Source organism: Neovison vison, chromosome X (assembly GCF_020171115.1).
Source record: "Neovison vison isolate M4711 chromosome X, ASM_NN_V1, whole genome shotgun sequence".
Taxonomy (NCBI): Eukaryota; Metazoa; Chordata; class Mammalia; order Carnivora; family Mustelidae; genus Neogale; species Neogale vison.
The window spans coordinates 18,555,104-18,697,246 of NC_058105.1; the positions used below are offsets into that span (position 1 = coordinate 18,555,104).

Sequence of the window (142,143 nt, forward strand, 5' to 3'; positions counted from 1 at the left end):
ACCCAGCCAGCCTATCCCTCCTCCCACCCCCCAGCAACCCTCAGTTTGTTTCCTAAAATTAAGAATCTCTTATGGTTTGTCTACTTCTCTTGTTGTGTCTTGTTTCATTTTTCCCTCCCTTCTCCTATGATCCTCTGTCTCGTTTCTCAAATTCCTCATATCAGTGAGATCATATGATAATTGTCTTTCTCTTATTGACTTATTTTACGTACCATAATAGCCTCTAGTTCCATCCAGATTGTTGCAAATGGCAAGATTTCACTTTTTGATGGCTGCATAATATTCCATGGTATGTATATACCACTTCTTCTTTATCCATTCATCTGTCGATGGACATCTAGGCCAGGATACCCCCTTTGTGATTATTCTTAATGCATGCATTTCCCCCTTCCCTGTTACTTTGTAAGTATTCACATGCCAGGAAAATGTTTTATTCCTCTTTCTCTTTCCTTTTCTTTTTTTAATTCCCCAAATTTATATTTGACATATTTGACATATAACATTATGTAAGTTTAAGGTATAAAACTTGATATACCTATATGTTGTGAAATGATCACCAAAATAAGGTTAGTTAACACAAATTTCTCTGTGTCTATGAGTTCAATTTCTTTTACATTTCACGTGTAGGTTAGATTATACAGTATCTGTCTAGACAAAATTTTAAAAAGCACCATATAGAATGGGAGAAAATATTTTCAAATCATATATCTGATGAGGGATTAATATCCAAATATATAACAAACCCATACAACTCAATAGCCAAAAACAAAAATGTGATTACTTTTCTTCAATCTTTACATCGACAGTAACTCAATAGATCCATTGAGTCAACCTACTAAGAGCCTTGTAAAGGCCTGACCATGCAAATAAAGTATTGGACTACATCAAAATAAAAAGTGTCTGCATAGTGAAGGAAACAATCAACAAAACTGAAAGACAACCTACCGAATGGGAGAAGTTCTTTGCAAATGACATCTCTGATAAAGGTTTAGTATCCAAAATACATAAAGAATTTACATAACTCAACACCAAAAAAACCTCCAAATAATCCAATTTAAAAATGGGCAGAAGATATGAGCATACATTTCTCCAAAGAAGACATCCACGTGGCCAACAGACACATGAGAAGATGGTCCACATCACTCATCATCTAAACCACAATTAGAAGGGGCACCTGGGTGGCTCAGTCAGTTAAGTGTCTGCCTTTGGCTCAGGTCATGATCCCAGGGTCCTGGGATGGAGCCCTGCATTGGGCTCCCTGTTCTGCAAGGAGGCTGCTTCTCCCTCCTCGGCCCCTCTTCCATCTCTCCCCTTCTTGTGTTTTTTCTCCCTCTCTCTCTTTATTTATGTCAAATAAATGAGTAAAATATTTTCTAAAAAAAACTAAACCAAGGGGCACCTGGGTGGCTCAGTGGGTTAGAGCCTCTGCCTTCGTCTCGGGTCGTGATCCCGGAGTCCTGGGATCGAGCCCCGCATCCGGCTCTCTGCTCAGCAGGGAGCCTGCTTCCTCCTTCTCTCTGCCTGCTTCTCCGCCTACTTGGGATCTCTGTCTGTCTGATAGATAAATAAAATCTTTAAAAAAAAAAAACTAAACCAAAATGTGTAAGCCTGATGATTCAGAGACCTGTACCCCTGGGGCATATAATACATTATATGTTAATAAATGAGCTATTTGATAGCCCAAAATGAGCTATCACTTCACACCTGTCAACATAGCTAAAATGAAGAACACAAGAAAGAAGTGTTGGCGAGGATGTGGAGAAAAAGGAACCCTTGTGCACTGTTGGTAGGAATGCAAACTAATGCAGCCACTCTAGAAAACAGTATGGAGGTTCTTCAAAAAATTAAAAATAGAACTACATATAATCCAGTAATTCCACTACTGGGTCTTTATGCAAAGAATACACAAACACTAATTTGAAAAAATATATGCATGCCTACGTTTATAGCAGCATTATTTACAATAGCCGAATTATGGAAGCAACCCAAATGTCCATCAATAGATGAATGGATAAAGAAGATATGGTAGATATATACAATGGAATGTTACTCAACCATGGAAAAGAATGAAATCTTGCCATTTGCAACAATGTAGATAGAACTAGAGGGTATAATGCTAAGTGAAATAAGTCAGAGAAAGACATATACAATACGATTACACTCACATGTAGAATCTAAGAAACAAAACAAACAAAGAGAAAAAGAGACAAAGCAAAACAACAGACTCTTAACTATAGAGAACAAGCTGATGGTTCCCAGAGGGGAGATGAGTAGAGGGCGGGGGGAAGACACGATGGAGAGTAAAGACTGCACTTGTCGTGATGAGCGCTGGGTGAGGTACGGAAGTATTGAATCACTATATTATACACCAGAAACTCATATAAAACTGCATATTAATTATACTGGAATTAAAACAAATTTTAAGCAACTAAAAAAATAAACAAGGAAAAAGATAAATAAAGAGCCAAAAACAACAAAACAACCTAGAATTCTAGACACAAAAGAAAGCTGAAAAATTATTTTAAGCATAGTAAAAAAATATATTAAAAAAAGTTCTTGAAAGCCAAAAGGAAATTATCCCAGATATAAACATAGAAGTGAAAGAAAGAATGAACAGGACTGGAAAGGGTCAATATCTTGGTAATTATAAAAGATGATTGACTATCTGAAACAACAACAATAGTGGTGTTTTGTGGGGTTAAATGTAAAATACGCTATGTAATAACCAGAAGGGTGGGAGGGAGAAATAGAGCTCAGCTGTTTGGAGGTGCTGGCAATTGTTCTGGATGAGGTAAAAGTACACATTTAAGGTAGACTGTCGAAAGCTACAGATGCATTTTGAAATTTTTAGGGTGACTTCTGAAAGAATAATACAGAAAAGGATAACAAAAAGGCTAATGGAAGAGATAAAATAGAACAACAGAAGAAAACACTTCCTTAAAACAAGAGGGGGGAAAAAATGGAAGAAAAGAGAAGAATAAAGAAACAAAGACTGAATGACACCTAAAGAGTGTAGGTAGCAAATGGCAAGCTTAGGGTCAACTGTATCAGTAATTATATTACATATAAATACACAAAACACTCTAACCCAAATAAACTAAATTATCAGACTGGATTTTTCAAAGTAGACCTCCCCGACTATGGATATTTACAAGAAACAAGCAACACACACAGCATTTATAAATGTATGCATGTATGCCTTTAGACTGCTGCTAGAAAACATGTAATTTGAATCAACTGGCTAGGAACCAAAACAAGAGATAATAGGGAATCATGGTCCTCAACTCTGGACCAACTCCCATTTAAGGATTTCCATCTTTTTGAAACAAGACTCTCCATCTCTGACAAATGGGCTGGGTTAGAGACAGGGATAATTTATTCCTTATTCTTAGGCTGTATTCCAATGAATGTGTCTTCACAATAGACACCATTATTAAATTGTTTCAGAAAGGGAATATAGGCCAGAGTCTGCGATGGAGCTAAGGAATCAAGTATGTCTCAATTCGCAGGCCCACCTCTTCCCAGTCTGATTTACCAGTATTTCCAGACTCCCTATTTTTTCTCCTCTCTCCAACTTTAACATAGAACATGGACTTACACACTTACAAGGATTCTCAACCATCTAAAATTTTTGGCAGGGGGAAGACATGGCCTTATAGAAGAAAATTTTGTTTTCTATCAAAGCTTCTATCCTTGTAGATACTTACTGAAAGCTACAAAAAGTAGCAACCACCTCAGCATCTTGATCTCGTCCAAGATTCAGACCAATAGTTACATGGACTGATCTACAACATGCAATAAAACCAGCTTTACCAGATGGTTTGCAAATTTATAATAAAATTGACCATCTTCCCAGTTGGAGATGAAGGATCTTCCTGCCCACCTTCCCATTTCTTTTTTTTTTTTTAAAGATTTTATTTATTTATTTATTTGTCAGAGACAGAGGGAGAGAGAGCGAGCAAGCACAGGCAGACAGAGAGGCAGGCAGAGGCAGAGGGAGAAGCAGGCTCCCCGCCGAGCAAGGAGCCTGATGTGGGACTCGATCCCAGGATCCTGGGATCATGACCCGAGCCGAAGGCAGTTGCTTAACCAACTGAGCCACCCAGGCGTCCCCCACCTTCCCATTTCAAAGCAGCAAATTTCATACTGTAGGTCTATCACTTTCCATAGGCCAGTTCTGTTTCCAATTTTGGTTTAGACAGAGCTCTTTCAGATAAAGACAACAGAAACCAATTTCAAAATAGTTTAAGCGACAAAGAGATGTATTGACTCCTATAACTGGGAAGTCCAAGGGCAGATCTGGCAGAGCTAGATCCAGGGGCTCAACAATGCCATCTGGGTTCTTTTGTCCTCTGTGCCTCTCTTCATGTTGCTCAATTCTTTCCTGGGAAATTCTTTTCAATTTGGCAGGAGAGATGGTGGCTGGCGGTTCTCAGGATGGTTTTTTACGACCCCAAATTACAAAGGTAAATAGACCTTTTTTCCTCTGCCTCAGAATACTCCCAGAAAATCTCACGAAAGGACTCTCATTGGCTTGTCTTGCTTCATGAAATATTCTCTGTACAAATCGCTGTGTCTAGGGGAGATCTGGTATAAAGATTGGCCAGGTCTGGGTACCATAACCCATTTCTGTGTCCCTGGGAGAAATGTGTCATTTTTGAAAACAACCCATCTAAGGCATATAAGGCATCAAGGGAGGAACAGTTCCTAATGCAAACTGTTGCTGGGCCATCAGAGAAGTGTCCCGTTCACTACAGAGCTTGATCCTTTTTCTATTTACAAAAACAATACAAGTTCGCTGTAAAAAAAAAAAATCACAGTTTACAGAAACAGCATAAGATTTTGGTGAAAAGCTCATCTCTGATCAGATAGATCTGGGCTTGAAATATGACTCAAACACATATTATTTGGTGACCTTATGTAAAATACTTCCCTTTTCCAAACCTTAATTTCTTCACTTGTAAATTGGGGCAAACAATAATACTGACTTCATAGGTTATTTTTGAGACTTTACCATAATAATGCATGAAAGTGTTAAGAACATTTTGTTTTTATTTAGGAAAAAAGACATAAATAGTCTGAGGGTGCCTGGGTAGTGCAGTGGGTTCAGCATCTGACTCTTGGTTTTGGCTTATAATCTCAGGAATGTGGGACTGAGCCCTGTTTGAGTTTTTCTCTCTCCATCTCCCTCTGCCCCTCCTCCACATCTCTCTCTCCTTCCCACCTAAAATAAATAAGTCATTTCTTTTAAAAAGACATATAGTAAATATAGACATGTAAAAATAAAAGCACATAATAAGCCCTTAATTGATGTTGGTTAAAGTTTTTCTTAACATAGAATATCCAGGTCATCGATAGTTCCATCCTCTGCTCCCAACTTCAGCCTGCCAAATTCTTTGCAATCTGGAGCATATTTTCTGCATTTTTATTTAATATTTAAGTTGACACACACTTCTTTCATTTCAGAAGTAATCATAGGATAGTATCATATATGCTGTCTTGAACACTGATTTTTTTTTTAAATCTGCAACTCCCCATTCCTTTGTATAACAGTAGAGAATATGTCCCAGCTCCCGTGTGAGGCAATCCCTATTCTTGTCTTTATATTCGCACCAGGCTAACAAAACAGCCCTTCCGAAAGTCATCAGGGACCTCTATGTCACCAGCTCCAATGGACACTCTACCATTCTCCTCCTATTTCATGTCTGGGCAGCAGACATGAAATAATTCATCATTTCTCCTTCTTAAAAAACGCTCCTTTGGCTTCCATAATACCACATTCTAGTGTTTTCCCTTCTATCACTCACTTTGCTCCATTCTTCCCAGACTGCTCTTCGGGTCCATGCTCCTATTTCTAGGCATTCAATGTTGGAGTTCCTTAAGGTTCTGTCCCAGTATTTCTGCCCTTATACTCTCCATACTCACTCCCTAAGTGACCTAATCCACATCCATAGCTTGAATTATACCTAAGTACCAATGACTCCTAAATTCAATCTCTAGCCTAGATCTTGCTTTTAAGATCCACTTGATAAATCCCCAATTTGATATCCTGAAGACCCATTAACTGAACACCCCCAGATCTAATCCTCCTTCAGGGTTAACTCTCCTCCGTCCAGTCCCTATAACCAAAAAGCTAAGCATCATCCTTGACTCCTCCTTGTCCTTCATCCTCTCACATTGATTACATGATGAATTCCAGGTAAGCTTACCCCCTAAATATTACTAAAATCCATAGAATTCTCCCCATGCTGTCTGCCATAAGCCTACTTTAGCTGAAGTACTGTAGAAAACCTCCTATCTTGTCTTCCTGAAAATTCTCTGGCTCCCTTGTCATACATCTGAACTGTAGCCAGAGCCCTCTTTCAAAAAGCAAATCTGATCAAATCACTCATTTCTAAAATAACACTTGAGTGGCTTTACATTGCTTCTAAGATAGAAATCAGAGTCTGTGATGTGGTTGCATAGCTTCTCCTAGGCCACCCTCCCCAGGCTCGTTGCTTGTCATTTCCCATCTTATCAGAGCCTATTCCTACCCAGGAGTTCCTCCTACAGTAGGGCTTGGGATGATTCCCGTGTTCTTCCCTGCTACTCTTTTATCTACTTAACCCTTTCTCAGCATTCAGACCACAGAGCAAGCGCCCACTACCTGGTCCACTCAACTTTCCTCGAGGCTACATAAAGGGTTTTTTGGTATATTATCTTAAGGAACCTTCATGAAATTTTTAGTTGAGTTGTTTATTCTATTGAGTATCTCATTGGATCAACTCTTATAACTTACTGGTTTTGGCGGGGTCTTTGGGGGGGGTTGTCCATCTACATCCTTTGGTTTTATATATCAGATTCAAGGTATATTTTCATGTATCTCAAAGCTTTCTCAAGGATATATTTCGGAGTATTGCTTTTAATTTTATTTAACTTCGTGGCCTTTTTTTTTTTTTGGAGGTAATTTTCACCACTTGTTTTCTGATTGGTTTTACAGTCATTTTGTATGTGTGTGGTCTGCTTTTTGGATGTTCTATTAATTTCATGGACAGGATTCCTAGTTAGAAAATGCTTTTCTGATACCAGGTGGTGGGTATTATAGAGGGCACAGCTTGCATGGAGCACTGGGTGTGGTGAAAAAATAATGAATACTGTTTTTCTGAAAATAAATAAATTGGAAAAAAAAAAGAAAATGCTTTTCTCTCTGCCCTCCCCTCTTCTGTGAAGATTCTTCTCTGTATGGCGTTATTGGTGCAAAGGAGAGACAGGGGTGGAAGGGGGGTGGTTGATGTGTCTTGTCCTCCTTTCTTGATTGCAGCAGCCTTAATTTTCCCTCTGCTTTTCCTCTCTCCCTGCACAGCTTTATCTCTAGAGAGTAACAACACCTCTCTCTCTATCTCTCTCTCTCATTCTCCCACAGAAGGGTACGAGGTTGCCCTTGCTGGCTTCCCACTCTCGCAAGCAAGTTGCTTCTTGCAGTCAGGGCTGTGAACTGCCCAGTCCCAACCTGTGTTCAACATTTTGTCATTTTCATGTCAAATGTTTGCATTCAAGGATGATTTTATCTGTGCCTTGTCTAACTCCTCTGGTCACGTCAACTCTTTTTCGAGGAACTTCTTAAACTTTCCCTCTCCTGTTTTCTGCACCCACAGGCTTTTGCAGCCAGTGGGCAGAGATAGCTATGCTGGAATTGATGATTTTGTCTCTGCTTAAGGGTAATTTTACAGTGACAGTGTTCTCTGTCTCCTAGACATGCTGCAGGCAATGGGTTATGTATACTTTCATATGTTTTCCTTGTGGCTTTTATGCATTTTTGAGAGGACGGTATGGAGGGGAGTCAAACAAGGGAGTCATCATTGTTGTCTAAATCTGTTTTCTTTGCTTTTAAAAAATGGTTTAATCAGAAAAATTGTTCAATTGCAGATGTTTGCTTCCCTATAAATTACTTTCCTATCTTTTGCTTATATTGAGTTTTATAAAGATATAGTCATACTATATATTCTTTTAGGAATTGTGCCTTCACTCATCACTGCTAATATCCATCCACGTGGTTGTAGGACTATAGGTCATTCATTTTTTACCACCATCTAGTATTCCATTATATGACTATTATTCATACTGTCTTTGATGGCCGTACAGATTATTTCTTTCTTTTGTTACTACAGTCAGAGTTCCTATAAACATTCCTGTATATATCTCTAGGGTAGGCAGTAACTACATTTCACTACTGCGCATCTGAAATGGGTGCGTAAGAATTGTGATACATGGGGCACCCAGGTGGCTCAGCCAGTTAAGTATCTGACTCTCGATTTTGGCTCAGGTCATGATCTCAGGCTCGTGAGATCGAGCCCTGCTTCAGACTCCACACTCAGCACAGAGTCTGCCTAAGATTCTCCCCCTCTGTCCCTCCCTCCTCTCTCTCTCTCAAAAATAAAAAAAAAAATACAAATAGTACAAATAAAATAAAAATGCTTTTAAAAAAGAATTGTAATATGGTCTAAGTATAAAATATGCCCTGGATTTCAATTATTGAAAAACAAAGGATGTAAAATATCTCATTGGTAATTTTTATGTTGATTACATATTGAAATGCATGGGCTACATTGTGTAAGTTAAATATATTATTAAATTACTATATATGTGTGTGTGTGTGTATACATATATATATACATACTTTTTAATGCAGCTCCAAGAATATTAAAAATCACATTCTTGCCTGAACCTGAGTATCATGTTAGATTTCTATTGCAATGTGCTGCTTTAGGGTAAAAACTAAGGAATAGAATTTCTGGGTAGATGATTGTGTGAATCTTCACTGTCAATGATAAAGCCAAATTATTTTTCAGTGCGATTATACCAATTTATAACATGAGCAGTACCGCACAAGGGTTCCCAATGCTCCTCATACTCTCCAGTACTTGTGATTGTCAGCCAGTTTAATCACTGCCAATCAGATAATTATAAAATGACACCTTATTGAGGTCTTGATTTTCATTTTTCAGACTACTAATGAGAGAGGACAAATTCTCATATTTTTAAATTGCCACTTGTGTTTCTGCTAATACAAAGTGCCTATTTTGTCTTTTTCTTTTCTCCCTCCCTGATTCTGTCCACTACCTTTTTTGTGCATTTTTCTTTCTGATTTGTGGAAATACTCTCCCTATTAAAGACACCAAAACTTTGTCTGTTATACATGTTGTACATATATAACCCTATTTATGGTTTGTATTTTCATTTGCTTTATGGTATATTTCTATAAACAAAAAGTCTCCATTTTAGTGTCATTGAATTTATCACACTTTGTTTTTAGGATTGGTAGTTTATTTGGGTCCTGAGTCTAGCCTAGCCTGAGATCATAAAGATATTCACCCATAGTTTTCTTCTACAAGTGATGGAACATAAACATGAAATTCATAGACATGTAATGTATCTCCATTTATTTAAGCCTTCCTTAGTATCTTTAAATGTAGGTTCAGAAATTTCACCATGTATATCTTGCACATCTTTTGTTATATGTATTCCTAAGGACCTTGGTAGTATTTTTAGCTATTATAAAAGGTGTCTTTAAAAAAATATGCTTTCTGTTTGTTGCTAGACTATATACAGTTACATTTGTATGTTGATCATATTGTGAGCCATGTTGCCAAACTCTTATTATTATTATTTGTAATAATTTACACATTGATTCATTCTGGTTTTCTGTATTTAAAAAAAAAGTCCCATAGATTGCAAATAAAAATGGTTTTGTTTCATCCGTTTCACTTTGTTTCACATCTCAATCCTTAATCCATATGGAAATTATTTAACTGTAGGGTGCAAAGTAACAGCTTTATTTCATTTTCCATATGGATAACCAATTTATTAATTAAACAGTGAAATCTTCCTTATCCAATGATTTCAATACCTCTGTCAGATACCGAGATCCCATTTATACATGATTCTGTTTGTGGACTCTTTTTTTTTAAGATTTTATTTATTTATTTGACAGAAAGAGATCACCAGTAGGCAGAGAGGCAGGCGGGGGCGGGGGGAAGCCGGCTCCCTGCTGAGCAGAGAGCCCGATGTGGGGCTCCATCCCAGGACCCCAGGATCATGACCTGAGCCAAAGGCAGAGGCTTTAACCCACTGAGCCACCCAGGCGCCCCAGGACTCTTTTATTATTTTATATCGATTATATTATTTCCTTTCCCTAAAACACTTATGGGATTTCTTGCAAGGTAGGTCTGCTGGCAATAGATTCCCTCAATTTTTGTTTATCCAAGAGAGTATTTATTTCTCCTTCACTTTAAAAGTACAGTGTCACAGGGCACAGAATTCTAGGTTGGTGGGGTTTTTTCACCCAACACTTTATTATTTTTTTAATTTTTAAAATATTTTATTTATATACTTATTTGTCAGAGAGAGAGAGAGGACAAGCAGAGGGAGCAGCAGAGGGAGAGAGAGAAGCAGGCTCCCCCTGAGCAGGGGGCCCAATGTGGGGCTCAATCCCAGGACTCTGGGATCACAATCTGAGCTGAAGGCAGATGTTTACCTGACTGAGCCACCCAGGCATCCCATCCCAACACTGTAAATGCTGCAGTCCCCTCTTCTTGCTTGCATGATTTCTGAGAAGTCAGGGATAATTTGTATCCTTGCTCTCCTATACATGAGACATTTTGCTCCCCTCTGGATTCTTTCTGGATTTTTTTTTCTTTATCTTTGGTTTTCTAGAGTTTGAAAATAAGATCCCTAAGTGTCTTTTTTCAGGCATCTATCCTGCTTAGTGTTCTCTAAGCTTCTGGAATCTGTAGTTTGGTGTCTGACATTAATTTGATGAAATCTGTAGTCATTACATTTCAAATATTTCTTCTATCCCTTCTCTTTCTTTTCCTTCCAGTATTGCCATTCTGCATGTTACACCTTTTAAAAAAAAATTTATTTGCTTATTTGAGAGAGAGCAAGAGAAAGAGCAAGTGCAAAGGGGGAGAGGCAGAAGGAAAAGGAGAGAGAGAATAGCAAGCAGCCTCCACATTCAGTGTGCATCCTGTCAAGGGGCTTGATCTCATGACTCAGATCATGACCTGAGCGGAAATCAAGAGTAAGACGCCTACCAACTGAGCTACCCAGGCGCCCCTACCTGTTTCACCTTTCGTAGCTGTCCTTGAGTCCTGGGATATGCTGTTCTTTTTTTTTTTTTTTTTAAGTCTTCGTTCTCTTTTATTTTTAATTTTGAAAGTTTCTTCTGAGATACCCTCAAGCTCAAAGATTCTTTCCTCAGTCATGTCCAGTCTACTCATAAGCCCATCAAAGGCTTTCTTGATTTCTGTACTCCTTTTTTTATCTTTACTATTTCCTTTTGGTTCTTGCTTAGAATTTCCATCTCTTTTATCTTTACTATTTCCTTTTGGTTCTTGCTTAGAATTTCCATCTCTTTGTTTACATTGCCATCTGTTTTTGTATGCTGCCTACCTTATCTATTAGCATATTATTCACTGTTTTCTTAAATTCCTCATCCGATAATTCCAGTATTGCAGCCAAGTCTGGTTCTGTCACTTGAAATTGTGTGTTTTGCCTTTTGGTAAGCCTTATAATTTCTTTCTATTCAGACATGATGTACCAGGTAAAGAGAACTGTAGCAAATAGGTCTTTAGTAACACTGTGGGGAGGCATGAGGGGCAGATAAACATTCTATAGCCTTATGATTAATTCTGTCTTCCAGGGAGCCCATACCCCATGACCGTGAACTCCACAAGTTCTCCTCAGTACCTTGCCCCATTTAGGTGGAACAGGTTCCCTAGATGGGGCTGTGACTTCCATTCACCCAGATCAGTTAGGCTCTGATCATATGCAAGCAGGTTAGGCTCTTGTTAACTAGTTCCCCCGAGAGCAGGCCTTGTTAAGAAAAACAGAATGTTTGACATATTTCAGTATGGCTTCTTTTCTTCTGTCCCTGCCAGAAGCTCATAGAAATTTTTCTCCAGTATTGTCTGTGAGAACCTGGCTGAGTTCCTGGATGCAAAACTCACAAAAGCATGGGGCCTCTTCTAGGACTGGGTTCCCTTGGACTTTTTAACTCTCAGACTCATCTACACTGAGCCTCCGGCAAATTGTCCAGGACAATTCCGATTTTCTTACTCAGGCACTGCTTCCCGCAGCAGTATCACTGAGGAATTTGCTCTAGTTAGCTATTATTCCTTAGTTTTGCCTTTTTGTCTCTTCAGTTGTGGGGAGAGTGGTTTGCCTTGTGTCCTTACATCTCTTCTGTATCTAAGAAGAGCTGACTTTCTCGGGGGCCTGGGTGGCTCAGTTGGTTGAGCATCTTTTGGTTTTGGCTCAGACCCTGGTCATGTGATCGAGTCCTTTATCTGGCTCTGTGCTCAGCAGGGAGTCTGCTTGGGATTCTCTCTTCCTCTCCCTCTGCCCCTCCCTCTACCTCTGTGCTGGCTCTCTCTCTAAAATAAATAAATATTTCCTGGCTTGTTAATTTTTGCCATTCTAACTGGTGTGAAGTGGTATCTCAATGTGGATTTTTTTTTAAGATTTTATTTATTTATTTGACAGAGAGAGATCACAAGTAGGCAGAGCAGCAGGCAGAGAGAGAGGGGGAAGCAGGCTCCCTGCTGAGCAGAGAACCCAATGCGGGACTCGATCCCAGGACCCTGAGATCATGACCTGAGCGGAAGGCAGTGGCTTAACCCACTGAGCCACTCAGGCGCCCTCAATGTGGTTTTGACTTGAATTTCCCTGATGGCTAATGATATTGAATATTTTTTCTTGTGTCTGTTAGCCATTCATATGTCTTCTTTGGAGAAGTGTCTCTTCATGGCTTTTGCCCATTTTTTGACTGGATTATTTGGTTTTGGGGTGTTGAGTTTGAGAAGTTCTTTGTAGATCTTGGATACAAGCCCTTTATCTATAGTGTCATTTGCAAATATCTTCTCCCATTCCTTGGGTTGCCTCTTTGTTTTGTTGACTATTTCCTTCACTGGGCAAAAGATTTTTACCTTGATGCAGTCTCAAAAGTTCAGGAAACAACAAATGTTGGTGAGGATATAGACAAAGGGGATTCCCCCTTACACTGTTGGTGGGAATGCAGGTTGGTCCAGCCACTTTGGAAAACAGTGCAGAGGTTCCTTAAAAAATTAAAAAAATAGAGCTACCTTATGACCCAACAATTGCAATACTGGGTATTTACCCCAAAGGTACAGATGTAGTGAAAAGAAGGGGCACATGCATGCCAATGTTCATAGCAGCAATGTCCACAACAGCCAAACTATAGGAAGAGCCGAGATGCCCTTCAACAGACAAACAGAAAAAGAAGATATGGTCCATATATACAATGAAATATTACTCAGCCATCAGAAAGGACAAATACCTACCACCATTTGGGTATCGACATGGATGAAACTGGAGGGGATGATGCTAAGTGAAATAAGTCAAGAAGAGAGAGACAATTATCGTATGGTTTTGCTTATATGTGGAACATAAGGAATAGCATGGAGGACATTCCAAGGAAGGGAAAAATGAAAGGGTGGGGGAATCAGAGGGGAAGAAGAACCATCAGAGTCCTATGAACTCCAGGACATAAACTGAGAGTTTCAGAGGGAGGGGGTTGGGGGGTTAGGTGAGTCTGGTCATGAGAATTAAGGAGGGCATGTATTGCAATGAGTACTGGGTGTTATACGCAAACAGTGAATCATGGAACACTATGTCAAAAACTAATGAAGTACTGTATGGTGACTAACCTAACATAATTAAAAAATGAAAATAAAATAAATAAATGAATTAAAAAAATTTTTTTAAAGAGTTGGCATTTTCACCTGTTTAATTATTTATCTGTTGTTTGGGTGGAGGTTACTACTGGAGGTTCCAGATTCCCTACACAGGAAACCAGAATCCAAAAGTTTAGTACCAATTTATTTGTTTTTAATATTGAGTTGTGAGAGTTGTTTATATATTTAGGATACAAGTCTTACCAGATATATAATTTGCAAATATTTTCTCTCATTCTGTGGGTTTACTTTCAATTTATTGCTAGTGTCATTTGAAGCTGAAATGTTTTTAATTTTGATGAAGTCCAATTTAGCTACTTATTTCTCTTGACATTGTGCTTGTGGTGTCATCTCCAAGAAATGACTGCTTATGACAAGGTTACAAAGATTTATTCCTATATCGTCATTGAAGGGTTTTATAATTTTAGCTCTTCCATTTAGGTCATTGATCTATCCTTCTATTTTTGACCTATTTGCATCTTTGAGTTTAATGTGTGTTTTTTGTAGATAACATATCACTGAATTGTTTTTAATCCATTCTGCTAAATTCTACCTTTTGTTTGGTATACTTGGCTAATTACATTTAATATAATTACTAATAAGGTAAACATTAAGTCTGTCATTTTTCTATTTGTTTTCCTTTTAAAAGATTTATTTATTTGTTTGTTTGTTTATCTATTAGAGAGAGCACAGGCAGGGTGAGTGGCAGACAGAGAGATAAGCAGGCTCCCTGCTGAGCAAGAAGCCTGATGCAGGACTTGATCCCAGGACCTTGGGATCATGACCTAACCCGAAGGCAGATGCTTAACCAACCGAGTCACCCAGGAATCTTGCTATTTGTTTTCTATTGTTTTTTCTTTCTCTAGCCTTCCATTACAGCTTTTTCAGGGCCATATACATATGAAAACAAGTGAAGAATTACTATAAAAGAATTATTATAAAAGTTAGCCTTTTATTCTGCAGTTACCCTTTCTATCTATAATAATGCTTTCTGTCTTAGTCTTTTTTTATTTTTTAGTAATATTGCTATTCTAGCTTTCTTTTTGTTCGCTGTTTTGCCTGGTGCATCTTTATTTTTCCTGGTGCACTTTTTGGTAACCTATTATTTCAACCTTCCTGGAGGTGTTTACTTATTGAGATTATTGATATATTTGGACTTGTCTCTGTCATGTTACTGCTTTATCTCTGTTCAAACTTCTTTTTCTATACCTCCTTCTAATTCTCTCTCAGTTCCTCTCCCCTCCAATTAAGTTACAACCCAATTCTTGTATTTTGTCTTTTTCATATTCCATTCTCTTTTCCAGTAACAGTTTGCAATTTATACAACAGATAATATTCTCTAAGTGGTCATCATTAAAATTTTATTTCATAACACAGCCTAAAGTTAAAAATAATACTTCATGGGGCGCCTGAATAGCTCTTCATCTCAAGGTTGTAAGTTCAAGTCCCAAGTTGGGTGGAGACTATTTTGAAAAAATCTTAAAAACCATAGTTATACTTTACTCTTTCTTCCTAACAAAACACAGATGTTAGTACATTCTAACACCAAGCAACGCTCTTCCCATCCCTGCCAACCACAATAACCACTTACAAGCCATTTGATCCAACATTTTATTTTTGTCCTTTTTATAGGCCAATAAATTACACATGATTGATATTTCGTACATAAAATGTTTCCTTAGATTGACAGACATGCTTACCATCTACTCTGCTCAACATTCTGTCCTTTTCCAAAACAATTCTTTCAAGTATAAGCTAGAAACAATAATGTATACACATTGAAAATACATAGTTTAATAAGTTTTAACAAATCTGTCCACACAATGTTGAAGATGCAGCCATGTGCACATCCCCCACAGTCCACTCCCTGCCACCAGCTGTGGGCAAGTTCGTTAGTAGCCAGTGGGCCATGCTGAAGAGGGCTGGGGACTGGGCTAATCTGGAGAGCACATGTTCCCTTCTAAATGGAGAGGCTGCTACTTATTCAGCTGTTGCCATGAAGGCCCAGTGCCATCAGTTCTTTGGATTTTTCATGAGATGCTGGAAATCCATATATTATGAAAAATAACTGATTTATAATTGATGGCAGTGGATTCAAATGTCTTAAAACAATGAGCAGGACAACACAAACTTCTTCTACAGGCAGTACCTTCTCCTTTGGATCACTCTGTTTCTACTTTTTGCCAGAGATAATGGAAGTCCATATATTAAGATGGTGTTAGCTTCCCCTCAACTTCAAGGTGAGCTCCATCTGTTGAGTGAAAATACGTGCCTCTCAACCTCTTTCAATTAAAACCAAAGCTCGATATGGAAGAAGAGGAACGAAAAGAGGGGCAATCACAGTAACTGAGACAGTCATGGAAATACTCATCGGGGCCTTCTCTACAGGGGAGAGAAGATGAGAACTTTGAGTGGCAGAAATGTGCCCCTTGGCTCTCAGAGTTAAAGAGACAGATACCACTTAAGGGTGTTCGGCTGTAGTAATGGTTTTCTCCTTCTCCCCTTACAAGGAGTTTGGTGGTTGTCAGCCCGGGGTTGGTTTAGTTGCTCAAGATGCCATTCCTGCTATTTGTCTGATTTTCCCTCTGGGTTTAAGATAGCTCTTGTAGCTCCAGGCACTGCATTCATTTTCCCTGACAAGGAAAAGGGGGAAAGAGCAAAGGCAAAAATGTGTATGATAGTGGAGAAGGAAAATAGCTTTCTCGGTAGCCTTATCTATTAACCTTCTGGTTCCATTTAACAGACTGGAACTCTAAGACATGCCCCCCTAAGCTGCAGGGGGAGGGACTGGGGCTGTCCTAAATAAAGAGTTCTGTTAAGAAAAAAGGAAGAGGGGCACCTGGGTGGCTCAGTGGTTTAAAGCCTCTCAGGTCATGGTCTCAGGGTCCTGGGATCAAGCCCCGAGTTGGGCTCTCTGCTCAGCAGGGAGCCTGCTTCCCCCTCTCTCTGCCTGCCTCTCTGCCTACTTGTGATCTCTGTCTGTTAAATAAATTTTAAAAATCTTAAGAAAAAAAAAGAAAGAAAAAAGGAAGAAATGAATACTGAGCAGACATGACCCAAACATACAGGCCAAGTAATTCCCGGGCAGACATGCTATTATGCTCTTATGATAATGCTGGTTATCTACTGCCTGACTGCATCAGCAATCTGAATTTACCCCTGGTGTTTCAGAAGCTATGATGTGTCTGGATGAAGTCAAAAGAGAGGAAAAGCATGAGGTCCACATCTCCCTGGCCCTCAGGAACTTGGCTGAGATGATAAATATCCCTTTGCTTCTCTTTAGCCTGAACTCAGTGGCTTCTATAAAGAGCTGGTAAAATAATCAAGGTACAGGATCAGTACATAGAATGACATTGACCTTGCCATAATTGTCCTTTGCCATATTTCTAAACTAGGATTTTAGTCTTTCAGGCCTGGCACTGTAAACCAGGGGTGGAACGTGTGAGTCACATTATGTGGCTTTCTTGAATTCAGGGAGTGATTATGGCCTCAAATTCAAGACTGACAGAATGGCTAATAATTTGGATCAAGAAAACTTTTTTAAAAGATTTTATTTTGTTTTTTATTTGAGAGAGAGCGAGAGAGAGAGAGAGCGTGCACAAACAGGGTGGAGGGGCAGAGGAAAAGGGATAAGAAGACTTCCCACTGAGCAGGAAGCCCAATGCAGGGCTCAATTCCCAGACCCCAGAATCAGGACCTGAGTCGAAGGCAGATGCTTAAATGACTGAGCCACCTAGGCACCTCTCAAGAAAACTTTTTAATTTACCAGAAACGCTGTTAACTTTGAAATAGCAACTGCCTCTTAGGCAGGATAGAGCATACCTGTTAACTAGGAGTTAAACAGTAGGTTATCTGTACCATCCTTTAAAAAAGAAAACACATAAACACAGAAAGATAAGGAAGGATGAACCCCAAAGTGAGCCATTGTCCTGGTTCACTTCTTCTGCCTGTTCAGTACTGTTTGGCACTTAGAAATCTGTTTCAGTTGTTATTTCCTTCCATCATTTTTTCATTGATTGATTCATACAACAAATATTTAAGTAGATACTTGTGCCAAAGAGCTGGGTTCACAGTGGATGTTGAGATTAAAAGAGTGCTCTCAAGGTCATCGTTTAAATGTAAGATCTTGGGGCACCTGTGTGGCTCAGTGGGTTAAAGCCTCTGCCTTCAGCTCAGGTCATGATTCCAGGGTCCTTGGATCGAGCCCCGCGTCGAGCTCTCTACTTAGTGGGGAGCCTGCTTCCTCCTCCTCTCCCTTTCTCTCTCTGCCTGCCTCTCCACCTACTTGTGATCTCTCTCTCTCTCTGTCAAATAAATAAATAAAATCTTTAAAAAAATAAAAATAAATAAATGTAGGATCTTGGGTAAATGTGAAAACTTCATGGGGACTGTAGAAGTGGCACAGTGGGGAGTCTACAGCAAGGCTTTTGTGTGTGCCTGATTTGAAAAACTACATTAGTAACTTAAGGATACTAGGGACAGCCAAATGGACTCTGATTTACAATCTATTCCCAGGAACAGAGAGAGAACAGGATTTAAACATTGAGGAACAATTCACAAAAAGACTTTTCACCAAGACCTCTGGAAGGAAGATGGAACGGTGTCCTTAGAGCCCTCGCCATGAGGTCAGAAAGTAAAAAACAGCCTGTATTATGGTTCCAGATCAGAGAGGATGGAATATTCCCAAGGCAGCATGACCAGGTGCCACCAAAATGTCCCGAAGCAGTGCAGTTCATGATGAACTGCTCCAGTGTTCCACAAAGAAGACCCCAGAGTTGAGAGGTGCTCAGGGTTGAAAGGGGGACAGAAGGGGCTTGAAAGTTGTAGTCTCTCAGATGTTAGACAATCCCTGTTGGCCAGGAAATCCAAAATCACCGAGGGACAATAATGGTCCTCGGACACAGAGTGTTTAGTTAGTGGTTCTGACCTTAGAAGTAGACCCTCAAAGTGGTGGCCAGTGGAGCAAGAGAAAAATTATGGAAAGTAAGTGTTCATGCCGAGAAAGAGCCCCCTGGGTTGTAAAGGAAAATGAGAGGACTGTGAGGGTAGTAGTTTATGTGGGGCTCAAAGCCAAATATCACTGAGCTTGTTTTTTTGGGTTTTTTTTTTAGATTTTTTTATGTATTTATTTGACAGTGAGAAATCACAAGTAGATGGAGAGGCAGGCAGAGAGAGAGAGGGAAGCAGGCTCCCTGCTGAGCAGAGAGCCTGATGCGGGACTCGATCCCAGGACGCTGAGATCATGACCTGAGCCGAAGGCAGCGGCTTAACCCACTGAGCCACCCAGGCACCCCTCACTGAGCTTGTTTTAAAGACTTTAGCCAAAGTCCTAAATCTCAACCACCATGGAGCAGCCTGTCTTACTTACACTGATTGACTTAACCTGAGTGTGTATTTAAAGCTTCTATATTCACCTCTCTACACGAAGTCACATCATTCACACAACTACAGATTATTTTCTTGGCATACAACATTTGAAAATTGTTTAATGCTCTAATCCATTCCCCCCTTTGGGTTTCAGTATTTGTGAGCCAGGTTTAATAAAAACTTTATCTAGAGTCTACTCCGCGAAAGCTCTGTGGCAAGGTTTCTAAGTCCATTTTTCAGGGGCCTCCAACAGGATAGAAGGGAAATGGGTTTTCATTCTTCCTGGCTTTATGACTGCTTAGCTCTTTTTGATCCATTTTTTTTCTCTGAGGAGAATATGAAGTAGAGATAAATATTTTATAAGCCTCCAAGAGTTTAAAGGTAAAAGAGCCTTTCAAAATAAAGGGCCATTCCACAAAAAAAAAAAAAAAAAGTTATTATTTTAGTTACTGAAACTGAAACAAGTTTGGGGATGGAGAGGAAAATGGGCAGGTTGAGAGCTAAGGTATTGATTCCTAGGCTTGACTCTTGAAAGAAAACAGTGAAAAGGACTTCATTTAAAATGAGCCTCTTTTTTGCCTTCCCGAAGTCTTTGTGTTGTGTCTGGTGAGTGGACACATGCCAGGCAGTAGACATACAGAATTGAAATAAGAAGGCTTTTAGACGCTCAGGGACTGTGGCCAACCCAGGGAACCCACACACCATGCATCTACTACCCGCAGGGCTATGACCAAAGACCCCAGTAGGAGCCACTGACTTGTTTTCCACTGACTGTCTCCCACTGATACTAAACCTCAACTCTCACGTTGTCACTGGCCTTCTGGACTTTTGTATTGCATTGACCAACTTCCTTGTCAAATGTCCCCTGTGCAGAATAACCCAATTCTTGTTTGGATTACCCAAAAATCAACTCCCCAAACTAGCCATCTCCATACAGATTGATCCCTGCTCCACTGCAGGTGTATAGGAAGGAGAACCAGGGGATGTTGAGACCCTCAGCTGCTCAGGAACCTCGGGAACTAAGACTAGCAAGGATATAAAACAAGCATATAGACTTTTGGGCCAATTGACTCTCCCATTAAACTTCCAGCCCAAAGGATCATTTTGTAAAAGGAAAGATTAGTTAGGAGTGGGCAAGATTCCATCACACACTTGCTGCCATAGTAAACTGTAGTCTGTGTCACTTGATCTTGGGAAGCTAAGAGAAGTCTGATCATGGTCACGTGTCCAGATCACTGGTCATGTGTCCAGAGGGTGCTGGTGCAGAATGCACAAAGGTAGGCCTTCTCACCCTTCCCTACCATCTTTGTCATCAATTATCCTATCAAGGGACGTAGGTTTCACCATGATAGAAACAAAAGCCCACATTTTGCAAGAAGAGCTTTTATGTGTTCAGAGGCAATCTGTTGTCATAGGTATCACTGGGAGTGGGTTTTAAGGATAGAAAAAAAATTGCAGTGGTGTTGATGGTAATAATTTTATTTACTTTTGCTTTCTTGGCTTCACAACATGAACCAAATATACCTTCTAATAAGGGAAAATTGTAATAATGCTGTTGAGTGCAAATTTTACTATTATAGTAACTGTAAAAGCACACTGATAATAGATTCTTTTTTAAAAACAGTGGTATATTGGGATTCGATTTTAGTGCAATGACTAAAGCCCCAGAAACCAAATTTAATAAAAATGTTGTCAGGAGTATTATATGTCATGACATAGGATCTCATGAACAGGACAGATCAAAGGATTCTGACTTGATGGTGGAACACCAAGATTAAGCAATAACATTTCCAGATGACTGGGGGCCCAGGGAAGGGGCAAAGACATAGAGAATAATCTCTTAGAGGTATGGCATGGAGGTCCCCCCACTGCTGAGCAATGCTGCTTTACTGTCTGATTCCTGTGGCTGCTTGGTTTTGTTTGTTTGTTTTTATATTGTTGCTATTGGTACCAACTGCCACCAAACCTTCCAATGTTTATTGTCACCATCAAAATTCCCAGCAGTCATTCTTTCTGAGAAGTGGTATTTCTGGGAATGTTGTCACAGGGACTGACTCTAGCTGGCCCTCTCGATGCTCCTCAGAACAGCGACACTAGATTATTCAGATCTGTGTGGGGAAACCTCCAGCCAAACTTTGCCCATTATTTTGGTGATGGCCCTAATGTAGGGCAAGTGTGGATGTAAGTATTCCTATTCTCCATCTTGGATATTGTGTCCTACTTTTCTAGAGAAATAAAATCGAGCTTCCAAGCCTAATGTTCAGAGTGACCCCTTTCTCCTCCCTAGACAGGTCTGTCTTGTCATTCTTAGCTGGATCTTTAGTTTTAGTCCTAGGTGCCCTGACCTCCCACTTTCCATTCTTCTTTCTGGAGCCTTAGGTTATCATGTAAAGGCTAAAACTTTGGACCTCAACATCTGAATGTTCCATCTGGACATCCAAAAATGGTGGATTTCAACTAGGCCACTTTCGTGTCCCAACAGCAAGCAGTATGTATGCCACAGACAAGAGCATCTCAGTTACGATACACAGAAATGACCCAACGTAGAGGTGGAGAAACTAAGGCTCAAAGGAAAATAATTACTGGCTCAAGGGTACAAAGCTAATTTCTACAAAGCCAGAACCAGAAGGCTACTAATTTTTCCACCGCACTATGGTGTCTCTACTAATACCTTAAAAATTAAAATGTATTATATAAAATATATAAAAATACATATCTTTATTATTAAAATAATAATTTATCATCATATATCATAATATTAGACATTAACATGTTATACATAATTACATATATATTATATGTATATATTATATGTTGTATTATTATATATATTATTTTATATAATTAATCAATGTGTAATCAATATATTATTAATTAATATGTGATAAGTATATAAGTAATAGAATAAATTATATATATTTATAATAATTTAATACACATATCATATATCATATATAACATTTAATGATGTATATAACATGATATATAATAATATATAATAATCTATTATATGTAATAATATAATGTATTATATTATTACATACTATATATTTCATACTATATATTATATAACATATGTATATATAATAGATATATAATAGACATATATTATTACATACATGTAATAACATAATTATAATGTAATAATACATGTAATAATATAATTATTACATGTATATAATAATATATGTCTATTATATACTGTATGCTATATAATATATACTATGAAATATATTTTATATTATGTCTTATATTATATATTATATATTATATATATTATTATATACTATATATTATATATTATATACTATATATAAATATTGTATGTATATTGTATGTATATATGTGTATATATGTATATTGCATGTATTTTATATGTATATATACTATATAAAATATAATATAGGGTACACTATATGTACTGTATATAATATATATTTTACACACTACATGTAAATCAATATATATGCTATATGTAATTTATACTATATATAATAATATCTAATAATAATATATGATATATAAAATATATAAGTATTATAAAACTATTATATACTATATGTACTATACAATAGTATAATTATTATGTACTATACACAGTCATAATAATACACTGTATCAGTATATGTAATATACTATGTATAATTCTATATATAATATATAATACATAATATATAAAATACATATTATATATAACTATATATACTACTAATACAAATATATACTATATATAATACACAAAATATATATTATGTATGTTTATAATATATATTATTACATACTATATATACAATAATTTATATATAATTATATAACTATATATACTATATTTTATACCATATACAAAATAACATATAATTATACATAATAAAATATATTCTAAATAATAGTATGATCATCATATATCTATTATGCTATATATTATGTTATATATATTATATAGCATATTATATATGACATAAAACTATATTCTAATAATATATAAATATATACTATATAATATATAACTGTATATAATATATACTATATATAATATAATATATACTAAGTAATATGTAATTATATAGAATATATACTATATATAATATCATATATAATAATATATTAATATATATTATTGTATATTATATTGTATATTAATTGTATAATTGTATAATTATATAATTATATAATATATAATATATAATTATATTATATATAATTTATATTTATTATATATAAAATAATTTATATTTATTTTATGTATATTATATTATATTATGTATTTTAATGTATATTATATTATATAATATATAATATATATAGTATAAGTATATATAGTATCAAGTATATAATAATTACTATATATATTTTAAAATTAAGTTTATAGTTTATAAATATATAACACATATAATATATTTATTATATGTATATTATGTATGTATATACAAGTATATAAATATGTATATATGATATATAAAAACACATATCAAAATAACATCATATATAGTATATACTATAACATTATATCTACATACTAGAATTATATACTATATTATGGTATATCTTATACAATATAGTGATATAATAATCATATATTGGCTCCTTGCTCAGCAGAGAGCCTGCTTCTCCCTCTGCCTCTGCCTGTCTCTCTGTCTGCCTGTGCTCGCTCTCTCTCCCTCTCTCTCTGACAAATAGATAAATAAAATCTTTAAAAAAAAACATATATTAAAATATAATATATATGTGTAAAATATATAATATATAATAACATATTGTATTTATAATATATAATAGTATATATTATATATTAATATACATCATCAATTATGTATATATGTGTATAAGTATATATATATATACATAATCAATCTTCAAGCATCTTGAAGCTCTTTATATGATTTAGAGATACTTTCACATAAAATATGAGACATGAACTTAACTAATGAGCTTTGAAGTATTATCTTCACTCGAAAGAGACTAAGAGGTGTTGTGATTTGCAGAGCTGAAAACAGAACCCAGATACACAGCCCACTTTCTACTGCAACACACTAATCAGAATGTTGGTTGCCACCCGGGAGCCAACAAGCACAAATATTACACATGCACTGAAGCCATGTCAGGAGCCAAGCAAAGGATTCAGGCAATCGCATGGATAATTAGGACAGAAACACAGGAACCAATCAGTCCTCCACCAGATTCACTTTGACCTAGGCCAATATGCCTGCTTGAGAGCTTCCTGCAAACCTGGTTTTCAGATGTCTACAGAGAATTTCTGGAGCCATTGCAAATTCTGCAGTAGCCAAATCGTGGATACCGTTTTTCTGCTGAGTATAGGAGATGCTTCTTCCTGTCCACACAGGACATCCCTTCATGTCCTAGGGATCTGTGAGCCTCAGTGGAGCAGTATATCTCTCCCTGGAACCCAGTGGTATACCCTATGTGAGAGCATTTGACTTTTCCAAATCATTTTCCTTTTTTTTTTTTAAAGATTTTATTTATTTGACAGAGGGAGAGACAGGTCACAAGTAGGCAGAGAAGCAGGCAGAGAGAGAGAGAGGGAAGCAGGCCCCCTGCCGAGCAGAGAGCCAGATGCGAGCAGAGAGCCTGATCCTGAGATTATGACCTGAGCCGAAGGCAGAGGCTTAACCCACTGAGAGCCACCCAGGTGCCCCTCCAAGTCATTTTCTGACTATAGTTTTGACATAGTGAAATAAGTTATTCCAGTTTCGTACCTCAGATATTTACTAAATAGTTACTATGTGCTGCACGCTATGAACTGTGTGTGTACTGGGGAGGGGAAGGTGATAAACAAAACACAATCCCTGGGCTCCAGTAGCTTATAGGGCAATGGAGACTGGAAGTAATGGTGTGAGTCAGATTTGCACAGACATTGAGAATACAAAGCAAGGATTGCTAGGAGAACATGCTATTCCTCCTATCTGGAACAGTCTTCCCTTCTGCCTCTCCCAGCTATTATCCGTTCTACCAAGAAACCCTGTGTATCTTGATTCCCCAGTGGACTTGGCGTCCGTCCACAATATTATTACAATATGCCCTTCCACTCTTGATGAAATGTGAGTTTTTAAAGAAGAGAGACTTTGTATTTCTGATCCTCAGAGGTTATCACAGTGCCTAGAACCCAGAAAGTGCTCATTATATGACTGTTTAGTTTTGTGCTGAGGAAATGAAGGAATAAGCGAACGCACACTGGTGAACCAGAGAGAGATTGCTTCTGAGAGGTATATGAAAGGCCGCATCAAGGAGATAGCATTCCCGGAGTCTTGAAGAATAGATACGATTTGAACAAAAGAAAATAACAGAGACCAGAAAAAAAAAACAGGTTAGGAATGCACTCTAAAAATAATACTTTGAGGGGCACCTGCGTGGCTCAGTCAAACAGCTAGCTCTGGTTTTGGCTCAAGTCATGATCTCAGAGTCCTGGGATGGAGTCCCATGTCTGGCTCTGTGCTCAGCGGGGAGTGTGCGTCAGGATTTTCTCTTCTCATTCTCTGTCTGCCCCTCCCCCTGTTCTCTCTCTCTCTGCTCTTTCCCTCTTTCAAATCAATAAATAAATCTTTAAAAAAAAAGAAAAAAGAAAAAAGAGGGACGCCTGGGTGGCTCAGTTGTTGAGCTTCTGATCCCAGGGTCCTGGGATCGAGTCCCACATCGGGCTCCTTGCTCAGCAGGGAGCCTGCTTCTCTCTCTTCCTCTGCCTGCCACTCTTCCTGCTTCTGCTCTCTCTATCAAATAAGTAAATAAAATCTTTAAAAAAAAATGAAAAGAAAAAAGAAAAATAATAACACTTGGAGGGGGTTTCTGCTTCTACCACGGTGAAGTAATTGGTATCGAACTTTCTGTCCCACCATAAACAACTAGAAAACTGGATAAAATATCTGAAAAAAAATGTTTCTAGGCACAGGAGTGTGAGCCATAAGAGAATCAAACCATCAAACCGAGCCCTACTTTCTGGTCTACAGTGCAAGCAGAGGGGACTCAAGTTTTATTGAGATATAATTCATAAAGCATAGAGTTCACCCACTTAAAGTGTACAAGTCAATGGTTTTTAGTATACCCACAGAATCGGGCAACCATCACCACGGTCGATTTTAGAACATTTCCATCACCGAGAAGAAGCCCTGAACCCTTTTGCTGTCACACCCGCATTCCCCCCCCATCCCTGCCCTGGCCGGAAGCAACCACTGAATCTACTTGCGGTCTCTATAGATTTCTCTACTCTGGATGTTTCATATAAACGGAGTCACACAATATGTGAACTTTCGTGTCTGGCTTCTTTCACTTAGCATCAGGTTTTCAAGGCGGCAGCTATCCGCACTTTATTCCTCCATATGTTGTTTATCCATTCATCAGTGGTTGGACATTTCAGTTCTTTCTACCTTTTGGCTACTATTAATAATGCCTATACAGAAGCTACTTAGAATAAATCCCGGGGCGCCTGAGTGGCTCAGTGGGTTAAGCCGCTGCCTTCGGCTCAGGTCATGATCTCAGGGTCCTGGGATCGAGCCCCGCATCGGGCTCTCTGCTCAGCAGGGAGCCTGCTTCCTCCTCTCTCTCTCTCTGCCTGTCTCTCTGCCTACTTGTGATCTCTCTGTGTCAAATAAATAAATAAAATCTTAAAAAAAAAAGAATAAATCCCAAACTTCTTACACTCTTCCCCTACAACCACTACTGCTCACTGCCCTTCGGTCTCATGGGCTTGCTTCATGTTCCACAAACATGCCAAGACATGTTCCCACCTCAAGATCTTTACATTTGTTGTTTCCTCCGTGAGGACTGGTCTTCCTCAGGTCACCCCACAGCTGTTGGCTTTTGATGCTTCTGATACTGCTCAAATATCTTCTCACCAGAAAAGTCTTTGCTAACCCTCATTACTACACCATCCCTCTCCTCTTGCCGCTCTCCATTCTAGAAGTGGGGCTCATTCTCTGCATAGCAATTATTATAATTAGTTTTAGGGGTTGATTCACACTCCTATTTATTATCTGCTTTTACCCATTTGAAGGGCAAATTCCATGAAAGTACCGACTTTATGTGTCTTATCTCCTGTTGCATCCCCAGGAACGTTATCTGGCTCATGATAAGTCCTCAGTAAACAGCTGGTAAACGAAGACTTCCAGTGCATGGTTAAGATACATACTTCAAGAGAAGGGTCAGAGGTGCAGATAAAACTTCAAGAGCATCAGTCAGAGAAAGACAAATGCCATATGATTTCACTCATATGTGGAATTTAAGAAATGAAACAAATGAGCAAAAAGAAAGAGAGAGAGACAAACCAAGAAATAGACTCTTCACTCTAGAGAACAAACGGATGGTTACCAGAGGGGAAGTGGGTGGGGGGGGGATAGGAGAAAGGGGGGATGGGGATGAAGGAGGGCACTTGTGATGAGTGCCAGGCAATGCATGGAAATGCTGGCTCACTCTGTTGTGTACCTGAAATGTACACAACACTGTGTTAACTAAATGGAATTCAAATAAAAATTTTTTGAGACCATTGGGTGGCTGTCGGTTAGGCATCTGCCTTCAGCTCAGGTCATGATCCCAGGGTCCTGGATCAAGTCCCACATCAAGCTACCTGCTCAGTGGGGAGCTCGCTTCTCCCTCTGCCTGCCCCTCCCCCTGCTTGTGCTCACTCGCACATGCTCTCTCTCTGACAAGTGGATAAACAACATCTTTAAAATAAAAACTATAAAAAGTTCAGGAGTATCAGCGGAAGGGTGATACCATATCTTCTTGACATTAAGGGAATGTTTTTCTCTTTTTAGTATTTCTGAAATGAGAATGCACCTTACAATGAAGTTTTGTAAATCTCTTATCGACGTGATGCCTTACCATGCATGATGTCTTAGGGAATGATAGTACATGAGACACAAAGCGTGACAAGAAAAGGGGGCCAGAGATGGAACCTTGATGAATACATATACAGGGATTAGGTGGAAAGTTACCTGGAGACTTGAGCCGTGCTCTTGAAGACCCCAAACTTTTCTTTTGCATTGAAACCAGTCTAATGAGAATCTATTAAAAGTATTGTGCAGTTTCTACCTTCTTGAAACATCGCACGGAATGTTTTCCTGATGAGTGAAGGGACTGGAGAGGGAAATTTGGAGAGAGCGCAGCAGGGCTAGAAGGTAGAGGTGAGTGCCAATCACCAAGGACAAACTTTCTAGACTTCCAGGTGTTTCTCTAGGCCTGCTGTGCTGGGGGGATAGTCATGCTTTCTTCTGCCCTATCCAGGAAAAAGACAAGAAAGTGCCAATGGAATAGAGTAGTCAGGGGCTGCCCACATGGTCATGAGGTTTGAGGTTCTGATGCCATTACCAACTTCCCTGCGAGCAGCCCCAGGCTCACTTTCCCCACCCCGATGGATGTGCCTCTCCAGAGCAGGAGGCAAGTTACAGCTCTGCTTGGGAAGCAGGACAAGCTGAATAATATACTGTTGATCTCCTGTCAAGTCTCTCCAGGCTGATTTGGAGGGAACTTGTAGGTGGAGAGCTAGAAAAACAGGTTCAGCATTTCAGCGAGTGGGGAACTGAAAGGAAACTTTTTGCACATGACCTAAAAGGGTTCGCTTCACTCCAAGGAAAATTTGACCTTTAGTTCCCCAAGGCATTTCCAGAGACTTCTTTCTAATCTCGGAGAAATTAAGTAGAAGTTCAAGTGATACCAAACATGGAACAATCTTTCAATGTTCTTCATCCTCCTCTCTCCGGGGCCAAAAGCCAGACCTGGGAAACGCTTCTGCAGCCAGGGTCATGGCTGGTTGTTCTCTTTCCCAGCTGGGACTGGCTTTGGGAGAAGCTACCCGAGCCTCTGGGCCACAGTTACCCACAATGGGGAGCTCCACGTCCAGGCCCGGAAGGGTACAGATTCAAACCCTCTGGATGGACTGAGGCAGGGTAAGCAGGTTAATTCTAGATAGAAAATCCTTCGGGGAACTTGGGAAGGCATTGGAACCAATTAGGTGTCTTTTAACCTTTCAGGTCCTACCTTGTACCCTATTTCTAGGCTCAACCGTCCAAGTAACAAACTCCCAGCCAAGGAAGAGCTACAAAGTGAGGAGCAGAAACCTGGATCTGCATAAATCACTGACATTAAAGTACCCTGGGACACAGTTAACAGTGTGCTGTAATACAAAAGGGAATGGTGAAGATTATGGCTCACGGGTGAAACATTTCTCTGCTTAAAGGTATTCAGATTCAAATCTTCTTTAAAGCTGTGCAACCAACTATACTGTTGGCAGGCTGCAGCCAGCCTCCAGGCAACAACAATTTTGGCAACCTGAGAGAAATCTGCAAACACTGAATGAATGTATTTTAAATGGGAGCGCTAGAGGCATGGTGACAAGCACTGGAGGAGGCACATTGCAAGTCCCCCTCCATGACTCCTCAGGGCATACCTGAGGAGGTACTCACCTGGTCACAGGGCTGATTTTCCTGCCAGGGAGTCACCAGCTCCTGGGAAACATCCCTCGGAACCTAGCTCCCAATGCAAATGTATTTCCTTCTTGGGGGAGAACTAGAATCCCTAGAATCTCTAGCTGCTTATATAATTACACTCACAGAATGGATTGCATACTTGTCCCAACAAGAAATCAAACAAGCAAAAATGCAACTGTTAGAAAATTGGACCCACCCAGTGAGTTATGCCAAACATGTGAACACATGTGCTTGGAAGTCAGAGACAACCTTCTGCTCTCAAAATGCCTGATGAGGATTTTCCTTGTTACAGTCAGCACCTGCTCTGGCCTTGGGAAATGTTGCATTGAAGGTCAGGATTGGCAGAGCTCTTAGTGACAACGGAGTGGAGCCTCTGCTGTTATATAGATGGAGAAACTAAGTTCAGAAAGGATAAGTGATTTGAAACACAAATGGTAGAGCAAATGTGTGAGCTTTAGTTTGACTCTTGGGATGTCAGAGTTTTTAAGGTCCTTAGAAATATAGCCTACTCTTCCTCTTATTTTGCAAAAAGAGAAACCAAGGCCCAGGAATTGAAAGGGAATTGTTCAAAGTCACACTAGTATGTAATGGCTCAACCAGACATTAGAACCCCAGTGTTCTGAACCCCAGACATATGCTCTTTCCTCTGTACAGTGCCACTTCTTGGGTTCTGTTTGCAAACAAACAAGATTCAAAGCAAGGAAATGAAGTTTTGGGATCATGGATGCTTAATCTCTGAAACTATCCCTAGCCAGGCTCCGAGTCCCTAACGCAGAAGAAAGCTTTGAGTTAGGTGAACTGGAGTCAGCAAGGCTAAACAATGGGTCTCTGAAGGCATTTCTCTATCTTTCATTTGTCTCTCTGGTTCCACCATTTTGCAATTGGTCAGCTTCTACCTGGTTGCAATCACTTAGTAATTTTGACCAATGAGAGTCTTATCTAATAATGTAACTCTGTCCCAGAACCCTTAGACTGAGATTGATGTGATTGAGAGTGGAAAGAAGAAGAAACTTGGGTAGGGTATCTCAGGTTCACTTGCTGGTTCCTTGTGAGTTGCTCCCTACACTCTGCTGAGCTTCCTTTGCCCATGGGTAGTGCAGAAGGGCATTTAGGCAGAGAACACCCCAGAGAAGCCACCGGAGATACGACCCTGAAGATAAAGAGAAAAGAGAGATTTGTGTGTGGGACAGAGACGAGCATTAATGTTCTAGGAAAGTCTGATGGGAAAATATGAATAAAGCTCATTCTAGAAGCACCAAAAGCAGCCCCCCACTGCCAGCATCCAGCCCACTATTCCTGGCAGACATGGAGTGCTACTCTGGCTGTGTAAGCATCTTCTGCATGTCACAGCCACACTTTTTGTGAGTAACTGACTTTATCCAGAGACCTGTTCCTTTAAACACACAAAATGAAGACCTTGTGCCAGTTAAAATAGCAGGATCTATCACCCAAGGAATGAGAATTACTTTCAACTAAGCCAAAGCCTGAACATCAATCTCCTTTGTACAGAATCTAGCATAGAGCAATTCAGTTGCATTCTATTTTCACATGAATTCTGCCTCGTATTCAGGGAATTCTGAAGAGCAAAGACCACAGTGGAAGCAGTAAATAGTGAGATCTCTATAAATGATGAAAAGCAGAGCCTTTTGCCTTTTCAAATGAGAACAAAGAAGCACATCTTCCATCTTACTGCTAGTTCCATCTGTTATTCCATCAGCATTTTAAGACTAAGGAGACTTGCTCTCACAAATAGATAATATGGAAAGAAAGAGATGTACAAGACAATATTTTAGGTATTGGAGGTAAAATTTCAGGTTCTGAGCTTTTGGTGGAGAGATATTTGAGGGATTGGAAATCATGTTTGTTACCTCTCTGATCACACTCATGTGGAACCTCCATGTCACTTGGCCACTCTCATAACACTTGATGTATTTTGCTTTGGGTAATGTCTTGGCATGATTTGCAAGGAAAGCCCATTTCCAAGTAGTAGCTCATCATAAATACACTCAGATTCCAGAGGATGGTACCCACGGGGTTTCATTTCAGTCCAGTCAAAGCCAATTATTGATGATAGCCCCTGATCTGCCTCTTCTTCCCCCAACTGGTCCCAGCTTTATCAAATGATCTGGAACTTTCAGTGTGGCCAAGGCTGGGGATTCTTCCTTATGAGGGGAGGAGTGATGGTGGATCCTCCTATCCAATGGCTCCTTACAGTCTCTTTTGGGAGTGGGCTTGTGTCTTTCAAAGCCTTTAGCACAAGGCAATCATAAGACCATTTTTTTTTCTTGCTAATATTGAAGTATACTTAATGGAAAGACTTTGATGCATCATTATGCTAAAAGCTCTCTCCCCACTAAAAATAAGGAGAAGAAACGAAGAGATCTAAAAAGACAAAGAACCCTGTCCCACTATACTTATATTAAAGCTATCTGTCTCTCCTCCTAGACATGGTCTCCTAGAGGGTAGGGACCACGTCTACAGTAGTGAAAACATTAGTAGCTCAACAATATTGTTCAGGGAGTGAATAAGTACACGAATGAATATTCCATGAGCCCACTTCTTTGTGAAGACTGGCTATAAGGAAATTCATCTTTGTAATGGATTGAGAAAACTCCCCCAAAGTGAAATATCTGGACATAGAAACACTGGCCTGTGTGCCTGCATCTTAAGTCTGTCAGAGCCAGTGTTTGCCTTGGCATGACTTTTGAGGAACAGTTCTATGTTTTTGTTTCCAGTTGTCTGGAAGTCTTCCATTTGAGTTGTCAGCCATGGCTGTGATATCCCCATAGAACTTCATCAAATATCTCCAATTCTTGCATCAGCCCAGATTCCTTTATAGGCCTATACAAATTCAACCCAGCCCTCTGTCCAACTCCATTAGTTTCCTATTGCTGTTGTAACAAATTATGACAAACTTGGTGACTTCGGACAACACCAATTTATTATCTTACAGTTCTGAATGTCCGAAGTACCAAATGGGTCTCACTGGGCCAAAGTCAATATCTTTTTTTTTTTTTCCAATTTATTTATTTTCAGAAAAACAGTATTCATTATTTTTTCACCACATCCAGTGCTCCATGCAAGCTGTGCCCTCTATAATACCCACCACCTGGTACCCCAACCTCCCACCCCCCCGCCACTTCAAACCCCTCAGATTGTTTTTCAGAGTCCATAGTCTCTCAAAGTCAATATCTTAACAAGATTGCATTCTTTCTAGGAAGGCTCTAGGAAGAGAGGCCATTTTCCTGCGTTTTACCGCTTCAGGAGGCGTCCCCTTCTCAAAATCTTTGGCTAATGTCAACTTTCCTCTATCTTCAATGACAGCAATGGTGGATCAAATCTTTCTCACACTGCATGGCCTTGAATTTATTTTTCTTTCCATAATATCTCCTTCTATGATTCTTATGAACCCTTGTGATTGCCTTGGGCCTACCTCAGTAATCCAGAATAATGTCATCACTTCAAGGCCCTTAACCTAATCATATCTGCAAAGTCCTTTTTGCCATGTAAGGAATATATTCATAGTCTAAAGATTAGGACGTGGACATCTTTTGTGGGGGCATCATTCTATGTACTACACCAATTCATTTCATTTCCAAAGCTTTGCTTGGCTTTCTTAATGCTCCATGATCTCTTTTTAAAATTCAAATTTTCTTGCATTAGAATATCACTGTTTAGCACTTGATTGGGCTTTAATTAGCTCATATACAAATACTTACTCATTAATTCACTTATTTAAATGGTATTTCTTGCCTTGCATGTCTGCTCCATGCTGGTTACTCCTCTGGGAACTGGGGAAAAGACATGACTCTTGTCTTAGAGGTTCTCACTGTTTAAATGAGAGAAACAAATATATAAACAAATACAAGATGGTGTTTAAAGAATAAAGATAGAATAGGTATAGGCTATGGGTAATTTCAAAGGAGAGCCTCATTGGTTCTACCCAAGAATAGCCTCATGTAGGAAGTAGTATTTGCGCTAGATTAACAGGTGTTGGCTAGGGATGAAGGAAGATCAAAGAGAACATTTTGAGTAAAGGGAACAGTGACTTCATACCTGTTCTCCTTTGAGCTGATTTGTAAGTTCCTTGAAACCAGGAATGCTGTTCTATTTCTTCTCTGTATATCATTTGGGATTTAGCACAGGATGAATCTATAGGAGCTACTGAATAAAAATTTATGGATCAGTGAATTCTGAAGGTGACTGAAGTCCTTCTGACCATGACAATACAAATGGCAGCAGATTTGAACTTCCACATAAATAATTATAAAACAGGACAAAGTATATGAAACAACAGTTGTCAAACATTGGGCAACAAAAAATACAGGATTGTAATTCCTTAGATATGGGAAATAAATAAGGTGGGCCTGTGATTGCCTCAGGCATCTAACTGCATCTACTTGCCAGACCACTGGCTCAGGGAGAGGAATCTCAAGTGTGGAAGTCTTACTGAGTCAAGAAGACAGATTAAAGCTCAAAGAAACTGAAACATGCGGAATCGTGGGACAAAGTACCACAGAAGAGGGAGCTCTGCAGAGAAAAAGCCCCAGAAAACTGCTTGGGATCCTCTTGCATCTTTTGCTGAATACAAAGCTGCCCGTCCATATGGTGCAAATTCACAAGGCCAAGGCAAGGTAAAACTACTAAGGAGCTCTAATCTGGTAAGAGACATGCTAGTTCTAACCAGTCAAAGTGGACAGACCACACTGAACACCTGGAATGTTCAGTAAAGAACAGAAAGAGACTTGCGTTTCTAGTAAGTTAAATTATCACTAGTCTAGAGGTTATACTAGAGCTACCCAAACAAAACTTGAAGGGATCAAGATGATCCACAAGTAACTTAACTTCCTGCCAGAGTAAACTTCAACACTCTGAAGGAATATAACAAAATCCAGACCCTCAACAAGGTAATATTCTTGATGTCCAGCATTTAATAAAAAATTACTAACACAAAAAGGCAGGAAAATGTGACCTGTAGCCAGGAGAAAAACCAGTCCATATACACAGACTTAGAAATTATAGGGGTGATAGAATTAGCAGACATGTCTTTTTAAAAAAAATTATAAATATAAATATAATTATATGTGTGTGTATGTGTGTGTGTATATATATATATATATATTTAAATGCTGAAAGGAAAAGATGAACATAAAAACGAAAGAAATGGAAGATACGGGAAAAAACAAATGGAGCTATCTCTAAATGGAAAATTACAATATCTAAATGAAAAACTCACTGAAGGAGCTTAATATCCTACTAGATGTACAAAAGAAAGATCAGTGAACTTGAAGAAGGTGACAACAGCTGATGTGTAAAATGGGTTCCACTCCCTTTTGAGTCCCTGAGCTCTGGTGGGGAAATTCTGGTTCAGGTCATACCATTCTCCCTCCTATTATTTAAATCAACCTTAGCTTTCTCCTTCTCAAGAGGCAGGAGAAACATCTTTAGGTTAGATTCTTGGCAGAGTGTTAAACTCTGCCACCAGTGTTGCTTGATGTGATTCACAAAACATTGCACTGCACTTCCAAGGTTTTCCATTTACCCAGAAACCATTTATTAAGAAACCATCTATCAAGAATACATGAAGTTCCAGGCATAGTGCTAGACACTGGGAATAGAAAAATAAATAAGAATGGTCCCTGTGTAGTGGGAAAGATAAGAGAGTGCATAGATCAGTATAATACAGAGTAATAAATTTTATTCAGCATGTATTCTCTAAACCTTAACTCTGTACTAGTCATTGCTAGCTGCTGATGAAATAAGTTTCTGTCTTTAACTTGCTTAAAGTTCATGTTTTTGTAAATGTGGTTAAAAGCTAGAACCAAAGAATACTAATTTTCAACTGTCATGGAAAGGGGGAGATTTGGAATATTGGAGAATTTGAGGGGAAGAGTGTCAGTTTATCAAATTCTTGATATTAATGGGTTTATTTAGTTCATGGGGCTACCACACATCTATCAGTCCATAAAAATGAACTTTGAACAACCACCGGAGTCACAGAAAGTTTGCTTGTTTTTTTTTTTCTTAAGGTTTTATTTATTTATTTGACAGAGCAAGAGAGGGAACACAAGTAGGGGGAATGGGAGAGGGAGAAGCAGGCTTCCCACTGAGAAGGGAGCCCGATGCAGGGCTTAAACCCAGGACCCTGGGATCATGACTTGGGCCGAAGGCAGACTGAGCAACCCAGGGGCCCAAAGTCTGCTTGTTCTTAACATGCTTCTACTGAGATTCAGTTTCTTCCTGGTACCTGACTCTGGACTCTATCCTGTGTTTATCACTCTTTTTTTTTTTAAAGATTTTATTTATTTATTTGACAGAGAGAGATCACAAGTAGGCAGAGAGGCAGGCAGAGAGAGAAAGGGGGAAGCAGGCTCTCCGCGGAGCAGAGAGCCCGATGCGGGGCTCGATCCCAGGACTCTGGGATCACGACCTGAGCCGAAGGCAGAGGCTTTAACCCACTGAGCCACCCAGGCGCCCTGTGTTTATCACTCTTACTATGCAATTCACATTGGTCTATCCTGCTTTTTACTCTTGTATCCATTCCCAAGACTTTTCTTTTAAATTTATGCTGCTGTACCCTGAAGAGCCAAGCTCCGTGCTTGTCTACCATATTTATTTTAAGGATAGGTGGTTAAGGAAAAAACTTCCATAAACATATATCATTGTCTCCTTGAAAATTATCTTAGGTCATCTTGAACTTGTACATGTTGTATTTCATATACACACAAAGTTGAGTACAGATATAAAAATATTTAAAAGAGCCAAATTGAACCTCTGGAGATGAAAACTACAATGTTTAAAATTAAAAAATACACTGGATTGGGATTAATGGCAGAGTACACATTCAGAAGAGAAGATTAGTGAATGTGAGTTTATCAATAGAAACTAAAATAAAATGCAAGGAAAAAATGTTTTTTTTTTTGAACACAGAATTTGTGAACTTGAGGCTACAAGTGGCCTAACACATGTAATCAGAGCCTCAGAGGGGCAGGGGCAGAAAAAAATATTTGAAAAACTAATAGCTGGAAAATCTCCAAATTCAAAGAAAACTAGAAATTCACAGATCTAGGAAGATCAATAAACTCCTCACACATGAAATATGAAGAAAACAAGAGCAAGGCACATCATAGTTGAATTGCTCAAAACCAGTGATAGAAAAATCTTAAAAACAGCCAGAGGAAAAAAAGACATGCTATGTTTAGAGGAACAATGTTACAGATAATAACAGATTGTAAATTATGTAACTGGGTAGGCAATGGAGCAATATCTTGTTAGAGGGTGGGAAATAAATCCAACAAAAATCTGGGGATCTTCTATCTCAGTGAAATTTCTAGGCTTCCAGTGGTTTGGGGTATGTCAAGATATCCCTTCTACAGTGAAGGATAAGTTCTTGCAACTGGTCCCTTTCACAACCAAAAAAATGACACGCAACACCTGGTGGCCCTCCTTCTTTGGATATTGGAGGCAATATATCCCTCATTTGTACTCTGACCCATCTACTGGGTGACCTGAAAAACTGCTAGTTTTGAGTGGAAACCAGAACAAGGAAAGGATCTGCAACAGGTCCAGGCTGATATACATGGTCCACCACTTGGGCCATATGACGTAGCAGATCCAGTGGTTCTTGAAGTGTCCGTGCCTATAGGGATGCTACTTGGAGCCACTGACAGGTCTCTTTGGTGAATTACAACACAGACCCTTAGTATTCTGGAGCAAAGCCCTGCTATCCTCTGTAGATAACCACTCTCCCTTTGAGAAACAGCTCTTGACCTGCTACTGGGCCTTAATAGACATTGAACACTTAAGTAAGGGTCACCAAATTACCATACGACCTGAGCTGCTGGTCATGAACTGAGTGTTTTCTGACACACCAAACCATAAAGTCAGGCATGCACAGAAGCCCTCGATCATCAAATGGAAGTGATATATACATGATTGGGCCCAAGCAAACCCTGAAAGGACAAGTAAGCTACATAAAGATGTGGCCCGAATTCCCTTGATCCCCACTCCTGCTATACTACCTTCCCTCTCCTAGTCTGCACCTATGACCTTATGGGTAAAATTCCCTATGATCACTTGACAAAGAAGAAAAAGATTTGTGCCTGCTTTACAGATGCTTCTGCATGACATGCAGGCACTATCCAGAAGTGGGCAGCTGAAGCCACTTTGGGCTCCTCGGACCTCTGATTCAAAAAGCAAAGAGAGTTACTGTACTGGTTAGGGCACTTGATCCTGAGTACCAAAGAAAAATTGGACTATGACCGCAACCATACTTGCTGAATACAAAGGTCATATGGAATAAATAGAAGATTGTTATAAATACCAGCTACGGCTGCATGACCAATTTCTGTCCCCCTTATTTTGCGATCATGTTTTGTATATATATTTGTACACACACACACACACACACACACACACAGTGAGGACTTTTTGATAGAGAGAGAAAATGGAAATTGTTGATTCTATTCCTGATGCCAGCTCTCGAGCATTCCCCAGGCAGGGCACCTCTCTAGGCAGCATCCTCTTCTCCCGCTGCTGAGCCAGCACCCAGTGCCCAGCTCTATGATAAACTCATTCATGAGACAATGTTGATAGCTGGTGGATGGCATAATTAGGAATTTCACTCTAGGGGATATGATGGGTCAGAAGCCGGGAACCCTTCTCAGCCAATCAAGTCACATCAACATATCAACTTTAAAACAAAGCAGAGGGGCAACACACAGACCATAGCAGTAACTACTACTTGCGGAGCCTTTAAAAGTTCCCTTAGCTTTTTTTGTGTGTGTGGGTTTCCTTTTTATTTAAATTCAATTAATTAACATATAGTGTATTATTAGTTTCAGAGGTAGAGTTCGGTGATTCATCAGTTGCATAGAACACCCAGTGCTCATTCCATCGAGTGCCCCCCTTAATGCCCATCCCCCAAGTACCCCACCCTCCCACGCACCTCCCCTTCAGCAACCCACAGTTTGTTTCCTATGATTAAGAGTCTCTGTTTGTCTCCCTCTCTGATTTCGTCCTGTTTGATTTCTCCTGGGTTTGTTTCTTTTAGTAATTAACCTCATGTTGTATGTATTGTTCTTTAATGTGCTTATTGGAGATGTTCTCAGCCAACCACCCTCCTTTCATCCATGATATATTCCACAGAATTAGTGTCACTGTTTGGGACGCTTCATTCTGCTGTTATAATTATGCCCACGTTTGAGCACAAACTTGAGCACAGGGGCTGGAATTCGAGGGGAAGACTGTTAGTTTGAGTCCTCGTCAGTCTGTGGTGAAGGCGTGTTGACTTGGCACTGAGCAGGTGGCAGGCTATGGCACGCCCACTCGGGCAAAAGCTGGACTGTGAATTTGGGACCCACAGGCCGATGGCATCCTGGGTGACAGGGACATGGCTGGTTTTGCTTTCAGCTTTTGTTTTTCTGGGAAACTCTACCTCTCCCTCTATTCTAAATAGAAGGCTTGCAGGATAGAGTATTTTTGGCTCCAGATTTTTTTCCTTTTAGTGGTTGGAATTTATCATACTGCTTTCTTCTGGCCTGCAGAGTTTCCGCTGAAAAAGCCACTGATAGCCGTATGGGGTTTCTCTTCCATGCCACAGCTTTCCTTTCTCTTGCTGCTTTTAAAATTCTTTCTTATCTTTACTTTTGGCCATCTTATTTACTTTGTGTCTTGGTGCAGACCTCTTTGGGTTGGTTATGTTGGGGGATCTCTGTACCTCCTGGATCTGGATTTCTCTTTCCTTCCCCAGATTCAGGAAGTTTTTAGCTATTCTTTCTTCAGAAAAATCTGCCCCCTTTTCTTGCTCTTCTCCTTCTGGGATCCGTATCATGCGACTGTTACGCTTGACAGTGTTGTTGAGTTCCCTAGGTCTATTCTCATTTTGTGTATTTTTTAACCCTCTCATCTGCTCGGCTTGATTACTTTCCAATACCCTGTCCTCCAGGTGACTGATCCATTCTACTTCCTCTTATTTGCTATTTATTTCAGGTGGTCTATTTTTATTCCCATTCCGTAAGTCCAGTAGCTCTAATTCATTCTTTAAGGCTGCCATCTCTTGGTGGAGGGTCTCATAGAGTTTCCGCACTCCTTTCTCAATTCCAGTGAGGATCTTTATGAACGTTACTTTAAATTCAGTATCAGACATGTTTCTTATCTCCATTTCACTTAGGTCTCTTGCTGTGATTTGTTTCTGTTCTTTCATCTGGGACATATTCCTCTATCTCCTCATTATGTCTATTGCTGTGTCTGTTTCTCTGTGTTAGGAAAGTCAGTGATGTCTCCTGTACTTGGAAGTAGTGGCTTTATGACAAAGAGTTCCCACAGTGCAATGTCCCTGTTCCCTAGAACCTGGCACTTCAGGGGTGTCTCTTATGTGTGTTGCCCCAGGGGTGTCCTACCATTGTGGTGGAGCTGTGTTTGCCTTCAGTCAGCTCTCTGCCTGTTGTGGGCAGAGTCTGGCCCCCGTGGCATTAGTGGGTCAGTCGGGGGCCGCCTTGGGCTTGAGTTGAGTCAGACCAGGCATCTACCAGAGATGAAGTAACCCCAAACTGCAGGCACGTTCCCTGTGTTTTCCCCTGAGAAGCTTTTGGAGGTGGGCAGGGCCTGCAGGCAGACTGGTGTGTGGTTGTCCTCCACTCTCCGGGAGCAGGACTCTCTCTGGAGTGGTGCTGGCCCTCCTCTGGGTGCTCACAAACTGTCAGGCTTGTGGCAATGCTTTGATGGATCTTGCCCAGAGCGATCGGAGAGGGTGGATCTGTTTTGCTGCAGCCTCTTGTCTTTGTCAGACTGTGGAAAGTCCTCTCTCCCAGATATCTGGTTGCTTTCCAAGTTATTTGTGCCGATGGGGGTGCTCTCTAGGCGACCGCGCAGCAAGAGCTGAGCCCAGGGTCCTCCTACTCCGCCATCTTCCAAGCAGCCTTTGCCTCCCTTAGCTTTTACATTTAGTGTCTCACTGAGCCTCGCTCAATATCTGTAAGCCAAACAGAATAGGAATTTTTTATTATCAGTTGAAAATGAGCAAGATGATGACGGGAAGGGTTGAGCAGTACCAAGGAATTCCTGCAAAGCAGGAATTTTAATGGCAGTTTCCTGCTACTCGTGCCCCTACCCATGACAGCCTTGGCTTGATTATTTTCAGACACAAGGAACCCAGATTCTCACATGTCCCAAGAATATAATTCTCAACTGATTTAACATCACTGCACCTGTATCTTTGGCTTCCCCATTTTGATTGTACCCTTTTTGCCTCACAGGTAAAGCCATAGCACCAACACAATGTCTTCATTTGTAGGTACTTTACCTTTTCCCTACTAACCCAAATGTATCTGGCTGGCTTATCAGTCTCAGAAATCATCTCTGAGGTGGTTCCCTGAAGCCTGATCCCTGTTTTGGAAATTCCCTTTCCATTTTGATGTATAGATATTTGTCCTTCTGCTAGTTAGGGCCAAGCTGATCCATGGTAGGAGGCAATCAATGCTTAGAGGTGGAACCCTTTGTTTAAATGGACTGGATGCAGAATTGCCATGTAATTTTTACAAAGTAAAAGGAGAGTTGCCATTTGCAACAACATGGCTGGAACTGAAGGGTCTTATGCTCAGTGAAATAAGCCTATCAGAGAAAGACTGTTATCATATGATCCTACTCACATGGAATTTAAGAAACAAAACAAAGGATCATAGGGGAAGAGAGGACAAAATAAAGCAAGATGAAATCAGAGAGGGAGACAAATTTTAAGAGACTCAGTCATAGGAAACAAACTGAGGGCTGCTGGAGGGGAGAGGGGTAGAGGGATGAGGGGTAAAGGGGATGGACATTGGAAAGGTGCATGATGTAATGGGTACCGGGTGTTATATAAAACTGATGAGGGTGCGTGGGTCACTCAGTCAGTTAAGTGTCTTCCTTCAGCTCAGGTTATTATCTTGGGGTCCTGCGATCAAGCCCCACATCGGGCTTCCTGCTCAGCAGAGACTCTGCTTCTCCCTCTCCCCCTCCCCCACTCATGCTTGCTCTCTCTCTCCCTCTCTGAAATAAATACATAAAATCTTTAAAAAAAATAAGACTGATGAATCACAGACTTCTGCCTCTGAAGCTAATTATACATTATATGTGAATTAATTGAATCTAAATAAAAATAAATAAATAAAATTTAAAATAAAGAAACTTTTTCTCTTTGTTATCTTCCAGGAGTTTTACATTTTCAGGTCCTACAGATAAATCTTTAATCCATTTTGAGCTTATTGTTATGTATGATATAAGTTAAGGGTCTAATTTCATTTTTTTGCATATGGATATCCAGTTTCCCAAACACCATTTATTAAAGAACCTCTCCTCTCCCCACCGTGTATTCTTGGCACGTTTGTTGGAGAGCAGTTGACCATAAATATGTGCATGGATTTCTGGGTTCTCTGTTCTGTTCCCTTGATCTATGTGTCAGTTTTTATGCCAGCTCTGTACTGTCTTGATCACTGTAGTATTGTAATGTGTTTTGAAATGAAGACATGTGATGCCCCAGCTTTGTCCTCTTTGCTCAGGATGCTTTGGTTATTCGGAGTCTTTCTGTTCCCATATGAATTTTAGGACCTTTCCCTTATTTGTTTAAAAAATGCCATTGAAATTTTGATAAAGGTTGCATTAAATCTGTGGATCACTTAGGGTAGTATGGACATTTTAAGAATATAAAGCCATCTAATCCATGAACACGTGGGATGTCTTTCCACTTATCTGTGTCTTCTTTAATTTCTTTTCTCAGTGTTTTATAGTTCTTGGTGTACATGTCTTTCACTTTCTCAGTTAAATTTATTCCTATGTATTTTATTATTTGTATTGTTATTGTAAGTAGGATTATTTTCTTGATTCTACTTAAAGTGGCTCTGAGCCTCACTGAGTTCATCTAGAAAATGTAGATATTGGATCAGTGAGAACATTCTTTTCTTGCTCCAAAATAAAATCTGATCCTGAAGTCCAAACTATAAATTAACATACACAAATAGAGTTCTATTTGTTAAATCAGGCATGAGGGCCTGCAGCTTGCCTGTTCCCAGTGACTTGTACCCCCAGTGGCCCCTGAAGTGACTCCGTGGGACCTAACACCTAAATAATCTCTGAGGCTCTTCTGAAGGAAAAGAATGTCATTTGTGGAGCGCCTACTATGTGCTAGGCCCTGGGCCAAGCCAGAAGCCAAGATCTAAGGCAAAATATTCTCAGGGGGAAAAGGGAGGCAGCAAATGGCAGGAGTAGACCTGGTTGGAAGATTCCTGGTAGAAAAACAGACCTCAAGCCATTTGGGGATATGAAGCAGGAGTTCAGAAGAGGAAAGAGCAGACCAGCTTTGCAATGTTGCTATTCAGACTGCATGGGCACAGATGTGTTCTTGACAATTAGAAAGGGCTCTCGGATTACCCCCATGTTCCAGCTGCTTTTAAAGTGTTCTTCTTTTGGAGTTTGCATGAAGTCATGCTTACCTCCTGTAGGTGCTGCTCAGCTGTCAAGAGCTCTCCAACCCTCCCGGAAGTCCTCTTGAGACAAAGGGACCTGTGGGAGGCCGAGGTGCCCAGAATCCTGTGAGTGGGTGGGAGATGGAAACAAAGCAAATGGGATTTAGAGCAGGAGTATGTTCAAGTCATTCTTGGTGACGTCACTAGGAAACAGAAGCAGTGGAAATAAGCACCAGCCTAATTTTGTAGTTCAACTTCATTTCTGAGAGCCTGAGACTAATGGGCAAAATGGGGCAAAGTGAAGAGACAATGTCTTGGGGAATCAAAGTTAGTGGAAAGTTTCCACTGAAAATAGAAGATCTAAAGAGCAAAAGTACTTGAATGTTCCTCTTCAGTATTAGTAGAAAATGAGCTTGACTTTTAAGAGTCAAACAGTCCGGTGTCAAACAGTCTAGCCTTATCTCTATCTCTCTTTGACCATCACCCTCTACTCAGCTAGTAGGCTTTGATTCCTGAATAATTGTAATTGTTGGATTTCCCATCTCCAAGCTTCACCTGATTCTCTCACCCTCAATCTCCACCCATGACCCCCTTTCTCCTTAGAGTTCTCTCTTCTCTGAATCCCCAAGCCACTCACACACATCGGCATTGTTCTTCCACTACCCAATTTCGGAAAGCATTATATCTTCTTTATAGTATGTAAGTCTGTCTTCCCAACTAGATTCGAAGTGCCTGGAGAACAGGTATCTTGTTATGTCCCTTGCCTCCCTCCCCAGAAATCCAGCCAGGATGGCATGATTAGTGGAGCAAAATGATCTTCTGGTTGTTTTGTTGATTAATACAAATATATCAAAAGCCTCTGACCCATATACTCTGCCCTAAATTCTTTATATAACCATGAAAAAAATTCTGCTCCTTTATGTGTTTCAGTTGCCCCATCTGCAAATGATGGGGTTAGACTCAATGAAGCCCAAGAACCTTTAGGCTTGGGCAGCACGTGATCCTACAAGCCCATGCTCAGAGCAACGAAAGAGGATCAACCCAGCTTGCTAACCAGGCTGGGAAGGAAGGGAGAAACTAATTTACATTAAAAGCAGAACCAAACAGCAGCTGAAGAGGGACCTAGAGGACAACTAGGGGACGGTTTTGTGGCTAGGAACTTGTATGAGAATTGAGGTGGGGGGGACAAGACCTGCTTAGAGAACAGGCTTTTCCAGCTGTCAGTGTTTTACAAACACAAATTGCCTTGTCCTTGGTGGGAGACAAAGGGACCCCGCGAGGTCTAGTGCCCTTGGTTAACAACTGGTTGCAACACAGTAAAGGCAGAATAACCGAGTTGAAATCCCCACCTCTCAGCCCTGGGGCACTCCTGAAAGGCTAGGGCAGATTAACAATGTTCCCAGACACTGCCATCTAGTGGCAGCCCAGAGCTACTTGGGGGTAAGTGGCCCTTGCATTCTCAGATGGAGTGGCCAACCTTTTGGAGGAATGTGGGTCAGCCCATAGATGAAATATTGAGTTGATGAAGAATGAAAAAGTCCCCTGAGGGAAAGAATGATGAAGAAACTAAGAGAGACTAAGACAGAAAAAGACAAAGACAATGCTAAATAAGTGAGACACAGACAGATAAAGGTATTTATGAAGCTAAGTGAACCATTCACAGAAAACTGGGGAGCAGTGGATGGGAAGAATTAACACAGTCACTTACTCGGGGCCAACACCCCCATCACAGCTTTAGGAGGCTGGTGATGGAAGAAACTTCATGTAGGCCTTATGTGCTTTCTTTCCTGTGTGATCTCAATTTCTTCCCTGTCTCTTACTTTCACCTAATCTTTGTATGTCCCTTCCCTTATGACCATTCTCTACCCAACTCCCTCCGAGCAAAAACAAAAAAATACCAAACAGCAACAAAAACTCTTGTTGGGGTTGCAGATAAGTATTAGAGCCTACAAAGGACCATTATTTTTGAAAATGGTAACACCAAAGATGTCTCCAGAGTTCTGAACACATCTAAATCCAAGTATTAATGTGAAAAGTCTTTTGTCTTGTTACATTTGTAGCCCTTCCTTGCTCCTGGGTTGCAGATCTAAATCTCCTCCTGCCTAGTGGGCATTTTTGTTTGGATGTCTTCATGGTTTTTCAAAACTTAATTTTTCCAGAGTGTTCTTCCTTCTCCTTTACCCCCACTATCTGTTCCCATTTGTTGGTCCTTCTGTGTCAGCTGCTTTCATCCAACCAGTAATCCAGACCCTAACTGTCCTCTCCCTCACTCTCCACACACTCCAGTTCTCTTATTAGGCACCAAGTCTTTGCAGCTCTCTCCAAAGCAATATCTCTTTAAAATACTATTTTCCCTTTCTATTCAGACTATCCTAGATCTGATCTTATAACCACCCAACTGGACCATGGAAATGACCTTGATATAGATGTCCAATTCATCCACCTTTATTCATTTTCATTCATATCTTTTTCATTTTCATTCCATCGTCTTTCACTTGTGTTACTTCAATAGCCTTTTAACTAATCTATCTACTTTCAGATTTGTCCTACAAAGGCCTTCCTCCACACAATAGCTAGATTGATGTTTTTACCCTGAAAAACCTCGCATTTCACTTCCCTGTTTTACATTCTTCCATAGGGCTATGGCTGAATGACCTCGGGTTGGGTAGGGTTCCCATATGTAATACCCAAAGCACTCTCTGTAAAATATAAAAGTGATTAACTGGTCTTCACCCAAATAAGAACTTTTGTGCTTCAAAGGATTCCATCAAGAAAGTGAAAAGACAACCCAAGAGTGGGAGATAATTTTTGGAAATCATATATCTGTAAGGGTTTGTATCAGAACAAAGAAATGTTACAATTCAATAATAAAAAGACAGTCCAGTGAAAATCTGGGCAAGGATCTGAATAGACAAAAAAGTACAAAATAGTACAAAAAAAATAGTACAAAAAAAAATAGTACAAAAAAGATGTACAAATGGCTGCTAAGGACATGAAAAAATGTTCAATATCATTAGTCATCAGGGAGATGTAAAGGAAAATGACAAGATATCATGTCACATTCACTAGGATGGCTATAATCAAAAAGAAAGATAGTATGTGTTGGCAAAGATGTAAAGAAATTGGACCCCTCCTACACTGCTGGTGGGAATGTAGAAGGGTGTAGCCTCTTTGGAAAACTGTCTAGCAGTGCCTCAAAGGTTAAACATGGAGTTATCTTATCACCCAGATATCCCACCCAGAGGTACAGACCCAAAGGAACTGAAAACATATATCTATACAAAAACTAGCACTCAGATGTTCACAGAAGTATTACTCATAAGAGCCAAAAACTATAAACAACTCAAATGTTCATCAACTGATGAATGGATAAATAAAATAGGGTACACCCATACAATGGAATGTTCTTTGGCCATGAAAAGGGAGCTGTCACAACATAGATGAACCTCAAAAACATGATGCTAAGTGGAAGGAGCCAGTCACAAAAGACCACGTATTGTATGAGGCCATTTATAGGAACTATCTCAAATAGGCAAAGATAGATGCAAAAAATGGACTAGCGATCACCAGTGGGTGGAAAATGGGGAGTGACTCCTGATGAGTACAGGGCTTCTTGTTAGGGTGATGAAAATGTTCTGGAATTAGGTAGTGGTAATAGTTGCACAACCTCATGAATTTGCTACAAACCACAGATTGTACACTCAAAATGTGTGAATTGCATGGTATATGCGTTATATTTTAATAATGCTATTATCAGGAAACAAAAAAAAATGTCCATAGCTCCCTGTTTCTCTTAGCATTACGCCCAAGGTTTGTCTTCTGAAACATCGGAGGCTTCACTTCTACATACACTTCTAGTCCCTGGCCTGCAACTGCATCACATCTGGTCACCCTAAAGCCACTTATCTCCAGGCTCCCAGCAGGCTGCGTATGATGACTCAACTGTGTCTTTGCTCCTGCTCTTCCCTCTCCTCGGAAAGTCTCCTCTCCCTTGTTTACTTGGTGAGCTGCTCTTTATTTTTGTGGAAACAACTCAACCCTCTTCTCTCCCTGATCTCCATTTCCCTAGGCCAAGATGGGTTACTCTTTCCCTCTCTCGGTCACAACTGTTCACAGCACATATCCCATCACTGTGTGTCTTAACACAGTGTGGCAATTATGCATATTAATCTGTTGTCCTTAACTAGATGTTGAATTCCTTGCAGGCAGGGAACATGTCAGATCTGCCTCTCTGTACCCAGCACCTAGCACAGGGCCTGGTACACGGTAGGTTCTAGATACATATTTGTCGGTTGAATGAATGAATTTAAGTAGACTACCAGTTATTCACTCCACTTTATGTGACAATATGTTGTCATTGAACTTTATCGGAGTGATAGCCGATGACCGGAGAGCTGGCAACAAAGTCTGAATGCATGGAAGAGTGGGGTGGACGTATTTTAGGAGCAAGGAGAAGGCGGTACGCCTTGCAGGAACACTGCGGGGCAGGACCCTGGGAGACCAGAAGGCCCACAGAGGTTTGTAGCTGGAAGGGAGGAAGGGAGGTTCACTGGGTTTGGAAGAAGAGGATAGCAAGGGGAGGGAACATCAGTGCACAGGGAGGAAGGTGGGTCTCCTCTTAATCCCCTTGCCTGAAATCATTGGCCCATTGGGTGGTGAGCTCCTCAAGGGCATGGATCATGTCTGATTCTTCTCTGGAGCCCTGGGCCTAGCTCAGTGCAGCACAAGATAGCTGGGAAATAAGTGGAAAAGTTTTGGTTGTCAGGGTCATGGCAAGGGAGAAACCAAGCACAATCAGATCTTGTCTTGGGCTTTCTAGAGCTGTGAGCTCTAAGTCCCTGACCAGTTAACTTAACCCTAACCAGTGAGTACTCTTCTCCTTCAGAGGAGCTGGCCAGCCTCGCTGGGCAGAGCGATACAAAACGGGGACAGCCAAACTACTGTGGCTTCGAAGGCAAAGGAAGACATTAGAATAGCTCTTGAGTCACTGCTACCACAGGCCTCTCCTGAGAGAGGCGACAACCTAGGAATCTGGCTCTCTCCACACTGCCCCAGGGATTCCCACTATGCATGCTGGTGGCATCACACAAATACCCCACTTCCTGACTTCCTAATCCTACAGGGAACCCCACCAGATTTCCAGACCAACAACCTTGAATAACCAGATAAGGCCAGCTGGCCCTTGCCCAGTGTAGCAATTTGCTCTTTTTGTTGGGGTGGGGGGGAGGGGATGGGGATGAACCATGGACCGAAAGGTGGCCTATGCTAGATGAAGCTGAAATGTATACTATAGAAGAAGGAAATCTGCCTCAAATCTGTAACATAGAAATCCTGCCTGAGTTTCCAGCCAGCTGGCCTGTCCTACGTATTTCGAACTCGCCAGCCCCCACAAACACATGAGCCAATTCCCTAAAATATCTCCCGAGATGTTTTATATATATATAATACAAAATACCTCGAAAGAGAGAGAGATTGAATATCTTCATATATTCTGTTGATCTGGAGAACCTTGAATGATACTCCCAGCCAAAGAAGAAACTCTCAACGAGAAAAACGTGAAATGCATCTATTTCACAATTTTGTCCCAGGGCAACTTTCTCAAAGGATAGCCTCCACTGATGACCTGTTTTTCATCTGCCAGTTTCTGATTCAAAAAAAGCTGTTTCTTTGCTGAGCATAGCTCTATACGACAACAGCCACTTTTGATTACGTGCACAGTCAGAGGCCTGTGAGCACAGGTGCCGGCAAACCCTGCTCTTTCTGTCATCTCAATGGCAGAAGCGACAATTTTCCCTTTCTTTCCCGGTGTCAGCCAGAAGCCGGTCTGGAGACTCTCCCAGACCCGTCTGGGTGTGGCTCTGATTGCAAGCCAAGCAGCTCAAAGGAGAGTGAGGAGCTTTTAGGGACAGTCACTGAGCCGCAAATACAAGCCCGAGGCAGACAGCGGGTTTTGCCACTTCCCCACTTGAGCTGCTTTGCCCGAACTTGAGGGCCTTGCCAATTACCAGGTTTCTGGGCAGCACATGGCAGAGAAGTGAGACAATACACTCCACAGGACTGATCAGCATCAGCGGACAAGGTGGGCGCTGAATGTAACACTTGAGCTGTGGTGATAATTAAGTAAGGCCTAGGGAAGAAGAGAAGGCTATTCTCGTTCAATCTGGGGAAAGAAAGTTCAGGAAACAAAGTTCCTTTTTTTTTTTTTTTTGAAAGATTTTATTTATTTGAGAGAAAGAGAGTGCAAGAGCCAGCACAGAGGGAGAGGGAGAAGCAGGTTTCCTGCTGAGCAGGGGACCCCCCCTCCCCGCCCCAGCAATGCGGGCTCAATCCCAGGACCCTGAGATCGTGACCTGAGCGGAAGGCAGCCGCTTCACCGACTGAGCCGTCCAGGCACCCTGGAAACAAAGTTCTTTTAACGGAGTCGTGACCTCTTTTCTAAAACCTAAGACGCTGAAGCATCACCAAGTTGTTTGCCTCTTTAGATCAAATACAAATACATTTTGTACGAGGCGCTTAAAACCATGATTAATTCAAATTGTTCAATTGTTCCCCTCATCCGTATTCACAGTCACGATCCTCTGCCGGCTCCAGATGTTTCTAGGAGTGGTTTGCTCTAAAGCTCACTTGACAGCGCTCCGTGGCATTCCTTTCACTGATGATTAACAGAGGACACAGGCCTGACTCACAGCTTGGCCAGAGACCGGCCTGATGAAGGCAAGCTGCACATAATCACAGCTTCCCTCCCCGACTGGGGCCAGTTTTGTGCATTCACAGCCCTCTAAAGTGAGAAAGGGTTTCCCTTATTTCGGAGCGGGTTCCTAATCAGCTTCTCGGAGAAGGGGAGGGTCCCAAACTCAGAGCCAGACGAAATTGCACTGGTAATGCCCAAGCAGAGACTGTACATGGGTAGTAGGTCAGAGAGCACGGAATTACAAGACGTGCTGTTTGTCTTTCTTTGCAGATGCCTGCTCCCTTGAGGAATAAAAAGGCGCTCTACTACTTAAATTTTAATGTGCATGTCGATCAACTAGGGATCTTGTGAAAATGCAGATTCTCATTTGGTAAGTGGTGGACCTGAAATTGTGAATTACTAACAAGCCCCTGACGACACTTCCGCAGCTCGTCCTTGGCCCACACTTCAAGTTCAAGGTTATGAAACAAGCGTAGATCAGCAAATGGGCCCCACACCTCTAGCGTCAACTGAGACCTGTCAACGACACACAGAAATGCCTGGTCCTTCCCTCCTGCGGTTCTCAGTCTAGTAGAGAATGAGCCCGTGTGCATGTAATGGGCTGCAAGGGAGGCAAAGAGGGCCGGGCTGTTCACAGGAACAAATGGTCATTTCCGGCTGGGAGGCGGGGAATACAGCAAAAGCTTCAGAGAGGACACATGGCTTTTAAGCAGGGGCATGAAGGAGAGCTATGACTCAGGCAGAAATGTAGTAAGCGCCTGCCCGATGGATGGATCTCCAAAATCAAAGACACGGAGGCCAGAGAGCAAAAGGTGCGGGCAAGAAAGAGCACGCGACTTCATTGCACTGTAAGATAGACTTCGCGAAGCAGAAAATAAAGCAGACAAATAAGGTTGGCCACGGAGTTTAGGACCAAGTTGCAGAAGATCTGGATGTCATATCATACAAAAGCATCGGGGCTTCATTCTGTAAGCAAGGGGGAAACTGATTTTTTTTTTTTTTAAGCTCAAATGTGACTTGAACAAAGCTGTGCCTTAGGTCCCAGTCTTGAGAAATCACTCTGGTAGTGGCAGAAAGGACAGTTTGGGAGGGCAGACCCTGGAAGAAGGGAGAGCAGTGGGGACTGTTATTTCGTTTACCATCCAGAAAGTGTTTCTTGAGCTGCTATTCTGTTCCAACCGCTGTTGGAGCACAGGGGTTAGGAGAGGAGAGCATGGACCCTGACAAAGGCCCCGAGACTAGAGAACCTGGTATGTCATGAGATTGAGGAAAAGAGAGCACCTTGGTGCAGGGGCTTTGTAGAGGAGGCAAGGAGTTTAAACTTGGCCCTAAAGGCGATGGGAAACCATTAAGCACAGGAGTGATTTAATGAGATATGTCTATTAGAACAACTCTTCTGTGTCTTCGCTCTGTGGAGGATGGATGGGGGTGGGGAGCAAGATTCCATGCAAGGAAGCCAGTTATGAGAATGTTTGAGCAGATCAGACGAGAGGGGGTGGAGACATGGTCTGGAGGGGGAGAGGTAAGTGGACAGAAGTGACAACTGAGGTAAAAGCAAGAACTGGAGAAGGCGGGGAAGGACAAAGAAGAGTAGAGAGTGGAGATGTAAAGAACGTAGGAGCAGTTGATTTGGAAGGGAATGAGGAAGAGAAGTTCAGGTGAAGTTCCTGTAGGACATTCAGGGAGAAATAAATAGGCAGTTCTACACAGTACAAGATTTTGAGAGGGATGAAAATTTAGGAGTAATCAGGATAAAGATGGTGGCTGAAGCAAGCCTCCCAACTGGCCCCCAAATCCATCAGGGATGGACACTGCAATGGGTGGGTTAATACAGCAGTCTAGATGCTTCCATGACTGCAGAAAAGGAGAGCAGAGTTCGGGGAGGTGAGTCACAAAGAGAGATTTTTGAGAGTGTCAGAAATGATGGCGTCCTCACAGTTGGTATGCAGCCCGTCAAAGTGAGGAACAGCTCTTGTTTCATCTGGGAAGTCTAACAGATAAGTTAGGAAAAGAGGATTCAACACTTGGCAGGCAAATTGTGTAGCAGACAGCTTCTTAACAGTCTTGGGTCAGCTCTCCCTGCTCAGCTACCCGACACATTCTGGCAATGTATAAGCTCAGAGCGTGCACACTAATTCTAGTATTAGCCTAAGCAAAATCATAATTAGGAACACCTGCTGTGGCTGGGGAAAATCTATAATACATTCCCTAAACAAATAAAAAATGACCTTTTCTCCTACGTGTTTGATTACTTACACCACTTGGCCCTTTCAGGAGCCTGGATAATTGAGTTGGCTCAATTAGATGTATGACATAAAGATGTGCATTCTAAAAAAAGACAACGCAAGGTAGGTCGCCTTATACAAGCGGTCGTCTTGGATGATACGCCAATCAGCTACATCCAAAATGTACTTTGACATTATTATGGCAGCAAATGAATGTTCTCACAGGACCTGTTGAAGTGGAACTCTCAACAAGATGAAAATAAGGAAATAAAGCCCGCGACAATATGTCTTCTCAGTCAGCACTGGAATGTTGCCTTGGGTGGTGGGGAATGCCCTCTGAACTCGACCTGATGCAAACCTTGGGATGACATCATGCACTCGTATGGGAGAATATTTGAGTGAAACCGGGACTTGTAAAGGTATGTGGTGGTGGGTGGATGGAAAGGCAATGCCATGGAGCAGTTATTAGCCTCTGAACAGGCAAGCATGTGGAGGAAGGAGAACACGTCCCTAAATGACTGATTATGAGTCAGCCTGAGAGTTTCCCCCATCTGCCCATTGAAGCTAGAAATGCCAAGATCTGGGACTAAAGTCTTTCTTGCCCAACTCAAGAGGAGACTTGGAATATTCCCTTAAGGAACGACATCCTACTAAGGCTTGACTCACACAGAAGTGCAAGGATACAGGAACAAAGCCTTTTTCATGAAGATTTGAACAGGGTTCCAACAAGGAAATCTAACCTTGTGTGCCCAGGGATCATCAGATAATCAGATCTCTATCACCCTACCTCCTTGTGTGGGCTATGAAGCAGTTATGAAAGACGGTGTTTCTATTATCTATCTTCACCTAACAAACCTACCCAGAAACATGATGACTAAAACATCAAGCTATTTTCTCTCACTGTTCTGTGGATTGGCTGGCTCCACTGGGCAGCTCTTCTGCTGGTCTTACTCGGGGTCTGTTCATGCAGCTGTAGTCAGATAGCTACTGGAATCCTCCAGAGGCTCAGCTGGGTCTCTGAGATGATTGGCCCTTTCTTCCTGTACCTAAAATCTCAGGGCCTCTCCACTCCACATACTCTGTCCAGCAGGGGAGCCAAACTTCTTACAGGGCTCCCTCCAAATGAGTGTTCTAACAGAGAGAGAGTAACAACTCCCAGTGCTCTTAAAAATATGCTTGGAATAGGCAAAACGTCATTTCTTTTTTTTTAAGATTTTATTTATTTATTTATTTGACAGAGAGAGATCACGAGTAGGCAGAGAGGCAGGCAGAGAGAGAGGAGGAAGCAGGCTCCCCACTGAGCAGAGAGCCTGATGCGGGACTTGATCCCAGGACCCTGAGATCATGACCTGAGCCGAAGGCAGCGGCTTAACCCACTGAGCCACCCAGGTGCCCCCAAAACTTCATTTCTGCTGGATTCTATTGATATTGTTAATCATATGCCAAGTGTCCATTTGATTCTTTATAGATTCTAATGATTGTATTGAATTTTTCTATTTATATACTTTTCCACCTTTTCCTTTATTTTTCAAACATACAGTTATTAGAAGTTCCTTGTCTGCTAACTTATATATCTGGATCACCTGTGAGTTTGTATCTATTGTCTGGTTTGGGGTTTTGTTCTTTTTTAGGTTTTCCATCATAAGGCCTTCTCTCTTATAATTCCTAAAAAGTTTTGAATGAATGTCAACCAATTGTGTAAAAATAATTATATAAGTTCCAGATGATGTTATCTTCTCTCAGAAAGAATCCACTCTTTTCTCTGTTAAGTAGATCAAGTAATGGCAGATCACTTTTACTGAATCAGTGACTAAGCTGAATCAGTCCAGTTTCAATGCTGGTAAAGCCCTTCTACTTTTCTTTTGCCCCTTTTTCCAAGAAATTACTGTCCAGAACTTTCAGCTGATAATCTTTTGTGTTTAATGAAGCCCTTACCATTGGTAGATCTTAAACAGTAATTCTTATCTACTCAGAACAGAGAGACTGCCCAAAACACTACTTCACTTTTTGAGACTTTCTATTTAGCTTCTTAATCTCTAGATGCAATCAACACATGCAAATCAATAAATGTGATACATCACATTAGTAGAATGAAAGATATACATTATATGATCATCTCAATAGTTGCAAAACTCAACACACTTTGATGAAAAAAAAAACTCTGAACAAACTAGGCAAAGAAGAAATTTACCTTAATGTAATAAATACAATATATGACAAACCCACAACAAACATCATACTCAATGGTGAAAAACTGAAAACTTTCCTCTAAGATCAGAACAAGGAAAGGATGTCCACTCTTGTCACTTCTATTCAACATGGTACTGGAAGTCTTGGCCAGAACAATTAGACAAGAAAAAGAAACAGAAGTCATCTGAATCAGAAAAGAAGAAAGGAAAATATCTGTTTTTAGATGACATGTTCTTTTACATATAAAACTTTCAAGTCACCACCAAAAAAAAAAAAAAAACAATTGCATGGAGCACTGGGTGTGGTGTAAAAACAATGAATACTTTTATGCTGAAAAGAAATTTAAAAAAATTTTTAAAAACCACTTAGAACTAATAAACTATTTCAGTAAAGTACAAAGTCCATACATGAAAATAAGTTGAATTTCTATACACTAACAAGGAACTATCCAAAAAGGAAATTAAGGAAGCAATCCCACTTAAAAAAAAATCCCACTTAAGATAGCATCAAAAGGAATAAAATACTTAGGAATAAGCTTAACCAGGGAGTGAAAATCATGTACACTGAAAACTACAAAACATTTATGGAAGAAATTAAAGAAGACACAAATAAATGGAAAGACATTCCATGTTCAAGGATCACATGATTTAATATTATTAAAATGTTCGTATTGCCTGAAGTTATTTACAGATTCAGTGCAATTCCTATCAAAATCCTAATGACATTTTTTTACAGAAATAGAAAGAGCAATCCCAAAATTCATATGGAAACACAAAACACCATCAATAGCCAAAGCAATCTTGAGCAAGAAGAATAAATCTAGAGACATCACGTTACCTAATTTCAAAACATATTACCCCCATGTATGCAGTAAATTGATCTTCAACAAAGGTGCCAAGAATAGACAATGGGAAGGAGAGTGTCTTCAATAAATGGTGCTGGGGAAATGGGATATTCACATGCAAAAAAATAAAATTGGACCCTTATACGTAACAATCAACTCAAAATGGATTCGATATTTAAATGTAAGACCTGAAATTGTAAAACTAGAAGATAACAGAGGAAAACCTTCTTGACATTGGTCTTGGCAATGATTTCTTGACTATGATATCGAAAGCATAAGCAGCAAAAGCCAAAATAGACAAATGGGACTACATTCAGCCAAAAAGCTTCTGGACAACAAAGGAAACAACAGAGTGAAAAGGCAACCTACAGAATAGGAGAAAGTATTTGCAAGCCCTATATCTGATAAGAAGTTAACATCCCAAATATATAAGGAACTCCTACAGCTAATTACCAAAAGAAAACAAAACCAAAACAAATAACCTGATTAAAAATGGGCAAAGGACCTGAATAGACGTTTCTCTGAAGAAGACATGCAAATGGCCAACAGTTACATGAAAAATGCTCATCGCTAATAATTAGAAAAACACTAATCAAAGCATCAATGAGATATCACCTCACAACTGTTAAAATGGTTATTATAAAAAAGATGAGAACAATGTTGGTGAGGGTGTAGAAAAATCAGAACACTTGTACACTGTTGGTGGGAATGTAAATTGGTGCAGATGCTATGGGAGACTATATATAGGTTCCTCAAAAAGCTAAAAATAGAACTACCATATGACCCAGCAATCCCACTTCTGGGCATTTATTAAAAAGAATCAAAATCAAGTTCTCAAAGTGATATCTGCATCCCCATGTTTATTGTAGTATTATTCACAATGGCCATAATTTGGAAACCAACCTAAATATCCATTGATAGATGAATGGATAATGAAGATATAGTATACACATATAATGGAATTTTATTCCACCTTAAATGAAGAAGGAAATCCTGATGTGTGATACTAAATAGATAAACCTAGAGGACCTCATGCTAAATGATAGGTACTGTTTCAAAATTAATCAAATTTCTAGAGGAAAACACTGGATATGTGTCAGGTTCATTTCTTTCCTTTTCTCTTTTTACTGGGTCTTGGCCCCTCAAATCTTCCCCTAACACCACAAAAGCTGTTTTTCCTATGTCCTCCAGCAGTGACCCTCTGCCAAGCCAAAGCCCAGATTCTCAATCTCTTGCTCTGTGCCCAGAGTTTGCAAATGTCCCCTGGGGGGCAGGGGGACTCTTCTTTCAGTGGCTCAACCCTCTTTGAAATCTTGGCCCTTCCGATGATGATTGCTTTAGCAGCTTCCAGTGTTTTTACACACATACATACCCAGATTTTTTAGCTGTTCTTGGCAAGACTGAAAGCAGGAGCTCGCTGAGAGATTTAAATGGAGAACTAACATGACCAACCTTGCACTTCATCAAGGTCGCTCTGGAGGCAGTGTGGAGGATGGCGGACTAGTTTGGTAGGACTGCCATAACAAAGTATCAGTCTGACTAGGTGGCTGAAACAACAAAAATTAATTTTCTCACAGTGGAGGAGGATAGAAGTCCAAAATCAAAATGTGCTTTCTTCTGAAGCCTCTCTCCTTGGTTTGTAGATGACCATCTTCTCCTTTTGTCTTCAGGTTGTCTTCCCTCTGTATTACCTGTGTCCAAATTTCCTCTTCTTATGAGGACACCAGTTACAAATTAGATTAGTTTTCACCCTAATGACCTTATTTTAACTGAATTACTTCTTTAAAGAACTTATATCCAAATAACAGTCACATTCTGAATTACTGGGGTTTAGGACTTCAACCTACAAATTTTCTTTGGTGAGGGGATACAATTCAGTGAATAACAGATGGCTTGTAGGGCAGCAAAAGTGGAACCAGGGAGGCGGGTGAGAAAGCTATTCCAATAATCCAGGAGAGAGAGAGAGAGAGAGAAAGAGATTTTGTTACGCTAGACCAAGTAATAAGTAATGGCAGAGGGGCTGGAGCTTTAGGAGAGAGTCAGAAGATGGACTAGATAGGATCTGGTCATTAAGAATAGGATATGTTAAGATATGGAGGGAAGAGTCAGGGATGATACCCAATTTTTTTAATTATGTTTAGTTAGCCAGCATATAGTATATCATACTATACATTATAGTGTTTAATGACCCATCAGATGTGTCTAACACTCAGTGCTCATCCCAACACACACCCTCCTTAATACCCATCACCTGGTCACCACAGGCCCCACACCCCTCCCTTCTGTAACTCTCGGTTTGTTTCCTAGAGCCCAGAGTCGCTCATGGTTTGTCTCCCTCTCTGATTTCTCCCCCTTTCCCTGTGGTCCTCCACGCTATTCCTTATCTTCCACATATGAGTGAAAGCATGTGATAATTATCTTTCTCTGCTTGACTTACTTCACTTTTCTAATTCAAGTATGGAGTAGAGAATATAGACATAACACAGATCAGGAAGAGTTGTCCTCTGAGATGCAGGCATAACCTCATTTCCCTCCTGCATTCTGTGATAAAGCTTAAAGCCTGGGACACTGCTCCTCGAGTGAGCTCCCCTCTGTCCTTATCTGAACACCATAGCTCATAATACTCTGGGTCTGTTCTGGTCCCCATCCTGACCCATCGCCTGCAATCCTGGAATGCTCAGACCTGTGCCACTGTGAGGGGGCTAGAGAGCTAGCCTCAGTTCGTGGTAGCCTGGGCTCTTCTCTCCATGGCCAGTTGGTTGCCACCTTCTTTATTTCATGGCACCGGTCTGCTACTTGTTCTCCTCTATTCCAAGGATCCCTCGTGGGAGACCTCTTGGTGCTGATCACTTGCCTGAACACATGCCTGTGTTTGCTTTACACCTCATCTCGATGGACGGATCCAGCTCTTCCATCTGCCACCGTCCAGTTGTGAGAATATTGCAAAACCTTGTTATTGACTCGCAGTGGCTGGCATGCCAACCTCAGAGAATGATAGCAGTGACCTGAACTAGTCCAGAAATGCTCAGGTCCTCCTTCTCAGGCTCCTCTGTCCATGTGGAGAAGATGCCCTTCTTAAAGAATGTGAGACAGGGAGACTAAGCTAACATCTCAGGTCAGGCAAAGAACAACTGAGTAATGAGGCCGGAGTGACACAGCTCAAAGAGAGCAGGGACTCGACTGGGAGCGTTCTGACCAGGACTGCATTTCTTTATCCTGTCCTGCTACATTTTTTTGGTAGCTTATCTAGAGGTCATAAACATACTTGTGGCTTGCCCATTACCCAAGCCGGCCACCTTCCTACACTATCACTCTTTAGCTGGTTTTGTCAGCTAAAGACCCTCCCTAGTCTAGCCTCAAACCACTTCGCAACTCAAAACACCTTTCCCCTACATGGGAAATCAAATTAGCATGTGTTAGAAACTGCCACTTTCCTACCACTGCCTGTTCTCTTGCTTTATTTCTTTTAGTAACATACATCCCTGAAAACATTTTTTAAAAGATTTTATTTGTTAATTTGACCCAGAGTTTGAGAGAGAGCATAAGTAAGCAGAGCGGCAGGCAGAGGGAGAGGGAGAAGCAGATTCCCCACTGAGTAGGGACCACATGTGAAGCTTGATCCCAGGACCCTGGGATCATGATCTGAGCCCAAGGCAGACGCTTAACCAACTGAGCCACCCAGTCGTCTCCCTGAAAACATTTTTTAAGATTTTATTTTTAAGAAATCTTTACACCCAACATGGAGTTTGAACTCACAACCCCGAGATCAAGAGTCACATGCTCCACTGACTAAGCCAGCCAGGCACCCCTTTGGATCCCTGAGATCTAGCAGTAAACCTGGATCCTCAAAATAAAAACTCAACCTCCATTGCAGCTATGTGTGGCCATATAACTAAATATGCATTTTGAAATAATGCCTGCAACCTTTGAACCTTTTCTTAAAAGGAAATGGCTTACAGCAACTTCTTTCAAGACATGTCTCCAAAGGCAAAGAAAACCAAAGTGAAAATGAACTTTTGGGACTTCATCAAGACCAAAAGCTTCTGCACAGCAAAGGAAACAGTGAACAAAACAAAGGGGCAACCCGCGGAATGGAAGAAGATATTCGCAAATGACAGTACAGAAAAAGGGCTGATATCCAAGATCTATAAAGAGCTCCTCAAATCAACACACACAAAACAAATAATCATGTCAAAAAATGGGCAGAAGACATGAACAGACACTTCTCCAATGAAGACATACAAATGACCAACAGACACATGAAAAAATGTTCATCATCACTAGCCATCAGGGAGATTCAAATCAAAACCACATTGAGATATCACCTTACACCAGTTAGAATGGCCAAAATTAGCAAGACAGGAAACAACAAGTGTTGGAGAGGATGTGGAGAAAGGGGAACCCTCTTACACTGTTGGTAGGAATGCAAGTTGGTGCAGCCTCTTTGGAAAACAGTGTGGAGATTCCTTAAGAATCTCCAGGCACCCTCCGTCTTCACACAAGCTTCACAGAGAGGCCTGCCTGAGGAAATGCAGCCGCTAGTGGGGTGAAGACTAACCCACCCAGATTCCCCAAACTGGGCCAAACAGTGGGGGCCTGGGCATTCCCAGCAACCACTGCTTGAAGAACTTTGGAGCTTAAGTCCTCGTCTCTCATCGAGTTCGCCTCCCAAGCGCGGCCCCTCCTGATGTTCCCACAGCGGGGAGACTTCCCAGGCTCTAGGCTAGGCCGGGCGGCTTCTCTTGAGGTGCTGATTGGGACAGCGCTCAGGACTGCATCCGACTTACCAGGTATCTGGTTGGAGGCGATCAGAGAGGCCCTGACAGGGCAGACCCTGTCTGTGGTTTGGGGTTCCTTGCCGGGAAGGCTGATGAACTTTCGGTGAAGACTGCTGCATTGGCATGTCGGGTTGCTTGGGGATCAAAGGGCAGCGAGGGTGCCTTTCCTCACGTGTTTCTGTCAGTACACATGATCCCAAATGCCTGTCTTCTGCCTTGAGGGTTAGGCCGTGGGAGCTGCTCGGCTCTGGGAATCTGAGAGCACAGAGGGGTTGGAAAGAAAAGAATCAGGGGGCAGCACAGGTTGGCGTAGAAATCCTGGAGGGGCTGGGGCAGGCTCAGAGCTAGGTCAGTGGCCAAGTGAGTCTTTCGAGGGCAGTGGCGAGGGGGCCACAGAAAATTCACGTGGAAGCCCCACGGTGGCCGAATACATACAGAGGCCGGGATCACTGGCAGCCAGTTCTGGATCTTTGAGTTGCTCCATCTTTATTCATATATTAGCTGGATGACCTTGACCTCATGGGACTCAGATAGAATGACCTGGCTGAAAGTACTTTATAAAAGCAACACAGATGTTTGGTTTTATTGCATGACTCTACTGGAGAACATAGTGGAAGCTCCACACTACAAGGTATGTCACCTACTCACCCGTCCATATAACCAGACCCCACCCCGGTCAGGACTTGTGCTAACGTCTGTTTACCTTTTTGTGAAATTATTCCTTGCTTTGCACTGCTCTAATCTCCTCTTTTAAAATGCACACCCCAAACTCCAGGACACTCCTCTTCAAGGATGGCCCCTTAAGTGCCTGGGATCTCAGTGTGAAAGAGGTTTTTGGATCTTTCCTCTCTGATTATAGCCAGGACGAAACCACAGGAGATCTGCGGGCAGAGCGTTCAGAAAAGGGAGGTGAAAATAACCTGCTGTCCTTATGTTTAACCCCCACTGATTCTTTTTCAAATAAATCATTACTTTTGTCTAAGTATTATATGCTGATTTACAGTGGTACATCACTGTGTCTAAACCCGGCTTATGCTACCAAAAAGAAAAAAAAAGCAAGACCTCCTTCTCTTTGTCCTCCCTCCCCACCACCTGGCCTATCTTACTTTCAATTTTTTAACTCTTTTTTCCTGATATTTACTTCCATGCTGCTCAATAACATGCATGCATTGTTGTCTTTGGATTCATTATTATTAATCTGTTGGAATCTCACTACGGTATAGGAGGATTCAGTTTCCTTACAGACCCCCTCACCCCCATTCTCCCAGTAGCTGTATCATAATCTAAAGTTTAATTAATTAATCTAAAATCTAAACCTTTGTTAGGGTTACATGAATAGCATTCACTGATGAGCCGAGATGAATACTATGATCACATCTCCTTCCTTGTACAATTTCTATTCTTTCAGTAGTTAATGATTACAGTCCCGCTTTGCATAGTTTATCTGGACCTGTAGCCAAGTCTTTCCACACCTTCCAACAGTCTTGTAAAATGCCTCGCAGTCCATGGTCCACGCAGTTACGTGAGCAAAGCTTTTGCATTCTCTCTCAGACTTGTGATTGTTGTTTGGTTTGGGTTGGGTTTTGAGGCCTTGTCTCGGTACAAAGGACCCTCCTAGAGCCCTCAGGCGTGCTCCAATGTTCTGGGCATGCTGAACAGTTGTCATCCTGTCAATTCCTGTCACCTCTCCCCTGGATGGAATCCCTGTTTTCTGAACCTCTTTCTTGGTTTATGTCCTTGTTTTGGTTGAGTATCACTTCCTGAGTAAGGGTGCCTTATAGGTCACATTTTTGAGACTTTGCCGAGGGGAGAAGGCTTAGTTGAAAGGAATCATTTGCTCAGAATATTGAAGGCATTACTCCATTGCGTACAATGTTGCTGTTGAGAAGCCCACTACTTTGTATGTGACTTATCTAATTTGCTCTCAGGAAGGGTTCAGGTTCTTCAATTTACTCCTCATGTTCTGGAATCTCACAATATTCTTGTGCCAAGTTCTAGGTGGGCCCTTTAAATCTGAAAACTTGTATCTTTTGGAGCCGGGAAAACAATTTTGCATTAGTTCATTGATCATTTTCTCCCGCCATTTTCAGTTTTCTTTCTGGAAATGCTTTTAAAGTTTTCTTTTATAAAAAAACTTTTAGTTATTTTTGAGAGAGAGAGAGAAAGAGAGCGAGCATGGGCACATGGAGTTCGTGCATGCACAAGTGGGGGAGGGGCAGAGGGAAAGGGAGAGAGAATCCTAAGCAAGCTCCACACTCAACAAGGAACCCGAACCGGGGCGTGCGCTCTCTGAGATCATGACTTAAGCAGAAATCAAGAGTCAGACACTTAATGGCCTGAACCCTCCCAAGCGCCCCTCTTTCTGGAAATGCTTATTAGTTTGATGATGGATAGGTTGGATTGTTCTACTTTTCTTTCATTTCATATTGTCCACCAAAATTTAAGCTATATAAATATGGGATTTTTGTCAGTTTGTTGTTGTGGATGATGATGATGATGATGTAAAGATACATTCCAAGAGCCTAGAACAGTAACTGGCACATTGTAAACACTCGAGCAATTTCAGTAAATGGAAATAAATCTTTTTGTTGAACTTTCTGTGTGATTGTTTAAACTTCATCTTCAAACCTGTTCGCTAACTTTTTTATACCATGTTTTTAATTTTCAAATGCTCATTCTTTGATTAGTCTTTCTCTTACATAATCATGTTCCTGTTTTAGTGATAAAATATCTCTTATTTCTTTGAGGATATACATTATTGTTTTGTGGACATTTTCTTCCACTCTTTAAAATGTCTCAATCCCTTTTTTCTTTGTATCGGTCTCTCTCTTCCAAGGTGAAGCTTCCTTCCCAGTGACTGGTGACCTTTGCCTAGCCATTCCTGTTTAAGAGTGAAGAATTTAAAAAAACACATTAGAATCTGTGCTGACCAAGTGGGGCTTAGTAGTGTGTGGGCAGAACTTCAGGCCTGCAATTTCTAAGTGTTTCTAGAGTCCTCTAAGTTTGTTGATATTCCTTCCAAACCCTTAAGTCTTCTTTTAGCATTTCTTTGTATCTCCAGCCGATGTTGCCGCCACACTGTTCCTAAGCTCTTCTGACTACATCATTATTGGCTGCCATTCCATTTTCCTTTAAATAAAAAATGCTTATGGCTGGGGCACCTAGGTGGCTTAGTCAGCTGAGCCTCTCATTATTTTTTTTTAAGATTTTATTTATTTATTTGACAGACAGAGATCACAAATAGGCAGAGAGGCAGGCAGAGAGAGAGAGGGGAAAGCAGGCGCTCCACTGAGCAGAGAGCCTGATTTGGGGCTTGATCCCAGGATCCGGAGATCATGACCTGAGCCTAAGGCAGAGGCTTTAACCCACTGAGCCACCCAGGTGCCCTGGCCTCTCATTCTTGATTTTGGCTCAGGTCATGATCTCCGGATCATAGGACCGAGCCCCATTCAGGCTCTGTGATCAGCAGGGAGTCTGCTTGAGATTCTTTCTCTCTAAAAATAAATAAATAAATAAATCTTTACAGTAAATGAAAATATAAATAAATAAATAGATACGTTTATGACCATTTGCTGAGCATACTTAACACAGAATGTTACATTAGTTTCTGGTATACAGATAGTGATTCAACTGCTCTATATGCGATGTTCTATTCATCACAAGGGCAACTGCCATCTGTCACCCTGTGACACTATTATAATATCTTTGACTATATTCCCCAAGCTGTGCCTTTTTTTCCCGTGCTGTATTCATTCCATAACTGCCATTCCAATTTCTTTTACCCTTTCCATCTCTCGGCCCCTGCGGCCACATTTTCCTTCTCTTTCCACCTCAGAGTTTACTGAGCACCTGCTGTCAGGTACTGTGCTAAGTGCATGGCGCTACAGATACAAAAATGAATAAGACAAACGTCCCTTCTTTCAAGGCCCTCGTGATCTAGGGAAGGAGGCCACCGTGCATTGAGATGACATCAATATGTTGTCTTCCCTGCCATTATAAAGAAATATATAGGGTGGTATGTGAGCCCAGAAGAGGGGCTCAGGAAAGCCTTCCCAAAAGCAGGGTGTTTGAGCTGAACGTTAAAGGGTGCTGTCTTAGTGTTCTATGAAGGCTGTAACAAGTCACAACACATGTATTGGCTTAACACAACAACCACTTATTATCACCCAGCTTTGTAAGTTAGAAGTCTGGGTACAGTGTGGCTTGGCTGCTTCCTAGGCTTTGAGTCTCATAAGGTCAACACCAAGGTGTCAGCAACTGTATTCCTTTCTGGGGCTCTGGAAGTGCATCCACTTCCAAGCTCATGCAGGTTGCCGGTCAAATTTAGCTTCTTGTAATTGTGGAACCTAGGTCTTCATTTCCTTGCGGACTATCAGCCAAAGGCCAGTTTTTGCTTCTAGAAGCCGCCCTCATTCCTTGTCATGGTTTCCGTGAGGCCTCCCTCGGGCAAAACTGAGTTTGTCTTCCATTCCAAATCTCTCTGACTTCTTTTGCCACATCTCTCTGACTCCAGCTGGAGAAAGTTCTCTGCTTTCAAGGGCTTGGGTGATTGGATTGGGCCCACCCAGATAATCCAGGATCATCTTCCATGTTTTGGGGAGTGTAACCGTAATGACATCTGCATAGTTCCTTTTACCACATAGTCACAGGTCCCAGGGATGAGGACTCAGATATCTTGGGGGGAGCCATTCTGCCCACAGTAATTTTATTCAGGAAAAAATGAGGGAAAGAGTGCTCCGGGCAGAGGCCCCGAGAGGTGAGAAAACAACTGATTTCAGGAAGCCACAGGCAGTTCAATATACACCGGCACTTGCATCAAAATTAGGTTGGAGAGAGAGGCAGGAGCCAGATAATCATGGCGCTTCACAATTCCAACTCTCCTGTTCTCCTCCGGGTCTTTGCCCCCCTGAGTCTTTCAGAAACACTGTATCAGAATGAACTGAATGTTTCATTTCAAGTCTTCCATATTGCCAGCTGAAACTCACTCTTCTCCCCCTCTGAATTCATCCTGGCTGATCCTCGCTTCCATCTTTCCTTCCAGTCATCTCGCTGCTCACTGTACTGGCAAGGGAGAATCTTCGCAACTGGTGCATTTGCCATCTGGACAGCCATATGCAATCCTATAAATCCCGGTCTAATTTTCCCACAACACTACTTCCGTCATGTCACTACACTGCTCAGTGGATCCTGATGGCACTTCTTGGCCTGCGGAACCCACACCAAATTCTTAAGCTGGCATTGCCAAGTCTGAGCCTACCCTGCCAGGCCAGCATTCTCACACACCCTATCCCAGGCAGCCTGGCCTCTGCTTTGCCTTCTGCCTACCATATTCACTCCCTCGTGCTTTTGCTCTTTTTTGCTTCCCCTCTTTTTCTATCAGAATGTCTCATTCCCTCTCCCTTCTGTGCATCCCAAACATGCCTAGCCTTTGAGACACGGCATAAATTGCACAATCTTCATGAAACTTTCCCCAAGACAGGAGCTACTGCTAATCCTTTGTTTCTCTTCCCAACTTCCTGTAGCTCCTGAGGAGAATTTGGAACAGGCAGCATGTCACTAAGTTGAGGGCATGTCACTCTTCATCACAACCGTTCTTCGACTTTTGTGATGCCATGGCATCTTTCCAAGGGTTTCAGAAGCTACTTGTGGACAGGCCTTATGTCTCATTAGATTTGGGATAGAATCCTTCTCAGCCTTTATCCAAACATCAGACATTTTGTATACAGATTCGAGAAAGGAGAAAATGCACATGTATCTCTGTTCCATCTCTAAATTAAATGGTCATCTAAATCAAAACCCGGGGAGAGAAGATTTCCCATAATACCATTTTTCAGAGAGGATTATGAAATCTTTATCTCTGGCATCAGAAATTTTTTACAAAGTTTCTCTTCATATTTAAATAGTTCTATGTCAATGAATGTGTGTCCTTATTCTTGCTTTCCCCCACGGGCCATTATTTTGTCACTTGGCCAAACATGTGGATGATTTATTGCCACTTAATCTAATTCCTGCATAGTTTTTCACCAGGCAATGAGGGGAGGAGAGAACTCCTCTTTGGAGAATCTGCCAGACTTTGCCCTAAGACATTTTGCAAATAAGATGCTGGATTTATTGCAAAATTCATTCCAATAAACAAAAGTGTATAGTAAATTCAGTTCCAAATCACAGAGTCCATAAGGTTCTCACTAGAGGGCTTTGGGAACTCAAAAACCCAAATCTTTCTTTCAATTCTAAGCAGAAAACTATTACTGGAAGTGCCGACAGTTGATAACTTGGAGACATATGGTCCTATTCTCTTTTTCCAAAATGAGAATGGTGGGCTTAGCAGTAAATTGATAGTGTAAGTAAATCTAGCACTTGAAAGAATTTAATTAAATTTCCCCCATCTTCAGTGTAAACACCAGACAGGATCTATCCTCTGGTAAGGAGAGGTAATGGAATTCCCCTATGGCAAATGGCTATTGCACTAGACTAGCTCCTGTTGAAAAGGCAGGAATGATGCTCGTGCTAGATAGCCTGTAGTCAACAGCAGATAAAGACTCTCCAATTTTGAGAGGGAAATATATCACAAAAGAACACTAACATGTCAGCTTCTTAGGAGCACCAAGCATTCATTCCTGTGAGCTCAAATACAATAGCTAATAGATTCCACAGCAAAATGAAAAGGAACCATTCTCACCAGTCCGGTAACCAACGTTGCAAGTGTAGCCACAGAGTGCGGTGGTGGGTCGGGAAGAGGAGGAAATGGAAACATGGAAGGTGTAGACTTGAGTTGAAAATATTCCGGAATCATACTAATAGTTAGGAAGCTAACAACTGCTTTGGAGTTCTAGAAACCTAAAAGGCTCGTTGAATTTTTGATGACTATTTTTTTTTTCTAGGAAGAAAAATCAGTTAACCCAGAAAGCCTTTCGCCAACCCAGATGACTATGCGGTAGATAGTAGCACAACCCCCAAATCCAGTTGGGCCACTCAGCACCACGTTTTTTGCATGGAAAATGCTGGTAAAACAAAGTCGGAAACAAAACTTTCTTGCAAATGTGGACGCTTCCAACTTTATGTAGGTAGGACTTAAAACTGTTTTATGAAACAGAGGGAATACAGATTAAAGAGTGGTTCATACCTTCCATCTGCCAGGAATGTCTTTGCCTTCTTCCCTCCTTGCCTCCTGTCTGCTTGAAGGAGTCCTCTTTCTCTAGAACCCAAGGGTCACTTCTTCCATGAAATTTCCCAGATTTCACCCCCCACGCCCCTGGAGTTAGCCACTGTTTCCATTGTGCTACCCCTACTGGAACCGGTCTAGATGTCCACCATTACACCAGAAAGTTCTTATCACGTCTTTGCTTGTTTGTTTCTCTTCTCTAAAGTATAGGCTTATTGAAAGTAGGCACGAGCATTTATAACTCCCAGAGTATCTGTCACCTTTAGCTTGGGAACCAGTACAGAGTAGTCGCTCCATATGTGTTTGCCAGGTGAAAAATGCTTTAAGTGCAAGGAGTAAAGCAACGGCAATGCCAAACCCGTGTGCCTAAACACAATCGTTGCACCATTTTAATCATCTTATTGATCAATCCCAGCCATCACCTAGCTCATTTATTTGCAGAAATGTAAGAGTGATGTTTACCTCTACTTTAGTGCTTACGAATATCTTCCCCACATTCCTCATTTTTAAAAACGTATTCTTTCTCTAATGGACTACCAATTTCTTGAGGGCAGGTGGATGTTTCTTTTGTGCATTGTATACAATGGGCATGCAATAAACACTTGTTAATTCCTTACTTTGTGCCTATCTCTTTATAGTTGACAAGGCTCTTCACAGTAACCCAGTGAGATAAGCAAAGCATTATTCACTTCATCCCTTCACTTGTTTTAATTAAGGAAGCTGATGATCAGAATCCACCTTCCAGTAGTGAGCAAGCCTCAGAGCTAAAAGGCCTCTTGCTTCTTACACTGAGACCTTTTGCTCTGCCTTCTTCCTGTTTGGAAGCTTCTCTCTGCAGGTATTGCCTCTTTCAAAAAAAAATTTTTTTTTTTATTTTAGAGAGAGAGAGAGAGTGAGCCCTCACGAGTGGCAGGGGCAACAGGGAAGAGGGAGAAAGAATCCAAAGCAGACTCCAAGCTCAGCGTGGAGCCCAAGACAGGCCTCAATCTCACAACCTGGAGACCCTAACGTGAGCGGAAACCAAGAGTCGGATGCTTAATGGACTGAGCTAACCATGCACGCCAGGTGTAACCTTTTTGGAACATTGTCCTCATTGGCTTCATTGATGTAAAGCACTTAATTGAATGGGTTTGGGAATTTGGGGGGATTTGAGGTGTTTTGTTTTACTAACTGCAGCTTCTATTAGCTTGCAATATAACATAAAGGAAGCCTAGCACACTTTTCTATATCTTTTTGGTGAAGCAGCTACAATATCCATTATAAGAAAGCTTCTCGGGGGCGCCTGGGTGGCTCAGTGGGTTAAAGCCTCTGCCTTCGGCTCAGGTCATGATCCCAGGGTCCTACGATCGGGCCCCACATTGGGTTTTATGCTCAGCAGGAGCCTGCTTCCCCCCCCCTCTGCCTACTATGGTCTCTGTCTGTCAAATAAATAAAGATATTTAAAAAAAAAAAAAAGAAAACTTCTCAACTCAAAATTGAACATTACATTTTTTTTACTCTTTTAAAATGAGATATAATTGACATGTAACAGTATATTCATTTCAGGTGTGCAACATAATGATTCAATATTTGTATATATTGCGAAATATCATTAAATGTTTTGACAGTGAGTAGTAGCAGCTGCCAGGCTTAATTGTCAAAAGGATATCTTTCAAGGCGGCCTTTAGTAATGTTTGACTGTCTTTTGTTTTCTGGACCTAGAACAAAGAATGTAATCTTTCTCTGGAGTCAGCCCAGAACCTAAATCAACTTACATCAAAATCCACATTGGCTTAGTGGTCAGTCAATCACACAATCGATGTAAAAAAGCAGTACTGTGCAATTTATACCACGCATTATATTTCTTCAGTGTCCATTCAAGTACATTTAAGTATTTGACTGTCCATCGAGGCTGAGAGGAGAGGTGAGGTAACCATTTTTATCCCCAGGCAAAAGATAAGAAAACAGTCCAAAATGATTAATTACCTAGGGTTGGATAGTTACTAATTCCATGGCTGTGAAAAAATTTGAGAAGCCTGGAGTCTATTTACAAGAATTTTTAGGGGCATCTGGGTGGATCTTGACTAAGTGTCTGACTCTTGATTTTGGCTCAGGTCACGATCTCAAGGTCACAAGATCGAGCCCCGCAATGGGCTCCACGCCCAGCTGCTTCAGATTCTCTCCCCATCTCCTTCTTTTCTGCTCCTCCCCCTCCTGCTTGTGATCTCTCTTCATCCCTCGCTCTCTCAAATAAATTAATTAAATAAATGAAAGAAATTTTATCAGCAACCACGGTGGATGTGCACTGTGAGTCAAAAAACCTGAAGCCCAGTCAAACCAACCGCCTACACCACAAAAGAGGGGAGACCCTTTTGTAGCTAACTGGCATATCAGAAAGGGCTTTGGTTGAGGGAGAAGTATCAAATAAATGAAACTTCAACTTTATTACATTAGTCTCTGGCAGGCAGGCATGGAAGGAGTGATGTGCTGGTTCAAATGGTGCGGCAACACCAAAAAAGAGAAAGTAAATTGTACTAACGTTTCGTACATTGTTCACCATGCAGGAACTTCTCAAACACACTACAGAAAAGGCTTTTTTTGGGATCCTTGGCAAACTTGAAGGAAGATCCTGATTTGTATTGATATGCCACTTGACTTTTCTGAACCACCGTTTTTTTCATCTATAAAATAAGGGAAATGATTCCCACCTATAGAGGGTCGTGCGCAAGTTAGCCAACTCAGCCTCTAGCGTGCATTGCACAGAGGACGGGCCGTTCAGGAGTGAACTGAAAGGAGTTACTTGTCCCAAAAATGTAATGACAATGAGCAGTTGGGTATAACTGTTGGGGCACCTGGGTGGCTCAGTGGGTTAAGAGTCTGACTCTTGATCTCAGCTCAGGTCTTGATCTCAGGGTTGGGAGTTCAAGCCTCCATGCCGGGTGGGGAGCCTCCTTAAAAAATACATATACGTAGGTATCTATGAATAACATAGCTGATATTTCTAACTAAACAAAGAGTGAAATCTTAAGTATGCCAGAAAAGTGTTATTGTCTTTCAAAGTGTGCCCCTTGGGAGAATATCCACTTATTCTTGTGATGCTCAAACTACTTCTAGGAATGAGAACTGCCTTCTGAGTCAATTACAGGGCCCTCAAGAAAATTAATCTCATTTCTTAATTGTCACACTTCATTCTTTTTAAGATTTATTTATTTGAGAGAGCACACATGTGTTAGAGGATGAGCAGAGGGAGAAGAATCTTCCAGCAGACTCCCCACCAAGCACGGAGCCGGAAGTGGGGGCTCAATCCCTCCACCTATGAGATCATGACCCAAGCCGAAACCAAGAGTCAGATGCTCAACTGACTGAGCCACCCAGGTGCCCCATACTTCATTTTCAACTCAGAATGTATGGCCAAGCTGTATCACTTGTCTTATTCATGTAACTTGCCTCTAAGTGGCACGTGGCTATTCCCAAAGCCGCCGTCTATTCTCCAATGACCAGGGTCTATTCTAACTGAGTAAATGTGGACATGTGCCACAGGCTATGAAAGCAGTTATCAAGTGTCTTCAAAAGAATATTTCAAGGATATTATTTAAAAGAGACTACACACATGTGTAAATTCTGGCTTATTTCTTTTTCACTGTTACCGCTTCATATGAGCAAACATCGTAACCTGGTTTTGTTGTTGGAATGGTGTCACTGTCCCTAGTAAGCTCTGTCTTGACCTCAGTCCTTGGGGCTTTCTTAAGTCCTGGAGGCAAGTGTTTTCTAAATGTTCATGGAACCGTTCTACTCCTTACTTTGAGCTTTAAGAACATGGACAGTGTCCCACACAAACCTGGCCCCCACAAAGAACCCAGCAGAGTGCCTCACGCTGATTAGAATCATAGACTCATAGGCTGCTCGAGCCAAAGAGAGCTTTAGAGATTGAAACTCAGAGATGGGAAGTGAGGAACCCAGGTTGCATACTTAGTCTGCTGTAGCCAGCACACCCGATTTGAATGAATAAACCAAGTTCTCCTAGTTGCTTATTATCTGAATGAACTGGAATATCTCATACAGGTTGGCACTCTTGTTTCTATAACCTCCTCGGACCCCTGATTTGCTGTCACAAATATGTTATATTTTGGTATAAAGGTACCAGCCTAAAACCCGGCCACTCATTTCCTAGCATGATACTTTTATTGATGTATGGGCAAAAGTTGGCAGAATCTCTGTTATAATCTCTGGTACTCAGTGTCCAATACTTAACTAAAAAACTTATTATTTATAAGAATACAAAAACCTAATCTCACTTCCTTCAAAGAATAACATCAGTAGATATTAATGACATATTTGTTTGGATCCATATAAGCAGATTGAACACTAATCATGTAGTTCGTTTGCCTTCAGCTCAAATAGAACAGTAAGTAAATATTGTCTAGTTAGCAGTAACACCCAAAATATGACATTGTGTTCAACCTCAATGTTGGTTTAAATGATGCGATTATGTGATGTGATTATACTATGATTCTATTAGGCAAAAGTTCAAACAGACGAACTAAATTTTAATATTTAATAAACTGCTGCACTAAAGTACAAATTAGCTTGTTGTTTGGGATCACCTTTCAATCCATAAAAATATCATTTCTAAATGATAAAACTATCGACTGCCACAGATCTTCCACACCCTTTTTCTCTTAACTCTTGGAAATAGGCTGTGGTTTAGTAAGGAAGAGCCTTTGGAGATCATCAGTTCCAAGCAGTGACTCTGAATTGGATTCCCCACCTGGAGCTAAAAGGCTAAGTCTCCTGGTTTTCTCTATATTGTTCTCTTACCTGCTCTCATCTTGCTGACCCCAAGGAAAATTCCATGAGTGCATGAAAATAAAAGTCCCTTTTATAATGTAAACATTTCAGTCCTTCTTAAAATGTCCCTTTTATAAAGTAAACAAATCGCTGGAGGAATTGGATCCTGGGAATTCATTTTGGGAAGACAGACACTGATTAAAAATGAACTTGTAGGGGCGCCTGGGTGGTTCGGTGGGTTAAGCCGCTGCCTTCAGCTCAGGTCATGATCCCAGGGTCCTGGGTTCAAGCCCCACATTGGGCTCTGCTCAGCAGGGAGCCTGCTTCCTCCTTCCTCTCTCTCTGCCTGCCTCTCTGCCTACCTGTGATCTCTGTCAAATAAATAAATAAAATCTTTTTTAAAAAAAATGAACTTGTAGATATTCAGACCTGGCCATTAATGACCCGGAAGGGTCCCACGACAGAGGCATTTAAATGGAAAGACAAAACAAAACGGGGTACAAAGCGGTGTGTACAGTGTAATAATATATACAGATATGACTTGCTTTTCGAAAGGTAGCATCACGTCACTTCACTTTTATGGAAGACATAAGTTGATGGCTGTTTTTGCTAACTGAAAGAAATCTGCAGCAGATTTTCACTTTTAGGGGAAAAGGAGGAAAGCAAGGAGAGGGTTGAGTGTTGGGTTTGGAGTGAGCTCTTAGAGAGGCAGCTGGCACCCTGGGGAGCAGAGAGAGAGGGACCTCGTGTCCCCTGTCCTGCAACTACCCTCAGCATCTCAGCCTCCAGTCACCAGGGCTTCCAACCGTGTGTGCTTTATCTTGGTTTGTTTTGTCCATCCGTTAGCAAGACGCCTACTAAGGTACCAGAAAAACCTAAGAGAGGTGGTATTTTTGGATCTGGGAATGCTCAAAATTTTTTCCATATAATGAATGGCAATTGCTTCTAAGCTTTCTGCCATTTCAGCTTACCAAAGGCTTCATAGGGATGTTCTACTTTTGGATAGTGGGGGAAACCTGTATATCTTATATGGGGTACAGTTGATATGGTGTGATAAGAATGGTACTTTCCGGGGCACCTGTGTGGCTCAGTGTTTAAGCGTCTGCCTTTGGCTTGGATCGTGGTTCCCGGTTTGAGACCCGCATGGGACTCCCTGCTCGGTGGGAAGCCCGCTTCTTCCTCTCCCCGTCGCCCTGGTTGTGTTCCCTTTCTTGTTGTGTAGCTCTCTGTAAAATAAACAAATAAATTCTCTAAAAAAAAAAAAAAGTCTAATCATGAGAAAAACATCAGGCCGATCCCACTGAGGGACATTCTACAAATACCTGGCCAGCACTCCTCGAAACTGCCGATGTCAACAAAAACAGAGAAAGTGTGAGAAAATGTCACAGCTAAGCAGAGCCTAAAAAATATGACAACTAAATGTAATGTGATAACTAATAGATGAGACCTCAGATGGACAGCAAAAGGCATTACGTAATAGCTAAGGAAATCTGAATAAAGTATGGATTCCCATTACTATTAATGAAGCAATATTGATTAATTCATTATAACAAATGTACCATACTAACATAAGATGTTAATCGTAGGGGGAACTGCCTGTGGGTCATATGGGAACTCTGTACTAACTTCACAATTTTTCTGTAAATCTCAATCAAAGGTAAAATAAAAGTTTATTGAAAAATACGTAACTGTAGTAAACTCTGTGTAGTAGGATTTTAGGTAAACTTTAAGTTCTTCCTTTTCACAGTTTATAGTTTTCTACAATTTACGTGTATTGCATTAGTAATAAGGAAAAAATTTATTTGTAAAAGTATGTGAATGTGTTTTTATTCATCATAATAACATCTGCATACATTTATTTTTTCAAGATTTTATTTAGTTATTCGACACACATTGAGAGAGAGCATAAGCAGGGGATAGTGGCAGAGGGAGAGGGAGAAGCAGGCTCCCTGCTGAGCAGGGAGTCTGGGGCAGGGCTCGTCCTGGGATCATGACCTGAGCCAAAAGCAGACACTGAACCAACTGAGCTGCGCAGTGTCGCACAACAGCATACATTTAAAACACCTTATATATGTACCAGATCTACTTACTGCATGGGATGCTTGCTGTTTACATTGATTTGCAAGCCCTTAAATGATCCACGGCCTGTAGTTTGGAAATTTTTATTTTAACCTTAGATGAATCTGGAACTCTGTGCTTAGTCCAGTCTTTCCTGATCACTGTGGAAGGAGGCTGAACTTCCAGGCTGTCTGAAAACTTTTTGGAATCCCCCTTTTTACTCTCTGCTATCTTTTCCTAAGCCAGATGCACTCCCAATCAATGTCATTCATTAATGAAAGAAGAGGACAAGAGGTGGGGAAAACGAGTCATACTGTCCCTGTAAATTATGAATAGTGGAACTCAGTTCACACTCAAAAGACATTTTCCTAATCTTACTATGAAATGTTCACCTTTTCTGACACCCAAAAATGTCCTAAAAAGATTTACTTTTCAGGATGCTGGTGTGGTTAAGCATCTGCCTTCTGCTCAGGTCATGATTCCAGGGTTCTGGAATCAAGTTCCGCTCCGGCTCCTTGCTTAGCGGGGAGCCTGCTTCTCCCCCTGCCTGCTGCTCCCCCTGCTTGTGCTCACTCTCTTTCTCTCTCTCTGACAAACGAATTTTTAAAAACTTTTAAAAATTCACTTTTCAAACTAAATTCTCCTTATTTACATATATTTAATTTTAGTTTGCAAATTTACGTAAAAGATAGAGAAGGCGAAAACAAAAGGTTTTATTTCCTATTAGGTAGCTGGCACACCATTTTTTAAAAAATTTATTTATTTGACAGACAGATCACAAGTAGGCAGAGAGGCAGGCAGAGCGGGGGGGGGGGAAGTAGGCTCCCCAACGAGTAGAGAGCCTGATGCGGGGCTCGATCCCAGGACCCTGGGATTATGACCTGAGCCAAAGGCAGAGGCTTTAACCCACTGAGCCACCCAGGCGCCCCGGCCCACCATTTTTGATGAATACAAGTTTCCTACCTTCCCTTCTTCTTTGTCATCAAGTCCATAGCTCTTGTATTTTTTATACAACTTCACTTGCCCTCAGATGTCATCTTACATGTCCAAAAATTCATCCTCCCAAAACATGGCTTGCAGCATCAGAGGTGCTGGAGGGAGGAGCATAAACAAAGGATAAATCTCATCTTAATGCATTAAAACTTTTTATGTAATACTTCCTAGGTGCTGCAGATGCAGGGCCTGGCACGTAGTACCGGTGAGTAAATATTTGCTGAATTTAATGAACAAGGTTCCTGTCATCGGGGAGTTTACACAATAGTGGCACAAACAGACAATCAAAATCCAGTGTGTAAGTACAGTGTTCTACGGGAGCACAGCGGAGGGGGTGCCTTACCTTCCCTGAAGCACGCCAGGATGGCAGCCTGAAAGGGAAGGCATTTAAGCTAAAGTCTAGGTGGAAGAATTTGGCAGAGGGCAAACTACAGAGGCAAAAATGCTCATGGTATAATTAAGGAATTATTTATACAGAGAGGGAGCTCCTGCTGAGAATTCACAAGTGAAAAATGTTTTAAAGTCAGCTTGGAGCCAAAGTAAGGAGATCCTTAAATGCCCAGTTGAAAAGTGCGTACTTCATCTTGGAGGCAATGATGCACCAGAGCTTTCATGTTTGAGCGTGGCATGGACTGATGTCTACAAAGGAGTTTTCCAGAGGAGTATTCTAGAACTCTTGGGCTGACCTGAATGTTAAGGGTGGAGAGGGGAATTAGGAGGCAGTCATATTGTGAGGTTATGTGGACCTGAACTAAGATAATGAGACTGAGAATGGGAAGAAGTGGTGACCAATGGATGCAGGAAAGAGTCATAAGGGAGAATTCAGTAGAATTTGGTGGCCTGACCAAGTGCTTCATTGTTTCATTTGACTTGCCTTGGTTCTTAAACCAGCCCTTGCATCAGAACCCCCTGGTGGGCTTATTAAAACCCAGATTACTAGGCCCAACCACTGAATTTCTGGTTCAGTAGATCTTTGATGGGACCCAAGACTGTATTTCTAACAAGTTCCCAGGTGATACCAATGCTACTGCTCTGGGGACCAAACTCTGGAAGCACTGGAGTCTGGACTATGCTATATCCTTACCAGAAAATAGACCATTAGAATCGTAGTTTGGTCTTCTCAACACGTGGTGGTGGAACAACTAGTTACCCACATGCAAAAGACGTTGGGCTTGATCCCAGGACCCTGGGATTATGGCCTGAACTGAAGGCTGATGCTTAACCAACTGAGCCGCCGAGGCACTGCATGTATGTGGTTTTTAAAGCAATGTCTATAGCCAACGTGGGCTCCAACTCATGACCCAGAGATCAAGTCACATGCTCTACCGACTGAACCAGCCAGGTGCCCTTCTTTGTTTTTTCTTTAAATCTCCAACACTTACCCTTCTTATGTTTTCTATCACAGTAAATGGTACCACTGTCCACCAGTTATGAAAAATAGAACTTCGGGTATCATCCTCAACTCCTTCTTCGTTCCAGCTCCCTATAACCAAACAACTACCATCCTGCCAATTCTACCTCCTTAGTATTTCTTATATTTGTCCCATTTTATGCTTTCTCTAAAACATAATCGATGAGATTGGAGAAACATTTGTGTGACATCTCATTCCTAAACTCTGTAATCACCTCCAAAATGGTTTATAAGTCTGTAACCCTTCCTTCATGCTTCCACCAGTGCCATGAAGCAAGTCTGTTTAAAGCAACTCTGACTTGATCTTTCCGCTGATTTCGGTGACTCCCTATCAAGAAAAGCGCAAACTCATATGCAGAGAATAGAAGGTCTTCTGTAATCTTATCTCTGCTGTGATATCTGTCATTTTGATCTGCATTTCCCTGATGACTGATGATGCTGAACATCTTTCCATGTGCTTATTGGCCATTTGTATATCTTCTTTGGAGAAACGTCTATTTAGATCCTTTTCCCATTTTAAATTGGGTTATTGGTCTTTTTATTATTGAGTTGTAAGTGTTCTTTATATATTCTAGATGCAAATTTCTTTTTTTTTAATTTTTAAATTTTTAAATAAGCATATAATTTATTTTTATCCCTAGGGGTACAGGTCTGTGAATTGCCAGGTTTACACACTTCACAGCACTCACCACAGCACACACAAAACCCAATGTCCATAACCCCACAACCCTCTACCGACCCCCCTCCCCTCAGCAACCCTCAGTTTGTTCTGCGAGATTAAGAGTCTCTTATGGTTTGTCTCCCTCCCAATCCCATCTTGTTTCATTTATTCTTTTCCTACCCCCTTAACCCCCCACATTGCATCTCCACTTCCTCATATCAGGGAGATCATATGATAGTTGTCTTTCTCCAATTGACTTATTTCGCTAAGCATGATACCCTCTAGTTCCACCCACATCATTGCAAATGGCAAGATTTCATTTCTTTTGATGGCTGCATAGTATTCCATTGTGTATATATACCACATCTTCTTTATCCATTCATCTGTTGATGGACATCTAGGTTCTTTCCATAGTTTGGCTATTGTGGACATTGCTGCTATAAACATTCGGGTGCACATGCCCCTTCGGATCACTACGTTTGTATCTTTAGGGTAAATACCCAGTAGTGAAATTGCTGGATCCTAGGGTAGCTCTCTTTTCAACTTTTTGAGGAACCTCCATGCTGTTTTCCAGAGTGGCTGCACCAGCTTGCATTCCCACCAACAGTGTAGGAGGGTTCCCCTTTCTCCGTAGATGCAAATTTCTTAACAGACCTGTGATTGGCGAATATGATCTCTCCTTCTCTGGGTTGTCTTTTACTTTCTTGATAGTGTCTTTGGAAGCACAGAAGTTTTTAAGTTTGACTAAGTTAAATGTATCCACTTCTTATTTGGTTGCTTGTGCTTTTGGTGTCATATCTAAGAGTTCTTGGCCAAATCCAATGTCATGGAGATTTACCTTCTATTTTCTTCTAAGAATTTTATATGTTTAGGTCTTAGATTTAGGTCTTTGACCCATTTTCAGTATATATATATATATATATATATATATATACATATATATATGTGTGTGTATATATATATATAGAGAGAGAGAATATATACTGAATGAAATTTGACCCATACCTCAGATATATAATCTATATATATAGATTATATATATAGCTCACTACAGAGTCTGCTTCTCCCTCTGCCCCTCCCCCAACTTATGCACGCTCTATCAAATAAATAAAATCTTAAAAAAACACAAGGATATGCTGAATCTCAAATATAGTAACTTTGAGATGCCCTTATGATCAGCAAACTCCCTGGGCTCTCTAAGTGATCCCTTGAGTTAATTTTGCTCATCTTGTCGGGGGGGGGGAGAACATTCACTGAGTTAAGTAGCCCAAGTGCTGCCATCAGCTTGAAAATTAGATTTCTCCTTGTAAAATGATTTATTATTCTGACTTTTAGGGAACTGGTTCACAGTAGTGGGCTCACCCCTCTACCCTCACCTTCAAACTTCTAATCCCTCAGCTTTCCACATGACACAAAACAGAGCTCCAGACCATTCAAAGCTGGAGGTCAAACTACTCCTTGAGTCTGGGTGATCTCCCCAAGGCGCCCACTTTGAGCAGCAGCAACCCACCCTCTCACCCACTGACTCTGTTCAAGCAACAAGAAAGTGTGTGGGGTCTTCTTTGTTTAAATCCAGGAAGTGGATTTTGCTTTTATTGTTTTAAAAATTTTGAAAATAAGAATAAAGAATCAAAAGGGGAGGGAATGTTTTTAGCTTAATCTTTTGCTGCCACCTAGTGCTAGACTTCAGTGTATTCAGCGAGCTGTTCCAGATTAAAAAATTGACAGGATTTATGCACTGCTACAGTTTCAAAAGAGACAGTAACAGTGATCTATTTTAGCGAACAATATCTATCTTGATTAATTTTTCACATTATTTCTCACATTTTTCAAGATTTTATTTTTAAGTAATCTCTACACCCTACGTGGGGCTTGAACTCGCAACACTGAGGTCGAGTCCCCTGCTCCACCGACTGAGCCAGCGGAGTGGTCTAGTACTCCTATTTAAATACCAGCCTTTGGGGCACCTGGGTGGCTCAGTGGGTTAAACCGCTGCCTTTGGCTCAGGTCATGATCTCAGGGTCCTGGGATCGAGCCCCGCATCGGGCTCTCTGCTAAGCAGGGAGTCTGCTTCCTCCTCTCTCTCTGCCCGCCTCTCTGCCTGCTTGTCATCTCTCTCTGTCAAATAAATAAATAAAATTTAAAAAAAAATACCAGCCTTTACCAGCATTCAGACACCAGTCCTTTGAAATGGCTGAGAATTCAATTTTAAGGCAATTCCTTTCTAGCCTCAACTTTGGTTACCGGCTGGGGGAATTCCTGAGAACACATGGAGGTCCAGGTAGGTCAGAGGATCACTTTCAGTAAGCTGTGAAGTACTTGGGATAAATTCCCCTTGGAAGCTGAGTCACATGGGACTGGAGTCTATAGTGTTCTCATAACCATACTTTACAACTTTGGAAGAATCTTCAATTTCACATTAAGCATTCACACACAATAGCTAAAATTTAGCCTGGCATGTGATTATCACAAATTACCATTTATAAAGAAGAATAAAATAGTAAATGGAGGAGGGGAAGAATGACTTTTTTCCCCAGCTTTATCGAGTTGTAATTGACATATGACGTTGTGTAAGTGTGAAGTGTACAATGTGATGATTTCATACGTGTGTATTTTGGGAAGTGATTACCACAATAAGTTAGTTAATGCCCCCTTCACCTCACATAGTTACCTTATTTGTTTGTGTGTGTGCGTGTGAGTGTGTGTGGTGAGAACTTTTAAGACCTACTCTCTTCGCAACTGTCAAGGTTACGATACGGTACTGTGAACTATAGTCACTCTTCTGTACATGACATCCCCAGAACTTAATCATCCTCTAACCGGAAGTTTAACTCCTCCACCCATCTCCCCCAACCCTGTGCCCCTGCCAACCACCAGTCTGGTCTCTGTTTCTATGCGTTTGGGTTCTTCCTGTTTTTTTCAGATACCACATATACGTGATACCACACCATATTTGTTTTTCTCTGTCTGACTTATTTCACTTAGCATGAGGTCCTCTAGCTTCAAGCATATTGTCGCCAACGGCAGAATTTCCTTTTTTGAATGGCTGAATGATATCTTATATCTATCTCCATGTCTCGGCTATCGTAAATAATGTAGCAGTGAGCATGGGGGTACAAATACTTCTTCAAGATAGTGACACAAATTTCCTTTGGATATAAACCCAGAAGCTGGATTGTAGAATCAATTGGTAGTTCTATTTTAAATTTTTTGAGGAGCCTCCATGCTGGGCTATGCCAGTTTCCGTTCCCAACAACAGTGCACTTGTCATCCCTTGTCGTTTTGCTAATGGCCAAAGAATGACTTCTGATGGTCTGCAGTAATTTGGAGAAAGCAGGCATATTTGCATACACATCATTAAAAACAGGGTTTCAACTACTGTGTGGTAATAAATCCCGTGGGCAGGAGAAGCATTCAAGAGGATGACATTTGTGTTTGGAAGTGCCAGAGATGCAGAGGCCAAGTAAGAAATTAAAAATGTAAGGTTTGTGAAGATGAAAGTTCCAGTTCTCTGCTTGGATCAGTATCTGGAGCTGTGTGATCTTAGGAAAGTTACTTACCTTCCCTGAGCCTAGTTTCCTCCTCTCTACACTAGGGATGATGATACTAGTACTTGCCGTGAGTTACTGAAGTGTTCCACCAACTTCCTGACAGCTAGCAAGCTCCCAGTGAATAATAACTGCTCTTTGTAATAATAGAATTAAAGATAATTGAGCTTACCCCTTGCCTCCTCCCATAGAGTTAAATACGGTTCCAGGGGCAAGAGAAGGAGGTTCCCTGTCATAAATGCTCCAAGGCATTTTGGAAGGTGATCGTGACAACCTCAGCTTCAGCAGCAGGTGCAACAGATCCAAGGTCAAGGGGTTCCTGGTGGGTCATGGAGGCCTGTTGTTGGAGAGGATATGAAATCAGTTGGAACAACCAGACTTGCTCAAGGTTAGAGAAACAGGAGAACAAAGCCCAAATTCTTTAACACTGTCTCATCGCCCATCACTGCTTTATACTCCAGAGAAACAGAACTGCTTGCTGTGAAACAAGGTGGCAAACATCCCCGGGGCTCCAGGCTTGGACTGACCTGAGTCTGAACTCAAGCTCAGACACTGATAAGCTGTGCCACTTTGTAAAAATTACCTAACTGCTCTGAGCCTTACTCCCTTCGTTGTACAACTGGGCTCGGGTCGTGGTCCTGGGGTTCTGGGATGGAGCCCTGTGTTGGGCTCCCTGCTCAGTGGGGAGTCTGCTTCTCCCTCTGCCTACCCCTCCCTGTGCTCATGCACTCTCTCTCTCTCTCTCAAATAAATAAAATCTTTTCAATAAAATGGTATGTGTAAACCACAATGCCTGTCATAGAGTCAGCCACCTATAAATCATTAGTATACCATGAAATCCTCCCGCTTGCCACTACATCAAATATGGCCTTGATATTTGAACTGGCTTGGTAGTTTCGAATGAATTGTCATAATCTGAGAAGTGTGTCTTCCCCATCTTTAGTTTTCTAAAGTTCAAACCTGACCATAACCACCATTTATTAAACACATACCATATACCAGACATTTAGGCACTTTTTCTTAATCTTTGCAACACCTAAATAAGGCAGATGCTCTTTCCCCCTTTACACATGACAAAAGGGAGACTCAGAGAAGGTTAAGTAACTTTCCCCAGGTCCTACAAGCAGTATGGTCAATATTTGAATCTGGGCCTGGGTGCTGGATCCACTACTTTTGCTCGGTGTCATACAGCCCGACCTTTACGCAATCACGTTCTGTGACTTCCTACAGCCTGCAGGGGAAAGGTCAAGCCCCTCAACTTACCATACAAGGATTTTCTTTATCTGGCTCTAGCCCCTACTGACCCCTCTGACCTCCTTACCTATAGCCCAATCGCCTCCTCAAAAAAAAAAACAAAAAACCTTCTCTGATGCCCTTCCTGGGTCTCCCAGAGTACCCTGGCCATATCTCTATCGTGACACTTGTCACACTGTAATGCAAATAATTTAATTCGATGAACTCTTCGAAAGGCCATGAACTCCTTAAGACACCGTGTCTTACCTGTCTTCCTATTCCCACTATGCGGCAAAGTGCTTGGCACAGAGTAGGAGTTTAATCAATGGGGCGCTGAATGAGTAAATACATGAATGAGTGGATAAACTGGTGAATACTGAGCAGGGAAGGCCCAAATATGAAGTCCCACCACTTTTTAGGACAGTGATGCTTAAGGTAGGGTCCCTGGACCAGCAACAGCAGCAGCATCCAGTAACTTAGCATCTGGGATCTTAGAAATGCAAATTATTGGCCCTTGCCCCAGCATCTGAAACCCCAGGAATAGGGCCCCACCCACCTGTATGTTACCAACACCTCCCAGTTACCTTCAAACGGATGTAATTTTAGAGTAGGTTTATACAACGGATTTAAAGTGCCCATAGACATGCATATATAAACAAGGAAAATATTATGGTTATTATTAATACTAATTCCTTAAATTTCTTTGGTTCTTTTTTGGGAAGATTATTTTTTTTTTTTATTGGCCAGAGAGAGAGCACGCGCAAAACAGGGGGGAATGGCAGGCAGAGGAAGAAGCAGGCTCCCCACCAAGCAAGGGGCCGCATGTGGGACTCAATGGTAGGATCTAGGATCATGACCTCATCTGAAGGGAGACGCTTAACTGACCGAGCCACCCAGGTGTCCCCCTCAAACTTATTTGGCTCTTAATAGATTACAAAATACTTTCCTATATTTGAAAAAAAAAAAGATGAGCTAGGGAGAATAATAAAGGGGTTCAGATTGCTGTGTTAGACTCTTATTTAGTAGGCCCCTGAGTTCTTAGAGAGAGAACTTTCTCAGCTGTCCCAACTGGAAAACACGAGTTTTGTGCCTCTCTAGAAGCATTTCCCTGGCCAGGCTGGGGCAGTGGCTTCTGTGGTAAGCAGCCCTTTCCATGAAACCCCACTGTATGGATGAAGGAGTCCAGGTGGACAAGGTCAAATATGATTAAATCATTGTTGGGGTTGTAGGAAAGCTAGAGCTGGGGAGACTGATAGGCAGAACCAGCAGCTGGTATAGCCGGAGGCCAGATTTGGAAAGGAAGATCGGCATCTCAGAGGGTAGAAGGAGCTGGGAAGAACCCAGAACAATCTGTACAGAGAGGCCAACCTAAAGCACTGAAATAAGAGATGCCTTGTCGAAGACTTCTGTAGGCAAAGACCCAGGACACTACTGACTCAGGTTCTGCTAATCCAAGGGCAAGTTCAAGCCAAAGAGTGAAAAGTGCCTGGGACACGGATAGTACAGGGCTTGGGTTTCTTCCCAGACCCTGGAGGGTGAGAGGGCTCCCTGGGAGGGTAGAAGTGAGGGAAAATGATCCAGAACCGTCCACAGCTCCAGGGATTGCAGCTGAAGGAGGTATAAACTGGAAAGGGAGGGATCATGGAAGTGAACAATTGGTGCCCGAAGCAAACTTTTGCACTTTCAACTTGTGCCAGGCTAATTGCGTAAAACAGGATTATGTACCTGTAACTTACATATTCTGCATATAGTTTATGCCCTCAGACACAGAATAGATACAAAACAGCCTCCACTGAAAACAAAAGTTCTGAATCTCAAGGGCAAACGGTCCGAGAAGTTACCCTCCCCCCATCCTTGAACCTTGGGAGTGGAAAGTGTTATGTGAGCAGTTTACATTTATTAAACAGTTCATTTGGACCGCTCAATGCTTTGAATGGATTGTCTCATTTATTCTTCCAAGGAGCCTTATGAGCTAGTCACGGCTCTCACGTTCAGCTTAACAAACGAGGGGATGAAGGTCTATCTGGCAAAGGGCAAGGTTAGGACTCCCTGATTCAGAAGCCCAAATTCCTCTGTCATACTACTTTGCATTTGTTAGTCCTGAAAATACCCTAAAGTGAGTAAGAGTAGCTATAAAATACTAAAATTAGTTAATACCTAGGGTGAGGATACAAAAAGATCACATATAGTCATGCTGTGTAAGTAGAAATGTGAACTGGTATGATCTTCCTGAATGACAATTTAGTAATATTTACCAGAAAATTTTAAATGTGAGTACCCTTTTGTTTCAATGATTTCAATCACCAAGATACAGTAAGTGAAAAAAGCCAGGTGCAAAATAATGTGCATAGTAAGATTGCTTTTATAAATAATCTTTAAAAATACATATAGAAGTTGGATTGATAGACAGGCTAACATAAAAATACCATTTTCCCCCGGAAACACAAGAAGCTTTTAACAGTGAATATCTTTGGAAAGAGTAACTCAGTTATTATTCTTGTGCCATTGGGAGATATTTGAGCTGTTAAAGTTTTATTTTCCTCTGTATATTTGCTGATTTTTTTTTTTTTAGAATAACACTTTAGGGGACGCCTGGGTGGCTCAGACATTGGGCATCTGCTTTGGCTCAGGTCATGTCATGATCCCAGCATCCTGGGGTGGAGTCCCATTTTGGTTTGCCTGCTCAGCGAGGAGCCTGCTTCTCCTTCTCCAGCTCCCCTGTGCTTGTGTTCCTTCTCTTGCTGTCTCTGTCATAAATAAATAAAATCTTTTTTTAAGTAATACTCTATTAAGTCTTTTACATAAAAACCAAATAGCCAGCATTTACTGAGGGTTCGTCATGAGCGAGAGACTGAGCTAATCATCTCAAATACACACCACTGCATTGTATTCTCACACGAAATGGTTAGCTTCATTTTACAGATGAGGGGTTAGAGCCTCAGACAGGTGAAATCCTTTGCTTGAGGTGCCACAGCTAAAGCCGGGGGCGAGCTGCCGTTAAATGCCTGTCTGCCTCGGTTCAGAGCCCTTGGTGCTCAGCCGCCTGGCTGTGCTCTCCTGACTGGTTTTTATACTCTCATTGCCTAATAAAAGTAAACTGGCAAACAACTGGAGTCTAATGAGATAATGTATGTGAAAATACTTTTCTAAGTATAGAGATCTTTGGGGAGGACAGAACAGGCAGCCGGAGTTGAACAGGCTGACCTGCCCACCAAGCCCGGAGACAGTCAGGATATTGCTTTTTGAGGAAGCGATGATCAACACCTTTCTTTTCTTTCTCCTTTAAAAAAGCACTTATCCCCCTGTTCCCCCCCATAGCACCTGATCATTTTGAAGAATTAAAATGTTGCAGAGAACCGAAAGCCCTTTCATAATACCTCTCACCGACACTCTATGACTTGTTGCAGGTTTTAATGGCTCCGTAACTACTTTTGCTGACGTTTCCACATAGTTTACCTCAATGGAAACAACTATATATTTGTTCAGTATCTTGCTTTCTTTCAACCTCATCATATATCCTGACCATCTTTTCATATCAACACTTACAAATCTTTTCTCTCTCTCTCTCTCTTTTTTAAAGATTTTATTTATTTATTTGACAGACAGAGAGGCAGGCAGAGAGAGAGGAGGAAGCAGGCTCCCTGCTGAGCAGATGCGGGGCTTGATCCCAGAACCCTGGGATCATGACCTGAGCTGAAGGCAGAGGCTTTAACCCACTGAGCCACCCAGGCTCCCCCAAATCTTTTCTCTTTTAAATAAATAGCTGCATAGTATCCATTTTGCCAGTGTCCACACACACACACACACACACACTCACAATCATTTTTTGAATTGTCTACTGAAGGACATTTAAGCTACTTCCAATTGTTTGCTTTCCTAACTGCTGCTGCTGCAATGAAGCCCGTGGTTCCCAAGAAGGCTTAGAGGGAGTTTCAGATGGAGTGTGACATTTGTCAACTCTGTAGCTGATAAGAGTGACCCATTAGGACTTTGTACTGAGGGTAGGAGCACGTTTCCCTGTATGGAGAAACAAAGAACTCTGTCCAAAACACTTTAGCCAGCACAATCCAAGATATGAGACTTGCCAACAGGTGGGACAACCTCAAAAAGAGTTCCCTGTCTGTGATAGTTTAGTAGTAGACCAGAGACCTGCTACTTATTGCTCAACACTGATTGCTGGATCAGAAGAGGAATTTCCAGACTCTGTTTCCAGCAGGGCTGGTGGAGGGCTGTGGATCCCACCAGACAGTCTGGAGACAGCTAGACAGGGAGATGGGCAGCAGAGCTCCAAATCCGGCAACAGCACTGTGGAAGGAGCGGTGACCTATGGGGAAACTCGTAACTCATAGACCAACCTCTTCCAGCAGAGGGCAGTGCCTCAGATATCAGGCGGGACTCGGGCCAGCTGGAGGCAGACCTGGGGACTTCGCTGGACGGATTGCAGCAGCCCTAAGTCGAGGAGAAATTGAACTAAACTGTCCTTTGGATACTGTAAGTGACATTGGGGAACGCTCGGGGAAAGACACGGTGGGACTGCACGCTACCATGATCTGCCTGTTTTCTAATGTCTGTTCATTGGGGTTTGGTAATAAATCTCTTTTTATACAGCCTGGCTGTGAGGGGTTGCAACTAAGGGAATTTGGAACCAATTGAACTCTACCGGCCACCGAGTTGCTCAGGTTTCTGGGTGCATGCTTGAATCAAAGAGGGAGTGACATGCCTAAAAAGTCACCCAGCCTTCTGGCCCTAGGGCTCTGTGGATCTGACACAAAGTTTACAAATCGAAAGTCAGGAGAAGGAAAGATATGTAAGAAGTAACTATTTTATCTAAAAATAGAAACTTAGTGTTTAACGCCGGTCTTTCCTTTTTGCATTTCAAGGACTATGAAGGATGACCGTTAAAACAAACTTTATCGTGGAAGAGCCGGCCATGCAAGCTGCCGCGTACAGATAATGAAAGATTAAAAGCAGTTAGTCTCCTAGGCCTGAACAGTTTCCCATCGACTCTTCCTGAGTATTGCTTACCTTTCCTTCTGTGTAGAGTGGTTAGAATCAAATCGGGGCAAAACCGAGTTAAAATAAAGACTGCTTCTACTCCTGTTGTTTTTGAGCCTTGCGATAAGAAAGGAAGGAGTGAGTTTGGCCTTTGCTGGTGGAGTCAAGCAGATTTGCCAGATGATAAAAGTACTGTGTGTGTTTAATTATTTGTCAGGCAGGGCGATGGCAGACACATCACAAACGACATCAGAGCAACAGTGAAGTCTAAGGGTAGTTCGCACGCGTTCCTTAGAGAAACATTAAGTGACGGAAATAGCAGCGAGGAAAATAAAGTTTCTTGGCCGCTTTATTTTCCGGGTCCCTCGCAGCCCGGGGACGTCCGGCGCTCTCCCGGAGGCCAGATGATTCGCGGCCGTCCCGCCCCGGCCAACCAGCCGGCGAGTCCTCGGGCCGCCGAGACGCCCAGGGGCTTCGGCGGGTCTGGCGTGGGACTGTCAGCAGCAGCGGCTGCGGCCGGGGAAAGGAAGGCAGTCGGAGGCTCTCCCGGAGGCCCTCTGCCAAGGCCGCGGCCGCGACCCGAGACCCGAGACCCGAGACCGTCCCCCGCCGAGGTCTCGCTCGGCAGGGCGCGGCCCCAGCGCCACCCGGCTCGCCCCGGAGAGGTGGGACTTTCCCCACCGGAAGTGATCCCGGCCAGTCTCGGGGAACTGGGGCACCTCAGCCAGTGTGTCAGGGAAACCCTTCCGGGTGTGTGTTGGGGTTGGGGGGGTGGGGGGTGGGAGAGGAAAAAAAAGAGGTGGCTTCGCCCGGAGTGGCCGCCGCCGCCGCCGCCGCCGCCGCCGCCGGACGGCCCCCGCCCCTTTCCCCTCCGCGAGCAGCGGCGCTGGGGCGGCGGTGAGACGCAGGAGCCGGCCGCTGGCCATGGCCTTGGCGTGACGGAGACTCCCGGGCGGCCGGGCGGGTGCGGACGGCGGGGTAAGCGGCGGCGGAGGTAGCCGGGTCCGGGCGGGAGCTGGCGGAGAGGAGAAGGGATCGGGGAGCGGGTGGCGGCCGGGGGCCCGGCGGGTAACGTGCCCCCTCTGCTCCCCCACCCTCCCCACAGGCCGGACGACGCCCGCGGCAGCCGCGGCCCAGAGACCCGCCCGGGCGGCAGTGACTGGAGCCGAGCCCACAGGCCTGGGCCGGCCCCGGCGGCGCGAGCAGGAAGCGGGGTCCCTGGGCCCCTTTGTGTGTGAAGGGCGGGGGAGGGGTGCCGGGCGGCCCCTGGCCACGGGGGGCTCCCGTTTCGCGGCCCCCACCGCTTCCCTCGGGGGCGCGGCGCGTCTCCCCACCCCGCCTCTCCGGGCTTGCCCTCGTCCCCACGCCCCCTGCCTGGGCTTCGGTTCCTATAGGAAGGGCATCACCATCTCATCCCCACCCACCCGACACTTGGCTCGTTCCCCTCCCCCTCCCTTAACTTCCTCTTCTTCCCCCGTCGGGCCCTCTGCCTCTCCGCACTCTCCTCCCCAGTTCGCAGATTTCCGCCCACCTTCCGCCTCCCCGAGCCGCCGCGGCTAGCGGGGTGTTCTTTTCCCTCCCTCTGGTAGGAGTTGCTGAAGGTGAGACTCATGAGGGAATACAAGGTAGTGGTGTTAGGGAGCGGAGGGGTTGGCAAATCTGCCCTGACTGTGCAGTTTGTCACTGGGACTTTCATTGAGAAATATGACCCCACCATTGAAGATTTCTACCGCAAAGAGATCGAAGTGGACTCTTCCCCCTCCGTGCTGGAAATTCTGGACACCGCAGGAACTGAGCAGTTTGCCTCCATGAGAGATCTCTACATCAAAAACGGCCAAGGTTTCATCCTGGTTTATAGCCTGGTTAATCAACAGTCTTTCCAGGTAACCAAACCGAGTCCTGTAATTTGTTAGAAGGGGGTGTGGTAATCCCACATTTACTTCTGGTGTGCTCGAACCGTGCGTTAATGACTATGTTTTGCTTCTAAAAGTTAGACATGGCGCATTTTTGAGGTTACTTCTGGCACGGAAAAGTATCGGGTTGTTTCTATAGAGTCTGCAGTAACAACCGTCAACAAATATTTTAAAGTTATTTTTGAGTCACAAAAAAGTGAGGATGAAATGACCTGTGTATATTTAGCCTGCAAGGGAACCTTCTGAAGTTGCTTGTTCAATTCAACAAGTATTGATGAATGTACTTACCGAACAACATTTAAGAGCTCATCTCAGGTAAATAGAGCATTTTGCAGAGAAAAGTATTTGGAGCCGATTGTCTGTGACTCCTCTGTATCTGCTTTCCCCACCTCTTCCTCTGCGTTTCCCAACCAGATTCATAAATCTTAGTGTTACAAGAAATCAGAACCTGCCCTCTAGGCATTTTACTAACTTTGGGGGTGTGTGAAGGAAAGTTACTGATTGAAAAGACGAGTGCCCAGAATTAATAACCAGCAGAAGGCTACAGTGACTCTCCTCTTCTGCAGCTGATCCAAGTTGTTTTCGATAACACCAACTGTATTTATGCAAAATATGTGGATCTGGGAACACCAGACAAGTGCAAATTTCTAACCCTGGCTGGGTGGCCAAGCTGGAAGTGGTCCAGTTTCTTCCGAAAATCTGTCCTGTCCTTCAGTGGGAGACCGACTGAAGGTTTAACATTATTTTAAGAGATGCAGTAAATGTTGCTATTTATTCCTCCAAAATAAATAACCTCATATTGACCCATTCTATTGACCTCCATTGATTTAGGAAATGGATAGTTTTTTCTGCATTTAAAGGTATGCACTTAATGTTGCTTGCTTAAGAGACATTAAGTGCTTTAGCGAATACAATGTGCGAATTCCGCTTTTCTTAGTATTTAAATTACAGTACTCCAGCGAAGTTTTCCCGGAACCACGAATAGCAACTTCAGGATTTTTTTTTTCCTCTTAAAGATATCATAAGTATAGTGACCAAATTAAAGTACGTTTTAGGTGGGCTTGAATTCCAAAGCAATAATAGTATCATAAAAGCATTTTTCCCCAGAAAGTACCAAAGGTGCTATTTGACAGGCATTTTCTTTCTAAAGGATCCCCCAGAGATTTGTTATTCTATTAGCTGACTCTCCTGAGGCTGAAAATCTGTTGAAGGGTTTTTCATATGATTTCCATTATATCTGCTTCTGTTACAGGCATAAGTAGGGAGTGGAAAACTGCCATTATTTCAACGGAGACTTTTAAACTCTTTCAAGCCCAGTTGTCATGAATTCGGCTTTCTCATTTGAACTTGTGTTTCCGTAGGACAACAGGGAAAAAGGACACAGGGAAAAAGAGCTTAACCTAGCAGACCGAATTGATACATGATCAAACGGAATCGTTGCAAACACCAAATAATCATGGTTTCACAAGTTTTCAGTCCTCTATTTTTCCTTCATCCTGCAAGCGAATGTTCCATTCACTGTCAACTCTTCGAATTAAACACGTTTGATATTTAACTCAAACCTTTTAAGTTTTGAGACGTTTAAAAATCGGAAACTTTGTATTAAATCTATATAATTGCCTTAAAGCAACACTTCCTCCCCTCGCCCAAAGTTGATGCCACCTGAGAATTGCTAAGGCTCCTGTCTTTTATCATTAATTGTAATTAGAAAAAATAAGACACTTGGGAGAAAATTGAAGTTGTAAAACCTAACCAGGCAAAGGGAAGTGTGACGGTCTTCCCACCGACTGCTCCTCAGTGCAATTTGTCCTTCCTAGGAGATGCTTATTGTCGCATTCGTTTCTAGTGTATTTTAAGGTGTTCCATTTCACTGGGATGAAGGCCTGCCATTAAATTTAAAATGAAACATCTAAGTGTATAAGTCTGTTTTGAACTGGCCTTCGAGGCATGACACGGTGTTTTTGGTCCCACCTGAAACACTTTCTCACAGGCACACTTGCTAAAGGGCTAGGAATGCATAGATGCTGCAGGCCTGTGCTAGGGTAACAGGTGTTTTCAGGAGTGCCGACAAGCTGGCAGCTTTAAGGAGATAGCTAGACATCCTTATGTACAAATGGATTCATCCTAATTGGGAACTTACTTTTTATATCGGTGCAGACCAGGGCAAAGGAGTCCCGAGGTTCGTGGGCAGCCTGCATTTTATTTTCTTGAGAGATACCCAGCAGGTGGGAAATGTGGAAATGATCCAGTTCCTGCTTGGGTTGGGAAAATGTTTATTTTGTCCATTTGGGTGTATAGGTTTTTTTTTTTTTTTTTTTTTTTTTGGATTCAGTTTTCTGTACTCCCTGAGGGATGACTTCTTGTGATACTGTAATACCCCTGTTACGGTCATGCAAACGGCATTTTTTTTTCTCTTTGTGATTGAATAGGATATCAAGCCCATGAGAGATCAGATTGTCAGAGTGAAGAGATATGAAAAAGTCCCACTAATCCTAGTAGGAAATAAAGTGGATCTGGAACCAGAAAGAGAGGTTATGTCTTCAGAAGGCAGAGCTCTGGCTCAAGAATGGGGCTGCCCTTTCATGGAAACATCGGCAAAAAGTAAATCAATGGTGGATGAACTTTTTGCTGAGATCGTCAGGCAAATGAACTATTCATCCCTGCCCGAGAAGCAAGATCAGTGTTGTACAACTTGCGTTGTCCAGTAAAAAAAAGAACCTCAATCATGGCCATACCGAGCAGGTTAGTTGTTAATGGAACCTTATGCGTCTGAGTGTGTTTTGGTTTTGATCGAGTATTAACAAAAAGCTGGTTCATACCCATACACGTTGTGCTGCCTTCAGTTTCCTTTTGTGTTTTTAAAGTAACATTTCCCTTAGCACAAAATAGTCAACATTCAATGAAGAAAATTTAAAAAGATAAGCAAAATGAAGGTAAGGAATTGCCTATATTCCTGTCACTAAGATTTATCTTTTTAAAGGTGAATCAGTGTTCTCTCTGCTTCATCGGTAACATTCCTTCGGGGTGGGGTGAGTTAGAGGATGATACTCCTCTTCCCTGTTCCGGTGATTTCACATCCAGCAATAATTTCAGAAGATGATGGGTTTTGTGTTTTCTACACTTTTCTGTCCGGGGCTAGAGAGCTGCTGTAATTGAAGTCATCAGTTTACTAATCATCCAAGTGCTTGATTGAACAGGATGATTATTTAATCAAGCTCATCTGTACCATGCACTTCAGGGACTTCAGTGACCTCTGATAATAACAAATTATAGAGCCACAGCGTACCTTGACTTCATTATGACCATATGGTCCAAATGAAAATCTGGCAAAATCATCTGTGATGGGTTAGAAGAGACACACCCAGTCCCAGGCAACATTTCTCTTCAGTTTAGTAAATAATGGAGTTAATAAGCACAAAACCAAAACCTTCACGCCTTGCATTGAGTTGAATGATAACTTCATAAGAGTTTTTTCAAATGGTTGAGTTTTTTAAAAAGCAAAGTTGTGTAAGACTGACTGAGCATTTTAAGTGGGATTCTTTTATTCACATCGTGGTCTTTAATCTAGTTTATAATTGGGCAGATAGTCTCATCTCACTTAGACGGTAACCCTTCCATAGCAAGATAAAACAACCAGAGTCCTGGACGACTGCAAAACCCCAGCAAACGGCAGACTAGGCTGACAGTCTCGGGAACGGAATTGATTGTTGGGAGCCAAGACTGACCTCAAGTCCACGAGGCGGTGTTGGAAATGGCAACAGGCATTTCCCCTTGCAGAGATGGTTCCTAATCAAAGGTCTGGCTTTAGATGTGCTCCCTGGAGAAAAGAATAACAGTCCCCAGTTTATCTTTACAGACAAGATCTTCCGTCAGGGAGTGTCTGTCACCTTTGAAAATGAAGGATGACAACAGTGCTTTATTCAAAATGCTTTCACACGTCTCCTTTTTAGCGCGTCCGAATATGACGAGAGCACACTTAGGTTCTAACACCTGGCTACACCTGCTCCAGCATCACTGTCGAGACCACGCTCCAGCTTGTGTTGGGCTGATAGCGTCACGCTGCCAGTGTAGTTGTTTGAAGCGGGAACAGGCGTCTGCAGGTGCTCCAGCCCCGTGTTCGTGTTTCCCTAAATCTCTCCCCACTGGGAAGCCAGCTTCAAGTTGGAACAAGTCTGTGTGGTCATTGCATCTTTACCATTATGCTCTCTTACTCTGTCCGACACTTTTAACTGGGGAAGTGACATAAATGTACATGTTTTAGTGTTGTCATCTTTATAAAAAAAAAAAAATTAACCAGCTCCCGCAGAATATTCCCACTTTTCTCTCCAGCATTAATGTAGACAGACACAGGAAGTAAACGAAATAAAATTCAGATTGGCAAATGGGTAGTTCCTAAAGTGATTTTGAAATCTGAGTTCTCGCTACATTTGTTTCATTTTGCAGCTTGTGGGATCTAAATGACTTTTAATCCATTTGGTTACCTGCGGGAATGATTAAATCGAATTGCTTTATATCTCAAGCCGACTATGTTTATGTTTTAATTATTTAAATTTAATAATTGGCCATTTCTTTATAATCATAATAGATCAAGTCGCCTGTGTAGTTTTTTGTTTGGTTTTCATTGTTGTAAGCAGAATACACATTGGAGGTGTGAGCACTGAATTAAAATAAGCCGCTGAATGTCTGAAAATATTCAAGGAAATTTCCTGACCGAGATCTTTTAGAACAAAGCACACCAAGCTTGTTCTTTTCTGACCTCACATAAGCTGGAATTGATGTGTATGGGAATCTATAACCTGATGCCTGGAAAAGCTCGTGCTCATGCTAGCTTACTGCGTATCCACAAAAAATAGGTGATGAATTCCGAATCCCGCAGCTTGAGCCACGGAGCTCCGAAGTCTGTCAGTCCCAGATCCAAAGTGAAGATCAAACTTTGACAATGTGATTGCAGCCATGCTTGTCCTTAATACTTAGAAGTGAGAAATGATAAGGTTCAGATAAGTCAGAACTGTTGGGACTGTTGTAAGGCGGTTGCTCTTCAGTGAAAGGGGACATTTTCATGTTCTAAGAATTGCTTCTGATAATTGCTCACATTTATTTCTTAGCACCCTTCAGTGTGGGTCACCGGTCTCTTGCCCAACACCTGTTTATCTGCGTGGCTCCCAGGATTGTTTCCTCCCCTTTCACCCTCCCACTGGCTGTAGTCTTAGTGTGAGTTCCGAAGCCCAGATTCTTTACGTGCTGTTCTCGTGGCGGCTTTCCTTACTGACCCGGGGAACCTGCCGCCAAGGGCCTAGAAAGCCTGCCTTCCTGCGCAGCAACAGTAGACTGGAAAGCCGGGTCGGGGCTGCAGCCCGGTCTGCTTTCACTAACCACATCATAGCTCCTCTGTATGTTGGTGTAAATAATTGACAATTGACTCTTTGGGTGTACTGTCGTGGAGAATGATGGGTGTTTTGTTAGCCATCTCATAGTACTTGAAAAGAAGCGAATCGCAGTGCTGCGGGCACTCAGGGAGCAGAGAGCGCACGTCCAGTTAGAGCCCACTTGTCAGGACTCTGGGCTCTTTGTTGCTGGGACTGCCCTGTGCATTGGAGGGTGCCGACCAGTGTCCCTGGTCCCTCCTTTTACTAGGTAGATGCCAGCAGCAGTCTCCCCAACCCCTAATTGTGACAAACAAGGATATCTCCAGACATTGCCTGATGGCTCCTAGGGGTCACTAAGAACCACTGACTTCGAGGAATGGGGGAACGGGGTAGCATTTGAGTCCCGTCTTAGAAGAATGGGTAGGATGTGAAGGGGATGAGGGAGGGGTAGAGGTGATTTCCAAACCGAGAGCGCGCCAAAAAGGAGCAAAATAATATCCCTGAATTAGTAGTAGTCTGTTGGAGCCCTGAAAGGCAGTTGGGAAGTGCAGTAAAGTTATCCTTCAAGTGTGACAGTTTGGTAAATACCCTTTTGGCAAATAGAATTCTTTAAGAGATTATTTCTCAAGGATTTCTGTATCTCACTCCAGTATTGATGAAAGTTATTTAAAAAAAAAGAAAAGAAAAGAAAACCAGAATAAAAAGGTGTTCTTACTATGGTTTGAAGGGCTCCTGAAAGATTTGATCCTATTTTTCTCCGTGCAGTATGGAACGGCTTCTCCCAATGAGAGTAAATGGTGCATAAGAGTACCAAACACCAGCAATCAAACTGAAAGAACAAAGATCATTATTTATGTCAGCTTCAGTTCATTATGTATGTCAGCCTGAAGAAAAAGCGAGATCCTTGATTCCAGACCAGCACATCATTTCACGTGGCAGCAGAATGGCCGGGATGTTAACAAAGGCTCCTGAGAGGCTGAATCATCTGTGAATGTCATTTTAGTCTCGCTGGCCTTACCCTTTCTAAACACTGCGGAATTGATTAGCATGTTCAGGGTTTTTTTTAAAAATAAATACGTGGAATCAGAATTGTTCCTAGTCTTTTGTCCCCCAGCTTTTAATTAGATACAACGTGCCAAGGATTTAGCAAACGAAAAAGGGACAATCGTGAAAATTAAATCACATCGTGTACTTTAAAATGCTGGCATTTTCATATCCAAATTAAATATGAATCCTATGGGTGAAACACCAGGCTGGAATTCCATTGCAGGAGTTAAAGTGTAGATACTTTTTTTTTTCCCCCTGCCCTGTTTTGCATATCACCTTGAGTAGGGAAAATAGCTTATTTTAAAGGCTTGTTTGTCATCCAGTTCTCAGGGTGAGCCAAACTCCAGCCCGGGGCATGGTGGCCCTGGGTGGAGCAGGGGGCATGCTTTGGGAGCACTAAGTACCATAAAGATCTGTAGTGCACCTGGGGCATAAGAGGGTCCTTTCTGCAACCCCCCCCCAATTGTCCCAGACCTTTACTGACACCATCCCCCACTTCCCTGCCTACAGGTTCGTGGTCTGGGACTGTTCAGAGTGAATAGGTGCCTCGGTAGACCCGCTCTGGGTGTGGAGGTGTCTGTGATTAGAGTGATACTCCTTGTATATCTGTTCCCTCTTTAATTGCTTCCTTTTAACCTTAAGATTAGGCTTTTATTGCAGAATGAAATGCATATGAGCCGTTCAGTTTTACTCCATTACCTCTCTGGCTTAGAATGAACCATCAGTAGAATTAACAAAAATTGCATCATAGAGTTGGAGAGTTGCCACCGAGGAAATATTCTAGCCATACTCCAGGAAAGATTCTCCTCGTGGGATTACTTCTCAGTGGAATTCGAAAATCCAGAAGATAATATCACTAAGAAAAACTTAAGTCCTGTCAGCTGTTGGAAAAACTTACCCTACCAAAAAAACATACTCCCAAATTCTTTTGATTCGCCACAGTTTTAGGAACATGGGATTCAGAAAAAAGCGACTTAGAGTGGACAAGAGCAGTCCCCTACCTGGTCTGATCTGAACCTGGCAGCTAGAATCCAGTCACTGGGCTCATACCCTGCTTCGCTGTGAACACGGTCCTACTACCGGAGATCTCAGAATTGAATTAATTAATTTAAATTTATGGAGATTTTAGGTGTAGGACAGAAGAAAAACAGTTTATTCCTTCCTTTCTACCCCGGGTTTACCGTAAACTCCTTACAGCCTGGTCCCACTTTCATTCCAATGCTCAGTGCCCTAGTTTGAGTATTTAACTTGGATATGAAAATGCCAAGTTAAAAGAAATGTGAAGGGAAATTCTTTTTTTAAAAAATTCCTTTGGTTAAATCTCCAGAATATCATATGTCTACAACTGGAAAAAAATGAAAATTGATTATGTTTGCACATTTATGTTTGCTAAAAAGAATGCTAGTAAATAGTGTTGTTTGTAGAAATGGCGAATGCAGCTAAGCTAAAAAGATATTCATAAACTGCTCAGCCTCTCAGGAGCCTTTGTTAACATCCGAGGCACTCTGCTGCCACGTGAAATGATGTGCTGGTCTGGAATCAAGGATCTCCCTTTTCTTCATGCTGCCAGAAATAATGATCTTTGTTCTTTCAGTTCTGTGTTTGGTACTCTCGGGTACCAACTTACCCCGCTTGGGAGACTCTATTTCATCATTTCCTGAGCAGAAGGTTTGGACTGTTCAGTGTGTGTGTGTGTGTGTGTGTGTGCGCGCGCACACACTCTTCCTTAACAAAATCTAATTGGGAAAAAAGTGAAAGAGTGAGACCAGTTAAGCAAGAGTTGGAGCAGAAGCTTCCAGAGTTGGGATTTGTTGGGTGTCTTACTGGACACTTGATTGTCGAGGACAAGGGTCACTTGGATACTGTCTTACAGACAGCAAGTTAGACTTTTGCAATCTGTCTGGATATGCTATCCTGGGAGTTAAAAAGTATGAGTTTGACCAGCTGCCTTTAAAGCTTCTGGAATGTTTTTTAAATGAACGAGAGTTGTTAGTATACTGAAAATGTTGCTGTCAGAGTGTGCAGCAATAACATTTATATTTTGCATTCTGTGAAATAACTCATCTTGAGAGAGACTGTCCTTTTTGCTTAATGCAAACTTTTGCTTCAGGATTTGCAAGTGCAGAGAGTCACAATTTATTACTCTTCTGAAAAAGACCTGGTATTAATACTTTGTTCGACGGTATGCCTCCTATTAATGTCGTTGAGTCTGACCCAGGATTTATCTGTCTCTTGATTTCACTGGAGTGTTGTCGTCCTGTGGAGTGTGGATGGACCATATGTTAAAGCAGATTTTAGAGGGTGGGAAATAATGCATCTATCACCTTTTATGTAATGTAGATTATGGTTGATAAGCTGGCTTGTATTCTTAGTGTTTATTTTGGCTACAAACAAATAATTACTACTTCCTCAATTTGATTTCAGAGAATGCCGGAATTACTAAAACACCGTATGTTACAAGTCTTCACTGTTTAAGAGACAGAAACATATTTGAAAATCCCAAATTCTTTATAATTTATCTTTTTAATGTGGATGAAAATTTACAGCAAACTTACTAATTCAGATCAATTGAGAAAAGTCTAATCTAAATTACTGAAAAGTCTTCACACCGAATTGCATATATACTGAAATACTGTTGGGGTGCCTGGGTGGCTCAGTCCTTAAGCCTCTGCCTTGGGCTCAGATCACGATCCCGGGGTCTGGGACAGAGCCATGCTCTCTGCTCAGCAGGGAGCCTGCTTCTCCCTCTGCAGGTCCCCCTGCTTGTGTTCCTCTCTTGTTGTCTCTCTCTGTCAAATAAATGAATAAATAATCTTAAAAAAAAGAAAGAAATACTGTTGTCTTAGGTATAAAAATTCAAATAAGGCTTAAAAAATAAAGGCCCTCAGTCTGGATATCAGAGACATAATTCTAGTCTTCTAGAATTTATATCATAGTTGAGAAATGGAAAAAAAATGCTGACATTTGCATACTTTCTAAGGTACTTTCACAGATTATGTGATATTTACCACAACCCTTGAAGAAAGAATTTTTATCTTTATTTTAATGATGAGGAAACTGGACTTGCTCAAGCTTAAATAACCAGCATCCTAGTTAATTTTGATGCAAAAAAGTTTTAATTTTAATTGGAAAAAAACAGTTTCATAATAATTTGTAAGGCAAATTCTTCTATTTTTCCTAATGTGTTTAGGTGGCAGAATTTCAATAATGAGCAGAGAGACATTCTTAAAAAGTAATCATTTTTATGTTATAGCTGCTAATAAAGACTTCTCTCAGGGTTGGACACTAATAGAAGTGTAGCTGTCAAATGAAATTAAAATTATGCATGTAGAAATATTGGTAGAGCCTCTAGATGATCTTAAATTGGTTTTGCTTGGCATTCTTTCATAGTTGCTGTTCTACTCTTTGTTTCTGGCTTCATTTAACAACTTTTATCTTTTACGGTAAAAAACAAACGTAATTCCACTCCCCTAGAAGCTACACGGTGATCCAGCACAGTTAAAGGACGTTGTGTCTGAATGATAGGTTCCCCCCCTGCCGCCGTGGTATTAATTAGAAGGGGAAAAGTGTGTCAACTGTGAGAGTGGAGACTGAGAAACCCAGATCAGAGGAGAGGTCCCTGTGGTTGGGAGGATGTCCAAAACAGGGCAGACCAGAATGGGGACCGGGAACTACCGCTGTCACCTAGCATCTAACCCAAGTCGGGGTACGTAGTAGGTGCTCAGTAGGTAGGCCCTGATTGTATTACATTTTCTTATTTTAAGTTTTCCCCCAAACCCAGCATTTTGAAAAAGTTTTGCATACCATCCAGTTTGCTCATAATGAAGATGTATTTTATTCTAATGCCATTTCCCATTAAAAGTATGAAGAAATCAGATTCAAAGTAGAAGTTACTATCTGCCACTTTGGTACTGTACAATCTTGTAAACTGGTAAGAACATGTTTAGTATTGTATAAAGTATAAAACAAGTATGAAGTATAATGATATATTTAAAAATAAACCAGTGTAGCTAGATACACACAGTATTTTTATATTCAGTGCATCACTAGTGTTTCTAATTTTCAGTGACTCTTTTTGACCACATAAAATTATTTTTTTAATTTAAACTCATGGGGAACACAGCAAAATTACATCTTAACATAGTTTAACTGGTGCCAGTTCTGCATATATATCGATCTGTTGTCATTATTCTCATTTGAACCTGTAATCTGTTTCTATATTTTTATGATATTTTCATCTTAATTGCAGATAAAACTCAGAGGAAATTTGCACAGATGCTGCTTTGGAGAACTTACAACCTGGGTTGCAGAACTGAGCCTTGGTAAACCTGTCTCTATTACAGCATGTTGCCATACATCTAATTCAGTGCATAAGGTCCTTGGCCTTCAAGATCCATTGACCTTAAACGGGAATGCTTAGCACGTTTACCATATGTTTAAAATCTGTTCTTTATCAATCAGTCCTTTTGTAGCTTTCTAAGTTCTTATTGATGGCTAATATGCAAGAATTAATTTTTAATATTTTAATTGATTTCTTTAATCAGTTTCTCAACTTGTATTTATTAAATACTCAAACTCAGTATTACCTACTCAATGCCTTTTAAAAGAAAGTTATAATGGAGAAAAAAATTGAGCCTTAAACAAATGGTTACTTCTGTATATTACCTCGCACCAGTGCTTCATTCTATTTGTAAAATCTTTCTCCTTTAAATGGTTGGTTAATACTTTGAGACTTTGTTTACGTGTGGCAGTGTTGTAAAAAGAAACTAAAGATCACGTTTTTACCCTGATGGATGGAATATCCCTTTTCTTCAAGTGCAGTTTGTGATGTGTTTCTGTAATTAACATGTTCTGAAAGTTCCAAATGATATTTGAAATTGACGGTAGAGCATTTAGCTGAAGAGTTAAGCATTTGATTCCATTAGGTTTTCACATGTGTTAATCTCATTTATAGCATCGAATTGCAGCAGTAACATTTTCCTTTCTGTGAAGTTCTAAATTTAGTTATGACCTACTTAGCAATGCCTTTGAAAAGGGATATTGTATCCATGGTAAATTAATTGTATACCTAAACAGAGATCGCTCAGCTTTGCCTGTCAGGCTTATAATTGACATCTAGTAGACTTCTGCACATGTAAAATTGAATTCAAATAAAATCATATACGCTTTCTAGTTCTTAATATTTGTCTTTCTGGATAATAGTTTAAAGCAATATTTGTTAAAGTTTTCTTGCACTATCACAATTGCTTTTTAGTTATTTCTCAAGAAGCATGTTTGTAGTAGAGACAAAAATCTGTGTAACAGGAGAGGATAGCGCCAAGTCTCTGGGCTTTTTTGTTTGTTTGTTTTTTGGATTTTTTTTTTTTTCCAAATGTGCTTCTAATAGCCATTGCCTTCCATGTTGTTTACCTAATCAGCACATTTTGTCTGAATACTTGAACATTTTAACAATAACACAGGTATAGAAACAGAAAGGAAACTTGTAATCTTTTGGTTCAGTTTTAACATCTTGACAACAAGCGCTTTTTCTAGCAACAACTTTAAAATTTTGTAAGTTTGACAGTATTTTCTCGTTGGGTTTTTATTTGGTTTATTTGCGTGCTTTTAATTTGCAGAAGTTAGTAACTGCAGCTCACCTACTGCACCAAAGTTCTCGATTTCAGGAGCCCAGCTTTAGTCATTTGAACATGCTTCTAAATAAAACAAAACAAAAAACCAAAACTATACTTTTGATCTATAATAATAGCTCAAAAACTTTGTCAAGGAAAGCTCTAATATATGCAGTGATGGTTTATGGAAGGGTGTGGCAATTTAAATTTATATTGTGTGTGATGTTCAAATAAAGTGATATCTACATTCATGTGATTTATTGGTCAGCATGACCATTAATTATTATGTAGAGATTGATTAAACTTTGATTTCCTTTTTTAAAATCGTGTTGCATTTGATTCCTGATCAGATTCCCTCAAGGTGAACCCTTGATCTGAGATTTTGGATTTTATAGTGAGATTGTAAGGGTGGAGGCAGTTGAAACATTGTTCCTTATTTACAGACCACTTGAAATGAATACCTAATTTAAGTTTGCACTTTAATACCAAACTTAAAAACCAAACAGTTGGTACAGAGTAGGTTAAGTGGTCATGGTTCATCTTTATTAGCTGTGCAAAATTCTAAAGGAATCAAATAGTTCATGATGGTTTAAAATTTTTCTGCAGATGATTTTTTATATATACAGTGTTTCTTTCCTATGGATAGTTCCCCCCTGCCCCCAGGATTGATCTCAGCAGCAAATTTAACCTGAATTCACCTAGGATCACAGGAATCAGGGGAAAGTGATATAAAGGTGGTTTCTCCAGCACATTTTAAGAAAAGGGACCAAAAGTTATTTTAGCTTCCTCACTAGATTGCATGTCAAGTTGCTTATTAGGATAATAAATTAATATTAAATGAAATATATGTCTCATCTTTACTATGGCATCTGTTTAGGAGTTGTTCAAATCACTGCAGTAGGGCTCTGCAAATAAAATCATGTAACCTGTTAATGGATCTAATGTACTGTAACTTTATCAATGAAAAGTAAAATCTCAAATAACAAGTACAAACATTGAACAATGACCTATAAAGATTTGTAAAAGTAAAATTTTTCCAATAGATTTCATTCTTGTCATTTTGTAAGATGACCCTGCAGTCCACCTGTTTGTAACTTTTTTAATAAAATAGACATCTGTATTACCGAGGTTGGTTTCTTGAATTTTTTGCTATGTTAATAGTTCTAGATTTGCTAACTTGTAAATCTGTCTTATAACTGACAGCCATTACTTCTATCAAAATGATTGTGTTGTATTGTAGTAAATACTGAACCAAATTAAACGTCCACTTGTGTCCTTAGTCACAGTTATGGCGTATGTTGGGGAGGGAAACTAACCCATACCCTAAAATGTAATATTTAATCAATTGAGTCACTTCCAAATAAATTAGAAATTAGAACTAATGGGTGAAAAAGAATGATATATGTGACTTGTCACGTTTGGAGAGAGTGGTCCAACTACAAATCTGTTGGCCGGACATTATCCATGTGTAGGAGATTTCAGACAGTATTAAGCAATATAATTAAATTTTGAACTAACAAATGAATTAAGAACATTCAACACAATCGAGTTATCACTTTGTTTTATCCAGTCTTTGCCAGTCACTTTAATTCACTGCCTAACTCAATGTCTTTTAAGTTGTTGAATTAAGTGGATTTTTTTTTTAAGATTTTATTTATTTGTCAGCGAGAGGGAGAGAGAGCGCGCACAGGCAGACAGAGAGGCAGGCAGAGGCAGAGGGAGAAGCAGGCTCCCCACCGAGCAAGGAGCCCCATGTGGGACTCGATCCCAGGACACTGGGATCATGACCTGAGCCGAAGGCAGCTGCTCAACCAACTGAGCCACCCAGGCGTCCCAGAACTAAGTGGATTTTTAACTGCCATGTTTTTTTAGACAGGTCTTTCATTCAGAACATATATGGACTGGATTTTTTTATTTGGAAAAATCAGGTTTATATACCTGATTTTATATACCTGCAGGTTTATATACCTATGTCATAACACAGAAAGTATCTTACTGTTATAATGGGCTATTGGTCTGGAGTTGGGCTCACACAACACGTGTATGTTGTACTAGATGGTGTCCTTGAAGTCCGAAAACCTTTTCTACAAGGTAGGTACTCTCAATTTCAAGTCCCTCCCCTTTAACTCCCCACTGAAGTAGTATCCCTTCATCTGGCAAGGTCCACATTTTTAACCAAGTAAATAACAGAGTTGAGGAGAGGATGGACTAGGGTAAGAGCTTAAGGGGTTCTAGCCCGATGCATCAAATCCATACGGGATGTCAATCGGTAAGCTACTCTGGGTTGCTTATAGCTACAGCCGGGTCACTCACCTCCTAACCTTCCCTACACTCTTCATGTTGTTCTTACTCACAGAGATTCTGCTTTTCTTCACACGCCTCCGGGATATAGCAGCTTGGGGTCAAAATCCAAAGCTCTAAGACATCCTGTTTAGATTCAAAGCAGGGGCAATGTTCCACATAGGCTGCTGCTTTCACCTGTATTTATCTATCTCATTTGAGCTATTTTGTCGTTGAAATCAAGGCTCAGGAAAGTTGGGCCTTAAGCTCATAAAGCCAAGGTCAAATAATCAAAATGTTGAGAAAGTTTCTTTGGGGCAAGTTTTAAAATAAATTTATCATTGGGTAGAGTCAAATGGGTGCAATGAAAATTGGAGAGCTTGGGCGCCTGGGTGGCTCAGTGGGTTAAGCCTCTGCTTTCGGCTCAGGTCATGATCCCCGGGTCCTGGGATCGAGCCCCGCATCGCATTGGGCTCTCTGCTCAGCAGGGAGCCTGCTTTCCTTCCTCTCTCTCTGCCTGCCTCTCTGACTACTTGTGATCTCTGTCTGTCAAATAAATTTTTAAAAAAAATTTTAAAAATAAATAAAATTGGAGAGCTCACGGACACAAGATAAGACACAGCAAGAAATAACTGAAGTCAGTGTGACAGTCCATATGTAACAAAATACTGTGGGTCCTATTGAAAGGTAATGTGTTTGTTACACTGCTAAGAGTTTATGTAAGACATAAGCTATTTTCATTATGGCTATTTTTCTTTGGAAAGGCAATGTCTTAAATCAGGATTTGGCAGCCTTTGGCCGCCAGGCAGAATCCAGCCCAGTTAGCAATGCCAAAAGAACTGCAGTTGGATTTAGCAGCTGTATCCTGGATCCACTGCAGAGCTCAGCTGCACCCTTTCTCTATCTAAACTTACAACGTGAATGGAGGCCCAGAAGTGCAGCTGATCCCAGACGAGTCTTTTATCAGCCGAGACCCGCTGCCCTGCGTAGAGCCGTTGCTCTGTGGCCAAACTCGGTGGTCCCGCCATGGTATTACTACGGCTCATGCATCTTCTCCTACAGACCGTGAGCTCCTTCCAAATACAGCTTTGCTAAGCCACCTCTTCATCCTCAGTGCTTACCTCTGGTGCATTATAGGTGCTCAGTAAGTATTTTAAGAAATTACAGTCTCAGAATCCGTTTGGCCGATGGGTGTTCACTCTTGAACAAACCCTGACCTTGCCATCTCCTACCGGTCCTCTTCATTTATAGCACTGACGTAGCATGAGAAATGCGTTTTCTCCCCCTATTTTCCTTCATCCTCTGCAGCACAAAGGCTTTTCTGCTCGCTTGTTTTGCTTTCTGGTTTTGTTTACAATTGAGGTCGTTCCTAAACTCCCTTCCAAGAGAAATGAATACCATGGAGAGATCATTCATACAGTCACGCTGTAAATGTGGACGGAAGGGCCTTGAGTCTAAGATGAAGTCCTGCGAGACTCTAGGGGGAAGAGTATAATCAAGAGAGTATTTGCGGCCCATGCCTGGATTTCCTCTCTAGTAGATTCTGAGGCAGATCCAGACCTGCTCCCAGCCAAGTGCATCCGTAAGTCAGGGAAACGCTCATACTGAGTATAAGCAAGAACCTCCCCAGTGTTTCCCCTTTAGTGAGGCCACAATTTCTATTCTCACTGCAAAACCTCAGGTAATTCCCCACCCGCACCCCTATGGCCGTGCCCTCATTTACCCCCATTTCCTCAGAGTGCATAAGCACCAACTTCTACCGCAGGAAACAGCTCCTACCCTTCCCTCTCCCTTTTTTCCTCTATGAATCTTGATAGTTTTGTGAGTTATTAAACTCATGGAAGTAAGATTTCTTCTACTCTTGTTCCCCCTACTCCAACACTCGGTCTCCAAATCCTTTGACACCAACATTGTCAGGAGACATGGTCAGGTTGGCCTTAAACCAACATGAAGTTATCTTCAAAATAGCAGCTCCCTGTACGTGCTTCAATGTCAGTGACCTGTGCAGTCGGCCATGTAATAAGAGACTCCCAGATGCCCCAGGAAGCCCTCCAGGAATTGGCTCCTGAGGCTCTGGCTACTTTTGTCCCATGCTGTAAGCCCCAGGGAATGCCCTGGTCTTAGTAGTTGGAAGCTCCTACCAGTTGCTATAAGCTTTAAAGCTTGGCAGGGGGTGTGCAAGGGAAGGGAGGGGGACTAAAGCCCGCCCTGAACTTTCCCTAGGGCTTGGAAGTAGACAGGGATTAAATCTACAGTTGAGAATACAAGGATTCCTGAAGGTTCTGACCCTTCAATACATCTCATTTGGAGGTTCATTGTTCCTCTCTTAAAGGGGGCGCCCCCGGAAGCCCTGACACCCAGTGGACATAGCTGTCCCTGGTTTCCTGCCATCCGTCTCTTGGACACCCATATGGCTGTTCTTAGAAAAATCCAAGCCGAACTATAGATACTATGCCATGCCTCGAGATATCCCTACAAGTATTTTTGGTCTTTCACTTGGGGCCCAAGATACACAGAAGCAAATAGGAGGGGTGGACATTTAAATGGCAGATGTGAGGGGGCGCCCGTGTGGCTCAGTCGGTTACGTGTCTGCCTACAGCTCAGGTCATGTTCCTGGGGCCCTGGGGTCGAGCCCCAGCATCAGGTTCCCTGCTCAGCGGGGAGTCTGCTTCTCCCTCTCTGTCTGCTGCCTCCACCCTCTTTGCTCTCCCTCTCTCCCCTACCCTCTCTCAAATTAAATAAATAAAATATTTTTAAAAAACACATGGCAGGTGTGAGGCTTTCTCGCCGCTTCCCTGTAAGCTGACTGAATGACCGGTGCATGGAGATCGAAGCCTTGCTCTCTAACCTAAGAGGAGTCCACGCTACAGGCCCTTGGCACGGCAGCTGGCTAAAAAGAAGAGTTGCAATGACCCAGGAATGGAAATCTGGTCCCAAACAGAGTGATTTCCCCTTGACAGTAAATAGTTACTTGGTGAGGATAACCATTCCAGGCAAAAAAGGGACAAGATCGGTCCCTTCATTTAACTTCATTTAACTGAACTTCTATGTCTGTACCAGGCACCGCCCCGCAGGCTGAGTGTGCATGAGGAACGGGCTGTGGCCTCGACCCCGAGTGCTCTCACTTTCTGACCTGGGAGACAGCCTTGCCAGCAATCACCACGACACAATGTGACATATGCTGTAAGAGCAGCAGGACCAGATGCCAGGGAGCCCAGAGAAGTGAAGAGATTTGTTCTTTCCAGAAGGGTCAAGGGAAGGTCAAAGGAACTTGTTTCCATGCTTCATGAGTTGATTCTGGAAGTTTCGAAGAGCAAATTTGCAGCAAGGATGTTTCAGATAGACTCTGAAGGAGGAGCGTGAGCAGAGGTGTGGAGCCCCGAAAATACCTGGCAGGCCCCAGGGAACTTGTGACAGCAAAGAGAGCCAAAGGGGTCGCTGGACCCAGAGTGGGCAGGAGGAGGAGGGGGATGGGACTGGAACGTGAAGGTCTAGTCCGTCACGCGGACCGGGGAGGATTTTTCCTGAGAGCGAGGGGAAAGGATGCAAGGGGAGGGTGGCAGGAGCACAGAGGGGATCTTAGAAAGATCCCCAAGTGGAAGATAAATTGGAGGGGATTTGCCCGGGGTGGGAAGACCTGTCAGGAGACCCCTGCAGTCCTAAAACATGAAAAAGGACAAGAACTTTCATGGGGCAAAACCCGAGAGAGACCGAAGTGATGGTGACAAAGTGACCCAGTACACAGACCCAAGTCACCACGGTGATCCGGTCACCTTCTGTGGCTTCAACTCTCTCCCGTCTCCCGGAGCCAGTGCGTCATACAAGGACTTTTACATTCCCATTTGGCCTACCTCTCCAACCTCAGCTTCTCCAGTGCCTCGCTTCGGACCCTAGGCTGGTCCCCGGGACCCCAAACCTCCTGCTGGTTCCTTGTCGGTCACATGTCCAGGCCTCTGTGGGACCTACTTCCATCACGTGCAGTCTCCGGCCCCCAACCTCCCCCCTTGAGGGGAATCTCGAATCCTTCAAGACTCAGCTCATCCCTCATCTCTGGGGATCCCTGATTGTTTCTCATTCCCTTCAGGCAGAGATGCCCCCTCCCCCTGCCGCCCTTTCTCTCTCTCTTGGATAGCACCCAGTGAATACTTAGCAATTATCAAGATAATTATTTCAAAATTATCTGTTTACATATCTGTCTCCCCAGCAAGGCAATCAGCTTCTAGCTTCTGGTAGGAGAGAAGTAGATAAAAAGAATCCCCAAGCACAGCATTCCATGCTTACAGGGGTTCAATAAATGCTAAGTGATTGAGTTAGGGCGGCAGAACCGACAGGACTTAATATGATTATGGGTTATGATGAAAAGGGGGAAATCAAGACTAAGTAGTTCCTAGTTTGGGTAATTGGACAGTCCTAAAAAAAAATCTGGTTTGCACACAGGTTCTCCCGCTCTGCTCCTGACCCACTCGAATCCTTCCTTTATAACGCAGCCAGAGCCGTCTCTCAAACATGCCGAGGTGATCCTGATTCTGCCCCAGCCTGGAGCTCATCATGAGGCCCTGTATCGCCACCACGTTGTAGCCGGACTCATTTCATTTCCTAGGTAATTCAGGGCACGAAGCAGACGATCAGTAGGATGGAGATACTAACAAAATTGTCGGAGGGCGGGGTGGGGGTAAGGTGGAGGTTGTGGGGGTAGCTGGGAATGTGCGGGAGGGGGTGTGATTTCAGCCCGGGGTACATGGAATGGCACATGCCTAAGGACACAGAAGTGGGGAGGTACAGGGGGCTGTTTCCGTGATTATCTCCAAGGACAAGCCTCTATCACAGGCTCATTCCTGGAGTGACACCCTCAAAGCAAATCCAACCACTGTTTCTATTTAAGCAGGGTGACGTCAGCCTCCAGCTCGCATCAACACCAAATCCACACCCAATGCAGAAGAGTCAGCCAAGTCAAATGTCTAGTCCTCTCTGCGTCTGGCTCTGTGCCTGAAGGTGGGGATTGGAAGAGGAGGATAAGGGCCTGTTTCCTTCTATCAGTCTCAAGCGGGGTTTCAGCCAGAGTCAAGTGAAGCTAATCCCAGGCTTCCGTATCCCCGCAACCCTTGCAAATTCTGTGAGTGAATACCCACCTCTCTCCCCCAGATCGAGACGCTTCTTAGTCTGTCACAGAGTGGATGGGTATGTTTCCATCTTTTATGCGGGTGTATCTTTCACTGATGGAAGCCGAGTGAAGGGCTTTGTCTTCCTATTAAGGGTTCCATGGAGGCATTAGAAACAAATATATCCAGTGCCTTTGGCAAAGAATTAGGGTTCTGATATGTTTGTTTATTTGCTATTTGGAAATAATACACAGCAGTGTTCCCCAATCAGATGTTGACCTTACTCACCCTGTGGAAGACAGTCATTCTACAGAACGCATCTGTACTGTCTTGCACGGGAATTCATCCTACTGTGTATTGTTCTCGAAATGTGTCTACTTAGGAGACCCAATGATTTACATTGTAGAAATATACCATAGGCAAGACAAAGCAACTACCCCTGAAAGGCCTTCTTTGACTCACAGAATAGGACTTCCCGACACTTGGCCGTTCTGCCGTTAGCTACGGCAGGACTCGCTTCCGCACCCAAGCGTCACGTCTCACCAGGGTCATGGACACTCCTCGTCACAGCAGGTCTGTTTCTGTCCTAGTCGAACAAGATCCTGAAAGTTAGAACGTGGAAGGAAAGGACATTTCCCTTTCCCCCAGATCTCAGGTTCTTCCGGGTATCCCCAAACAGGTAAATTGGATATAATTCTTTATTCTGCTTCTGCTATACTCTGTGAAGGCGCACGGACCACCTTGTAACCTATCTTCTCGATGATCTATTAAAATTAATTCCCATGGCCTCTGGGTCAAATCAATCAATGTACTTCTGGAAACCAATCTGCTGTTTCTTGTTATTTTCACATTGTTTGAAAGAAAAGAAGAGTAATGGCATTCAGGAAAATATACTACAAAGTTATAGCACTTGAATCAGTTCAATACAGCTATGAGATCACAGATCAGTGAAACACAAACATCACCCCCCACAATGTCCCCTGTTCATATAGCTTAATATATTATAAGAAAGTATTTTAAAATATGTAAGGAAGTGAAAATTATGCAACAAATAATTAGTTAATGATTTTGGCTTCACCTCATAACATACACTGATATAAAATCCAGAAGGATATAAAAAAATATATGAAAAACTGAACAGGAACAATAGGGGGAAAAAAAAAACAAGAAGACTACTCATCAGTTCCCCTGAGAGGAAAAGTCCTTTTTTTTTTTAAATTGAAGTGTAGTTAACATACAAATGTGATATTAATTTCAGGTTTACAACATAGCGATTTGACAATTCTTAAATGGTACTCAGTGTCATCAAAGATATTTTCATTGAGTATATAACTATAGGTTGGCAGCTATTTTCTCTTACCACATTGGTGATGTCATTCCAGAATCTTCTGTGTTCTCTCTTTTTGCTGTTGAAAGGTCAGCTAATCATTCTGTTTCTCCTACAAAGATAGTATGTTTTTAATCTGTCAAACTCATACAGCGATTTTTAAGAGTTCAGTTGTTATTCTTATTTGAATTTCCAAAAGTTCTCTTTGGTTCTTTATCATATTTGCTAGCTCTTTTTAATAGCTTCTTGTTCTATGAAGACATTTTAGCATTTGTATTTTATCTTGTAAAACATATTAAACGGAATTATTTTATAACCAGTACCTGATAATCTCAGTTTCTGTATTTTTTATGGATCTGTTCCTCTTGCCTGCTGTTTCCCACTCATGGTGTCTTATTTCATTGTGTGTGTAGGTATTTTCAGCTCTGAGCTGCTCCTGGTCCTTAGAAAATTATCTGTGGTCTTGGATAAGGATGTATTTCTCCAGGGAGAATGTGTGTTCATTTCTGCCAGATGCCTTGGGGCACTTCTTGCCTGGGACTACATTGGGCTACAATCTTGTCTTGACCTTGTTTCGTTTGTTTACTACATAAGAAATGTAAATCTGGGGCATTAAATCCACAGGGGAAGCCAACTGTGGTTACAACTCCTCAGAGATGGTCACTTCCTCCTCCTCTACCCGATAGGCAACAAAGCAACTTTCCATACATTTTCCTGAGGATGGTGGGTATCTGTGGTTCACCTTTACACTGAGGATGTAACTCTTTGGAGACTCGATTTATAAGGGCAAGGGCTCCTTATTAGACTCCCCATTTTGGTAGAGACCTAAGCCTTATATCCTGTCCTTGTGTCTAGAGAAATCGTATACACACACACAAAACAAATCTCAAGTTGGACTTGTTTGGCAAATGCCCTTAATGAAAACTTTGCTTCAGTGCTTGGCTTACCTCTTTGGTTTACCCCCTTCACTTAAATTGGGGCCTGATAATTCTTACTATTCTATTAGCTTTTTGAGGCTTTTAAGAAGATATATATGTATTTATATATATTTTTTTACTTTATCCAGCAGTTTTGTTTTCAACTTGCAGAATCTGTCCAAATACCTAGACAGCCATATTATCTGAAACAAAAACATATATTTTATTATGTTTGTTAAAGAAATTAACAAAGACCTTTATAAAAAGATAATCCTCATCGTTAACACCATGTGGTGAAAAGAGCACTCACATCATGCTGGCAGGACTATACATGGACGTTAGATTGATCTCAAAGGGCTGTTTATTTAAATAAATTTAAAATTTATATGTATTTAATTTTATATGTATTTAGAATCTTTGAAATAGTCATAGGCTTGGCCAAATAATTCCACTTGCAATAATACATTATAGTACATAAGCGAAGAGGCACACAAAAATGTATATATTTTTTTCAATTTATTTATTTTCAGAAAAACAGTATTCATTATTTTTTCACCACACCCAGTGCTCCATGCAAGCTGTGCCCTCTATAATACCCACCACCTGGTACCCCAACCTCTCACCCCCCCGCCACTAAAAATGTATATTTGAGAGGGAATCTGATTCTCCTTCGCCCTCTGCCCCCCCGCCTCGCTCTCTCTCTCTCAAGTAAATAAGATCTTTTAAAAAAAGATATTTATTGAAATGTTATTTATGATAGCAAAAAACCTTTATGGTACATCCATAAAATAAAATACTACACAGTCCTTTATTAAGAAATATATCTTTATAGAATATATAATGATATGGGGAAATGTTCTTGATATAAAAATAAGTGATAAAATCAGACCATCAAATTGTATAGAACACCATAATCCTAACATATATAAATGTTTGAATATATGTAGACATAGACACACATATATGGAAGTATATCAAAACACTAATGGATATATATGAATATATACAAATTAGCATATATATATATATATAAAGTGGGATTGTGGCTTATTTTTATTTCCTTTATGAATTTTTGAAATTTATATATTCTTTAGGCTAGCATATATCTTTTATAATCAGAAAAAAATTCTTTACAAAGCAGCACATTAGGATAAACTGTAAATATACAACAATTCTTTAAATGATTGATACTCCTTTTTTTTTTTAAAGATCTTATTTATTTATTTGACACAGAGAGATCACAAGTAGGCAGAGAGGCAGGCAGAGAGAGAGGGGGAAGCAGGCTCTCTGCTGAGCAGGGAGCCTGATGCGGGACTCGATCCCAGGACCCTGGGATCATGACCTGAGCCGAAGGCAGCGGCCCAACCCACTGAGCCACCCAGGCGCCCGATTGATACTCTTCTTATACAAAGAACTCATTAAATCTGAGAAAAGCCCTAAGACTAGATATAAAGATACCCTTATGTTGCTGTCAATAGCACTTTGAGTTTTGTGGACCTAAATTCAATGGTCCAACCGATATTGAAGAAAACCCTTTCTGCCTAGCTAAACAAATGGATGTTCTTTTACTGAAGGGAAGAGCCCCCCGCCTCGTGGAGAGGCAGGGAAGCTATGGTTACACATCTTGACTCTATGCTGTTTATGAGATGTGGAGACGAGCTCCCAGGCTGTGTGTGGACACGTGCACACACACACACACACACACACACACATTCTCCTCACTCTTGCCCCCTGTTTCAGCCCCTTGAAGGGCTCCTACCACCGCACACTTTTTTGAGTTGTCTCCAGGGTGAATCACATATGTGCTCATGAATAAGTACTGTCAGTATCCACATGGCTATTGTGTTTTCTTTTTCCCATTCTTCTGCTCCAGCTTCTATCCTCTGGGTGGTCTTGTGTGATCTAAGAATCACTAAGAAATCATATATTTTCTTTACCAAGATGACACTTGTGCTCTGTAACACTGAGCTTGGAAAGTACTCTATCACATCCACTGGGTACCAGATGCCTCCACTGGCTTCCACAACCCACACTGGGGACAGCTGCTACTTTCATGGGGTAATAATTTCTCCTGGTAGTAGTTTTTCTTAGATACCCCCACAATTAGTGCTGGGTACCACTATCTTGAGCCCAGAGCAACCGTTGACACATTGGAACCTTACAGCAAGGCCACCGTGGACAGTTGTACATGTTGTACATTGTACAAGAGATGCCTAACGGAGACACCAAGGAGGAGTCTAAAATCCAGCCTGTGTTCCCTTGCCATACAGTATGCCTGTGCTGTTGAATCTGTCCCAGGGAAAGGGATTGGATGCCTCTTTCGAATTCACCTGCTCAGAGAGGGTAAGTTTTAGGGCTACCTAGAGCAGGTGCCATTTTCTAATTCAGACAAAGATACATTACAGACTGGCTGCAACTCTGCCTGTAATTGTCTAAGTGTATGCTGTTTGGTATGATTTGGTAGAAAACGTCTCTCTCCTTTTCAGGCTACACTTGAATGTGAGCTCTGTCTGCTTTATTCACTGCTGTCGCCCCAGTCCTTAGCACACTGTCTGGGACAGAACAGGTATGAGATAGATACTTGTTGACTGAATATGTAAGTGAACTACTTAAGTCCCAAAGCAATCATACTTGTGCTTTAATAACAAAATGTTACTGTAAAACAGCACTTTGCATTTTTATTGACTATACCTTCTTGCGTTCCCATAAGGCTCAGACGTCGAATCCCTGGAGGTTGGCCTAGAGACAATTTCAATCACTGCGCTCTACTCCGAATTGTCCCTTCCCACCCGCCACTAAAGCTCTCAGACTGGGGCAATTCTGTAGACCCAACTCTTTCTTTCCCTAGAATTAATTCTCTCCCAAGAGGCTCCTTAGTCCTTTAGTACAAAGACATTTTTGACAGGCTCGCCTCACCAGTTTCGCGGCCATGCCCAGGCACGTATGAACACAGCTTGGGCTGGAGCTAAGACCCTCCCTGTCCCCCAACTATGCACACACATATAACCATGTTTAATATCTTCACAATCATACCCAGGTGCATGCATGTCTATTCATGTAGTTCTAAACAATCACGCACACACACACACACACACACACTCTCACACTTCTACCTGTAGAAAATAAGCATTCATGCCCGCGGTCCCACACACGCACACACATTCACACCCAGCACACCTTTCCAACACACTTCTAGTTGGAGCTGGTCCCTTGCCGAGAAGTTCCATCCCATTCTTCAAGCCTCTGACAGCTCCTCTAATCCACACAGCATCAACACATGGGATCATTACCCTGTCCCCCAGGCACAGCCATCCTATCCAAGCACGGGCAGGGGTCTCTCTGGTCCCCCCCTCTCTTGTTTGTGCCTCAGTTAGCAACTTATGGTTAAAGCTCCACGGTCTGACAGCTGAGGTAGAGAGATGCCTCCTAGACATGATGGTACATTCAAGAAGACGCTGGCCAGGTACAGACGGAAACGATGTAGAATATGATGGTTCTAAAAAGCCAGATAGCACTGTCCTTGGGTGAGCTGGGGCAGAGGTCCTGAAGGAGGTATCCTTTCAACCGTTCAAGCTTCCAGGGCATTTGGACATACAAGGCCAGAGAACTCCGGGAACCTCCCGGAGAAGGTGGGAATGTTCGCAGAGGTCTGGGGCTCGGACAAAGTGATCCTTATGGAAGATGACAGTTGTCCGGGCATCTACAGGGAGGAGACATGAAGGTCTTGTGGCACTTCTAGGAAGCTTCATCTTTATCTTGAGGCATGAAAGGGTCTTGGGCAAAGGAGTCATGCTCGCTGCCCTGGGGAAGGTGGATTGAAAGGGAGCATGGTTGAAGCCAAAACCCATTAGCAGGCTGTGCGAGAGTCCAGACTAAACATGGCAGCTGGATTTGGTGAGAAACAGACAACTGTAAAGGAGATTTACGGGGTGCCTGGGTGTCTGAGTTGGTTTAGCGCCCAGCTCCTGATATCGGCTTAGGTCATGATCGAGGTCCTGGGATCGAGCCCCACATTGGGCTCTGTGCTCAGTTCAGAGTCTGCTTCGGATTCTCTCCCCTTCTCTTTCTGCCCTTTCCTTCATGCACCCTCTCATTCTCTAAATAAACAAATAAAATCTTTTTTTTTTTTAAAAAAAAAGATGCTTTAAAGGCAGCAGGTAGCAAGAGATAAGGCTGAAGATTAGAGAGAAGTTGGACTGTAGAGTGATAGGAAACTGTTGAAAAGTTTTTAACCACTGAAAGTTCTTTAAACAAACCAGATTCCATCAGAAGGGCACGTTTCAAAGATCACTGTGGCTGCAGCTGGAGGAGCCAGAGGTCAAAGGGGTGGAGGTGGTTATGGAGGATGTTTGCAATCATTATGCAAGAGGCCTTAGATGCCCACTCTAGGGAAGGGTCAGTGGTGACAGATGCGAGCGGACCGCTCAGAGAGGCAACTTCCAGCCGGAGATGTGACACAGTTTGATGGCAAATGTGTTATGAAAGGCAAGGGAATACCAGTAGATCCCACTGCGGGCCTGTGTTTGGTCTTTCCTCCATGAGCTTCAAAGGCGAAAAAAAATAAACATATCTTAGTGAACAATGACGCTGCAGTCTTACTCATGGGAATACTGTGGGCTTTGTGATGGGGCCAAAATAATGATTACCAGCACAGGGGACGTTTATTGAGCCTACGTTCAGATAATGCATTTGGCTTGGTCTCCACTCTTCAAATCGCCCTGACCCAGCCTGCGCCCTCAGAGCTGCTGTGGCTAATGCTGGCCTGCTGAGCCTTGAGGCAGAAGGGAAAAACAATGCTGGCAACAGCTTCCTTGAATGGAGTACAGGCTTGCAAAGGGGTGGGGTCTACACATACCTTCATTTGTTTTCCACACTAAATCCTCTTGCCAAGCCTATGGGACAGAAATGACTATCTTCCTTCTCCAGATGAGGAAAATGAGGCTGAGAGAGAGCCACAGCTGGGTCACCTGATGACATGATCGGTTTTTTTCCAGTCTGTCTAACTTCAAGGGCGTGTTCCTTCAACCACGTTAGTGGTTCGCAACCTCAGCAGCACGTTAAAATCACCTGGGGAGTATCTTTCCCCTCACTCTCTCTTTTAGACGGCTTTCCTGTGGGGGCACCTGGGTGGCTCAGTCGGTTGAGGGTCTTGCTCCTGGTGTCGGCTCAGGGCATGATGTCAGGGTCGTGAGTTCGAGTCCCGTGTCAGGCTCCATGCTCAGAGGGGCGTTTGCTTAGGATTCTCTCTCCCTCGCCATCTGCCCCTCCCCCTGCTTGCATGCGCTCTCTCTCTAAAATGAATAAATAATATCTTTTAAAAAATAAACAGCTTCACTGAGACGTGACTCACACATACAATTCACCTGTTGCACTGACTTTAATCTATCCACAGATACCTGAGACCATCACCGCGGTCAATTTTAGAACATTTTCATCACCTCAAAAATAAATCCCATACCCAGAAATAAGCTCACACCTGTACGGTCAATTAACCTATGACAAAGGAAGAAAGAACACACAATAGAGAAACCACAGCCTCTTCAATAAACGGTGCTGGGAAAACTGGACAGCAGCACGCAGAAGAACGAAACCGGACCACTGTTTTACACCACACACACAACAAACTCAAATGGATGAAGGACCTCAAGTGATACCTAAAGCCATAAAACTCGTGAAAGAAAACATAAGCAGTCATCTCCCTGGATCATTGGCCTTAGCAACCCATTTATGGACATGCCTCCTCAAGGAAAGGGAAACGAAAGTATTAGGATCAAATCAAAAGAAAAAGCTTCTGCACAGCAAAGGAAACGGCTAACAAAACAAAAACACAATCAAGTGAATGGGAAAAGATATTTGCAAACGATATATGTAATAAAGGTTAAAATCCAAAACATATGAAGAACATGGAAAAAAAATTGATTTTAAAATAATGGGTCAAGGACCTGAATAGACATTTTCCCAAAGAAGACGTCCAGATGGCAACAGACTCATGAAAAGATGCTCAGCATCACTCATCATTGGGGAAAATCAAATCAAATCTATGAGGTATCACCTCACACCAGTCAGAATGGCTAGTATCCAACATAAAAGGAATAGCAAGGGTTGGCGAGGAGAAGAAAAGGGAACTTTCATGCACTGTTGCTGAGAATGTGAACTGATGCAACTAACTATGGAAAACAGTATGGAAGTTCCTTAAAAAATTAAAAATAGAAATTCCACATGATGCAGTAATTCTGCTATTGGGTATTTACCCAAAGAAAGCAAAAACACTAATTTAAAAAAATACGTGCACCCCTATGTTTATAAACAGCATTATTTACAAGAGCCAAGATACGGAAGCAGCCCAGGTGTCCATCAATACATGAGTGTATAAAAAGGTGCGGTGCGCGCGTGCGCGCGCGCAAACACACACACACACACACACACAGAGATGAATATTACTCAGTACTGAAAAAGAAGGAGCTCTTGCTTTTTCCAGCAACACGGATGGACCTAGAGGGCATTATGCTAAATGAAATAAATCAGGTAAAGACCAGTACTATATGGTTTCACTTATATGTGGCATCTAAAAAGTAAAACAAGTGTACAAATATACAAAAAACCAAACAGATTCTTGAACACAGAGAGCATACTGGCTGCCAGAGGGGAGGTGGTTCGGAGGATGGGTGACATAGATGAAGGGGATTAAGAGACACAAACTTCCAGTTATAAAATAAATAAGTCACAGAGATGAAAAGTACAACATAGGGAATATTGTCAATAATACTGTAAACATCGTTACAATATGGTGACTGACGGTGACTACCCTTACCCTGGTGAGAGGAGCAGTGTATAGAATTGTCGATCCTAAGTTGTACACCTGAAACTAATATAACATTCTATGTCGATTACACTTCAATAATAAAAAAATTTTAAAGAAGTCCCATCCCCATGAGCTGCCACCCTGTGATCGCCCCCGCATCCTCCACCTCCAGCCCTAGGCAATCACTAATCTACCTGTTATCTCTACAGATTTTCCTATTCCAGTCTTTCCTATGAAAGGAATCATATAATATTTGGCCTTTTGTGATAGGCCCCTTTCATTTAACTTAATGTTTTCAAGGTTTATCCAAACTGTAGCATGTGTCTGTCCTTCATTTCATTTTTTATGGCCAAATCATATTTCATTGTATGAATACATTACATTACAGTTTGCTTATCTCTGTGTTCACTGATAAACATGTGGTTGTTTCCGCCGTTGGCTATTATGAATAATGCCGCTCTAAACCATTTATGTACAAGCGTTTGTGTGGGTAAATATTTTCACTTCTCTGGGGTGTGCGTCTCAGAGTGGAATTGCTGGGGTCTACGGTAATTCTATACTTGATCATTTAAGGAACTGCTAGACTGTTTTCTCCGGGGAGTTTTCAAAAATACATTAATGCCCTCCCCCTCACCCATCCTTCACCCTCTCACCAAGTGGATCATACTGTCTAAGGTTGGGTCCTAGTTGATTCCAATACTCAACTCCTTCAGTAGCTTCCAGCGTGCACCCTGCATGGAGCACCACTATCTGACACCACGATCTCGGTGATGGTTGATATATGGACTACTTAGGATTATCTGTTTTTGAAGAATTATTAACCACAAGGATTCAACAAGAAGCCAACACTTCGACTTTTAGTCTTTAGCTAAGCCAATCACCCCAGTGACTCAGGATTCTGAGAAAAGATTGGACTGGAACTTTGAATACTTGCAGCTCTCTTTTCTGTCACCTAGGCTGAACTTCAGAGCAGGAAGACGGGGAGGCAAATATGGGGCTGGCTTTCCCATGTGCCGAGACAAGATTGCTTCCACTGCTTGTTGGGGTGCCTGGAATGACACCACAAAAAAATTCCTTCACCGGGGTCTGGGAAAACTCTTCAAGAATTCTTAAGTAACTGTAAAGCTCCCTGGTAGAAAGGAAGTCGACAGGGAGGGAGAGAGCCAGGTGGAGACGAGACTTCTTTTTGGCAAGAAGCAAGGGGAGGGGAAATTGGCAGGAATGATTGCTTGTCTTGTCTTCTCTCAGCCCCTTTCTGCCCTTGGGCTGTTCCACATTCCCAGATTTCTGCTGAGTGAGGTACTCGCTGACCTGACCGCCAGCAGGGGACAGGGGGTGGGGATGGTGTGTGTGTTTGGGGGGGGGGTGGAGATGGGGGATGGGGGCCAAAAAAACACATCCTGAATTTCATCATTCCACCCAAGGAGAACCCCTCCCTGTTTGGCTCAGCTCAGTGCCTGGAGATTTACAGCTGAAGATTTTCAAAATATTTCCAGGAGTATGTTTACTGCAAAACACACTGAATCAATGGCTAATTATGAAATCTCTGTCCACTTCATATTGCTTCCAGGCATTTGCCCTGGTGACCCTTCCTCTCAATTTGTTTCAAAGGAGGAGATGCCATACTTTTGAAAATTCAGCCATTTCTCATTTTCAGCATGTGGTTTGGAGTTTAGATGTGCACAAAATGCATTTACATATGTTGATTACCATTTTAACCCTTAAGATGTGGAGAGATATTATGAACTCTATTTATAGATGAAGAAACTGAGGCCTAGAGATGGTTAGGTGATTTACCAAAAGACACACTACTCATTTATTTTTTTTTTGAAGATTTTATTTATTTATTTGACAGAGATAGAGAGCACAAGTAGACAGAGAGGCAGGCAGGGAGAGAGGGAGGAAGCAGGCTCCCTGCTGAGCAGAGAGCCCGTGTAGGGCTCCATCCCAGGACCCCGGAACCATGACCCAAACTGAAGGCGGAGGCTTAGCCCACTGAGCCACCCAGGTGCCCCCACTACTCGTTTTTAGGCAGAGAGGGACCTAGCCCTTGGGCCTCCTGACTCCAGGGTCCTTCTGTTCTACCCTGCTTCGATGAATACCCAATATGCCTTGAGAAGTGTCTATAAGTGAAGGAATCAACTCCCAGTATAATTTGGGGAGTATTTCTACCCTCAAACTTATCCTACCCCCGAATTTTTAACAGGAGTGAAGAGTAAAAAGCATCACCAAGTGACATTAAGGGGCCAACCAATCTCCCATAACATGAATTATTATTATTATTAGGTTAGTTACTGTTGTTTGTTTTTAATATTTGCCAGTATCATTTAATGCAATCATTCCCAAACTTTTTTAAGGTCCCAAATCCTTTTGAAAATGTAAACACAATGGGCTGTCTGCCCAAATAAATGCACATACATACATATATGGAAAATTCTGATACAGGTCAAAGGATTCTTGAAGTCCATCTCTGGACCCCAGGTTATGAACCCATAAAAGGACTAGGAACAGAAAAAGAAAACATGACCGTGTTTGTCCAAGACTGAGCATTAGCAAGACAGATATGACAGCAATTACAAAGTAGAGCGAATTTCAACTGGGCTGTTTGACAAAGCAAATCATTAAGTTTGCACCAGAGAAAAAATCAGGAAGTTAGCAGGTGGCTGCCAGACTTGGGGATGAAGATGGGGGATGAAAATGGAGATCTTGATAAAATTGAAAAACAAGTTGATTCTGATACAGGTAAAGGGATGGGAGAGTGTGATTAGGAAGTGGGGTGGGGGGAGTCTCCCAATGAGAAAGTTCAGAGCAGGAGCTCTCCCGTCTGAGCTGCCAAGAGGTACGTCCGGTTGCCTACTTAATGTCACCACGTGCGTAGCTAACAGAACTCCACATGTTTCCTTGCTAGAACACAAGTCTCAATTTCCTTCCACCCCGACCTGCGTCTCGTCTCATCTTTCCTGGCTCAGTTATTGGCACCAACGAGTTGCTGAAGGTAGTCATTCTTGATTCTTTTCTTCCCCTGTCACATCCATTCCATCAGCTAATGCCATCAATTGCCCATCTGTCATGTGTTCTCCACCCTTCTGCTTCTCTTCATCTCCCCTGCTATCTTTCTAGTCCAGAACAGGCTCATTTGGACAGACTCCTGGAAGGGCCCGCAATTACCTGCGTGCATTCAACGTTGACCTTCCCTGATCCCATCTTGCGCCCAGTGGCTAGAGTGATCGGTTTAGAATGCAGAGCACATATCACTTTCCTGTTTAAATTTCAAAGTCACTTAGAGAGATCCCTGAATCCTCTCACTCCCTGTCCAGCACCTGACCCTCTCCCAACCCCATACGATCTATCAATCCTCCTACTGGCTCTTTTTCCGAGCCACTTTCTCTATGACCAGAGCAGAAGGCTACCATTGCCTCTCACCTGGATTCCTGCAGTGGACTTCGAACCACTCTCCGTGCCCCCACACTTGCCCTCCATGTCTCCGGTCGATCTTCCGCACAGCTGCTCTTCTGGTTCTTCTCAAACATAAGCAGACCTTGCCACTCTTCTCCAAACTCTCCAATGGCTTTCTCTTCTCTTCAAAATAGAATAAAATACAGAGCCTTTATGTGGGCCTACACATCCTTAAGTGTGCTGGCTCCCTCTGAGCTTCTGCCCTAATTCCCCACTGCCCCTCCTTTCTCTGTTCTGGCATGGTAACCTTGTTCTGTCTCACTCCTGCCTCATGGCTTTGATGCTCGCCCTTCCCCCTGGTTGAAATGTGGCATCCCACACAGGCGTGGCTTATTCTTGCACTTACTTCAATAAGGGAAACAAATAGCCATCTTATCAGTGAGGCCTCTTCTGCTCACCCTACTTAAACTGTGACCACCACCCCCCACCTGCTAATGTCCCTGGCCCCTCGCTCTGGCTCTCTCTCCCCACCCCTGCTTTATTTTTCTCCATAGTGCTTAAAACCAAATGATGTCCTAGACATTTAGCTTACTGAGTTTGCTCATGAGCTGTCTCCCCCACCAGAATGTAAACTACGTGAGGGCCAAGTTCTGTGTAGCTTCTAACTGTAGTCCCAGTGTCCAGGACCGTGGCTGCGCATAGGAATTGCTCCATCAGTGTATATTGGATGAGTAGCTGGAAAGGCCCTCACCTAACTCTTTCTCCTCCTTTCCCGCCTCCCTTCATGCTCTCCTGACTGCCGGTCTGTCATCAGAGCACTCAACACTTAGCCCCTATTCACTTGCTTGTTTTCCTAACTACGCAGGACGAAAGCTCCATGAAGGGGTGGTCTCACCTGTCCCTGTATCTTCAGCGTCCGGTACAGTGCCTGGCACCAGGGTTAGGGCTCAGTAAATGCTTTTTTTGAATGAAAGAAAGTATCGTAGGGGTTCTGAGTGGGTCCTAAGAAGGGTTCTAAGGTTCTAAGGGGTTCTAAGAAGGTCCTAAGTGGGTAGAACTCTACTTCTGCTCTTTCGTCCCCCGCACCCCCCCCCCAGCTTCCTGAGCAGGTCAGTCCCCATGCCTGTAAAAGGGGTAGAGCAAGGTACATGAAGAGACAGCCTGGAGGAAGAAGTGAGAGCCAGAGCAGAGGGAGAGGGGTGTCCCTGAAGAGCCAGGATTTGGGCAATCGGACGCCAAGTAGGTGCAGGGGGTCGGCCTGAGCTGTGTGAGCAGGCAGGGGAAAAAGACCCGGCATGAGATGTCCAGCCCCAAACAGAGAGTGGCCATCGGTGAAATGGGCACCTGCTGTAGGATGTGGGAAGCAAGTGGGTGACAAGGACCTCCGTGAAGGGGGAAAACTCAGTGTCAGAGCCAGAGCAGGGTGAGGACAGGCATCTGTGTGCAGAGAAGACTGGGCGTGGAGTGCTGGAACCCTAATGGCCTGAGGAGGCCATCCGTTCCCGGTGTGGGGTGCTGGAGTCCATGCAGGGAGCGAAGGGGGGCCACAGGGTAGTAATATAAAGGGAAAAGGAAGAACCTCACAGTGGGGAGCACTGGCAGAAACCACCCTAACCAAGTGATCAAAGTGAACACGACCACTAAGAGAACACATTGAAATCTTGTGTCCCCTTCTATGATAACTGTGCCCAAAATGTGTAAACAGAGGCTAATCATGAGGAAACATTACATAAACTCAAATGAAGGACATCTACATAACTGGCCTGTAATGAGCAAATGTATCAGGTTTTTAGATTTAACTAGATTTTAGGAACTTGGAAAATGATTGGAACCAACATAATAGGGCATTAATAACGTTTATGTATCCAAATCTCATACAAGCAGAAGATAAGAACTTAAAACTTCAAGAGAAGAGCAATTGCTTTGTATCCTTTGAGGCATTTCATTTTTTCACAGCAAAGCAGGCTGACAAAGGTCCGGTTCCTTCATGGAACGTGTACTCTCCCTTGTACTCTTTCCTTCGCAACTGGTAGGAAGGAAATCTCTGTATGTCTTTGTACTTAATGTCAGTCTCCCACACTGACTGTAAGCTCAAAGGCAGTGTGTGTGTGTGTGTGTGTGTGTGTGTTGTACATTGCTGTGTTCTTGGTATTTAGTGGAGTGCCTGGTGTGTAGATCTCAGACAAAAAATATTGGTTGGTTGAGTAAATGCTGAGAGAGAGAGAGAGAGAGAAGAGAAACGGGGGCCATCTTGTAAGTGATTTAGGGAAAGAAGCCCCTTGCAGATTAGATACTGTGAGCAAGCCACAAGGCAGCCCAGGAGCCAAAGGGGTAACAGTTCATTTCGCCCATCTGCTCTTGAGTCAGGCCCTAAGATGAAGGTAGGCCTTGCTGTGCGTGGAACTGTGGAAAACTGGAAGGCCCTGGCAGAAACCTTCACAATGCTGGCCCCTAGGGCATAGAGAAACTGTCAGTCTGCCAACAAGAGATCCAGCCTGAGAAGTTGGCAGCCTTAAAGCCTCACCCGGAACTGACACACATCCGGAAGAGTCCACCACAGAAGCTGTCTTTGCCCTGCAGCCTCTGGCAGGGCTCCAGGGGCCCGGCGTTGTGGTGCTCCAGGGCCCAGAGGCAAAGGGAGCAATTGCCCAGCAAAGTGTCTGCTGGAACTTCCCTCGGGGCTCAGCCCTCACCTCACAAAGGTCACCTTCCATATCACCTCTTCTGACCGTGGGTCTGGCCCTGTGCCTTTTCTAAGTAGTCCGGGATGGAGAAGGGAGAGCCTTCCAGAAGGAAAGAGAGGTTTTAGTAAAGGCATAGAAAATAATACCCATTGGGATTCTGTAAGTAGAAATCATGTTTGATGTGACTGAAGCTTTGGGGAGGAGGTATAGAAACCAAAAGATGAGGTTCAAAGGGCAAAAGGCTGCCTCTTGAGTGCCTCACTGAGGAAACTGGACTTTATCCTGGAAGTAAAAAAGAACAGCTGCAGAGGTTCATGCTGTGACATTTCCACTCTGAATGTCAAGTGCAAAATGGTTCGGAGTGAGAGACGAACCACACGAGAGGCCATTAAAATAGTCCAAAGTATATTAAAGGCTGAAACTGGGTGAAGGTACTGAGTCCAAAGAGAAAGTCTCAGTTAAGAGAAGGAGAACTTGTAGGTCGGCAGTGAGGGTGGGAGAAGGGGCCGAACCTAGGCCGATGCTACTCCCTTCACCGAGGTGGGCCGGCCAGGCAGTAAGTGAGGTTTGTTTGGACATGTTGATTTGGCGGTGCCCGTAGATGATCCTAATAGAGTGTCCAATGAGTAATTGGAAACACAGGTCTGAAGCTTAGGAAAGAAGCTGAGGCAGGAGATAGAGGTTTGGTAGTCATTAACATAATGCTGGAGCCAAGCTAGGAAGTGGGATCACCCACAGAGGGGGTAGCTCTAGGTCAAAGCCAAGGAGAGTGCCTGATTCGAGGCAGAGGAGAGAGCAAAGGGGCCTGGGAAGGAGTGATCCTCAAAGTTGGAGAAAACAGCAGAGGTTAGATCTCTGAAGTCAGGAGAGCAGATTCTTGAGAAATGGAGAGTGGTCAGTGTGCACTCAAGAGGAGTGAAGGGTTTAAAAAAAAAATCAATTGAATGCCGCCATTTGGAGGCTACTGGGGATCTTTCCTGGATTGTCCCAGGACAGGCATGATGGCAGAAGACCACTTTTTGAAAGACATTACTACCTCTTAAGACATTTTTTCATAACTGTGAAAAATCTTCAGAATTCCATGGGTAAATACATCTTTATTTCAAAAGTATACTTTCAGTTTTAACAATGAGTGTAGAAATGTGCTCCCAGTGGGAAAAGGATAGTCCTGCCTAGGTAAAAAAAAAAGTCTGAAAAACAATCTGAGGGGTTGGAAGTGGCGGGGGGTAGGAGGTTGGGGTACCAGGTGGTGGGTATTATAGAGGGCACGGCTTGCATGGAGCACTAGGTGTGGTGCAAAAACAAGGAATACTGTTATGCTGAAAATAAAATAATAATAATAATTTTAAAAAGTCGATTTTTTTTTCATGACAACACAGGGGATGGCCTAGAACCATAGAGGCCATGCCTTGGTGTTTGATTTTGGTTCACAAGGTGGTATGGTCCAAGGGGAGCACTGCCCGTGGATGACGGTGCCTGCATAGAGATGGACATTGGAGAGTCTTGGCCCACAAGGCATGGTGACAATATAGTCTATAGTAAGTTCAAATTGGAGCCCAGGGTGGTTAATATTGGTCAAAGCCAGAGAAATGGTACTGAGCTTCAGGTCCAAAGGACAAACGTGACCATCATCAGTGAGAGGAACCATGGGATCAGAAGCTGAAAGAATCAGAACAAAGAGGGAAAGAATGGCTAGGGAAGGGAGTTTGAACTAAGGCTGTGAATAATTTAGAGGGTGAGAGGCCTGTTTTTAGATGGTGACCCCTCTGTGGTGTGAGCTGGCAGTCTCAATGGCTTCAAGGAGGCACACAGCCCTGCCCAGTGAGGCTGAGAAGAAGAGCCCCTTCAGAGCTCCTGGCTTAGCTGGAAACTCTGAATGAGTGTTCAGGCTGATGTCTGAAGAAGCATGACTGGACAGTATAGTAAGAGTTGAACTTTCAGTCTATCTAGAGTCCCAAGGCTATTTATTCTAAGCAGAAGGTGTCATTTCTGAGAAGGCCTTGCTACAGGCCAAAGGCCAAAACCTGTTCACAACTTGACCTCACCACTGCGTTAGCATTACGAATTAAACTGTTTCCGGTAAGGATGGGTTGATGTCCTAACCCCCAGTATCTCAGAAGGTGACCCTATTTGGAAATAAGGTTGTTGATCGGGTAATCAAGTTAGGATGAGGTCACAGCGGAGTAGGGTAGGCCCTTCCTTTATCCACTATGATTAGTGTCCTTTGAAGAGGACAAGAGAGTGCCACGGGATGACAGAGGCTGAGCCGATGCTGCAGCTTTAACTCAAGGAACGGCGAGGCTTGGTGGCCACACCGGAAGCTGGGCAGAGTCAAAGGAGGATTGTACCCAGAGTCTCGGGGGAGTGTGGCCACGCTGACACATTGATCTCAGCCCACTCGCCTCCAGAACTAAGAGAGAATCAATTTCTGCTGTTTTCAGCCACCCAGTTTGTAGTGATTTGTCAGGGCAGCCCTCAGAAACAAAGCCAGTTAGCCAGTGTGAAAGAACGCCACTGCTCCAGGGACAAGCTTCCAGTCAAGAGAAGAAGCCCTCACAAGAGGGGTTGCTGTGAAGATCCCCTCAGACTCAAACCTCTGACCACCTGATAGAAGAATTGATAAGCTGTGAAGAGAGCTGGAAGTCTGGGTGCCATTCCAAGGATTTCAGATGGTTTTTCCTTTGGAGAGAGGGAAGATAACCGCTTAATTTCTGACGTCTGAACTGGAAATTAAAATTTGTGTCTTTGTGTTGGGTAGTTTCTCACAGCCGAATCCAGACTTTTGGAGGAGGTAGTATCCTTGCAGAGATAATAAATGGCAACAACCACAAAATATGTAAAGGAGAAATAAACCTTTGGGGTGGGTGAATGACCTTTATAATTGCCTATCTTTTTTCATTAACAGACTTTGTTTCTAGAGCACTTTGAGGTTTACAGAAAAATTGAGCAGAAAGTACAGAGGGTTCCCATATCCTGTACTCTGTCCCCCACCACAAACACTCTCTGCTACAGTTATCCCTATTATCTTTATTTTTTAAAGATTTGAGTGATTGATGTGAGAGAGAGAGAGCACAAGAGAGAGAGGGAGAGCACGAGTGGGGGAGAGAGGCAGAGGGAGAGGGAGAAGCAGACTCCCTGCTAAGCAGGGAGCCTGACATGGGACTCGATCCCAGGACCCCAAGATCACCAGAGCCCAAGGCAGACACTTAACTGACTGAGCCATCCAGGTGCCCCTAGTTTTCCTATTATTAATAACTTACATTAGCTGTGGTGCATTTGTTACAAATGATGACCCAATAGCAATAAGTTATTAACCAAAGTCTGCGGTTTACATTAGGGGTCACAATGTGTTGTACAATTCTATGGGTTTTAGCAAATGGATGATGTCATACGTCCACCATTATGGTATCATATGGAATAATTTCACTGCCCTAAAAATCCCCTGTGCTCCACCTACTCATTCCTCTCTCCCCAGAACCCCTGGGAACCAATGATACTTTTACTGTCTCTATAGTTTTTCTGTTTCCAGAATTTCACGTAGTTAGAATCATACAGTATGTAGCTTTTTCAGGTTGGCTTCTTTCACCTAGAAATATGTGTTTAAGATACCTTAAACATGTCTTTTTGAATTTTTTTATTATGTATTATGTTAGTCACATACAGTACATCATTAATTTTTGATATAGTGTTCCAAGACTCATTGTGTATAACACCCAATGCTCCATGCAATACGTGCCCTCCTTAATACCCATCACCTGGCTCACCCATCCCCCTATCCCCTCCCTCCAAAACCCTCAGTTTGTTTCTCAGAGTCCACAGTCTCTCATGGTTCGTCTTCCCCTCCAGTTTTCCCCAAATCACTTCTCCTCTTCATCTCCTCATGTCCTCCATGTTATTCCTTATGTTCCACAAATAGGTGAAACCATATGATAATTGACTTTCTCTGCTTGGCTAATTTCATTCAGCATAATCTCCTCCAGCCCCATCCGTGTTAATGCAAAAGTTGGGTATTGATCCTTTCTGATGGCTGAGTAATATTCCATTGTATATATGGACCACATCTCCTTTTCAAGAATTTAATTATTTATTTGACACAGAGAGACTGATCACAAGTAGGTGAGAGAGAGACCACTAGTACGCGGAGAGGCAGGCAGAGAGAGAGAGAAGAGGAAGCAGGCTCCCTGATGAGCAGAGAGCCCAATGTGGGGCTCTATCCCAGGACCCTGGGATCATGACCTGAGCTGAAGGCAGAGGCTTTAATTCACTGAGCCACCCAGGCACCCCATGGACCACATCTTCTTTATCCATTCATCTGTTGAAGGGCATCTCAGCTCTCTCCACAGTTACGCTACTGTGGGTGTTGCTGCTATGAACATTGGTGTACATATGGCCCTTCTTTTCACTACATCTGTATCTTTGGGGTAAACACCCAGTAGTGCAATTGTCTTTTTGAAGCTTGATAACTCCTTTCTTATTCATGCTGAATCATATTCTCGTGTTTGGATGTGTCACAGTTTGTTTATCCGTTCACTCATCAAAGGATATCTTCCTTACTTCCAAGTTTGGACAGTTACATATAAATAAAGCTGCTGTAAACATTTATGTGTAGGTTTTCGTGTGGATGTAACTTTTCATCTTGGGGGTAAATACCAAGGAGTCCTATTGCTGGGCAGGATGGTAAAAGTATGTTTAGTTTGTAAGAAGTTGCAGGCTCGCTTCCAAAGTGGCTCATAGCATTTTGTTTTCCCATCAGCAACGAATGAGGGTTCCTGTTGCTCCACACCCTCATCAGCATTTGGTGATATCTCTGTTTTGGATTTTAGCCATTCTAATAGGTGTGTCACGGTATCTCATTGTTGTTTTAGGAAATAAACTTTCCAGGAATACATAATTTGAGACTAACCTAGAAAATGCACACCTCTAAGATTCTAAAGGAGATTTCTAGTCATTCTTATATAAATATGGAAAACATTCAGAATTCTGTGGGTAAGTAAAAATTTATTTCAAAAATAAACTTGTAGTTTGAAAATAAACAGTCAATAAAACCAAAAGACAACTGACAGAATGGGAGAAGATATTCACAAATGACATATCAGATAAAGGGTTAGTATCCAAAATCTATCTTACTAAACTCAACATTCAAAGAACAAATAAGCCAATCAAGAAACAAGCAGAGGGCGCCTGGGTGGCTCAGTGGGTTAAAGCCTCTGCCTTCGACTCTGGTCATGATCCTGGGGTTCTGGGATCGAGACTTGCATTGGGCTCTCTGCTCTGTGGGGAGCCTGCTTCTCTCTCTCTCTCTGCCTACATGTGATCTCTGTCTGTCAAATAAATAAATAAAATATTAAAAAAAAAAGAAACAGGCAGAAGACATGAACAGACACTTCTGCAAAGAAGACTTCCAAATGGCCAACAGACACATGAAAAAGTGCTCCGCACCACTTGGCATCAGGGAAATACAGATCAAAACCACGATGAGATACTACCTCACACCAGTCAGAATGGCTAAAATTAACAAGTCAGGAAATGGCAGATGTTGGAGAGGATGTGGAGAAAGGGGAACCCTCCTACACTGTTGGTGGGAATGGAAGCTGGTACAGCCACTCTGGAAAACAGCATGGAGGTTCCTCAAAAAGTTGAAAAGAGAGCTGTCCTATGACCCAGCAATCACACTACTGGGTTTATTTACCCTAAAGATACAAATGTAGTGATCCAAGGGGGCACGTGCACCCCAAAGTTTATAGCAGCAATGTTCACAATAGCCAAACTATGGAAAGAACCTAGATGTCCATCAACAGATGAATGGATAAAGAATATGTGGTATATATCTACAATGGAATACTATGCAGCTATCAAAGAGGTGAAATCTTGCCATTTACAATGATGTGGATGGAACTAGAAGGTATTATGCTGAGCAAAATAAGTCAATCAGAGAAAGACAATTATCGTATGATCTCCCTGATATGAGGAATTTGAGAGGCAGAGTGGAGTGTTTGGAGGGTAGGGAAGGAAAAAATGAAACAAGATGGGATCAGGAAGGAGACAAACCAGAAGAGACTCTTAATCTCACAAAACAAACTGAGGGTTGCTGGGGGTGGGGGGGTATGAGAGAGTGGTGGGGTTATGGACATTGGGGAGGGTATGTGATATGGTCAGTGCTGTGAAGTGTGTAAGCCTGATGATTCACAGACCTGTACCTCTGGGGCAAATAATACATTATATGTTAATTAAAATAATTAATTTTAAAAAGTAGGAAGAAAATTTAAAAAAATAAACCTGTAGTTTGAAAATAAATGCAGAAGTCCATTCCCAGTGGGAAGAAGATGGTTCTTGAAATTTTGTAGAGTCTGTGGGTCTTTTAGAGGTCACGTGATGACTCTGATACATCTTTGCTACATCTAGGACTAGCATCTATCTTTAGCCACTCTCTCCATAGACCGATACCCTTCCACAACTCCAAGATGGAATTCCCTCCCGTTCCCTCTTTTTCTGTCTCTGTTTTGTAAAATCTGTCTCTGTCTCTCTCCTTCCATCTCCCTTAGGGTCTTGCATGTCCTTTCTCTCACTCTGTGACCCCCTACTCACATTCCAAATTTCACTTTCTTCCCCTCATCTGAACCTTGAAAACATGGTGTTAAATGAAATAGCCCAGATACAAAAGGCCACATATTTTGTGGTGCCATTGATAGAACATATCTAGTATGGGCAAATTTACAGAGATAAAAAGTAGATTAAAGGCCCCCAGGGCTGAGGTGAGAGGGTAATGAGAAGTTATTGTTTAATGGGTACAGAGCTTCTGTTCGGGGTCACCTAAGGTATGTTTTTTGTTGTTTTTTAATTTATTGGATAGAGGTTGTATGTTTCCTCTTCTAAATGGCAAAAAAAAAAATCAGGTGAGTGAAAAACTTCTGAATTAATAAGAAATTACATTGCTCTTTCCTTGTGTGTGGCCTTTATTTTCAGCCTGTAAGAGCATATGTGGTCTTTTATCAAGGTCTGCTGGGACCTTGAGATCCGATTCTTTCTTTTGCGATTTCTCAGAAAGAAACACGTGTAAAGAACAAAGCTCTTGTCTGCTCTCTAGGTCCTATGTTCATGAACTAGATGGAAGTGTCTTCTAGAAACCCATAGAGGTTTCTGTCCTCAACTACCTCACTGATATCCAAGGACTAATGAGAGTGAGACTTTTGGTAAGTTGTGGTAAGTGAACTGAGTCCACTTTCCAGTTTTCAAGGCCATGAGGTCTCTAAAAATTCTTTCTGCCTTGGGATAATGTTTTCTGGTCCCAAATTAGTAAATGGAACGTTTATCTCCACAGGTACCCCCACAGGGGTTATTGTATCTCCATAAAGAAGACTACAATTTGTTCCCTAGTGTGAGATTTTGAATCTAGGAAATATTGTCTATATTGTTAAATGGGATTGAGGAGTGTTTTTGCAAGTCCTGTTCACATGGTTTCCTATGGGGTCCTGGGAAGCCTGATCCCTTGGATAGTAAAAGCCCGTGGCAGAAGCACTTAGGTTTTCCTCTGTGGACATAGATTTTGTTCTTAATACTATTCAGTTGAGGATTAGATAAAGTTTCTAAGGGTGCTTCCAGCTCTGACATCTTATGCTTTTCTTAAAGTGAGCGTATCTGATGCCCATATTCGCTCACACATAACAGTCTTAATGCGTGGTCTACAGCCTGCACCCCAAACTCCTGACCATTCACCAACACTTGATACCTTGCAATCTGGGTCATTCCCCTTCTTCTCTGCCTTGTGTGGCCTCCTCAGCTGCATTTCCTCATCACTTCTCATAGCGCCTCACCACCCAAGACTGTCCAGTGTGATTTAAGCTAGTTGCCCCTGGCATTCCTTTCTCAGTCTTCATCCTCTGAAATCTCTATAGCAGCTGACATTATTGATACTCCTTCTCCTCCTTGAAACTGTCTCTTATTTTGGAAACCTCATGATATTGGCCTATCTTCTTCCCCCTTTACATTCAAATTCTGAAATCTTATGCTTTCAAAGGCTTCTGTTATTGCTTCTATAACGAAGACTTTCAAATCTCTATCTGTACTCCAGCCCTCTGCCTTGGGCTGTAGATGCTTATAGCTTACTTCCTGATACACATCTTCATCTAGGTATCCCAAAGGTGCTTCAGACTCAACATGCCTCAAACTGACCTCACCATCTCCCCTCTCTTCCTTACCCCCAACCTCTTCTTTTCTTTGCTCTAATTGATGAATGGTTCTATTTCCTTCCAGCCATTTAGATTTGAAATCTCAGGATTATCTTTCACTCATCTTCCATCCCACAGTCAACAGTAAATTTCAGCAGATTTCTTCTCTCCATTGTGCCTCATATGTGTCTCCTTCTCTGCACCCCCATGATACCTGCTTGATTCAGGCTCACATTACCATTTGCTTTGAATATTACAGTTTCTGCTTCTTCTATTCCAAATTACATATTTTTGATGTTATATTCTTCAGATCCCATCCCACCTCTGCTCAAAAGTTGCAACACTATTGCTGTGGTAGCATTCAGAATACATCACTGCTCTGCACAAATGTCTTTAGTTACTCCCCTTTGACCAGTAAATTACAGACTCTTAGCCCCAACTTTCAAAGCATTCCCCCAGATGATTCCATCTTTCCATGACACACTCACCTTCTACCGCTCCCCAACTTGGACCTTAATTGGCAAACAAGACAACTCATTCTGTTCATTCCAATCTCCATGCTTTTGCTTTTATTCTTCTCTATATTCAAAATGTACTTCTGGGGGCACATGGGTGGCTCAGTGGGTTAAAGCCTCTGCCTTCAGCTCAGGTCATGATCCCAGGATCCTGTAATCGAGCCCCACATCAGGCTCTCTGCTCAGCAGGGAACCTGCTTCCTCCTCTCTCTCTCTGCCTGCCTCTCTGCCTACTTGTGATCTCTGTCTGTCAAATAAATTTTTTAAAAATGTACTTCTGACAACACATCTACCCCAACGAAATTCTTCCCATGCTTCAAACCCATTTCAGTCATTGACTTGTCCATCAAGTTTTTCCTTGATCCCTTAACCATATATGACCTTTGCTCCTTTAGACTCCTTGGGTCTTTGCTTGTATAGCATCTCTTGTATATATGGCTGAGACCACTACTTGTTACACAATAGCTGGTTTCCTCTTATTCCTTAACAGTGAAACTGCAATTTTAAGCTGGGAACAGGACCGCTTGAAATAAAGAATGCATTTCCTAGCTCCCCTTGCAGACAGATTTGGCCCATTTGGACAATGGGATTCAAGCAAAAGTGACACACGCAACTTCCAGGAAGTGTCCTTAGAGGTAAAAGGTTAAAAGGCATGTGCTCTTCTTCCTTTCTCTTCCCTACTGGTCAGAACAGAAAACAGTGGCTGGAGCTCTGTCATCTTAGACTGTAAGATAACTCAAAATGGAAGCTACATGTGGCAGAGCAGCAAGAAAGAACTTGGGCTCCAACTCCTGGGGTTTTGGTTACCATCTCTATGATGATGACTTTCCCTTTGGTATAACTAGCCCAGACCTCTGAACTTAATGCCAGTCTTTTGTTTCTTGCTCCCTGATGGACACCTCTGTCCACAGCCCCTGTCACCATTAAACACCATGCCCCCTTTCTGTGCTGACGACCTTGGGATGTATTGGACATGAAAGAGAAATGAACTTCTGTTATTTGGGGATTTTTCTATTGCTCATAATAAACCAAATCCCAATAATATGGTATTATTCTATCTTTCTCTGCCTTGTCTTAAAGACATGGTCTTCCTAAATCTCTGTTGGACTTTTAGAAATGTACTTTTTTTTTCAATTTATTTATTTTCAGAAAAACATTATTCATTATTTTTTCACCACACCCAGTGCTCCATGCAAGCCGTGCCCTCTATAATACCCACCACCTGGTACCCCAACCTCCCACCCCCCCTGCCACTTCAAACCCCTCAGATTGTTTTTCAGAGTCCATAGTCTCTCATGGTTCACCTCCCCTTCCAATTTACCCAAATTCCCTACTCCTCTCTATGTGATAAAAAGCGAGTTAAACTCAAAGGATCCTCCGGCTGGCCTGTCAGAAGACAATTCTACTTGGATGGACCCCTCTAAGCAGAGATTGCCAGCAAATCGTATTGCCATATGGCTTCCAGTTTTACCTACAAAAGGCTGCTTCTGAGGTCCATAAAGAAGAGTGCTTTTGATCATAACTGGGGAATATGGTCAAGACAGGTCTTTTCATTTCACCCATTTCTGTTCGCATATTAGTCTCAGGGATAGACTTAACAGTAAACAACGTGAACTCTGAAGCCGTATTATTTGAGTTCAAATCCCAGGATTATAACATCTCAGCCACCTGACCTTAGGCAAGCTACTACCTCTGCACACTTCAATGTCCTCGCCTCTCAAACAGTAGTAATAATAGTGCACACCTTATAGGATTGTTGCAAAGATTAATTGAATTAATATACACACAGCACACACAACGCTTGTTATTAGTGAATATTATGAAATTACTAACTTTATTACCTACTAGGGATATAGTGGTGAACAAAACTGACACTTCCCTGTCCTCGCGGGCTGCACAGTCTAGTACAGAAGATAGACATTATGCCATGTTTAAATAATTTTTTAAAAATTTTTATTTAATTGACAGAGAGCAAGAGACAGTGAGACAGAGAATACAAGCAGGGGGAGCAGCAGGCAGAGGGAGAAGCAGTCTCCCCACTGAACAGGGAACTCGATGTGGGGCTTGATCACAAGATCCAGGATCATGACCTGAGCCGAAGGCAGCCACTTAACGACTGAGCCGCACAGGCGCCCCTTAATAATTTTTTTTCCTTAAATAATTTTTAATTGAAAGTTGTGATTAGAGCTCCAAAGGGGCTTATGAGCATGTTTAGGAGGGACATCTGTTCTAGTCCAGGTCATCAGGCAAGTCGTCTCTGCTATAGAAGTGACATTTAAGCCGTGGCAGGGAGAATGAGTAAATTGGCCTGGGAAGAGGACCAAGAGAAAGAGGAAGAGGGTGAGCAAACCCACGGTGCTGTGGTAGTCTCTAGGAGGCTGGGAGCGCTCAGCCTGCTGCACCACATTCCTAGCAAGAATTAAGGCTACAGGCAAGGACTGCGCGTGCTCCAGAATTGAGAGAAGGGCCTCGGGGGCCAGGGAAAAGAGTACCAGTGGCTTGACCTCTGGAGACAAATCCTCTACTCCCTGCCAGAGGGAGAGGCCAGGGGGAAGGTGACAGCTACGGGCTCCGTTTTGTCAGGGTAGATGAAAGGATCCAAGAAGGCGATCTGCAAGGAAAAGTCAAGGCAGGGAAACGCACAAAAGTGGCCAAATGGCCCTTGCCGCTGAATTTTAGAAGAAAGTCGTTGAACCCTTAAGAAATCGTATTTACTGTACATATGTGAAGGCTTGAGTCAAGAGACCTCAAATGCTCAAATGTATTCCTGGCATGCACAACCTTAAATTAGAGGGGCTAAATAAAGCTGTGGCCTGCCCTTCCTGAAAGTTTGCCAACCACTGATATAGATCATGTGGGACATGGGGCCTCATCTGGGCTGATCTTAGGACAGACATTAGGACTTGCTTTCTCGCCGAAATGTCTGACATCAGCTCTAATTTTTAGTCATGTAGCTCGTCCTCCAAAACAGAAAGTACCAGGGGCCCTCCGGGGGCGGGGGCGCAGGCTAGGTCCCCAGTAGGCTAAAGGGCTCCTTGTCTGGAGGAGAAATGATGGATTTCTGGCCGCAAGCAGCCCTCCCCAAGTTGTTTTTTCCCCTCTGCATAGACCCATCATCTTCCTGGTTTTCAGAGATGCCCTTTGACTTCTGCGCAGCATGTGAAGGCTTTCTGTAGTTTGGCATCGGTAAACACTTCAGACCTCCCAGGCTGCTCCGAGTCACGCTCTACATCACCTTGTTTGGAAACATCACCATCTGCTGGATCTCACTGTATCTGCTCTCAAAGGCCTGGCTGTGTTCTGCCAATGGAGGGCATCCATTACTTGCTGAATATTTCAGCGGTCCGCTGACTCTGGGACTGGTATTTGAGGAAGCCGGAGCTGAGGGGCAAATAAGGAAGAATATCCTAGGCTTTGTGCTTCTGAGCTAAACCCTTGGCACACAGTCGACTGGATGAATACTGCTTTCTTGGCTTTTCTCAGCAACACAATATGCCCCCGTGTCCCTTCCCTTCAGGGGCTTCATTATGCCTTCATGAACCTGGATTGTCTTTGCAGGGATCACAGGAAACTTTCAAGGAATGGAAAGGAACTAATTAATGGTCGTCCTTTCCTTCATCGCTGATTGAAATTCAATCCCGGGAATCTGACAGGAGACAAGACTGCCTTCCTTCAAATATAGGCGCTGCCTGGCGTGGTCAATCCTAGGGAACTTGGGTCAAATCACCCCAAGGTGATTTGGGTGAAAAGCCCACCCAAGACCCATACTGTGGCATTCACTCTACTCTTCCTTTCCCAGCCAAAGCTTTGGCGCAGTCTCGCAAACACTGTCTTTCATCAATACCAGTGCGAGGAGCAGAAACACAGGCACATTCGGGCTTAAAGGAAAGGACCTACTCGAGTGAAAAATGCCTCAACGTTGCAGCTAAACACACTCAGATTCAAATCCCAGCTCTTCCACATACGGGTTGTGTGGACGAAGCACAGACACACGTCCCCACCCAAGCCCCGTTACCGCGGTTTCTGAGCAGCAAGCAAGTAACTCAGTCTCCCCGAGCTTTAGTTTCCTTATCTGCTAAATGTGGCAATCATAGCAGCTACTTTATTCAGTGGCAGTGAAAATTAAATGACAGCACCATGTTGCTGTAATTAACCCTCACTAGATAATTTTAAAATACAATATTGTAATTTATTTGGGGTTTTGTTGCAGTTTTGACAATAAAAGAGCTCAAATCTTTTCCTCGCTAAGACAAAAGCCTTTACTCAGAACTGATTCATACTTGGAATGATGTTCGCTGAAAAGAGCATCCATTTTCTTTCCAACAAAAGGGAGTTTCTAAAGATCTAAAGAATTGTATTTAAATTATGGCTCTAATTTAGCTTTAATTATCTGATTTGTTTAAAGTGGTTTTTCTCAAACTTTTTTTTTAATCTAGGCAGCAAGATCCCTTTTTCAAATGACTTCTCACCCTGAACCCCAATATATTAAATAAAGAAAAACAAAGACACAGGGGTTGGAGCTGGGACTGGAGTGGGGGAACAAAAAGCAAGATTCTGTCTGGTTTCCACTAGAGCAGCAGATATTTTGCCTGGTTTGTTCACTGATACATTTCCAGTGTCTACAATGGTGACTCATATTAATGGGGCTCAACAGATGCTTTTTTAAATTAACACATAATGTATTATCTGTTTCAGGAGTACAGGTCTGTGATTCATCAGTCTTACGCAATTCACAGCGCTCAGCATAGCACATGCCCTCCCCAGTGTCCATCACCCCGCCACCCCATACCTCCCACCAACCCCCCAGCAACTCTCATTTTGTTTCCTGCAATTAAGCCTCTTATGGGTTGTCTCCTTCCTGATCCCATCTTGTTTCATTTTTCTCTCCCTTCCTCTGTGATCCTCTGTCTTGTTTCTCAGATTCCTCATATCAGTGAGATCATATGATAATTGTCTTTCTCTGATTGACTTATTTTGCTCAGCATAATACCTTCTAGTTCCATCCACATCATTGCAAATGGCAAGATTTCATCTCTTTTGATGGCTGCATAGTATTCCACTGTAGATATATACCACATCTTCTTTATCCATTCATCTGTTGATGGACATCTAGGTTCTTTCCAAAGTTTGGCTATTGTGGACATTGCTGCTATAAACTTTGAGGTGCATGTGCCCCTTCGGATCACTACGTTTGTATCTTTAGGGTAAATAAACCCAGTAGTGTGATTGCTGGGTCATAGGACAGCTCTCTTTTCAACTTTTTGAGGAACCTCCATGCTGTTTTCCAGAGTGGCTGTACCAGCTTGCATTCCCACCAACAGTGTAGGAGGGTTCCCCTTTCTCTCCATCCTTGCCAACATCTGTCGTTTCCTGACTTGTTAATTTTAGCCATTCTGACTGGCGTGAGGTGGTATCTCATCGTAATTTTGATCTGTATTTCCCTGATGCTGGGTGATGTGGACCACTTTTTCATGGGTCTGTTGGCCATTTGGAAGTCTTCTTTGCAGAAGTGTCTGTTCATGTCTTCTGCCCATTTCTTGATTGGCTTATTTGTTCTTTGGGTGTTGAGTTTGGTAAGTTCTTTATAGATTTTGGATACTAGCCCTTTACCAACAGATATTTTTGAATGAATAATGGGTAAATAGCATGTGAAGAAGGCTCACACATAGTAGACAGCTGAAAAAATCTTAGCGCCTCTTACTTAATACCCTAAAAGAAATTGAGTGACATGTTGGTGTGACAATAAGACCTTCCAACTGGAATAAGAAACATGTCCTCCTTTGTCACCTACCTACCCTGTTATCCCTCTTGCCATTCCTCTCCTAGGACAGTTAGGTGTGTAATGGGAGTTGATTGTGAAGGGAGCAGAAAGACTCCAGACAGCATGACTTTGGCCTCATCACTTCTGTCTACCCTTCTCAAAAACCTATGGGCAAATGACACAACTTGCAAAATTCAAACTGAGCTCCTGGTGAAACGCAAGTATGTGCCCCCAAAGCATGCCACCCTCTTCAATGACAGTGCATCAGTAAGAACTGAGGCAACATATTCAGCTCTGGAGCCAATAAGTTATATTTAATAACAGGACAAATAAAGCTGGATGCCCGGGTGGCTCAGTCAGTTAAGCATCTGCCTTCAGATCAGGTAGTGATCCTGGGATCCTGGGACTGAGTCCCACATTGTGCTCCCTGCACGCTGGGAAGCCTGCTTCTCCCTCTCCCTCTATCTGCCACTCTGCCTGCTTGTACTCTCTCTCTCTCTGTCTCAAATAAATAAATAAATAACATCTTTAAAAAAAAATAAAGGCAGCCTGATGGAAAAAGAACAAATTTAAAGATTGGAGTCAACTGGCTCTAAATTCCAGGCTTGCCAATTATTGCTTAGGTGATCCTTGGGTAAGACCTTCCTGATCCTCATTTTTTTCATTTGCAAAACAATCTTTATTCCTTATCTGATAAAAATAGTACCCTCATGATAGCTTTGTGTGGAGATTAAATGAGATGATTAGCTGATTAGCGAAATATCTAACTCATAGTGAACATTCAACAAAAGCTCATTTTCTCAGAAGTCTCAGAACAATCATTTAAAGATAAATTGTTTACACAGAAGTCGCAAAGCAAAGATCAAGGATGGATACTACAGAAATACAGAGACTTGATCAGGGGAGAGTGTCAAGATCTAATGGAGGCATGTGTTCTGTGATGAGATTCTGGGGACAAAAACCAGGATTCCTGAGTTGCCTGAGTGAAAAGAAGGTGAAAAGTGAGAGACAATATGTATAGCAATTAAGGTTGGGCACTGAAGTCATGAATGTATGACCCGAGTTAACATCCCAGTATTGGTATTTGCTGACACTTAATTTTTCTGAACCTCCATTTTCTTATCTGTAAAATGGAAATAATAATAAGAATTCCTATTTCAGAGGCTGTTATGAGCATAAAATATGATAACATATTCAGATCTTCTGAATATGGGAAGAGCTCAATATGTGTAAGTTAAAACTTTTAGTATTCTTGGGATTAAAATGTTTGGAAAGAGGGGCACCTGAATGGCTCATTAAGCATCTGACTTTGGTTTCAGCTTGGCCATCTCAGGGTTGTGGGATAGAGGGAGTCTGCTTGAGATTCTCTCTCTCCCCGTCTCCTTCTGCCCCTGCCCTCCCCTCAAATAAATAAATAAATCTTTAAAAATAGCTAAATTAATAAATGCCTGGGAAGAAAGACTGCATTAGAAAAAGTGGTCGTTTCTTCAACTCAAATCAGAAGCAAAGATTCACTCCTAGAGAGGTAGTTCTGTATGGATCCTGAGAGTCAGTCCTACATAGAATTCATCCCTGAAGAGGAAAACAGAAAGGATGGTCGTGGCAGCACCCATAACCTAGCAAGAATAGTCACTTTCACTTTCTTGAGTTATTTTGACAACAACATATGAGGTAAGCAACTGGGGTGTTTTAGATTAGGATTTGCCACAAGAAGATAAGGAGATGAAGTTTCTCATGCATGCATGTAGTTTATTAAGCAATTTCTCCTATAAGAACTAGAAAGAATAAGGAAAGTGGGATACAGAAGAAGCCAAAAATAGTGCAATTTTGGACTAAGCCCCAGCCTTAGCTTTATCCTCAGGCGAGCTCTGGCATGTAAATTACCCATTGGAGGTGGACTTTTATATTTATGCACTAGCCACGGGCTAAGAGCTGTCCTGGGGGGATGTAAACTCCTAGGCTTTTCCCATTTTCTGCTCTTTTAGGGAAAGTGGCACTAGTCACCAAAGGGCCACTCTCTTAAAAAGAGCTTTAAGTGCTGACCTTTAGGAGCAAAATGCACAGAAGCTAGGAAGATGGGTACACAAAAGTAGTAAAAGGTATCTGAGGGATCGGTGCAAAGCACTGACACACTGTCAATGTTTGCTACCCAGTGTGTGTTATTCCATTTTATAGGTAAGGAAACAGGTTCAGAAAATATCAACCATCACCCAGCAGGCAAATGATAGTACCAGAACTGCTACTATAATTTTTTTAAAAGATGGTTTACTAAGATGTTAATGGTGATTATCTCAGGTTTAATTAAATTCAGGTGACTCTAATTCCTTCTTTGTTTATGTTGCTTAACTTTGAAAAAAATGAGCGTTTATTTTTTTATGTACATAAAAACTATTTTCATGAGAGATACAGGAAATGATAAATCAGTCCACCTAAGAAAGTTTCTTTCAGCTCTGACTTTCTATTAAATCCATTGTAATAAAGTGATTAACATCAAAGACTACTGGCACTTTTATAAGGAACTCTTTTTTTTTTCCTTAAAGATTTTATTTATTTATTTGACAGAGAGAGATTACAAGTAGGCAGAGAGGCAGGCAGAGAGAGAGAGAGGAGGAAGCAGGCTCTCTGCAGAGCAGAGAGCCTGATGCGGGACTCGATCCCAGGACCCTGAGATCATGACCTGAGCCGAAGGCAGCGGCTTAACCCACTGAGCCACCCAGGTGCCCTATAAGGAACTCTTGAACAAAGGAAATACAAAACAGCCAGAAAACAGTAAGAAGGCATTAGTAAGTTCTTACCCATCAACAATTACTCTAAATGTAAATGGATTAAATTCTCCATTCAAAAGTCATACAGTGGCTGAATGGGTTAAAAACAAGACCCAGGAATATGTTGCCTACAAGAGACTCACTTCAACTATAAGGACACACATAGGCTCAAAGTGAAGGGATGGAAAAAGGTAGTCCATGAAAATGGAAATCAAAAGAGAGCAGGAATGGCTGTCCTTACAGCAGATAAAATAGACTTCAAGCAAAAAAAAAAAAAAACTATAACAAGAGACAAAGAGGGTCACTATATGGTGATAAAAGGGTCAATTCATGAAGAGTATGTAACAATTATAAGTATATATGCACTCAATCTCAGAGCATGCAAATACATTAAGCAAATACTAACTGATTTGAAGGGAGAAATAGACAATGCAACAATAGTGGAGGATTTCAAAATGCCACTCTCAACAGTAGATAGATTACCCAGATAGAAAACCAATAAGGAAATGCTGGATATATACAATACTCTAAACCAAATAGACCTAAAAGACATACACAGGACATTTGATTCAACAGCACCAGGATATTCTTCTCAAGTTTATGTGGAATATTCTCCAGGATCAATCATATCACAGGTCACAAAACAAGTCTTAGAAAATTTAAGGAGACAGAAATCATACCCAGTATCTTTTCCAACCACAATGCTAAGAAACCAAAAATCAATAACAGGAGGAAAACTGGGAAGCCCACAAATATGCAGAAATTCAACACACTCCTGAACAATCAATGGGTCAAAGAAGAAATCAAAAGAAAAAATATTTTGAAACAAACAAAAATAGAAACATCGTATACCAAAATTTATGGGATGTTACAAAAACCCTTCTAAGAGAGAGTTCCTAGCAATAAATACCTACATTAAGAAAAAAGAAAGATCTCAAACAACTTAACTTTATACCTGACAGAACTAGAAAAAGAACAAACTAAGCCCAAATGTAGTAGAATGAAGGAAATAAAGACTATAGCAGAAATAAGTGAAACAGGGGTGCCTGGGTAGCTCAGTGGGTTAAGTCTCTGCCTTTGGCTCAAGTCATGATCTCAGGGTCCTGGGACCGAGCCCCACATTGAGCTTTCTGCTCAGCAGGGAGCCTGCTTCCCCCTCTCTCTCTGCCTGTCTCTCTGCCTACTTGTGATCTCAATCTCTCTCTGTCAAATAAATAAATAAAATTTTAAAAAAAGAAGTAAATGAAACAGAGACCAGAAAAACAATAAAAAAGATCAACGTGACTAAAAGCTCCTTTTTATTTTTATTTATTTTTTAAAGGATTTTATTTATTTACTTGATAGAGAGCACAAGTAGGCAAAGTGGAAGACAGAGGGCAGGCAGAGTGAAGGAGAAGCAGACTCCCCAGCTGAGCAGAAAGCTCAATGTGGGACTCAGTCCCAGGACCCTGGGATCATGAACTGAGCTGAAGGGAGACGCTTAACTGATTGAGCCATCCAGGTGCCCCTAAAAGTTCTTTTTAAAAAATATATAAATAAAATTGACAAATTTTATTTAGTGAGACTAAATAACAAAAACTAAATAACAAAAGAGAGAGGACTTTAAAAACTAAAATCAGAAATAAAAGTGGAGACATTACAGAGAAATATAAAGGATCATAGGAGATTACTAGGAAAATAGGATAAACTTGAAGAAATGGATAATTTCTAGAAACAAAATCCCAAGACAAAATCATGAAGAAATAGAAATCTGACCAGAACAATAACAAGTAACAAGATTCAATCTGTAACAGAAAATCTCCCCAACAGGGGTGCCTGGGTGGCCCAGAGGGTTAAGCCTCTGCCTTTGGCTCAGGTCATGATCTCTGGGTCCTGGGATCGAGCCCTGCATCGGGCTCTCTGTTCAGCAGGGAGCCTGCTTCTCCCTCTCTCTGCCTGCTTCTCTGCCCACTTGTGATCTCTCTCTCTTTCT

General features: G+C 42.0%; 1 protein-coding gene and 1 long non-coding RNA gene across 5 annotated transcripts; one reads left to right on the forward strand and one right to left on the reverse strand.

The window, feature by feature from the left end:
- Positions 1–40,469: 40,469 nt before the first annotated feature.
- On the reverse strand, positions 40,470–87,014 carry LOC122896432. The gene is made up of 3 exons (XR_006382411.1): positions 86,556–87,014; positions 80,470–80,634; positions 40,470–40,505 (listed from the first exon to the last, which is right to left on the reverse strand). It is a non-coding gene; the product is annotated as an uncharacterized LOC122896432 (long non-coding RNA).
- RAP2C (RAP2C, member of RAS oncogene family) lies at positions 85,950–101,587 on the forward strand. 4 transcript variants are annotated; one of them, XM_044234627.1, is made up of 5 exons: positions 87,378–87,503; positions 87,631–88,126; positions 88,248–88,408; positions 90,868–91,180; positions 99,101–101,587. In XM_044234627.1, the coding sequence occupies exons 3-4, from the start codon at positions 88,334–88,336 to the stop codon at positions 91,144–91,146; spliced, it is 354 nt and encodes a 117-aa protein (XP_044090562.1). In that variant the 5' UTR covers positions 87,378–87,503; positions 87,631–88,126; positions 88,248–88,333; the 3' UTR covers positions 91,147–91,180; positions 99,101–101,587. The 4 variants fall into 4 exon arrangements, with proteins under 4 accessions (XP_044090560.1, XP_044090561.1, XP_044090559.1 ...); XM_044234625.1 differs by lacking the exon at positions 87,378–87,503 and adding an exon at positions 85,950–86,021 and having other exon boundaries at positions 87,631–88,408; XM_044234626.1 differs by lacking the exon at positions 99,101–101,587 and adding an exon at positions 94,570–94,895 and having other exon boundaries at positions 87,374–87,503; positions 87,631–88,408.
- The last annotated feature ends 40,556 nt before the right edge of the window (positions 101,588–142,143 follow it).

What these genes read in the sequence shown, in the direction of transcription:
- RAP2C (XM_044234625.1), top strand. Translation starts at nt 88,136, where the DNA reads ATGAGGGAATACAAGGTAGTGGTGTTAGGGAGCGGAGGGGTTGGCAAA. An exon ending in TTAATCAACAGTCTTTCCAG is followed by an intron (nt 88,409 to 90,867) that starts GTAACCAAACCG and finishes GTGATTGAATAG; the next exon opens with GATATCAAGCCCATGAGAGA.